This window comes from Magnolia sinica, chromosome 15 (assembly GCF_029962835.1).
Source record: "Magnolia sinica isolate HGM2019 chromosome 15, MsV1, whole genome shotgun sequence".
NCBI classification, from domain to species: domain Eukaryota; kingdom Viridiplantae; phylum Streptophyta; class Magnoliopsida; order Magnoliales; family Magnoliaceae; genus Magnolia; species Magnolia sinica.
The window spans coordinates 51,940,275-52,084,453 of record NC_080587.1 but is presented as its reverse complement, the minus strand read 5'-3'; the positions used below and the strand labels follow the sequence as shown (position 1 = coordinate 52,084,453).

General features: G+C 41.5%; 1 protein-coding gene and 2 long non-coding RNA genes across 3 annotated transcripts; 2 read left to right on the top strand and 1 right to left on the bottom strand.

Moving 5' to 3' along the window:
• Nucleotides 1-51,708: 51,708 nt before the first annotated feature.
• On the top strand, nucleotides 51,709-53,781 carry LOC131227256 (transcription factor TB1-like). Its single transcript, XM_058223000.1, has one exon. It carries the CDS (start codon nucleotides 52,227-52,229, stop codon nucleotides 53,496-53,498), a length of 1,272 nt encoding a protein of 423 aa, XP_058078983.1. The 5' UTR covers nucleotides 51,709-52,226; the 3' UTR covers nucleotides 53,499-53,781.
• Nucleotides 53,782-55,025: 1,244 nt separating this feature from the next.
• Nucleotides 55,026-141,712, bottom strand: LOC131227255 (uncharacterized). The gene is made up of 3 exons (XR_009162140.1): nucleotides 141,587-141,712; nucleotides 141,071-141,120; nucleotides 55,026-55,612 (listed from the first exon to the last, which is right to left on the bottom strand). It is a non-coding gene; the product is annotated as an uncharacterized LOC131227255 (long non-coding RNA).
• LOC131227254 (uncharacterized) lies at nucleotides 83,591-141,974 on the top strand. The gene is made up of 2 exons (XR_009162139.1): nucleotides 83,591-83,931; nucleotides 141,511-141,974. It is a non-coding gene; the product is annotated as an uncharacterized LOC131227254 (long non-coding RNA).
• The last annotated feature ends 2,205 nt before the right edge of the window (nucleotides 141,975-144,179 follow it).

Below are 144,179 nucleotides of genomic sequence, written 5' to 3'. Positions count from 1 at the left end.
GAGAATCGTTACTAAATAAAATCCTACCTAAAACCAATATAACCAGGGGATGGATCTTGATTAACAAAGCAAACAAACCTAGTTACTTTGTTAGCCTAAGAACCAATGATTTAATGTAATTAGAATCAAATTGTCATTTTGGTTAATTGCGGTTGGCCACACTATGAATATACCTAATTCAAACCGTAATCATCGCGCACAAGAAATATTACCATTCGGTTCATTTTAGAAATGCCCTAATTATCCGAACAAGGTATAGACCGCTCGTTAGTGGGCCACTTAACTCGAAACTATAGAAAGATGTTCGTCGTACGAGGCTTAACGTCTATCGCATGATATCAAGCCAAGATGGCGCATTGAATTATTCAACTTGGGCTAGTAAGTAAGCATGTGTTATGCAAGCACCCTTAGAAATTGTCAAAAAATTAAGTTAATCATCCCCGTCCAATCTTTACCAAAGTTATAGCTTTCAAACTGTTAGATCGTAACTAAATTTAGTGTACTAATTTAAGTTAATATCCTACACATCCGTATAGCCGCCACCCTGATCGATGATCAGTAACCATCGAACTGACTTTTAATAATAACCACTGATTGATGTATCTAAATGATGAGGCAATCGAAGCCTTACGTGTATCATCACTAGGGACAACTATCACGTGGCAAGGATTGGACCGTATATCTCCAAGTGGGCACTAATAATTAGAAACAACTCCAATGTTTCGGTGTATCATACTCAATCCCATTAGTCTGACTAGGAGTGTTGTTCTTTGTGGAGTCAATTTGTGAATCGGCCATCATATCCCTTGGCCGCTTTATGGTAGACTTGAATTCGCAAGGCAATCATTCTTCTGTTGGGAAGCAATCCTCGCTAAAATAATTGGACAAGTTATCGGCACTATCTTCTTCTTTAAGCTTGCCCGATGTTTTGGTACTTTTGAGAGTATCTTTGGTCCCTTGATCAATAGGCAGATCAATAGCTTCGACCACATTCACTGCAATCTATTCCTCTCACTGAGGAGGTTTTTAGAATGGATGTGGTAGCTTGGGTTCTGGTCGTAGTAGATCTTCGTTCTCCTTCTCTCTTCTCATTGCAGTCTTATTTCTCTGTCAACGACGTTTATGGGTTCTGCTCAGATTTTCCATACCCCTTGTCGTGTGGTTTGACCGTCCTAGTCGAAGGCAATCTCCAATGCGGTTGGCGATTAGATAATACCTGCTTCAGCCACTAACGATCTTGATTGTTGCCTTGATTGTAATTTTCCAGTCGGGGACGGTCTTTAGGTTGCCAAGGGATCTCTCGGGCACAGCGGTCACATAAATGATGGTTCTTCTGCCTGTGTGTAGCCTAGTGGGGATTTCGTTTTAGACCCTACAGGCCCGGGAGCTATCGGATACTCCCCTTCTATGGAGGGCTCCAAGAGACTCTTAAGATAAGATAAGTAGTCTCCTCCTCTCCTTTTTGCTGTTGAGGTCCTACACGAATTGTATTTCTTGTAGATTTGCTTCCCTCAGTTTCCTATAAATTGCTTCATTCAGAAATATATTTATAATCTTTATAAAAAAAAAAAAATCCTGTTGTTGGTAACCAAGCCACAATTGAGCTAGGTTCGAAGTTTGATAATCTGATTTATGTTCCCATCACCCTCCTGAGAGGACCCATCATCATATTAAGTAGATGGTATGAACCTTCGCCTAGAACCTCAAATTAGTATTTCTTTTTCTTTTTTCCAGAAAGGTGGGAGTAGATGATCAATCTCAAAGAATCTGACTGTACAGTAATTCAAGCAGCCAGACAAAAAGAATGGAGCTACATTTATAATATGAACACAACCAAACTCAATTATACAGTTGTGCAAAAAGGGATGAAAGAACCCAAAAAGAAAAATCCACTAAAAAATTAAGGCAAGCATTGCATTTGCAGACATGCCAACATCTATAGATTGACATCACCGGATTAAACCTTTCCCTACTTTTTTTTTATAAACATCTTCATCACGCGTTGTCTAAAGCAACCAAACTTTGAATTTCCTCCATCCTATTGTTGAACAAGTGATTAGTCTCATTACAACTACTTAAATCTAGCTAAGCCATCCACTAATAGAGGCAAGATCATCTAGCATCAAGTCGCCATAGGATGTAACCTTCCTATTGCTCCTCTAATAGTGGCAAATAGTCTTGTGGTTATATGGGTATATACTAAATGTGCAGATGTGTCGAATCTACTGGAAGCTATTATAAGGTGCCTTTCTCAAACAGGTTGGTTGATTTTGGTGCATCACGTCCTGGGCAGCATCCCAGTTCATTCCATGGTAGCCTCCCAAATTCCAAAAATGGTGCTCAGTAAATTAGAAAAGTGCTTCGCAGTTTTCTTTTGGGGATGGGTGGATGGAAAGTGAAAGATGCATTGGAAGAGCTGGAAAGATCTATCCAGCCCAAAAGCCGAAGGTGGGCTAGGTATCAGAAGGTTAAAAGATATAATAACGGCCCTCTAGCTGAAATTGGTGTGGGCTGCCAAATACAGTAAGGATATCAGTATGTGGAGTTCTTTCATGAGAGTAAAGTATTTCCAAGACCTCAACCCAGTCGTGCCTGGTCGTCCCTCGTCTACCCCCTCCCCTTTATGGAAAAGTATGAGGGACTTACTACCGTTACATGACTCCTCGGTGCAGACAAAGGTGGGCCAGGGCCGAGGTAGTCTTTAGTCCTCCAATTGGTCAGGTCTTAGCCCGCTGAAATACCTGGCTGAAACTCCTATCCCGTTGGAGCTTCTATCGCTGGAAATCAGAGACTTCCTGGGCAAGGAAGGTCCAATTCCACCTTCCTCCACCAATGTCATCTTGCCCCAATGGGTGCTGGACTTCATATTTCAGGGTGGTTTCTGCTTGATGGAAGATGTTGAAGATTGTTTCTGGCCTTTCAAGCCTTCAAGATCCTTATCGGTCAAATCAACATGGGAGTTGTGTAGAGAAATTAGTCATCGAAAGGGTTGGACAAAGTGGGTTTGCACGCGAAAATGCTTTCGAAAATCTCTATGTTTGTAATTTGGAGATTGCTAATGAAAGTAATTCCAGTGTAAGAAGCATTCAGAGCTAGAGACATCCACCTGGCTTCCATTTGTGTTTGCTATGAGGGAAGCCCGCACAATTGGCCCTCAGATGAGTCCATCCAGCACCTATTCCTTCTCGGCAGGCTAGCGGCCGTTGTCTATTATCTGGACTCATTTCGGGCTAGCCCCCTTTCAAGGTCAATCAGTACAAGATAGACTTGGGATTTGGTGGCACCATCCTCCAGCACCTGGTCTCGTTAGCTATATGCGAAGGCTAATCCCCTGCATCATCCTCTGGGAGATATGGATTTCTAGAAACACATCCAAATTCGAGGGGATAATCCCCCAAGATACAAGGATTATCGCTCGAGTGAGGTGGATATTAGCTTCGCTAAGAAAAAAAATATCTTCTATCAAGGTGCAGCACCCGATGTAACACCCCGTACTTTCCAGTACTCGGGTGTTACCATGGGAATCTAAATCAGTTTACACATGTGTGGAAACACACGTAGCTCCCCCTTAAAGATCAACATCCTGTGATCCCTAGTTCATCAATCTCAATCGGCTGGTGCAACATTTCATATATCAAGCCATCCATTCAATCGGTTTTCAAATTAGTCCAGAGACGTCTATCTTAGGATCTTAATCACTTCGATAGAAAAATCAAACAATCCAGTAATATTTAATAAGTAGACATATATATATATATATATATATATATTAATTGTTACATTGTAAGTTTTACACAAATTTTGATCAAAAGAATTATGGATGCATTTATTTGAAGCGATATGTATATGACCAACATATATAGAATATTATGAAAATAATATTATAATGAGTAATAATTTTACAATATATAATTGAATCTTAAATATTTATGAAGTATTAAATATCTTTTATAAATATGAACACAAAAATTTCTAGATGTTTTAATAAAGTTATATATTGTTTAACAAAGCGATTTTAAATATGACAATGTACAAATTTCAATTCATAAATATGTACAATATGATATTGTAAATTAGGAATTATATATTAATAAATATGTGATTAATAACATGTAAATAGTAGCATGTTAATATTAGAAATTATAATTATATATATGTATGAGTTTTTAATTATTTTAATTACAAGTAAATCCATATTAATGTTAGTATTGGTTAATAATGCATGATGAAGGTCTTAAGTGGACCCTTGAACTCTTTTAACCATCAAAGTTCAATTTCGGACTCATCAGACCAACACATCATCGGGAATCCATGATTAGGGCTTGAAATTTGAGAGTATGGCCCACCTGGAGATTGGGTCTGCCCCATCTTTGGTCTAAGGCCCTAAGTGCACCCCTAGAACCTAATGGACGGTGTGGATTTTATCCAAACATCATAGTGGAGCCCACACATGCGTTGCATGTGCACCAGGAGCATGTACGCGCAGTGCACTGAGCTGAGGAGCTCGTTCAGACTGCGCTGACCCGAGTTCTCCCACAAATGGAAAGAAATCCCATTCCCTCTGTTTTTGCCAGCAACGAACGAGGAGCGTTCGTTCGAAACATGGCCCACCGTCTTGTCCCAAACGGGAAATCCATACCGTTCATCTGGACCAAGAGGCGGAGCTGACCAGAATCCAACCATCTCGCATGTTGTGATGCTTGCGTGTGATCACAACCTCCGGTGCAAACAGGGCCTACAAGCAGGGCATCGGTTGCCATCTTCGAACCCACCATGAAAGCATCAAAGGAGCTCCGTTCTTTTGCTCCTGCAAGCATCCAGAGGCCGATCCAAGACATCCACCAGCCTCGCTTTGGAGAAAATCCCGCCTGATAGCAATCCGCCATGATCATCCGGCCTCCTTCCCTGTTCGAGTTGCACCGGGCCGCACTGAGTTGGGGGTTGCTGTTCGACCTCCCGCTGCACCAGCTCTAGTCGGGACGACTCACCCCAGCCATTGCTAGAAGCAGACGGTAGAAAGGAAGAAAATGAAAGAAAGAGGAAGGAAAGGGAGGAGGCAGGCAGCCATTGCTCATGGTGGGTGACGATGCCATACTCCCACTCGAGCTCAGGCCAAGTCGGACCGAGTCTGTGGTTTCGGACCTGCTCCTGGCCTTGCAGGAGCTCCAACAGACGAAGAAAGATAGAGAGAGAGAGAGAGAGAGAGAGAGAGAGAGAGAGAGAGAGAGAGAAAGAGAGAGTTGGGTCGGTGGCTGTCGCACCAACTCGAGCGCGACGCGGCTGCTCGTTAGGTCCAGGTTTTGCTGGATGTTCCTGCATTAAACAATATATATATATATATATATATATATATAGAAGGGGAAGAAAAGAGAGAGTGACTGAGAAAATGAGAAGGAAGAAAGGAAGGAAGAAAAGACAGCCCAGTCAATCGCTGAGTCATGATTGAGGGCTGGTGCGTCTGGGCAGTTTCGCTCGGGCCTTGTATGGCCTATGACTTGCATGACTTTGGGGAAGAAAGAAATGAGGACGAAAGGAGAAGGAAGTAGGGGAGTTGAGTTGGGTTGGTTGTTGCCGAGTCGCGCTCGAGTTGGTGGTGGCCTGATCCCACCTTTCTTCAAAAAAAAAAAAACACTCGACTCGAACTGTGTCAACTAGGTGAGATTTTCCATTTATTTTCAGATTCGTCATCATTCATTTTGTAATTAATTATATCATTATTATTTTCTATCTATTGTAACAACTAATGTCATCTTAATGACATTGACTAGAAATTATAATCAATATTACAATGTACTAATTAGCATTATGGATATTATTGTTAATTTTCATCATAATGAATTTTTTTTTTCCATGTTAGCTAATGTAAATTACAACCCTAATGAAAATAGTCATTGTAATTAATAATACACCAACTAGGGTTCAAACCCTAAGAAACCTAGTCTAGACCAAAACTCTAGGATAAAATCCTAAAGCTAAGTAATCTAAGCTCTAGGTCAATACCCTGAACATAGATAGCATGTTAGGTTTGAACTAATTGTAGAATTTCTTAACTCATGGTAGATCAAAGTGTATAGTATCATTGCTAGATTCACTTTGACTATTAGCATTTGAAAATAGTTATCATGGGATTAGTATAATACTTGTTAATATAATTAGTCCTTATTGTATTATCATTAGTAAATATTCTATTATTGTTACTTATATTACCCAATAGATTATTAGTCATTATAAAAATATTAGATAATGTCGGTACATTCAAATATGAACTTATGAACCATCATTATTAATATGGATGGATTAAAACTCCTATCATAAATAGTATTTGGCCCACAGTACAATAATAATAATAATAATAATAATAATAATAATCTTATATTCAAATCCTAGAACCTAAGCATCAAACTAAACTTTGAGATAAAACCCTAACCCTACATCAAAACCCTAAAGATAAATGACTAAAACCCTAGGCTATGATCTTAAACCTTAGGTAGTTTGTAAAACTTGGATCTAATTGTACAAGTTCCTGATTTATGGTAGGATTCAATTTTAAGGGAACGCACATCCCCTAGCGATGCTAGTAGGCGATACGAACTATGAGATGATGATTCTTCCCCCTGAGCTTTCCATTTTCCCATTAGCTTAAGTCATAGTTTTTATTTAAATTATAATTGATATCTTCATTTTATAATGACATGTGTTAGCTGGTGGAAATTGAATTGTTATGTTACATGCTTAATGTTCATCCTGTATATTTATTCATGCTTGTGAATTATTTGTGGATTGCTTATGGAACTTAAACTGATATATCAGTGGGAAACCTCTACTTATAAATGTATACCCATACTCGGGATGTAACTTGATTGATGATGATTGTAATGGACCTTCGATCTAGTAGTTATTGGATGGTGGTTTAGATGGATCATTGATGTGGGCCTACCATTCAGGGTTGTTGTGTCTAAGTAGTTTTCAAGGATGATCTTTTATCGCATGGTTTTAATACTCGCCCTATGTGACTTATTTTGATATTTGTCTTATATGGCTTATTTTGATATCGTCATATGTGGCTTTGTTTTGGATATTTTTTCTATATGGGTTCGATGTTTCATACTATGCAACCATGCGATGGTAGGCCCCATATACTGTAATATGATTGGCCACTAGTCGACAGGTTTCCATTAAACATCCTAAGGTAGTAGTCTCATGAGACGGAGATGGTGGTCATGGGACACTATGCCCGAGCTGTCAGCCTACGCTGGGCTCTGAGCTTCCCGTAGTGACCTTTGAGCTTATTAAACCTGCTGGTTGTAAATGAATTAATAATGGTTTGACTAATCATGCAAAAATGGCACAGACCAGCGTCTATTTCTATCGTACGTGATGTACATATTATTCCAACTGGATGATTTTTCTCAGGTTCGATGATTGCATGGGTGACGAGCCCACTGTCCGCACGGATGAGCATCCCCAGGGTGATGATTGTATACTTCACGCATCATGCATCTAATAAGACCTGCATCATGTATTGTTTTGTATGCTTTGATTTATAACTATGCTTACCTAATGCGGTAGTGTATAATCTTGAGGGGAATTCACACTGAGTTGGTCACTCATCCATCAAATAAATATAACCGTACAGGTAACACAGGTGGCTTAAGTGATTTTCAGGTTCGGGCTGATGAGGAGCCGGGTTCAAGTGCCAGGGTTGCATGACTGTATCTACCTTGATAAGTTGAGGGGTCTTGCGACTCAAATTTACTTATATTCTACTATTTCTCATGTATTAGATCATGTAATTCTTATATTTGTTAATTTTAGAGACATTGGTTTGTATAAGTCATTATGGGAAACCTCTTGTATATCCTAAATGAAACTTGAAATTTTCCTTTATGCTTACTTGTCCATTTTACGCTCATATGCTTACTCTGATAAAAGAAAAAAATATATATACTCGAATTTGACCATCCTTTAAGGTTAACACTTGATTTTTTGGGAAACGAGTCATATACTTAGGTCCTGAAAAGTCGAGGCGTTACACCTGGTTAATCAGACAATCCTCCGAGATCTGGGTATCAACACTTTCAAATATGGAGCTAGTGAAGTGGTTCAGACCGAAGAGTAGCTGGGTTAAGCCAAATGTCGACGGGTCAGCTAAAGGCAACCCAGGGTCATCGGGGGGAGGCGGTGTTTGTAGAGGAGAAAATGGAGAATTCTATTTCACATTCTCGTTGGGCTACGGAGACAGATCCAATACCAGAGAAGAACTGCGTGCAGTTTATAACAGTTTAGCCTATTACCGAGATTTGGGTTTCGCCAATGTATAGGTATAATTGGATTCCTTGATTGCGGTGGGTCTCTTGAATGGGTTGTAAAAACTGAGTTGATGCTAGACATGCTGAATGCGAAGAATTTATAGGTTAAAGGATAGTGCGCTGGTCAATTTTGTCCACATCCTGAGGGAAGGGACTAGTCCGGCGGATGGTTTGGCCCGCATGGGGTTCGAGCAGCAAATTTCCTTTCTTGCCCAAAATCTCTTCGATCTCCCTCCTCACATCAGGGGGCTTCTTTTCCTGGACAGAGTTGTTCTAGGTAACATTAGATAGGTCTCTTCGGGGCTATCATTTCGCCTAGGCCCGATAGATAGAATTAGTTAGTTTTTATGATAGGCTTCTCCAGGGGATTTCCCCCCAGAAAAGCTCCGAATGTGTGTTTTTTTTTGGCTCGATCTATAAAGGTTTATTATATGATATAATACACATGGTTTATATATATATATATATATATATAAAAACCTTTCCCAAGTTGACATGGAGATTGATTCCTCGGTTAATGTCAACGGTACTCCCTCTAAAGCCGAAGGTCCGTGGTTCACATGGATCTAGCAGTGGGAGACAGAGAATTCATGAACTGAATGCGACAATAATACATTTAGAGAGCAAAGAAAAAAAAAAGTTAATAGTTCATCACAATTGATATGCACTATCCACTTTTTGGGCCATTAATTAGATAACTATAATTACCAACTATGGCGATCCCTGAGGCATATGTAAACAAAAGTGAGACCCACGTGATAGAAGTACTTACTGATGATCTAATTGATAAATTTTCTCTTATTAGTTTTAGCTATCCATTTTCTTAGATGTCATTAAGATTGTTAGAAGCATGCGATGAAAGTGATAACTAACTACAACAGGCAATCGAAGGTGGGCTTAAACTGATGCTTAAGCATTTTACTTAATAAATAGTCATGGTCATCTATTATTATTATTATTATTATTATTATTACACACATTCACACCCACACACACCACGGCATGTAACAACCTTAAATTTTGGTGCACTAAAAACTAAAATAAATAGTTAAATATTTTATTTTTAATTAAGAAACAAAAACAAGTCAATAGTTAAGTTGGTAGAGACACTCTTGGTTAAAAGAGATGTCAAGGGATCAACCCTTGCTACTGACTCTTGATTTTGGGTGAGGCTAGATGATCGATTCTTGTAATAGTAATAATAATTTTGGGCTTGATTAGGTAAGCTTCAACCCTTAGATATTTTAAATTATTTGTTACATTGTTAATTTCTTCCCGATCTATTTTGGAATAAATTTAACAGATGGCATCTGACTGTGTTAAGATTGATCTGAACGGGTCATAAATTTCAGATCAATCTGATTAGTGGATGGGCCATTTTTATCAGAATTTATCATAAGAACCATTTACACCTTAGATCTAAAATGGTGATTAGATAGATCAGATCAGATCCCCATTATGTATGCTCATTTTAGAACAACTATAAATTGTTGTCCAGAGAATATGAGTAGATTTGACCGTTTGATGGGGCATAAGGATGAAAGGTTAGGATTATACTTATGATATTTTGAATCAATTTATTTTTATTTGAAAAATATAAATGGTCTGGATCTAAGCGATCTATTGACCCATTATCAATATGAAATTTTGTGATGTTGATGGATGGCTTAAATCTGTCGCATATGATCAATGGATCATCGGATGTATCCGATCTGATCCACACCGTCCATCTGATTATTGGGGTTGAATTACGTTGAAACCACAAATATTAGGTCAATCTAACCATCAGGTGGACCGTGTCGATTAGATGGTATCTGTTAAAAAGAGAAGTATTAAAAATGTCATGTGGGCTACTAAGGTTTTAAATCAAACTAATTATTTGGCCATATTTAAACCATTCCTTAACAGGTCATTAATCGTTTAGGATCTAACCAATGTATTTAAATTGTATTCTAGATTTTAAATAAGAAAAATCTCAATACTTTTATTCATCTCTAAAACACGGAGTAAAATTTCAGAGTTTGTCAGTTTGACACGTAGGATTATCGATCCAAATCGATAAAGAGATCCCAACCAAATTTGACAGAGCACGCACTCTGTCAGTTCGACTCGATCCAACAGACAAAGGGTAAAAATATACTACTTATACTCTGAATTTAAGAAATCTGATGAACTGAGGCATTTGATTTATGATTAAATATAAGTACTGGGTTATTTGAATTGCATATGCATGGAAATGATAGAGACCACTTTGATTAATCAAGTGGGCTACATGAAACGGTTGTGATTACAGATCCTATATCAAGGGTTGGATCTAAAGAGATCCAAATTTGAGAATATTAGGGACCCTAATCATATACTCGATCAATCAAAGGTGGGCCCTATCATATGAATTCATATAAATTAGGATAATGATTCTATGTACATGTTGTCTTTTAGGAAATTCTAAACTATCATATTTTGATTATTTAAAAAATAATTCATCATGTTTTGAGTGATCTCAACATGTTTCTTATCCATTGTTATTAAAATAGACATCTCATTATTTTGATGATTGTGATCTTTTGTATTGAACGTTTGTTGAATTTGTTGAGAATTGAAATGTCATATGTTGTTATGTGTATATAACAACATATGACTGTGTTGAATACTTGGGGGAACTCCCTTAACGACCTGTAAGTACTTACAGTACTGGGTGACCTATGGGACCATCCATGGATGCTCACATTATGTGAAAGCTTACCAAGATGGTGGAAACCTATTCCAGAAAAAGGCGAGATGCGGGTTGATGGGATCCAACTCAAGTAAGTGGATTGATCAACCCACTTGATGCATTCACGAATCCATACATCTCATGTCATTCATGCATTCTATTTTAATTATGATGTGTATGAACCATAATGGATTCACTCACTAGGCCTAGTTAGCTGACATTTTATTGATGAAAAAACCATACAGATTTAGTGGACAATGAAACAATTGCTTAAGTTTTAAGACAAGAAAGAGAACCAGTGGATAATTCATAAGGGCTATAGCCCTATCTTGATGAAGACGAGTTAAATATGTTAAACCATTAACATATCTAGTTGAACTCATGCTATTCCTTTAATTATGTCTTTGAATAAATTTTAAGTTAAGTAACTGAAAGTTATGAATAGTTAAAGCTCTTTTAGTGAATGGTTTAATAAAGCTTTAAATGGGTGGGTTGCGATAATATGCTTAACTTTTGCGAATGTTATCAATATGTGGATTGAATGCCCATAAATGATCGTGATGGTGGATCTATGTGTATGTGATTAAAATAAATAAATGTGAGATGTTTTGTTTAAGGTTTTGAGTTTGGAAACTTAGTGTACATTTTAATTGAGCCTCTGAAAAACGGTATGAAGGAATGGTTTTAGTACACATGGTTTACAAGTCATGTACTGTAACTTGGGTCTGAGGGTGCACACTTTATATCCGAATTTCGGGGCATGACACGACAGGTACTTGATGTAAGAGGTAGATCAAGCATGTGCCTATCACAAATGGACGAGAAGAAGTCTAGAAAAATATCAATAAGTTTTAGCCAACTTGATCGATCAAGGTCTATCGAGCATACTGGTTGAGTTCATCGATCGATTGGTCGACTGGGTTGATCAATCAGTCGAAATTCGACTTTAGATGAAATAAATGTTAGATAAATTTTACTGTGTTCAACTGATCGGGTCAATCGATCATAACAAATTCGATTTTATGGATTTTAGTCTCTGAACATTTTTCCCCCTTCTGATCGATCAATCGATGGAATGCAAAAATATGTGCGTTTTTTAGTTTTATTTCCTTATTTGTTAGGTCTTCTCTAATTAAGTTATAAGGTTTGTTTAATCGTATTTAAGCATACAAACTTATTTATTTTAGCTAGCTTTTAATAAATTTCTCAAAATTTCCATTATCTCTCTCGTGGATTCGAGAAACTACTCTTGTGGACTAAAGAGATCCTTATGGATTCAAGGTGCTTATCGCTCGAGGAAGATGATGATCATCATCACCATGTCCTTCTTTACATCAGTTTGGTATTAGAGCAAGGTTTATCCTCAAATTGATGGCTCCTAATGACGGATCGGGTAATAATCCAATGGATAGTGCTCCAAGGAATTATCATTTAACAATGACGGCTTTCAATGCAGCACAATCGAAAAATCAGCAAGTCATGCAAGGGTCGCAAGCTACTCTCAACTGCATGACAGAGGCCTTAGGGGCAACTCCCTATTCGTGGCGATAATTTGTGTCTCATAGGCATGAGAAAGTGGGCAGGTGAGACTCCAAAGGGGCATGACCACTGCTGCCACTCCGAGTAGGATTCCAAACCCTTATGGTCGGCCAAGGCCAGACCATTGTTATTAATGTGGCCAATCGGTTCACCTATCAAACACTTGTCCTTAGAGGCAAGTGGATAACCTCGCCATTAATAATGGAAGTGCTGAAAACATAGAGGAAGACATGGATGTTGATAAAGTAAAACACGCCATGGATGATGAAGCAGATAAAGTAGTTTGGGTTTTGCAAGATCACGGTGAGTCCGTAATAGTGAGACAATTATTGTATGCGTTAAAGAAGGAGGTACACCGGCAGTGACATAACATCTTTTGAACAAGGTGTACGATGAATCGAGAAACTACTATTGTAGATTCAAGAGAGCCTCATGGATTCAAAGTGCTTATCATTCAACGAAAATGGTGATCTTCCTCATCACGCCCTTCCCTACGTTAGTTTGGTATCAGAACAAGGTTTTTCCTCTGATCAATGGCTTCTGATGATGAATCGAACAACAATCCCATGGATGGTGCTCTAGGAAATTATCCTTTAACAGTGATGACTTTCAAAGCGGCGCAACAAGAGACTCGGCAAGTCATGCAAGGGCTATAGGGTGGTCTCGACCTCATGACCAAAGACTTAAGGCAAATCCGTGTTCATGGTGATAATCCACCTCCCATAGGCACTGGAATTTGCAATTGTGCTAATTGCAAGGCGATACCAGCAATGAATCGCAGGATCATACTTGAAGATGTGGGATCCGATGATAAGGATATTGATGACATGATCCTCTAACACCTTGGCCGAGGCGGTGATCAGGTAGACTATTGTTATTAATGTGGCCATTCAGGTCACCAAGATCACGATGAGTCCTTAATAGTGGTCGAGTAAGATCTTGAACCCTTATGGTCAGTCAAGGCCAGACCATTGTTATTAATGTGGTCAACCGGGTCACCAACACTTATCTTCATAAGAAGTGGGTAACCTCGCCATTAATAATGAAAGTACTGAAAATGCAAAGGAAGACCTGGATGTTGTTGAAGTAGAACATGCCATGTACAATGAAGCAAATTGGATTCTAGGAGATCACAATGAGTCCCTAATAGTGAGACGACTATTGTATTTGCCAAAGAATGAGGTACACCCATAGTGACATAATATCTTTTAAACAAGGTGTATGGTGAATAGAAAAGTCTGTGATATGGTCATAGACAGTGGGAGCAGTGAAAATATTGTGTCCAAGGTCATGGTGGAGAAGTTGCAACTGAAAATTGAAAGACATCCCTCCTTATACACAATCTGTTGGATTAAGAATATCAGGGAGATGGAGGTCACTGAACAATGCACTATATCTTTCATTGGTAAATAGTATAAGGAAAAAGTAGTTTGCGACATATTTAACATGGAGGCCTGTCACATATTACTCAATTGGCCGTGGAAATCAGATCTTGAAACCACTCATGGAGAATAAGACAATATATATATATATATATATTTGTTAAGGAAGGTCAGAAAACTATACCCAACCCTATGGACTCGATGAGTAATGTGAAACTTCTAAAGTGGAGGGGTGTTCTCTCTTAACCTTATGGGACTTTATGGAGGAATCACAGGAGATGGGACAAGTCTATGCATTGATTATAAAGAGGAAAGAGGTAGAGCCCATGGTTATTTTTGAGAAACTGAAACCATTGTTAGGCGAATTTAACCTAATTTGAGCCGATGAACTTCCCGATGGATTGCCTTCCATGCGAGATATTCAGCACCATATCAACTTTGTCTCGGGGACTAGCTTGCCTCATCGCCCTCATTATCAGGTGAGTCTGATATTTTACAAGTACAAGTTGAGAAATTGATTCGTAAGGGTTCGGTGCGAGAAAGTATAAGTCCGTACAATAAATAAAATAACCATAAAATATAGATTTCCTATACCATGGTTGGACGATATGTTAAATATGATAAAGGGGAGAAACCATTTTACAAATTAAATTTGAGGAGTGACAACCATCATATTCGTATTCAGTCAGGCGATAAGTGGAAGACAACATTTAAGACCAAAGAGGATTTGTATGAATGATTAGTCATGCCTTTCGGACTCTTAAATGCACCTAGTACATTTATGAGGGTAATGAAGTAGGTTATGAAACCATTCATTAGTCGATTCATGGTGGTTTCTTTTCCTGACATCCTGTTATACAGTCAGGACGTAACAGACCATGTAGAACATCTCAAACAGGTAGTTCGAGTGCTCATGAAGAACAAGTTGCACCTTAATCTGAAGAAGTGTAGAATTTTTATGAAGAGCGTGTTCTTTTTGGCCTTTGTCGTGACGTCCAAGGGCATTCGCGTGGATGATGAGAATGTGAAAGCCATTAGAGAATGGTCATTTCTAACGAACATTCATGAACTGTAAAGTTTTCACATGTTGACAACATTTTAATGTTAGCTTGTGAGGAATTTCAGTACCATCATGGGACCAATCACTGAATGCATGAAGAAATGACATTCCCAGTGGATTGTTGATAGGAGTTTTGCTATAATTAAGCAGAGGTTGTCCACTACTCCGTTCCCTGTACTCCCTAACTTTGATAAATTATTTAAAATTAAATGTGATACTTCGTATATTGCCATTGGGGGTGTGTTGTCTTAAGAAGGCATACTGAGGGCCTTTTATAGTGAGAAACTTAAAGATGATCTTAAGAAATGGTCGACAAATGAGCTAGAATTGTATACAGCAGTTCACGCCTTGCGGCATTAGACACATTACTTAATTTAGCGGGAGTTTGTACTCTATATGGACGATGAGGCCTTCAAGCTAACATTAACTGTGTGCATACTAGATGGATTTCTTTCTTGCAAGAAATTCACATTCGTGTTTATGCATAAGGTAGGGTAGGAGAACAATGTGGCTAATGTGCTTAGTCGACATCCAAGCTTGTTAGTCACTATGAGGACATGGCTAATGCCTCAAAGACCTATATGTCGAAGACGACCACTTCAAGGACGCGTGGGTAAGATACCAGGAGGGTTAGTCTAGTGACCTCCATATTCAGGATGATTTCATATTCAAAGGAAATCAGTTGTGTATTTCGCAGAGTGTCATCCAAGAGCTACATGGAGGTGGCCTCAGTGGTCACCTATGGCGAGACCAAACAATAGCTCTCGTGGAGCGATGCTATATGTGTCAGGAATCTAAGGGGTAGTCACAGAACACAGTCGTATACACTCCATTGTCTGTCCCTAATGGCCCTTGGGAGGACTTGTCTATGGACTTTGTGCTAGTTATCACATAGTCATAGTGTGAGATGGACTTAGTGATTGTCATGGTCGACAGATTCTCCAGGATGACCCATTTCATATCGTGAAAAAAGCCTGTCGATGCTACATATGTTACAAATTTATTCTTACAAGATGTTGTTCGACTATATGGAGTCCCAAAATCTACCACCTCATATCTGGACACTAAGTTCCTTAGTCATTTTTAGACGACTTTGTGGAGGAAATTAGATACCAAGCAATAGTTCAATGGTGCATATCATCCGTAGATTAACGGGCAAACCAAAGTAGTGAATTGTACACTCAGAAATCTTATATGATGCATCTCGGTGATAAGCCCAAACAATGGGATTTTGCCTTAGCTCGGGCGGAATTCACGGTTAGCAATATGCAAAACCATTCCACCGGCAAGTCCCCATTTGAAGTTGTATACGAATGAGTACCTAAATATAGTCTTGATTTGGTTTCATTGCCCAAGCTGTCAGGCATGAGCATTACTGCAGAACATATGGCAAATCAAATTATATGTGTACATGTTGATGTTCAGACCAAGTTGCAAGCTTTCAACAACAAATATAAAGAAAGGGCTAACACACATCGGTGCCTGAGAGTGTTTAATGTGGGCGACAACATTTTGATTCACCTACGCAATAAGAGATTTCTGACCAGAACTTACAACAAGCTGAAGAATAAGAAAATAGGACTAGTGCCCGTACTCTATAAGATTAATGACAATGCCTACGTCGTTGATCTTCTTAAGGACATGAAGCTTTCAAGCACGTTCAATGTGGCAGACCTATACAAGTATCATGAACCGGAGCCGGAGGATAACTCGAGGATAAGTTCTTCTCAAGTGGAGGGGATCTGATGTAAAACTTGGAGCAAGCATGTCCCTATCAAAAATGGATCGGAAGAAGTTCAAAAAAACATCGACAAGTTTAAGCCAATTCGATAGATCGAGATCGATCGGTCGACTGGGTCAATTGATCTATCAAATTTCAAATTTAGATGAAATAATTGATAGATGATTTTTACTTTGATCGATCAAACAAATTCAATGTTATGGGTTTTAGTCTTTGGATGGTTTTGCACTCTTCCGATGATCGATTGACCGATAGATGAAATGTCGAAATTTGTGCATTTTTTAGTTTTGTTTCCTTATTTGTTAGGTTTTCTCAAATTACTGTGGATTCAAGGTGCTTATGGTTCAAAGAAGATGGTGATTGTCCTCGTCACACTCTCCCCCTGCGTCAATACTCAGAACCTATGACCTCACTGTTAAAACTCTTACGAGTCTACCACTAAGCCATGAGTGGAGACCCAGACATGGCCATCTAATTTACAAGTTTTTTTTATCGAATGCATAGAGAGAGGCAATCAATGTGATTCTTGAGAGGCAACCAAGCAGGGCCTACATCTTGGCGGTTGGGATCAACGATCCACGAATCAACACTTCTATTATAATCAATGTGGGCTACTTATTTTGTTAGAATAATGCTACAGCGGTTCCCTGTCTACTGGCAAGTGGTAACAGGTGCCTTCCCCTCTCCATTCATCAGTTCTGCCAGTTCATATTAGGTTATGGGTTCAAAAGTTGGATTGATATATAAAACTCAAGTGAGCCATACGATAGGAATAATGGGAATGGACATGTCTACCATTGAAAATTCCTTGGGTCCACTACGATGTTTATATGAAATCCAACCAATTCATAAGAAGAGTTCATCCACGAGGAAGGAGAAAATAAATCAATAAATAAATAAATATCATATTCAAAACTTCAGTCGACCCAACAATGTTTCAATAGGGTGCTCCCAATCCCCACCGTTACCTATATATAGTTCAGCCAAGATGAGTTTTTAGTCAGCCTGATTTGAGGCTGATGTCCTTGAATTAGCAGGCGCAAATGATGAAAATAATAGATGTCACACACACATCATGATGAGTCTAAAGTTTTTCTCCCAGTCCCTGAGAACCACGGATTGGGTACAACCGGCCTAGCTAGAGATGGACGGTCCTATTAAGGCCTTGTGGGGCCTACCATGATATATATGTTTTATCCAAGTCGGCCATCAAATTTGAAAAATCATTTAAGGGCATCAGCCCAAAAAGGAGGCATATTGAAGGTTCAAGTGGACCACACGAGAGGAAGACGTGGTGATAATGATCCCCTACTGTTGAAACCTTCCTAGGGCCCACTGTAATGTTTAATTGACATCCAACCTGTTCATAACGTCACATAGACCTGGATTAAAGGAAACATAAATATTAGGTTGAACCAAAACTTCTGTAGCCTCTAAGAAGTTTTCAAAGGTTGGCATTGAATCTCTACCGTTTCCTGTGGTGTGGTGTACTCAAGCCTTCAGTGTACCTCCTTTTTGGGCTCATGTACTAAAATGATCTTTCAAACTGAATGGACGGCATGAATAAAACATATATATCACACCAGGCTCCACAGAGCCACTAAAAGGATCATCGTCTCTAGCTAGGTCTTGGTGGGTGTAGTACCTGGGTCCAATTAAACGGAGGGAGGAGGTGAAGCGTTTGGGAACAAAAGAAAATGACCCTAGAAATACTTCTTTTCTTTAAGCACTAAAGGGTGAAGTTAATCTGCAAGGGTACAAAACCTAACCTTTCATTTTTCAAGCCCCATAATTTGTGCAAAGTTCTCAGAATCTCAGTTGGTTCAATTATGCAAAGTACCAAATTTGGGGCTTTTGAGTTGGCCTAGACGCTGTGCAAGGCAATTGATAACTAGCTAATTATAGCAATGGGTGCAGTCCTCCGTGCCAATCCAAATGGAATCTCTCCAGTATAATGGGCGTGAAAAATTCCAAGTGAAGGACTAAATTTAAGTGCCCCTTTATCAGAGGAAGTGAAAGCCTCGTCCAATGGTATTGTACTTGACCATGACTTCATCTATCCCTTACATGGTCGTAAGCCTAACATATCCCATTCGCGCCTTTTCCTTTTGCCTTTTCCACGGAGCCACTATTTGCACCTACCCTATTTCATGAATATGCCCACTTTTCTACTCTCAGCAATACGTTGGTACATAGTACAGAGTTATGGAGTTGGGCTAGACAAAGCTGGGCATCGGTCGGATTGAATCGGATTGGGTATAACCCAATCCGATCCAAAATTCATATGACATGAGCCAAACCCGGTCCGATCCGGGACCGAGTCCGAGTAACCTGACTCAGACCGATCCGATGCATGGTTGGCCTGACCCGATCTAAGTCCGACTCGGTTAGGAAACTAAGTTGGATCGGATTTGATACGATTCAGATCATTTGAATTTAATTCAATTGTTTCATGTGGTGTAGTCCACTTCAGCCTTGAATATACCACACTTTTTTGCTCAAGGCCTAAAATGATAAGTCAAAATGGATGAACAGCTTAGATAAAACATATACAGCAATGTGGGCCCCACATAACTCTGAAAAAATTGTATTTGTGCTTTCCCAGATGTATTACAATGTTGACGTGCACTGCACGCAAGTGCAGTGCCGTCCTTTTCATGTCAGCTGTATATAAGCACGTCACTTGCTGCATAGAAGCACGTCACTTGCTGATAATGGGGTATGTGTTATATCCAAACCGTCCATCCATTTGGCAAGCTCGTCTTAAGGCTTAAGATAAAAAATAAGACAGATCTAACTATTGTGGGGACCACACGAATTGTTTAACGGTGAAAATCATTCTCTGTTACTATTTGTGGTGTGGTCCATATGATCTTTGGATATTATTTATTTTTTGGATAATGCTCTATAATGATATCTAAAAATATATGAACGGTGTAGATATAATAAATACATCACGGTGGGCCATGTAACTTTGATATCCTTTGAACCGTTCATACAACTCGGAGCTCGAGGATTGTCAGTGCTCGTCTTCTCACAACACGTACCTATATAGCAGCTGGAGACGGGAGTGGATGTCAGATAGACATCATGGGGCGTACGGAGAGGGAAACGGACTGGCTACTCTCCCTAACATAGTCGATGCTATGTGGGCCCTACCATGATGTATGTGTTTCATCCATGCCGTCCATATATTTTTACAGATCATTTTACAATATGAGTTTAAAAATGAGATATATCCAATTCTCAAGTGGACCACATTACAGGAAACAATGTTAAATGAGAGTTGACCATTAAAAACATTTTGAGGGCCATAGAAGTTTTAGATCAAGGTGATCTTTGTTTTTTCTCTTCATCTAGGATTGTATGACCTAATCAACGGATTGGATGTCAAATAAACAGTATAGTAGGCCTTAGGAGGATTTTAATGGCGGATATCCAACCGCTATTGTTTTCATGTGGTGTGGTCCACTTGAGATCTATATTCCTCTCATTTTTGGTACCAAGCCATAATATGAATTTTTAAAATGAATGAACGGAATGAACGAAACACATACATCCGGATCGGGTCGGTTCAGATCTAATCGGATCCAATCGAATCGAATTCCGGGTCGGATCGGTCCGGGTAGACATGGATCTGAACTCGACCCAAAAAGCTTTCGAATCTAGCTTATCCTACTCGATTCGCATCGATCCAGGCTGTCGGATCTGTTCGGATAGGGTCGGAATGGGTCAGATCCATCGAATCGGGTCAGGATTGCCCAGCTCTAACTAAACTCCCATGGGAGCTTAGGTTATTTCTAAAGGAAGCGGATTAGGTGTTAGCCTACCATGGGGGCCACCTTGATGATGTGCTATATATCCACGGTGTCCATCCTTTTAAGCCTATTTTAGGATGTGGTCAAAAAATTAAGCAGATCTAAATCTTAGGTAGAGCACACCACAGGAAACAGTGGTGATGGAATGCCCACCATGAAAAGCTACCTAGAGCCCATCAAGCACTTTATGTGTTTGATAAATTAAGTGTTAAGACTGTTCACTGGCTGATTTGTAGTAGTATATTTTGATGATATCCTAATATATAGCCAGGATGAGATAGAGCACATGGAACATTTCAGGCAGGTGCTACAAGTCTTACGAGTTGACAAGTTGTACCTCAACTTGAAGAAGTATAGTTTTTTAACAAATAGCCTATTGTTCCTAGGATTTGTTGTAACGTCCATGGCCATCCGTGTGGACAATGAAAAAGTGCAAGCCATTAGGGAATGACCGATCTCGACAAACATTCATGAAGTGCGGAGTTTCCATGAGTTGGCGATCTTCTATCGTTGATTTGTGCAGAAATTTAGCATGATAGTCATACCTATTACAGATTGCGTAAAAAATGGACCATTTTAGTGGACCGATGAGGCTGACAAGAGCTTTCATGAGATCAAGCATCTGTTGTCCACAACACCGATCTTGGTTCTTCCAAATTTCGACAAGTTGTTTGAGGTTGAGTGTGACGCTTCATATATCGAAATTGGAGGAGTAATATCACAGGAATGCAGGTCGGTAGCCTTTTACATGAGAAGCTCAACAAAGATCAAAAGAAGTGATCGATATATGAGCTTGAGTTATATGCAATTGTTCAGGCGCTACGAAATTGGTGGCATTATGTGATTTAAATAGAGTTTGTTCTGTACACTAACTACCAAGCATTAAAGTTTATTAATAGTCAAGCTAACGTGAATCGTATGCATGCTAGATGGGTTATGGTTTTGTAGGAATTCACGTTCGTTCTGAAGCACAAGTCAAGGCAGCAGAATAAGGTGGCTGATGCACTTAGTTTTCGTGCATCACGCTTGGATGAAGTGTCAATAAGGTCAACTCAATGACCTACATATACAGGACGGTTTCCTCTTGAAAGGGAATAGATTGTGCATCCCCCAAAGTTCTTTGAGGGAGCAGATTTTTCAGGAGTTACATGAAGGTGGCCTTGGTGGACACCTTGGGCAAGATAAGATGCGAGCTCTTATGGAGGAGCGGTATTACTAGCCGTAATTGATACGTGATGTGGGAAAAGTAGTGCAAAGTTGTTATGTTTGTGAGACCTCTAAGGGGCAATCTCAGAATACAGGCCTCTACACCCCATTACATGTGCCTTACGACCCTTAGAAGGACTTATATATGGACTTTGTGCTTAGTCTCCCACGAACACAATGCGGCTTAGATTCAATGTTCGTGATGGTAGATTATTTCTCCAAGATGACGCACTTTATCCCATGCAAGAAGACCCTCGATGTAACATATGTGGCGAAGCTATTCTTTAGAGAGATCGTGCGACTACACGGGGTTCCTAAGACCATTACTTTTAACTATGACACGAGGTTCATTAGCCACTTTTGGCGGACTTTGAAGACTCTATTTGATATACGACTTCAGTTCAGCAGCGCCTACCACTTATAAACTGATGGGCAAACTAAAGTTGTGAATCACACGTTGGGAAACCTCCTTCAATGTATTTTGGGTAAAAAATCGAAGCAGTGGGATTTGGTCTTGTCTCAAGTTGAGTTTGCATTCAACAACATGGTGAATCGCTCAACGAAGAAGTCCTTATTCCATATTATTTACGATTGAGTGCCTCGTCACTCACTTAACTTGGTCCCTCTACCCACGCTCCCAGGCATGAGCATTGCAGCAAAACATATGGTAGACAGGATCATGTGCATTCATGCGGAGGTGCGAACCAAGCTACATGCCTTAAATGAGAAGTACAAGGAGCAAGCAGACAAGCATCGGCAACAAAAGGTATTCGAGGTGGGTGACCACGTTATGGTCCATCTACGCAAAGAGAGATTTTCAACCAGAACGTACAACAAGTTGAAGAATAAGAAGATGGGACTGGTACCGATCCTCCGAAACTTCAATGACAATGCTAACGTTGTTGATCTTCCAGATCACATGGTAATCTCACGAACTTTCAACGTTGCGGACCTGACCAAGTATCAAGAACCAAAGCATGATGAGAACTCGTGGATGAGTTCTTTTGAAGTGGAGGAGACTGATGTGGAGCAGGTCGCAGACAGTTTCATGTCCAAGATGGAACAAAAAAAGGCCCGATCAGAAGCAGAAGCGATACATACCATCCAAACCTTAAAACAGACATATCTCACAAATTGGAATAAGTTATTAGACGTGCCATAATTTTGGGGTAGGACAAGCTACTATATCCACCCAACCCTGCTATGCCAGGTTACACATGCTAAATTTGTGAAATACCATCAGATCGACGGTCAAATTCCTGTTTTAATTTCAGTTTTACTACTTTAGCCACCCAACACTGCATGAGTATGTATGACGAGATGTCATGAAATGCATATCAAGTAGATGATCGTCCACTTGCTTGGGTTGGATATCTGGCAACCTGCATCTAGGCAAGGCCTGCATTTACTCCACGAGTAAGCTTCCACTGATGTGGGCATCTAGTAACAAATCTACTAGGAAAATCATTTAGTGAGATCCCTCATAAACCCAAGTACATTGTGTGCATGTAGTCATCTAGAGCGTGCCTTTGGGAATCAGCACAGGAACGCTATGGATGCATGTAATGCGTGCTCAATGTGCATCGATATATACAGTTAGTATATACATATCTCCATGCAAGAGGAAACAATAGAATTATGATTACAATGACCTACATGTTCACATGTCCAATTCACAACAATAATCATTAGAGCATGAATGAATACAATAAAAATCATTATAGCATGTTAGCACAATAACATAATATTTAAATCAACCATAGATTTCATAGAAACCATAAAAAAAAAATATAATCTATCTTAACCATATAGGTATGAGACACGGCAGGATTCACTCACCTATTCTTGGTATAGTCGAATCCACCAAATAGTTGTATGCTTTGAAATCTAGAATCTGAATATCTCTATTAAGATGATTTAACACATTACGAATTCAATTAAGCTACTCCATCAAGTGGGGTCCACATTTGATCAACCTAAGATGATCCACTAGACTTATTAATCCATTACTTAATTTGAAAATCAAAAAGGGATTGTCGACCAATGTAGTCAATCGATCCAGCCAGCTTAAGGGCCCTCGATCAATCTTCTGATCAATCGACTATATATCAATGGAAATTAAAATTTATCATTTCAAGTCCCTGGACATATTTTGTCACCTTCAATCGATCTAACCTACCCATCGATCGATCGAAATAGGTCAGATTTAATTTAATTTGCTCGCTGGACATATTTCACTATTCTCGATTGGCATCCTTGATCGATCGATATCGCTCGGCTAAATCTTTGATCGATCGAACCAGGACTTCGATCAATTAGACCATTTTATGATTTTTCGATTTTGTTCGCTAGACAAAAATCGACCCGTTCGATTGATTTGGACGATCAACCAAAGTCGAATAGGTTCTGTTACACCATACGATTTTTGAAAACTTTTGAGTTTTTCTTCTATCTCTTTGGCCTTTATAAATTCAATCAATTCAAGGATTAGGTCCAAACCATCTAATGAATTCTCCACTATCATGTTTGGGAAAACTAGTGGATTGCTCGGATCTGAATTATTCGGTATCTACAATCATTGTCTATAATCTTTCTGCAACATAGACTAATATTATTAATTCTTTCCATATTTAATTGTGGATGATCCAGCGGTCGAATCATTCTAGAATTTGAAGTCCTGATATGGTTTATCCTTAAGAACCCTTTGATTTAAATCAATCTATATTGATGTGGCTGGATTCTTCAAAGTTGATCTCTACGACACGAGATCTTGCGAAAACCATCTTCTTATCTTCGAAACATCTCCAAAGATCAAAGCAATGGACATGAGGTTGATCCACCTTGTTCATTGCTTAGATTTAAGGTTTTTAGATGAAAATTTTAGAAAAATTAAAAAGAAAAATGATAGAAACTTCACTGGTAGAAGATTCTCCCCCATCTCTCTCTCTTTCGACAACTCTTGGGTTTTAGGGTTTCTATAGAAATTTTCTGTGGTTTCCCCTTTAAATAGAGAAAGAGCCCTGGATCTAGAAAATTCTTCTGAGTTTTGTACTTTTTTACAAAAAGTTAATTAATGTGATGTTAGGAATTGATCTATTGACCTATCATTCCACCAAGAGTACCTCTAGCAATTGGGCTAAGTACCCAATTTTGTTATTAATTACCAAATTAAATTATAAATTCCAATTAGTCTGGTCTTATGCGATATGAAAAATTCAAGGTCATTACACTCATTACCCCGGGCTGCAACAAGTCCACCTGCCATTCAGGCCAGAACTCACAGTCAGGTCGAACTAATAAGATAGGTAGCCCTAACCAAAAGCTAAGCAAGGAGATCAACGATTGGCTTTAATGAACATCCACAATCTCTAGCAATTTTTGAAACCATAGACAAGGCTACAATTGAACATAGAAAACAAAATCACAAATACCTCAGGGTAAGAATATTAACCCATAAATTTACCATAAGCATCATTGGGCAAAACACAAAAGCATCACTACCAATTACCCATTAATCACATGACCAAAATTGAATATGTAACCACATCGTCATGATTGTGTCAAGTAATTTGGCAAAGGAATCTTCTCAAAAAACTTCAATTGCATCGAGAGGAGCCTATAAATATCTATGTCCACAATAACCCCTCAATTGCCTTAATATAGAATTTTGTATTTCATGACAAGAGTAAGCATATTGCCACTTTAAATTTATTTGGAAACACGTGCATAACAAAGAAATCAAGTTCATTTTTGTATTTAATGTGTGGGATGAAAATAGGCTTAGATTGCCAATAGTTGAAGTGAGGGACTTCTTTGGAGGTGCTTTTCATCACTGATCCAAGTCTTGAGGAAGAAGTGGTTGTAGTGTGTTCACGACCCCAAGTGTAGGGTCAAGACGTAGTAATAACTCAGTCAGAACGAGGTCAAATCCACAGGGAATGGGGAACACAATCTAGAATTAATCTAACTTAGTTTGTCTTGGTATTTATTCCAGCGATTTAGAAAAATGTTTTGAAATAATAGAGATAAAAAGACTAAGGATCTAGAAATCCACCTATAACAATCTCAATATTCTTGATTTAATGATAACTCAATTGGAATCGAAGTTGATGAATGCTCTGCCCATTAATAAGAATGTCCAGTGCAAAAGAATCTCCCTCGCCTCGAAATGTGAATGTTGCGGCTCGAGTCTCAACTCCTCTTCCCTTCCCCTCCCAGAGACATTGTCCCACTCTTGCACGGATCCCTTACGCAGGGAGTCTAGAGTCTGGAGTCTCATGCAGGGAGTATGGAGTCTCCCCCATCCAAGACTGTCTCCTTTGGTAGTAGTTGCTGCCCTGCCCTCATAGGCGCTCTGCCACAACCCTTCGTCTTGCTCCAGCCTTCATGTTATGGGAGTTTTGGAAGGCTAGAAATGGGTCCAAATTTGATGGCCAGAAAGTCTCAGTCCAAAGTGTATATTGGAGAGTTTTTTGGTGGCTAGGCAACCTCGCCGAGCTGTCCAGGCATCACCAGTCAGCCCCTTCCAATTCAGCCCCCCCTCGAGGTCAAGAAGTGGGCTAATCCTCCTACCGGTTGGTGCAAGCTCAACATCAACAGCTCTGCCATCGAGAATCTGAGGCCAGCCGGGGTGGAGGAATCTGCAGAGATCATAACAACCTCATGATGTTTGCCTTTTCCAATGGCTATGGCATTACCTCTAACAACAGGATGGAAATTCGGGCTCTTCACGATGTAGTGGAGTTGTGTGTCCATCACAATCTCTCAAATGTCCTCATCGAATCAGACTCTAAATGGGTAGTAGATTGCATTTTAGGGAAGTCCGTTGTTGCTTGGAAATGGAAATATTGGGCAGCAGGGATAAAGAACCTCCTTCTCAGGGGATCGTTTTCTCTCACCCTCATCCCTAGAGAGGCCAACAGTCTGGCTGACTACTTGGCTAAGCAGAGTAGTGCATCCGAAGACATCCAGATTTACACAATCCCCTCTGATCTCCCCTCTCTGGTTAGAGGTTCTTATTTTCTAGACAAATCTAGGCTAGGCTTAATTAGAAAACTAAAAAGGTCTAATATGTATAGGATATAATAGGCGGGATAGCCTTTTTTACCCTGGTCTTCGCCCGAACATCCTCTGTGTAAATTTTACCTCATCAATGAAATCTCCTTTGAAAAAAATAAATTGGAATCGAAGTCCTATCATATCCAATCGGATGATATAGCAGTTAAAACAGAATATGAACTTTCCATTAGTTTAGTTCTCAAATATCTCTCTAAATGTAATGATTACAGGGAATTCAATCAGCCATCATGCCCAGGAGACGATGGTGAACAACAAGATTTTACAAATCATACAATTCTAAAGCCAATGAGATAATATACCTTCATTGTAATTTCATTCACAATATACCATAGAAAACTGGCAATATACCTTTATTCAAACTAAGAACTAATAGAAGTTCAACATAAATTTAAATCAAAGCAAACTAAACATCAAAATAAACTATAGGTTTCATATCCTAGAAAAATTCCAAAGCTTGAGAAGACTAACATTCTAGAAGAAAAATAAAAATATCAATTAGAACCCGTGAAGAAATCAAAGTAGAAGAATGTTGTTGGTGCTCCACCTAGGCCTTATCTCCGTTTTCAAACCCTAGAAAATTATTTGGAATAGCCTAGGGACTCCTTTAAATAGTTTTGTAACTCAAACTTTTACACCGCCCTTGGAAAAATCACAAACCGCCTCAAATTTACATACTCTGCGTAATGCCTTTAATGTCATCAAACAACCTTCAATGCCATCGAACATGGAATCTTAGTTTGCATCGGATAAGGAAGTCACGCCCTTTCGCATTGTGTAAGAGATCGTTGTCATTGACTGACCTTCGATGCCATCGAACAGATCTTCAATGTCATCGAAGGTGTCTTCGATTAATCGAAATAGTGTCCAGAATGTTCCAGCGAGTTGCTCCAGAAATATTCAGAAATCTCGATGCCATCGAACGGTCTTCGATGTCATCGAACGGTCTTCGATATCATCGAACTGGTCTTTGATGAATCGAACAGGTCTTCGATGAATCGAGGAATGCACCAAAATAGTCCAGCAACTAAACTCCCGTTTCCATGAAATTTTTGATGTAATCGAATGTCTTCGATGTCATCTAACACTTACTTTGATGACATTGAAGGGTGTTTGATGTCATCGACAGATGAGTTCAACAGCTTCTTCTTTATGTACTTTACAAACTTGATTTCTGTCATTCTCCACTTGGTTTCTTTAGATCTTTGGCATGTGAATTCTTCATTGATGACTTCCAAATCTCCAATTCTTTATTCTCTTCTCTTGAACTCTAAATTCATCCTTTTAAGTGCTTATTCATTACAAGCTTCCAAATTACCTCGCATGACAAAAACATATATAGTTAAATCAAGTTAACACCTAAATGCCGAGATAACTAATGTAATTGAAGGTTTAAATATGCAATATTTGAGTCTCAACATGGTGACTACCAACTTCTCTTTCCCAAGTGACCAAGTGATTCACGGGAAAAAAAAAAGAGGAAAGGTTGGTGGCTAAAGGGTTGATGTCGTGGTAAAAACCTAAGAGAATCTAATAGTGTTGCAGACTGGCTGGCTCACTTAGTGAGTCAAAACCATTGAAATATAATCTTCACACATTTGGTTAACCTTCCATATCCTACCCAGGAAAACATTTTCCTTGACCATGTGGGTTTAGGAACATTAGGGAGGGAGCTTATTCAAGCTAGCTTTCGTCTCCTAGGGTGTTTCAGATTGGTGTGTGTGGGTCATCTAATAGGTGGGTCTGTGGCTTGTTTTTAGTGCCCTGGGTACATAGAGTTAAATTTGTATGAAAAATTGTATAAGTAGTTAGGATGGGAAAAATCTCATTAAATTAGAAGGGGAAGTACGTATAAAGGTCTCCATGCATACATACAGAAACCCTCTTCTAATTTAGAAGCTAGAATACTTTATATTGATGATGGCTGAGACAAAGTCAGGGATGATGATGTGGATACATTGATAACCTCTCCATCTCCATGAGCCGAAAATGAAGGGGCTACCCAGAATCAAATATGCCATTAAGAGACCTCTCTCGGAGGGACCTTCATACATGGCTGGTAGGGACAGAGGAAGACCGGTTAATCGTGAGATATTCTAGCAGACGAACTAGTAGTGGACAGTAGTGAAAAGAAAGAAGACATCTCCGAAGGTCGTATATGGTGACTCTCGCCTGAAAGAACGGAATGCGTATAGCCTATTTGTAGGAAACCTCCCCTTCGACCGCTTAGCTTAGGATGTTAAAAATATATTCAAAAAGTATGGCCGGGTGGTGGACATCTTCATCCCATCCATCCCCGGATCTTTCAAACTGTGGCGATACGCCTTTGTTAGGTTCCTGTACAAAGATGATGTTAGGGCAGCCAAAGGAGTTCTGGATGGCAAGAGAGTCGATGGAAGAACAATCGTGGTTAGTTATGCCAAGTTGATATCCTGCCCCATAATGGGGGATTTAGATTTCGAACCACGTCCCATCCCTCCTTCAAATCTGCTGCAATCCTGGCCCTATCAAAAACCCTCTTTCTTGCAGGTCCTCCAGGCTCACATTCCCACTAAAACTACCCACTATATCCCAATGGCAGAGTTATACTTGACCTTAGTGGATGAGGCGGTAGTGGAAGAGAAGACGCAAACCCTTAAAAAGGTGCTGGTGGGTTAACTGCAAGCAACCAGGTTTCTATCTTTCAACTAATCCAAGCTATCAGAGGCTCCCGATATGCAACCTCAACAGTAAATGTTGCTAGGTTATCAGAAGATAGCTTCCTAATAGTTTTGAAATAAAAAACAGAGCTTCGTGATTTCTCGTCAAACCACGCTCTCCACACTGCCATGGGCCTGGTAAAGGTGGTACCATAGCACCCAAACACAGCCAAGGGAAATGCTGGTAGTTGGATCATACTCTATGCAATACCACCCCATGCCTGGCTCGAATCGGTGATTATCGATTTGGGGCAGCATTTTGGTAGAGTTGTTCAAATTGACACCAACACTAGATATGGCCTATTTCAGATGTTCGCTAGACTTAAAGTCACCCTGAAGCTGGAGAGACATCTCTTCAAGGTAATACACCTCCATGCAGGCTGTGAATCCTACCTAGTCTATGCAGCAATAATGACTCCTAACATGAAGAAAAGCAGTGTCGGTCGATCCCAATCTCCTTCCAACAAAGGTCCACTACTGGGGGACTTCTACAAACAATGGATGGAACATAGATTCCACGAAAATCTAGGACAACTAGAGCAAGGCCCTAGTACTGTTCAACAAAAGCCCACACAGACAAATAAATCGGATGATAGAGCAGGAAGATACTCTGTAACAAACACATGTGGTGTTTGTACATATGTCTTAGCAACAAAACAACAACAAAGAAGATTAGACAGTGATTCGGTTTCGACTCTTACGCCACTCCCATCGCCAGGAATGTACCTCCCATAAGCCAATCATCTAGGACCTAACAAAGCATATTCTCAAGGCAGTGATACTCTCCACGATCAAGTTCCGCCTAAGACTCTTGATGATTCTCAGGAAGTTACAGCTCAAGCCCCTGCTCCTTCTGGGAAGATTTCAGCACAAGTCCTTGCTCCTACTGGGAAGATTACAACTCATGCCCCTGCTCCTTTTGGGAAGATTATAGCTCAAGCTGAAAAGGCCGAGCTATATGTCCTGGGGGGGGGGGGGGGGGGGGGTGAATAGGACTATGCCAAATTAAAATGATAACAGTGGAATTTAATCAATTAAAGGAAAGATAACACTCTAAATAATCACAATACGAAAATGTAAATCAACCTTAAAATTCTAGTATTAAGAGGTTGATACCAATGTTATTCTAAGGACAACCTTACACCATAAAAACCAAGGGTTTATGGCAGGACAACCTTACTAAAACAGTTTGTGTATCAAAAACTCAAACTGAAGATGAATAAAAATGAAATACCTTAAAAGGAAATATAAGCTATTACAACATTCACCACAATGCCTGAAATGTAAACGATTACAACATTCACATTCACAAATACATCCCACAAACTTGAATGATAAAAGATATAGAAAGTAAACCACAAATCAAAACACAAAGAATTATAGTGGTTCGCCTGTGTGTACACCAACTGCTAAACAACAGCCACACAACTACTTCACTCCTAATATCCTCACACAGTGGATATTAGCGTTCACTATTAAAATAGGTTTTTCCAGGTTCACCTAAAACCCTCACAATTGTGTCTTTCAAATGGGCTTACACAATTCAAAAATCCCACACTCTGAGTTTTCTGGATCTCCTCAGATAACCAAAACAATGAGATTTTTCTGGCTCAATCTCAAAAGAAACTAAAAACAGAAAATTTACACAAATGTAAAATACCTGGATATTATCCTTGAACATGACGTATGAACATTGAACCTTTTTCTTTAGATGATAGACGATCTTTGAAGTTCATGGAGCTTGATATCTTGACACATAATGAAGCTTGAACTTGTGATCTTTTGAAGCTTGATTTTGTAGTACTTGAATTGTACTTCATCTTGAGTCTTGAGTATGAACAGTTCACTTGTCTGTTGATGTCGCTTTAAGACATTGAGCTTTGAAGCTCAAAGAAGTGAATAATGTACTTGATCTTGCATTTCTTTGAAGTAGATCTTGTTCTTGTCTTGAAGCATTGTTCTTGTACATGTGATGCATTGCCTTGAATATATATATATATATCAATGTGCTACACAAGACAAATTGTGGTTTTGGCATTACAAAATTTGACAATCAAAGGAGCATGAGACCATAGCACTTACAATCTCCCCCTTTGTCAAATTTGTGATAAAACACACTACACAATAAACATAACCAATATACACAAAGAATCATGCACCGGTTATCAAAAGAAACCAGCTACAGCCTGGTTAAAGAATCATGCACCAATTATCATCAACTTGTATTAACACTACTCCCCCTTAACTCCTCCCCATTTTACAAATTTTTTTTTAAAAAAAAAAAAAAAAAAAAAAACTACATATCCACAATCCATATATAATCCATATATTCCACATGCCAAACATATATACGATAAATCACCACATTCTCCATATATTAGGCATGCCAAACTTCTCCCCCCTTTTGTCACAATATGACAAAGGAAGGAATCAATATATGGAAAAAGAAAAATAAACAAAAGAGGAATAAGGGAGCAAGCTAGTCAAGATGTAAGCAAATATTGTGCATATATAAGAAACCAACAAGAATCTAGTTCATCCAAAGTCAAAGCAAAGTATCATAAGAGTTATTACAGGCCATATGAGAAAACACTTAATGAGATCCAGAAAAGAGAGCAGGAATAGATGGATCAATTTGTTGTAAACCCTTGTTAATGCGCCTCATATATTTACGCATATAAGCAAATTGAGAATCTTGGGTTGCACGAATTTGAGCCACCTGTTCCTCAAGAGAATGCAACCTCTCAGCAAAATCAAAAGGCTGATAGTCAGGGTCAGCCTCAGAATCTAATTCGATCTCATCAAATATATCATCCATGTTCACATCATCAAGTAAACCGCTTTCTTCTTCATTCACTGCTTCAGCTCCACCACCACCCACATTCACTTGGCCATTAGTTAATCTCAAATTCATTTTGTTTATATTTTTGTTGTTGAAGATGAGGTGTTGAATGGGTGCCTCTCCAACAGGCATAAGCACTAACATATTAGTAGCCAATAAAGTCATAAGGTATGCAAAAGGAATATCGTTGTGGCCATGATGAAGATGAAATTGGATAATGAAATGACAAATTAATAAAGGAAGACAGACATTAACACCAGATATAATGGAATGCAAAATTCGAACCATGAAAGAAATGAGTTCGGTTTTATTACCAGACTGAGGATAGACATTTGAAATAAAAATCCTGTGAAGGACTCTGTATCTAGGTAACAAGTAACTTGAAGCAAGTGCATTCCCATTCTGATTTCATAGCGCATCTATATTGCATAATGCCCTAGTAAGCATACGTTTTTTTGATTCAGATGGTTTCTCAACTAGAGAACTAATAGGAATACCCTCATCATTGATAGGTAAGTCCATTAGGCCAGATATCAGATGATGATCAACTTCAAATGGGCCTTCTCTAGTAGCAATTTTAAAAGTTAAATTTTTTGTAGAGAAATCAGAAATGCTGCGAACATAGCTTGCGCAATAGACCGGTATGCCAGCCCACCCCAATGTAGAATGTTATCCCATCTTACATATTTGAGAAGTGGAAAGAGATCAAAAGGAGCAAGATGCGCAATATGTACAAGTCGCTCAACTATCACATTATGCAACCGCAAATCCCGCACATAGGAGGGATCATCTTCGGGTGACCGAAGGTGGCGTCGTGTGATAGGTGTTGATCTAGATGTTGACAGACCACGAGAACTTTTCTTCCTACCTCTAGCATCCATTTGTAACTAAGAATATAAAAAATCAAGAGATTACAATGGATATATAGTGGGGTTTTGCTAGATCAGATTTTACAAAAAAAACTCCCAAAAATCTCAATGAATCACAAAATAAATCACTCCAGAGTGAAAATGAAGTGATATAGACTTGAATCTATAAGAAAAATGCAAATAATGCACTAACCTTGAAGATCTAGGAAGGTGGGTACGACCAGTCAGGCGTAGGCTCATTGGAGAAGAAGAGCAAATGAGGAAAAAAGGGGTTTTTTCCAAAATTAAAAGCACCAGTGCGCTAAACAACTGGTTGTGGGACGTCCTCGACCGGTTGTGCCACGACTGGTCGAGTACGTCCTCGACTGGTCGTGCACAGACAAAAACAGGCATTTTTCTAATAAATTCAAATTTTAAACAAATAAATTAACAAATATATAAACTATAATACGGAAATGCATGAATAATCAATTTAAATTGAACATTTCAAGATCAAATTTCAATTTATTAAACCTGCTTTTGTCAAGCGGTTTAGTGAAAATGTCAGCAAGTCGAGTCTTGGTCGGAATGTATTCCAATGAAATTATCTTTTCTTCTACTAATTCATAAATGTAGTGATATCTAATGTCAATGTGCTTGGTTCGTGAATGCTGGATTAGATTTTTAGATATATTAATTGCATTGGAATTATCACAATATAAAACCATTGAATCTTATGTAATTCTGTAATCGCTTAACATTTTATTCATCCATAAAAGCTGAGTACATGCATTTCCAGCTACGATGTATTCAGCCTCAGTAGTTGAGAGCGATATGGAACTTTGTTTCTTACTAAACCAAGATACTAAACAGTTTCCAATATAGAAACAACCACCACTAGTTGATTTTCTATCATCAATATTACTAGCCCAATCAGCATCTGTAAAACCAGTCAATTGAACACTAGTATCATGTAGATACCAAAGCCCCAAATTAGCTGAACTTGCAACATATCGCATAATCCACTTAACAATAGTTAAATGAGACTCTTTAGAGTCAGCTAAATATCTAGCATAAATTCCAGCACTAAAAACAATATCAGGTCTACTTGCAATTAAATAAAGTAAACTGCCAATCATACTACGATATAATTTAGGATCCACATTTTTACCTGTAGAGTCTTTTAAGAGTCTTAATGTTGTACTCATAGGAGTATCAAAGTTTTTTCCATTCTCAAATCCAAACTTTTTAATTAAGTTTAGAGCATATTTGGTTTGAGAAATAAAAATACTATCAAGTTATTGTTTTACTTGCAACCCTAGGAAATAATTCAATTCCCCAACCATGCTCATTTCGAATCTAGATTCCATAAGATCTGCAAACTCATCAGTCATATTAGTATAGGTAGATCCATAAATAATATCATCAACATAAATCTGCATTATTAAGATATGATCGTTATGTTTCTTAACAAAAAGAGTCTTATCAACACTTCCCATTAGAAAATTATGACTTAGTAGAAACTTAGTCAATTTTTTGTATCATGCCCTATGAGCTTGTTTCAAACCATAAAGAGCCTTTTTTAGGCAATAGACATGATCAGTATTCTTAGGGTCGTCAAAACCCGTTGGTTGTTCAACATACACTTCTTCATACAGATCGCCATTTAAGAAAGCACTCTTTACATTCATTTGATATATTTTGATCATTCTAAAGCACGCAATGGATATAAATAGTCTAATTGATTCAAGACGAGCAATTGGGGCAAAGGTTTCATCATAATCAATGCCTTCAATTTGAGTGTACCCTTGTACAACCAGTTTAGCCTTGTTTCCAATTATATTACCAAGTTCATCAGACTTATTTTTGAAAATCCACTTAGTTCCGATAATATGTTTATGTTTAGGTCTACGAACAAGATACCAAACATCATTTCTAATAAATTGATTAAACTCATCTTACATCGCAACTATCCAGTTTTTGTCAGCAAGAGCTTCTTTTACATTTTTCGGTTCGATCTGAGATGTAAAGCACACGTAATTATATATATCTTCTAGTTGTCTACGAGTGCGCACACCAGTGAGAGGGTTTTCAAGAATCTGAGTGGTTGGATGATCTTTGACAGTCCTTAGTTCAGAGTTATTTTGACTTGTTGAAGTATCTGGTTTGTCAATTAGAAGAACTTCATCATTATCTAAACTTGAGGTAAGTGTATTTAAGTGATCGTCAATGACCACATTGATGGATTCTTGAATTACATCGGTCCTCTTATTCAGTACTCGATACGCTCGACTGTTCAAAGCATATCTTAAAAAGATCCCTTCATCACTTTTAGTGTCAAACTTACCCAGATTTTCACGGTCACGTAAAATATAGCACTTGCTGCCAAAAATTCGAAAATATTTGACAGTAAGCTTCTTATCAAACCACATTTCATAAGCCATTTTATTGTTTAACTTACTTATATAAACTTGGTTGATTATATAGCAGACAGCATTTACGGCTTCAGCCCATATATTTTTAGGGAGCTTCATAATATTCAACATTACATTTGCCATTTCTTGAAGCACTCTATTTTTTCTTTCAACAATTCCATTTTGTTGTGGTATTTTGGGTGCAAAGAATTCATATAGTATTCCCTGATCGCAACAGAATTTCTCAGAACTGCTATTCTCAAATTCTGATCCATGATCACTATGGATCTTACTGGCTTGAGAACCTTTTTCTGTTTAAATCCGTCTGAGAATCCTTTTTTACTTTATCAAGGGTTTCTGATTTATCTCTTAAAAAGGCTACCCAATTGAATCTGATAAAATCATCTACGATTACCAGTATGTATTTTTTACCACCTCGACTCTCCGTCCTGGTTGATCCTATAAGATTCATGTGGATGAGTTCGAGTGGTTTTGATGTGGCATTGGAGTCTACCTTTTTGTGAGTACTCCTAGTTTGCTTGCCAATCTGGCATTCGCCACATATTTTATCTACTTTTTATAATTTAGGTAGACCTCTTATCAGTTCTCTCAATTTATACAAATTGCGGTAATGTACATGTCCAAGGCATTTATGCCATAACACAGTTTTATCGGTATGGACCATGTAACACGATTGATTAGATGAGCTAGAATCACTTACGATGTAGCAGTTTTCAGAAGTTCTACGACCAGTTAATATTACCGCACCATTTTTATTTAAAATTTCACATCCTATGTTAGAAAATTTTATGCTATGATTTTATCGCATATTTGAGAAATGTTTAATAAGTTGTGTTTTAACCCTTCTACATATAAAACATTCTCAAATAAAGGGAGGTTAGAAAGTTGAACCGTACCTTGGCCAATAATCCTGCAGTTGCTATCATCACCAAATGTGACTGATCCATCGGTGTCTAGGTACCACTTTGAATGGCTTGATGCTTTGAAAGCAGTGTGGGCAACCAAGCAAGTAACCTAAGGAACCCATTTCATAACTGTTTTGGGTTTAGGAGTATAGTTGATCTTCTTGTATTTGTAGTTGTTGTAAGAATGACCTACTGAGTTAGATTTTAAGAGCTCCTTAAGTAAATCAACTATTTTCTCAGCTAAAGGGTTTCGGTTCTGATTTTTATAGTTGATATAGTTGCATTTGGGCTTTAAAGATTGAAAAGTTTTAGCATTTTTAGAAACATTTTAATTTGAACTATTCCCTTTTTGAGTTTAAAGATTCTCCTTTCACAAACTTAGGAGGAGTATACTTCTGTTTAGGAGGAACATTTTTATCGTAGCCCAAATCAGATTGGTCACCACATTTTCTTAATCCAGACAAAAGCTTTTCTAACTCTGGATTTGGGCATTTCTCCATGTATCCTTTAAACTCAAAAGTGAAGAGACTTCAAGTTTAAGTTTTTCATTTTCAGATTTAAGATTTTCAATAAGGGAGGTTTTAAAATCTAAATCACATTTCTATTTTTCAAAACAATCTAAAATATGGGATTTTTCTAAAATAAGAGAATCAAAATTTTCTTCAAGTTTCAAAAACATTTCTTTTTAAAGTTTTAGTTTAACAGCAATTTTACAACTTTCCTTATATAGGGCATTATAAGCGTCTTGAAGATCTTCTTCATTTTCATGATTACTATTCAGATTTTCTTCACTAGTTGAATCATCATGATCTGAAAAAGTGAACTTGGCTAGAGTCATAAGGGCTTTGACTTCATTACCCGACTCGGTTTCAGAATCTTGTGATTCAGAAGAGGCTTCAGAGCCAGAAGATTTATCCCAAGTAGCCAACATACCTTTCTTTTTAGGTTTGCCCTTATTATAACACTTGTTTGCTAAATGCCCATAGTCTCAGCAGTTGTAACATTGACTATCTTTTAAAGATTTTCAAGTTTTAGATTTGGATCTTTTCTTATCATTAGATTTTTAAAAATCAACCCTCTTTTTACTTTTGAAAATTTTGTAAAACTTTTTAGCTAAAAGGGCCATATCATCTTCAAAATTTTCAAAATCAGAATTACTATTATTTTCTTAAGAAACATTTTTAGAATATTTAAGGGTGACAGATTTACCTTTAGGAGCTTTAAAAGTTAATTCATAAGCCTGTAAAGAGCCAACTAATTCTTCTACTCTCATATTGTCTGTATCATGAAGTTCCTGGATCGTGGTCACCTTTGAGTTGAACCGTTCAAGTAGTGAGCGTAGTGTCTTTGTACACACTTTACTTTCTGGGATTTTATCGACAAGATCCCACGTAGAGTTCACAATGTCATTTAATCTTGTATAGAAGTCCATAAACATTTCATTTTCTTCCATATGTATTTCCTCAAATTTGGTTGTGAGGATTTAGACTTTAGATTTCTTGACAATTGATGTACCCTCGTGTGTCATTTCTAAAATATCCTCAGCTTGCTTTGCAGTATCACAGGATATAATTCTTTTGAATTCATCTGGTGATAGTGCGCAAGTAATTGCTTTTAGTGCTTTTGCATTGGCACTACTCTCATTTTTCTTAAGAGTGGTCCATGAGAAATAAGGTGTTACTCTCATAGGTTTTGATTCATCGATACCAGTCACTTCGGTGGTAGGAGGGGTCCATTTAGTCACTGTGGCTTGCCACACGCTCTCATCCATGGATTTTAAGAAAATTCTCATCCTGGATTTCCAATAGGCATAATTGGAGCCATTAAATGGTGGAGGCCTAGTGACTGAAAGGCTATCAAAATTTGACATCTTATAAAAAGGTTAGATTGATTAGCTCAGGAAATTAATCCAAAAATAAATAACAATTAAAACAAGCTATTAGGCTCTGATACCACTTGAAAAGGCCGAGCTATATGTCCTAGAGGGAGGGTGAATAGGACTATTCCAAATTAAAATGATAACAATGAAATTTAATCAATTAAAGGAAAGATAACACTTTAAACAATCACAATATGGAAATGTAAAGCAACTTCAAAATTCTAGTATTGAGAGGTTGATACCAATGTTGTTCTAAGGACAACCTTACACCATAAAAACTAAGGGTTTATGGCAGGACAACCTTACTAGAGCAGTTTGTGTATCAAAAACTCAAACTGAAGAGGAATAAAAAGGAAATAGCTTGAAAGGAAATATAACCTATTATAACATTCACTACAATGCTTGAAATGTAAACGATTATAACATTCACATCCACAAATACATCCCACAAACTTGAATGATAAATGATATAAAAAATAAACCATACATCCAAACACAAAGAATTATAGTGGTTCGCCTGTGTGTACACCAACTACTAAACAACAACCACACAGCTACTCCACTCCTAATATCCTCACACAGTGGATATTAGCGTTCACTATTTAAATAAGTTTTTCCAGGTTCACCTAAAACCCTCACAATTGTGTATTTTAAATGGGCTTACACAATTCAAAAACCCCACACTTTGAGTTTTCTTGATCTCCTCAGATAACCAAAACAATGAGATTTTTCTGGCTCAATCTTAAAAGAAACCAAAAACAGAAGATTTACACAAATGTACAATACCTGGATATTCTCCTTGAACATGACATATGAACATTGAACCTTTTTCTTCAGATGATAAATGATCTTTGGAGTTCATAAAACTTGATATCGTGACACATAATGAAGATTGAACTTGTGATCTTCTCTTGATTTTGTAGTACTTGAGTTGTACTTCATCTTAAGTCTTGAGTATGAACAGTTCACTTGTTTGTCGATGTCGCTTTAAGACATTGAGCTTTGATGCTTAAAGGAGTGAACAATGTATTGATCTTACATTTCTTTGAAGTAGATCTTGTTCTTGTCTTGAAACATTGTCCCTGTACATGTGATGCATTGCCTTGAACATATATATCAATGTGCTACATAAGACAAATTGTAGTTTTGGCACTACAAAATTTGACAATCAAAGGAGCATGTGACCATAGCACTTGCATAAGCCCCTCTCCCTTCTCCCATGCCCCAATCATGCTTTGAGACTAGCAGAAAGGGCTCCCAATCATACCACCAAACTCATTCATCAGGGTTACAGAGGAAGAGATTTATATCCCTATTAGAAGGTGCAGAACCAAGGAAAGAAGGGTCACTCATCCACCAACATTTCCTCTTAAACCAAGCAGATTTAGAGTGTGGGATTTCTAGCAGCATCAAGCTTCGAGAGGTGACAAGTCCAACTGAGTCAGTTCTGCTTCATGTGGACCTGTCCCCATACTTCATGGATAGGGATCTTTGACCCAACATAGCCAATGAAACAATCCCCCTAACAAACCATGCGATCCTTGATCAGGACCCTACTCAACAAGTTGTTTGCATCCAGGACTGTGGTAACAGAACCAAAACTACAACAAGAATGAAAGTTCCTAATCTAGTTTACCGGAGAAACAAAAGCAAAAGGCTTCATTGCAGGGCTGTGAACTTAGTTTGTCAAATGGATATCATCTTAGTCTAGAATGTCTGGGGAGTGGGTAATGCCCCTACTATGAGGTCAATCAAGAGGCTCCTCACTAAACACAGGTTAGCGATAGTCGCAATATTGGAGCCAATGATCCTAGACTCCAAACGAATCAAAACATGCCTCAAATTAGGCTTCATCTCTTCCTTCGCTAATGTGGACTCTATAGGAAAAAATTGAGTCTTCTACTCTTCTTCGACTGCGGTGGAAATTGCCAAAGATTTTTATCAGATGATATCTTTCAATGTTACTATGTAGGGTTGTGACAAGAATATGCTAATCTCCATTATCTACGCCAAATGTTCCTTCGTCTAAATAAGGGAACTATGGACTGATCTAGTAAACACAACCATCTCGAGGCCAGGGCAGTGGATTGTTTACTAAGATTTCAATGCCATCATGAACCAGTTAGAAAGAATAGGTGGGAATAATCTTGTAACTCCTAGTACAAATGACTTCGTTGAAGAAATTAACAGAGCAGGGCTTATAGATGCAGGATTCACTAGAAATAACTTCACTTGGTGCAACAACCAGGCATGGAGAAACCACAAATGGGCTAGGCTAGACAGGGCCCTTTGCTCTGCTGAATGGATCCAGTTGTTTCCTTGTTTCCAAGTCCATCATCTACCAAGAATCAACTCAGATCACTCCCCTCTGCTCCTATCCTTCCCCCATCCCACCCCATCAACCTCGCACCCCTTCTGATTTCAATGGATGTGGACATTGCATGGCGGATTCCGAGAAGTCGTGTGTTAGCCTCCTAGAAGTCAGAGCCTTCCAACAATCCAATGATCTCCCTCCTCAACAAAATGAAGAACACCAAAACATCACTGAAATCTTGGAATAAGGATGTATTTGGCAACAACTTCTCCATGATCAAGCAAACAAAAAGCGGTCCCGGTGGATAGTGCAGTCCAATCTGGGGGTGTCCTCCTAGCTTTCCAAATGTGTTTGTTGCGCCCTTTAGGAATCCCAGTCCTATGACATCGACACTCTGCTTCACCTGTTCGTCACTAGCAGCCTAGCGCAGAGAGTATGGTTGGCTGTTGGCGGTTGGTTTGCTATTAGTGTTATGGCAGCAACTTCGGTCGAGGCTAGGCTATCCCAGTGGTGGGCGGCTGTCTCATCCAAGTAGGATAAATCGACGTCCCAAATGCTTATTCCGTGCATTGTTATCAGGGAGATATGGAAAGCACACAATGCTGCAGTTTTTGATAGTTTATCGGTCACATGTGATCGAGTTATAGCTGAAATCAGGTGGTGGGTCGCACTGCTCAGCAGATCTTACAGCGTAGGATGTGCGCCTGGGGTAGGGTGGACGGAAAGGACAAGGATGGGACGTGCCTCGCTGATTACTACTACATCTAGAGGCCGAGCAATAGTGTTTAAATGGGAAAGGCCATCGTCGGGATGGGTTAAAATTAATGTAGATGGGTCAACCAGAGGAACTCTAGGCAGATTGGGAGAGGGCGGAATCTGTAGAGGGGAGAAGGGTGATTTCCTGTTTGCATTTTCAGCAGGTTAAGGTGTTGGCTCTAACACCGTTGCAGAACTTTGTGCAGTGCATGACGGTCTTTCACTCGGAATACAAAGGGGTTTTCGTCAAATCATTCTTGAATCGGATTCTAGACTGGTTGTAGATTTGCTCAACGGAGTGGCTAAGCCGAGTTGAAAATGGAAGGCGTGATGATATAGAATTCATCAGCTGCAGAGAATAGGCAGAATCAAATTCATGCATATCCTAAGGGAAGGGAACTCATCTGTGGATTTAATTAATGGCCCGGTTAGGGAGTGCTTCTCAATCTTGTGCTTGGGTCGATCAGCAATCGAAGCATCCACATCAGGTCAGAGGCTGTTGAGTCTAGATAAGGTTGGATTGGGATCGATTAAGGTGCTGTGATTCCCCTTGCTGTTTTTTTTTTTTTGGTAATTAATTGGTGCTTTCAATGTTGGGCCCTCTGTTTTATGTAAAAGGGTGCCCAGATGTATAGGTGGTGATTTTTTTTTTGAAATGATCAATGATATACACAACTTTTAACAAAAAAAAGAAGCAAACAAAAACCAAAATCATCCTCCTAGAAGATTGCAGCTCGGAAATCTGGGACAAACAAACCTTCGAAGATCTCTCCAAAGCTAAACATGAACAGTTGCGACTGGAAAACGTGGAAGAAGTATTTTGAAAATAAAAATCTCATAATAGGTGGTTGAAGGAAGGTGATAGAAACACCAATTTCTTCCATGCCATAGCAAACAAGAGATTAAGGAAGTCCTTTATCAGTAAGATAGATCTGCCTGATGGTAATAGTTCTTCGACTCAAGAGGAAATAAAAGAAGAGGCGATCCTCTACTTTTTCCAAGATTTTCAAAGTGGAAGATTGCTCTCCTCCCGACGACTCGCTCCAACATATTCCAGAGGTAGTATAGGCTAAAGACAACGTATCTCTCCTCTTAGAACCTACCTCTCCTCTCAAAGCCTACCTTTGAAGAGGTCAAACATATAATCACAGATATTCCAATCAATGGGGCCGCAGGTCCAAACATTTTTTCGTGTGCTTTCTTTGCAAGTTGCTGGGATATTGTGGGGGAAGATGTCCTCAATGCTACTACATACCTCTTCAAGGGAGGTAAGATTCCCCGAGCCTTCTCAGCTTCCTATATTTGCCTAATTTCCAAAATCTTTGCTCCTAAGAATTTTTCATATTTTCATCCTATAAGTTTATGTAACAGTGTACAAAGTGTTCTCTAAGATAATTGTAGCTAGACTCAACTCGTTGCTGCCGAAGCGGATATCTAAAGAGCAAGCAGCCTTCGTCCAAGGAAGGTCAATCACTAAAAGTATCGTTCTAGCGTAAGAACTGATTCGGTACATAAACACGAAGGTTCATGGTATAAACATCATTTAGAAGATTGATGTTAACAAGTATTCCGGTGCACACCATGGCGACAGTCCACATTCCTTCGAAGGTTTTGACCTCAATTGAGAAGCAGATGGCAAAATTCTTCTGGGGATGGATAGAAGGGAAAGAAAAATGTCACTGGAAATCCTGGAAAGTGTTGGCTTTGCCTAAGGCGGAGGGTGGTATCGGAATTAGGCGACTTGTGGACATCATGATGGCATTTCGGCTGAAAATGGCTTGGACGATCAGGTATGAGGATGAAAGGAATGTCTGGAAGGACTTCATGGCAGCCAAGTACCATCAGGATTTAGTTCCTCGTCTGTCGGACCGGCCAAGGCGCCCGTCCTGTCCTCTGTGGAAGCAGATTTTGGCCGTCATTCCTATGGTCGATAACCGAGTGTTTTGGCAAATTGGTGCTGGTAAGGGTAACTTCTGGGAGTTGAATTGGATTGGGTTAGGGCCGCTTTCGCAGATTGTTCAAGCTGAGGTTCCTGACGGGCTGCTGGACCTTGATGTGTCTAATGTGCTTGGTCCAGTCGACCCCCTTCCTCCTCCTTCTGCTTGGCTCCTCCTCCCTGAGCAGGTAATTGATCATATTTTTCAGGCGGGTTTTTGTATTGCAGGGGACTTGGACACCCCCAATCTGGCCCTACACCCCACATGGGGATTTCTCTGTTAGATCTGCCTCGGAGTTGTGTAGAACCCCGCATCCAAGTTGGAATTGGTCTCGATGGGTGTGGCATGCCAAACTTCCGCCCAAATTGTCACTTTTTACCTGGAAAGTTGTACAAAAAGCGGTCCCAGTTGACTGTGCAGTGCAATCTCACGGCGTTCAACTAGCTTCTAGATGTTTATGTTGCGCCCTTCAAGGGGCTCACGCCCCCCTAGTCTATGCACAGGAATCAGCCTTCCACTTGTTTGTGGCTAGTAAGTTAGCTCAGCGTGTGTGGTCTGAGATCCGTAGGGATTTTCAGATTGCGGTCATGGCAGCTTCGTCGATTGAAGCTAGGTTTCAGCAGTGGTGGGCAGTGGCCTCGTCGCAACCAAGGATAAATGTAATTCAAATGCTTATGCCCTGTATTATCGTTTGGGAGATTTGGAAAGCTCGAAATGCAGCTCTTTTTTATTCAAAGGCGGTGCCCTCGGCTTCAATTATAGGTAATATTAGGTGGTGGATGACTCGCATTTCTGGCTCAACGGTGGGTGAACATAGCACTACCATAAGAAGACAGTACCGGCAGCCCTGTTCTCAGACTCATTCAGTTATTGAATTTCATGGTCGTACCTTGGTTGTTAAGTGGGCGAGGCCTCCGCCGGAATGGATCAAAGTAAATGTTGATGGTTCAGCTCAAGGAAATCCGGGCAGATCGGGTGGGGGTGGTATTAGTCGAGGTGAAATGGGCAATTTCATTTTTGCTTTTTCTGTGGGTTATGGTGTTGGAACGAACACAGGTGCAGAATTACGTGTGGTTCATGATGGCTTATTCCATGCTCTCCTAAGGGGCAGGCACCAAATCATCATTGAGTTCGATTCTAGGCAAGTGATTGATATGCTAAATGGAGGGGCTAAGCCTGGATGGAAATGGAAAGCTTGGATCCTAAGGATCAACCAACTGAGATTGAGGGGTCGAGTTAACTTTGTGCATGTTCTGAGGGAAGGAAACGCACCTGCAGATTTTATGGCCCGGCGTGGAAGCAGCTCTCAATCCTTTTCCTGCTTCGACTCTCTTGCGGATCTTCCCCAACAGGTCAGAGGTTCTATCTTTCTTGATAAGGTTGGCCTTGGTTCGATCAAGACGTTGTAAAGGTTTTGCTTCCTTTGTGCAGTTTTCGTTTCTTCCAAAAAGCAGGCCTGGGTAACCTGCGAGTTTGTTTTCTTGGGCTTGATTGGGTAGGGGTCGTCAGCTTCGCTCGAGCCTTTTCCCCTGGTTTTCCTAGGCTCGCTTCCAGTGATGCTTTGTTCATAGTTCTGAGGTTGTTCTTGTAAACGGTAGGCGAGGCCCAAATCTTTTTGTTGGGGCCTGCCCGAATGGATGTACATCTTTTCGTTTTTATAAAATTTGGTGGCTCAGTCCCACCTTTTCTTTTTTTTAAAAAAAAAAAAATCATTTAGAAGATTGATATGGAAAAAGCATACGACAAGGTAGATTGGAACTTCCTCAAAGTGGCTCTTCTTAAATTCGACTTTAGCCATCAATAGGTCAACTTTGCTAAGAAATGCTAGTCGGTAGTATGGTTCTCGGTGCTTTTCAACGGCGAGGCTTGCGACTTCTTCAAATCAGAAAGGGGATTGCATTAAAGGGATCCGATCTCTCTAAGTCTCTTTAACCTGTTGATGGAGGCCATTAGCAGAGGTGTCAAAAATATGGTAGAGCGGGGCCTTTGCACGCCTTACACAACCACAAGATGCAACCAGATCATATCCCATCTCCTCTACACCGATGATACCATCTTCTTCACCAACGGCAGCAGAAGCTCCTAATCTGAATTGTTGAACTTCCTCAGTAAATTCTATGAGACGTCAGGCCTGAAAATAAACAAAGCAAAAAAGCAATCTTTTGGTATCTTCCAAGTTGGTTGAAGGTCATATTAGGATCTTATAAAGGCTAACAGGGATAGCTAGAGCCGCTTCCACCTTTTCGTATCTTGGGGCCCCCCTGATAAGCGGCAGAACTAAGAGAGCCCACTTCCAACCCATGCTAGATAAAATTCTGCATAGAATCTCAAGAGGGAAAGGCCCCTTCCTTAACCAAGTTGCGAGATCGATTCTCATTAAACATATCCTATGCAGCATCATGATTCACTCATTAGCAGGTACGAAGGTACCGAAAGGAATGTTTCATGATATCGAGAAAGTTATAGATGACTTTTTCTGGGGAAGGTCCAATAGTAAGAAGAATCTTACTGGGTTAACTGGAAAAGAATTGCAGCCCCAATAGAAGAAGGTGGCCTAGGAATCAAGTGCTTGAGGGATGTTATGAAAGCCTTCAGAATGAAAATGGCCTGGATGACCTAATATTATCATGAGAACAGTCTCTAGGCAACATTCATAATATCGAAATACAGGCTAGATGAGCAAAACATAGTAATAACCCTTGTCCTACCATCCACGTCTCGCTGCTGGAACGAAATCTCAGACATCTCTATCCTTGTGAGAGCTAACATGTGTCTAATGGTGGGAGATGGTTCCAACAACCTCTGGACAAGTAATTGGATAGGGCTCGGCCCACTTAAGGGCTGGATCTCAAGCCAAATCCCCGAAATCTGGAGTCAAATGAAGGTTAATGATGTGTTAGGTCCCAACGACATCCCGCCAAATGCTACAACAACTCCTCTCTTCCCTTCCATCATCCTCTGACACATCACTGAAAAGGGATTAACAACCCCGAGTAGCAAGGACCACTTCATTTGGATAGGGGAATTATCAGGAAAATTCTCTATCAAGTCGGCTTGAAAGAAAGTTTGCACGGGTGGCAATAGAAGGCAGTGAGCCAGGTGGGTTTGGTACAATAAAGTACCTCCCTAGATCTCTATTTTCTTGTGGAAACTCCTAAATGAAGTTCTGCTGATAGATTTAGGCGGAAAAAAGAAAGGAGCAACTCTAACATCCTGTCGTAACTGCTTCAATGAAACTAATAGCAGCCACGAGGAATCCTTGGACCACCTGTTCGCTAACAGACATTTGGCAACCACCCTTTGGCAACATTTCTCCTACACCCTATGAATTTCATTCTTAGCTAGCCAAACAGCAACAGGTCGAGCATCACAATGGTGGATCCTAGCCAACAATCACTCCAGCATCGGGATCCTCAGAGAACTAGGCCCAGCTCTAAATATGGAACGTAAGAAATGGGAAGAGATTGGAAGATATTCAGGTGAGAGCGGACCGCTCTATTGCCAGTATCCAAAGATGGTTCTCGATTATCTTCTCCTCATTCCCACTTCCGCCAAGTAGAGATCACAACAACTAATAAGCCATCCGTGATGTAGGCCTCCTCTCCAACCAAGGTTCCATATTGCCCCCTTCTATCATCAAATGGTCTAGGCTAACGGTGGGATAGGTGAAACTGAATGTTGACGGCTCCTCTCGGGGAAACCCATGCTTCTCAGGTAGTGGGGGAGTCTGTTGAAACGACAAAGGTTGGCTTCTCTTTGCTTTCTCCAGAGGCTATGGTCTAACAACCAACTTCAAGGCTGAAGTTAGAGCATTGGTGGATGGGATGAATCACTGCTTGGAAAAAGGTTTTCATAAGACCCAAGTGGAAAGTGACTCGAAAGTAGCAGTGGGCTTACTCTCAAATGAAAGACCAACTCCATGGAGTGTCTGCTACTAGAAGAAGAAGATTAAAGCAATGTAGAAATTAGCAACTTTCTCTATTCAGCACAATCTGAGGGAAGCCAAGGTCTTTTGATTTTTTACTTTTGTCAGCGGTTATGGGATCACTTCTAACAACAAGGCTAAGTTGTGGGCTGTTTATGATGGCATGGCTTTTTGCGTCTCTCTTGGGTTAAACAGAGTCCTCGTTGAATCTGATACTAAATGGGTGGTGGAGTACATCATTGGAAATTCCTCTAGCGCTTGGAAATGGAAATACTAGCTATCCAGAATTAGGAGGTTAAGTTATAAGACAACATTTTAGATCTCTTAAATCTCTAGAGAGGCCAATGGTCCGGCTGATGGTTTAGCTAAGCAGGATAGTTTGTCCCAAGCCAATCATTTCTTTAGGGAGGTATCCAATCTCCCTAGGCTAGTCAAGGGTTGTTTTCTTCTGTATAAAATGGGATTGGATTCTATTAGAAAGATTAAGGGTATCCCATCTGCATAGGATATGATAGGCACGTCAGGTATTTGTTTTTAGTTGCTGCCCGAAAAATCTACATCTGTACATTTTTCTCATAAATGAAAATCAGGTTCCAAAAAATAAAAATAAAAAACATTTTGAAGGAAGCTAACAGAGTAGCAGATGGCCTAACGCATCCCGAAAGCCAACTAAACATGGAATTTAACCATGAATTTGCACTCCCACTCAAGTCCAGAGGGGATCTTCTCCTGGACCGGGCGGGTCTACAAATGATAAGGGAAAATTAGAACCGTTTTGCAGGGTTTCATCTTAATGATAGGTTGGCCCTCCTTTTTGTCGGTAGGGTAGCCCCAATCGTATACTATCTGTACAACTTCGCCAAATTTTACTGAATATATCCGCTTTAAAATATATATATATATATATATATATATATATATATATATAAAAGGTACTATGCGCTCGACCTCACGATAAGCTCCCATGAGGTCGAGTTGTGTGGGCCCCACCGTGATGCGTGTCAACCATCAACACCGTGCATTTGATGGGTCCCCTTTAAATTATGGGATATCCCAAAAATCAACCGTATACGGAACTCAGGTGGGCCATACCATCTAAAATCATGTGAAGACACCATTAAAACATATAAAAGCACTTGGTGGGGCCCACCTGAAATTTGCATGCACCTAAAACTTGGTCTGAACCCTCATCCAAGTGGGACACACATAATGGATGGGCTGGATTTGCAAACCACATCTCGGTGAGCCCAAAAAATGATTATGAATATTTTAATGGTGCACGGCCCCTCTCCATTGCTGTATGTGGTGTGGCCCACACAAGTCACGGATTGACTTGATTTTTGAGACCTAGGCTCACGATGGAATGGTGAATCTGACTGATGGAGTACATGTTCGAAACGCATCACGGTGGGGCCCACACAACTCAACCTCATGGGATGGACCGGTGACGTCGACCGCATAGTACCTTTTCCCATATATATATATATATATATATATATATATATATATATATATATATATATATATACACACACACACACACACACACACACACTTAAAGAGTTATACACTATTTTTTTAAAAGTCCCTCTTTGTTTTGTCCCACTCTTTATTTATTTTATATATTTTTATTTTTTTTAAAGTTGAATAAATGTATGCCACATGCATAATTGTTGAGTTCCTGTGCATCAAGCATCAAACTCTGTTAGTGCATCAAATAATTAGGCTTTCGCCTTTGGTTGGTAATAAATCTGAAGAAGAAGAAGAAGAAGAAGAAAAAAAAAAACACTCCCCTTTCACGCAACAAAAACCGTTAAAACGGTGTTTATGACGTCCGCAATGATTATAGGTTGAGGAACGCATGAAGATGCCTATACTGTCCTGATAAACCTAGTCTATACAACTGATCCAGACTGATGAATGGAAGATCCTAACCATCCGATTTAAGCCCATTTTCATGACTTATTAACCATCTATGTCTAAGCTACCGATCAAACGGTTACAGAACCACCTATGTCAGGTGTTCTTATATTAGTTCACCTCCCCATCCATGAAGAAGCCTCACATCGCCTGAGACCATCCTAAATGTGGGCCCCACTTGTACGGATTGAGCGCATGAGGACAGGTGCAGATCCTGAGGTTGTATTATTGAAATGCAAACGCAACAAGGAAGAAGGTAAAAGGAGAAGCTTGGAATGTGGATAAGGGCAAGAGAGCAGCATGATAAATAGAAAGATAGACTGTTTAGAAAGTAAGGGAAAGCGACATCACCGAATGAGAGAGAGTGAGAGAGAGAGAGAGAGAGACAAGGAGAAGATGGTGGTTGGATAGGATTTTTGTTGGAGAAGGGCAGGCTCGTGAATGGGGCATAGAGATAGTACGAGCACATACATGCATAAGCAATACACCCCATCACCCCTTTCTTGACAATAAGAAGAAGATGAGGCAGCTATTCCCCACCTCAATAAAAGTAGGCAACAAAGCCCTACAAGAATGCGCCCTACCACAGACTCCAACACCACAGCCAAAGACATTCCGTATCTTTATCCACAGATGACTACTCCTATGGTGTGCGTTTGTTGCCGTGTATTAACCTGTTGAGTCCCATTCTCCAGATGGTAACATGGGTCCTGTCTGCATGCATCTAATCTGAGAGATCCATTTTGGATGGAACATATCTAAAATTCCTACTCAATGGGCCATCTTGAACATTTGGATCGTTGCTGGAAATCTACACAGATCCAACGATCTTAATTATCTGATTTTGCCTGTTGAATTTGGATACCTGGCAAGGATGGCATGATTTTTGAGCCATGCTACATGCAGAATGGGGAAAATGATTTGGACGATCATGATTAATAAGAGTATGCCATTAAACATAAATAAATAAATAAAATTAATTAAAATTAAAAATTTAAAAAAAAAAAAAATTTAAAGGAAAAAAAGAAAAAAGAAGGAAAAAAAAAAAAAGGTAGAATGGAGTCGCATCGATAAATAGAAAGATAAAGACTGCTTAGAAAGTTAAGGGAAAGCGACATCACCAAATGAGAGAGAGAGAGAGAGAGAGAGAGAGAGAGAGAGAGGCATGAGGGGAGGAGGCTGGTTGGCTAGGATTTTTGTTGGAGAACATATATGCGTTGAACGGACATGCTTCCAATTAATAATTTTTTGTGAAAGCACAATATAAGAAATCCAACCGTATTCTCAAGGGCTAAGATGATGATTCACTGTCATTTAAAGGTTCAAGGTTCCTTCAATAAAATGCATATTCTCTTGAAAAGAAAAAGAAAAAGAAAGAAAAAACTGATGTGGGATGCATGCTTTGCAATATAGACCATTCAGACCGTGCACCCTACTAAGTGAATGGACCGAAAATGACAAGCCATTCATAAAAATAAACTAACAGTGAATTGTCGGATCGGATGGCGGTGATCGCTTAATGAATGTGAATTTTGAACCATGTTTAATCAAAGAGGAGAACTTAACCAACAATTTGGATGGAGTAGATGAATGAGCAGCATTTCTGAAATGTGGTGGTGAATTAGGAAAGGGAGTGGGGTAGTTCTAGCGTCCAAAGAGAAGGAAGCTGGACGGAAAAGGAGAGATGAAAAGGAAAGGGAGTCGCATGGTCAAAGAAGCTATTGCACAGGGTGTAGGCCAAATAATTGTCCTTTAGGGTTCCTAAAGGAAGACACGCGTAAACAGAGAAGAGAAACAGGCGTACGGTCGAGGGAATAAGGGCGGGCGCATGGTTGTCTTGAAGGAAGCCCTGACCCTACAACAACCCCACCCAAATACATGGAATCCATCCAGGCCTCCTCTCTCTCTCTCCCCTTTGTTGAATAACGGGCTGAAAAGTTAAGACGTTGCTGTCTATTCTATCACCTGCTCGCCCACGTGAAGTGGCTCTCTACACCATCTCACATCCACTCACTTCCTATAACAGCGACTCACACACACCACTGTTACTGCGTGTGCCACACCCCATCATGCACTCGCACAATTGAGCGTACACTCGCATTGCTGTATACACCCGCAACCCCTTTCTATCGATCATCTCTTTCTAATGCCACTCATACGCTACTGAGCTCTCTCTCACTCTCGCGCACACACGGTGTGCCGTATACACAACATTGCGGGAGGACAGATTCTTATATACATGGACACTCTCCGGCTATCGACACACCTTATATCTCGAAACCGCCACAGATTCCTCTCTCGTACTTAACACGGAGGTGAACAAACGCACACACCCACACATAAATATCAACAAATCACCAGAAAACAACCTGCTTTCTCTCTCTCCAGTACAGCATCTAATTCCAACTGCAAACCTTTTGCATTCTCATTCACCGTCCAGCACAACGGCTCTCTCTCTCTCTCTCTCTCTCTCTCTCTCTCACAGTAGCTTCCTTCACTCTCTCGCAACAGCTACCTTTTTCCTAAAAAGTAAGAGGAAAAAAGTGAACTCTCTCCCTCTCCCTAACCCCAACAGCTTACTTGTCCTAAAAAGCAAGTGACAAGAAAAGGATAAGAACTCCTTGTCGCTAATATATACCAGCTACCAATCTCCATACCTTGCACCTCTCTCTCTCTCTCTCTCCTCCTCTCTTCATCATGTCCTTTGCACCGAAAGAGATGGAACGAGTGGAGCTCTTTCGAGGCAAGGTACTACCCCTTTTATGGCCATAGTTCTTGCCACGACCTGCCCATTCAACAATCTCTCCCAACGTAAACTTGGTTACATACATAGAATAGCTTGAGATAGAGATAGATAGAGAGAGAGAGAGAGAGAGAGAGAGAGAGAGAGAGAGAGCTACGCGTTGCAGCGACACTCCATAGATGTTCCCATCCAACACCCCCACCAGCCTTATGCACGCATACACCGAGCACCAGTTCCTGTATGATGATGTCAGACTCTCTCCTACCATTGACCATGGCGACTCCTTTCTCCCTTACGACCACCACCTTCTCACTCCCCATCGCCATCTCTTCCCACCCTCTCCTGATAATACACCCCTTCTCATACCTCAGCCTCCTACCACAACTTCCACTAATCTCACACCCAAAGATATGCCAATTTTCAGCCCTACCCACAACTTCTTTCCTACTAACAAGACCTCTTCCTTGGCCGGCATGGCCCGAAAGCGCATCTCAAAGAAAGATCGCCACAGCAAGATCTTGACCCTCCAAGGCCCTAGGGACCGCCGGATGCGGCTGTCCCTTGAGATTGCTCGCAAGTTCTTCAATCTCCAAGACATGCTCGGCTTCGATAAGGCCAGCAAGACTGTCGGGTGGTTGCTGACCAAGTCGAAGGCTGCAATCAAGGAGCTTGCCCATGGCATATCTCAAACCAATGGTTGCAGCAGCGGCGGAGGTGGTGAGACCAAGAGCACCTCCTCTATGTCGGAGTGTGAAGTTATATCTGGAGTTGATGAGACCATTGAAAATGTGGCCCTTGTGGAGAACGGCGATAAGTTCACTACCAAGGTGAAGAGGATTCGGCAGCTGCGGAAGGCTGCATTCCATCCCCTTGCTAAGGAATCAAGGGCGATGGCCAGAGCCAAGGCAAGGGAGAGAACAAAGGAAAAGATGAGTCGTCGAAGCCTTGGGAGATCAAAGCAAGGTACCGGAATGGACCCCACATACCTGAACCAATCGAAATCATTGGGTCTTGTCAAAAGCATGGAGGAACCCCATTCTCACAGCCCTGATAATAAGTCTTCTTTGCGATCGGTGGCAGAATTCAAAGAACCCGCTTCCCAATCTTTGGATCATCAGGCGACAATCAATGAAATGCTTGGTGAGTCCATTCCAGTCGCCAGTGAGGTGGGCCATTCAATCTTCGATTACCACCATCACATTATGCAAGGGGTAAATTCTGATGAACATCTAGTCTCCTTTCAGAACAACGACATCAACTACTTTTCAGAGAATTGGTACATGGATGGTGCAAGAATGCATTCAAGCTACTGTGTGGCACCCAACATCCATTCATCAACAGGTGATGCACATGATCGAATTACTACTACTGTCTTCAAATTGGCATCTGATGGCCCGTTGCAGTCCCAATTCACCGATTTGCAATTCTGCACCAAGTCCTGGGAGACCTAAAACAATCAGAGTTTGTGCTAGCACCTGTTCACTATTTTCCATCTTTCACTATATTAGATGTATGATCATATGAACAGTATCTTCTATATGCTCTTTCTGGGTGCAATTTATGTAAATTTCTTCAGTTTCTTTGTGTTTGTTCGAAATAATGTCTGTTGATCCCTCCATGGAGAGAGAGAGAGACCATGGAAAAAGTGGCATTTTCTCTTCATATATTCCAGAAGTTTAGCAGTTAGTGTGATGTATAACATGATATTCTACAAAAGCTTTTTTTTTTTTTTTTGGCAGTTCATTCTGGTAGATTCATGCTGATTATTTAGTATGTAGATCTTATGTAGGTTCACACAAATACTTCGTCTGTAGTTTTACATAGAAAAGGCCTTTGGATAATATAGCTTTGACCTTCCCAAATCTTTGTAACTTGAACTTAAAAAAAATAAAAATAAAAAAAGAAATCTCAGAGACTTGTCTTTATAGGAGAAGAAAGAAGTCTTGTTTACTACGGCTTGGACCTTATCCATGTATTCCTAGCAAGTTTCTTTTACATAGGATGTTTGATTTTATATTTTTTGGCTACTAATTTCGTACTTTAAAAAAAAAAAAAAAATTAAAAAAAAAAAAAGAAAAAAAAAAAAAGAAAAAAAAAAGAAAGAAACAAGAAAGTTTGATTCACAATTTTTGTTTTTGATCTTTACAATCATCAAGAATTTCATTCCCTATTTTTTCCTCAAAAAACTTGCCCCAACTTTTAGCTGGGGAATAAAAAAAACCTAGACAATTTAATAGAATTTTATGCTTTTTCCAAGTTTCCCCATAAAACCTGGTACATCAACCACCAAAATTAAATGATACCCCAGAAAAAAAAAAAAAAAAAAAAAACCAGGCCAACTCTAAAATTCCCTAGGAAACATAAAAACCAGGGAACAGATTCCTCAACAACCAAACAGGAATGTATATGATAGTTCACGGCTAGCTAGGTGTGAAGATTTACTCTACTTCCTGGGTGTTAGTTAAATATGACTGAAAATCAGACCTCTTGAAGGCGAAGTATCAGGAATATGATCTAAGGGGTATTAAAGTTTCTATTGTTGTGGGATTGATTAATATCCATGTGTCTTTGGATGTTTGTTTGTGTAATGCCTGAAAATTGGATATCTTGAAGAAATATCAAGAATATGATCTAAGGGGGATTAAAGTTTCCATTTCTGTGGTAATGATTCTTATCCATGTTTCTGTGGACGTATGTTTGTGTATGGTTTTGTGGATAATTTGTGTTTTATCATCTAATCTAGAAAGGAGGGGGGAAAAAGACTGGTACATCAAAGAGAGATGGTCCAATCAAGGGCTGGATTAGCCTCTTTCAAAATTAATGGACCTCCTAATAAATTCAATTGCATTGCTGCAATATGATGAGAGGCTATTCTCCCAGAAAAAACCTGTAAAAGACTTCAGAGCTACATGCTAGATTTATAGATTGTACTTTTCTAGTTGTACCCTAAGGACCATAGAAGCTTGATACAAGAAATGCCTCAGACTTGGAGAACGCTACCTCATGAGATGAAAGCCAAGGATATAGGACAAACCCAAAGCGTATTTTCTTGTATGTTCATCATAGAATATAAGGAAGAGCACACCACCTGTAATTCATTGATGATAAGGAAAAATGTGCATCAATCGGGGGAGAGGGAGCCTGATCCCTTGAACTGACCTCGCAAAATCCCTGCATAGGTATACCACCAAGATGCTGTACAAAAAAAAAAAAAAAAATACTCACCCAAATCACCATGTCTAAAACCATGAGGATAAGGTTATCTGCTCAAATGTAGCCAATGCCCAACTCATCCATGACTGTGCACCCAACCATAGAAGCTTGATACAAGAAATACCTCAAACTTGGAGACTGCTATGGGCCATGTTCTCTATTACCTTTCACCTGAGAATGGATGTCATTCATGGCCAAGAAAATTGTATTACCTTCCCCTCCACTTTCCCATCCTTGCCAAACTACCAGCTATTGTTCGCGTGGAATATATGCAACAGTTTGAAATGCAACCATGACAACACTTCTCGATCTACACCAAAAAGGGGTACCACATACTCCATGGGGAAGCTTCCTCTCAACAAGAAATCGACAAGGACTTTCAGATCATTCTCAAAAAGAACATTATTTTCGTTGGTAGATGAAAATTTTATTTCTTATAATAGAATTACAAAATGGATTCTCTCTACATCACTGGATTGGGGTATATATTGGAAATTTGCAAAGCTGTGTGTAACTATTATTTTCTTCTATTGTTTCAAAGCTCCTATACCTCCAAGGTTTGTTTTTTATTTTCATGGTCTTATATTTTCGAGTGCATGGATTGCCTGGTGATTTCATATTTTATAGTATGAAATGCAATATGGGTTTTGGTCTAATAAATATATTGGAGCAATGGGAATTTTTCAATAATTGTTCTTCCAATGAATAATCAATGCAAATTTTTGGTTAATTTGGGCCATCTGATGAATGTAGTGTAGGATTTGAAAAAGAAAATATACACAGGAAGTTTTGAAGGCAAGAAACTATGTAATTGGAAAACTGCACAATAAGAAAATTTTAAATCCTCGCATACATAATGGAGAGAACTTTCATTCCAAATATTCACTCAATTTTCCCCTCTTCAAACTCTCGCTTTTAGACACTTTCCTAATAAATTTAGATAATATAACTAAGTGGTGCCTGTCTTAAAGCTGTAAATTTCCCAAAACTCAACAAAGTTACAGATGTCGTGCTCAGGGGAGAGAGAGAGAGAGAGAGAGAGAGAGAGAGAGAGAGAGAGAGATAACCGAGTGGGTTGCAAATAACCTAATAGGGTTCCACACATAATACTTCGAAGACACACAACACAAGTTTTAACTCCACTCTTAAAGCAAACATAGTTTGCTAAGCTTTTTTTTTAAAGAAAGAGAGAGAGAGAGAGAGAGAGAGAGAGAGAGAGAGAGAGAGAAATAAAAAAAAAAAAATCCATGGCCAGGAGCTAGGGCTTTCTTATTATACATTAGTAGACATTTCTTCCTTAAAATTTGTAGTTCTTGCGAATACCAGCTGTGATCCTCTCTTTGACACTGTCAATAAAAGAGGTTTCAACTTTATATTCTGTTTATCAATGGATGTCTTATCATCAAGACTTAACATATATCCTTCTGTAACTATCAAATGGGGCCTCATCGTTTTGTAACTGAATAGTGCAATGAAAAAGCATCTCGTTGGGGGTCATAAAACTAAAAACTTGTCAAAATCAGTGATGTTGAACTTAGCATGCTCAAGCAAAGAATGAATTTTTTCCAACCAAATTTCTCAAGGAAGAGGGAAAAGAAGAGGTATTGGATAATCTCATTATGAATGGTCATTTTCCTCTGATGGACTTCCAAGCAGAAGATAAGTCCGCCAAAAAGTCTGGAGATTCAATAATCCATCTTCTCTATGGAAGTCACAAACGAATTCAATTCTCTGAGCAAAAAGGCAATAGCATTAGAAGATGGTTTCAAACTATCCCCATACACATAATTATCCAAACAATGCTTTAATTGAAGATGGTGAAAAGCATTAAACTGTCATTTGGATGCAAGAAGCATGAATGAGTATAGAAAGAAAGCTTTTTTCTGAAGAGAATCTCTAGAGATTTTGTTATTATTTGTTTTGGTGATGGGAAAGATCAAGGGAATGATAATTTATGTTTGAATTGAGGAGGAAAGACAGGGGCATGGAAAGAAGTATTCACCTGAGGAAAGAAAAAAGAGTTGAATCATGGTGCCCATGAGAACAATGTACACGTGAGCAATATTTCAGACATTCATCTAGCGGGCCGTTGCATTCATCAACCGGACCTTTGCGTTGTTGCATAGGCCAAAGAAAAAGGCTAGCCAGCGATTAGGTGGTATGCTTTTGTGAACCCATGGGTTCAGCATAGTGGGTAGTGTTGAAGGGTGATGCATGGTGAGGTTCATCCACAGGTTTTTAAATTTTAACCATTGGTGAAGAAAGTCCTGAGATGGAAAGTACAAGCCAACTGTTAGGGCCGTGTGGATGTGAGACTCACTCATGAAAAGAGTTTACACAAGCAAACATAACCGCTGTTAAAGAGTTTCAGTTTATCATGCTTGGAGGGAGAAATCTTTACATTAATTGATGAGATTGCTTTTGAGACGTGAGAAAGAAATGCTAGGTTATGTATGGGTACTCACGCAAGAGAGCTTGAAGGGGTAAATGGCATCGCCCATGCCATGTTGGTGCACATGTGAAAGATTTGACATCAATTGGCTGGCCCATGCAGCTTTTGCTCCAAGAATAGGCTAACCAAATCATTAAGTGAAGGCATATATGTAAACACATCCCAGCTATCAATGCAGCTACCAAATGAATTTTAGGCCGGGGTGACCTCAACTTCTGGCTCCATGACTGGTCTGGGATCGGCCCTCTCGCGGATTTGGAGTTTGCAGCCCCCTCCTACACCCCAGTTGGTCAAAGATTTTATCAACCCATTGGGTTGGCGGGATTCTGTTTCTGTTTGTCGGCTCCTCCCATAAGTGGTCCTTGAACATATCGATGATGAGGGCACGTGCACCTCTTCAATTGACGAAAGAAAATTTTGGGCCCTCTCTTCCTTGGTTGAATTCTCAGTCAAATCGGCGTGGCAGATGATCCACTCAGCAAATATTAAAAAAGCATGGGCTGTTTGGGTTTGGCACTCTAAGCTCCCTCCCAAACTCTCACTCCTCTCTCTTGGAAGATCTTTCTCAAGGCAGTTCCGGTTGACTCCAATATTCAGTCGAGAGGTATTCCTATGGCCTCTAAATGTGTCTGTTGTGGGCCCACATCTCAGTCCCATATCAAAACTATTGACCACGTCTTCTCCTCTGGTGGGTTAGCTTCGGAAGTGTGGGACCATTTTCAATCGATGTTCAATATCCAGCCATTTTCTGTCAGCTCAGCTACAGCCAGAGCAACCAGATGGTGGTGTACCACTGCCAACCTAGTTCGGTTCAATCTCCTAAGGGGCCTCGTCCCTATTTTAATTTTCTGGGAATTATGGAAAGTGAGAAATGCAGCCCACTTCGACAACTCCTCTCCCATTGGCGCTAAGGTGATTGTTGCGATCCACCGCTGGATCTTCTTGATAGGTCCTTCGCTTCCTCTCCCTAGAACGCTGAATTGCATATCAGCTTCTGCTCTGGCTGATCTGGGAGTCGATGGGACTCTTTTGTACCAAAGGAGAGTTCAAGTTGTGAAGTGGGCGAGACCGAAGAGAGGGTGGATCAAGATAAACGTAGACGGGTTGTCGCTTGGTAACCTAGGTCCCGGGGTAGGGGGACCTCCTTTTTGCTTTCTATTAAGGCTATGGTCTTGGTTCCAACTCGAGAGCAGAGATTAAGGCCATCTGGGAGGGCCTCTCCTTGTGTGCCACGTTGGGCTTTCCAAAAGTTGAGGTGGTAACCTTTCTCTCAAACATCTCAAAGGCTTCGTGGTCGATGGCTTACTGGCGGTCCAGAATCCAGAACCTCAGGGGTGTTTTGGATGTTTCCATTTCCCACACCCTTAGGGTGGTGATCGCGGTTGCTGATAGCCTCGTGAAGCTCGGTAGTGGCTCCCAATTGAGTTTATTTCTCAACTCTCAGGCAAATCTTCCTCGCATCCCCAAAGGCCTTTTTTTTTTACAAAGTGGGATTGGGTAACGTGAGAGTGAGATCATCTTCTTTTTTTATGATAGGTGGGTCCTTGTCTCTTTTTGTTCGTAGGCCTGCCCGAATCTCAATTGTAATTATCTTTGATCAATGAAAAGTGTTATCCTTTAAAAAATAAAAATCATTAAGTGGCTCACAAAAGTGAGCCCACTAATTCAATCATTCAAAAGATGACGTACTGTTGTGCATCAAAAGGAGGAAGAGGGACAAAAGGACTATAGACCATTTTGTGCATGTAAACTCTTTTTATCCTTTCCTAACATCCAAATGCAAGATAACCTTGAATCTTGCATTTGGAGGAGGGGGAGTTTGTAGAGGCGACAAGGGGGAACTCCTTTTCGCATTCTCAGAGGGCTATGGGGAGGGCTCCAATACCAGGGCGGAGCTTTGTGCCGTTCATGATGGTCTATTCCTTTGTTTGAAGTTGGGCTTCTTCGTAATTGTAGTGGAATCTGACTCCAAGCTAGTGGTGGCATTTATGAAAGGTTCATCCTTGCTAAGTTGGAAATGGCAGTATTGGATGTCAAGGATTGAGAGGCTAAAAAATAGAGGGTATGTGAGTTTTAAGCATATTCTTAAGGAAGGGAATGCACCAACTGATGGGATGGCCCGGATTGGTAATGAGTTTCAGGCCTCCTCCCTAATCCGTCAAATATCTGAGATCCCCTCTCAAGTCAGAGGGCTTCTTTTTCTGGATAGAGTGGGTCTGGGGGCCATTAGGCTTTCTTCCTAGGAAACAACCCTTAGAAACCTTGAATCTTTGTAGTCTTCTCATGATTGAGACTTCACTTGCGCATAAAAGATCCCTTAGAAATGGTCATTACCATTAAAAAAAGAAAAAAAAAGAAAGAAGGCTGGAGTACAACTAAAACTTTAATGCTTAAATAAACATATACAACTTTTAGGTGGGCGCCACAAAAGGGACCAGGCTTTGCCTATTAGATATCCCAACCACACGGTCTACACCAACACTACAAAAACATGCAACGACCTCCTTTACCTTCTTTTATCTTTTCTTTTAAAAGGATTTGGGCAAGTGCTACACAAAAAGAATTGACCATGCCTATCATGTGTAAACTTTATTTGCGGAATTGAAAATGATTGATCTATTTTATTTTATTTTAAATTTATTTTTGGCATGAAAAACCTCCTTTCATTGATACGGCAAATATATAGAACTAGCTTATTCGGGCGGCTACCAGAACAAATCCTATATAGAGGTGTTACTCCTAAGCTCTCTAATAGAGCCCAACCCTACTTTATCCAAAAGAAGACGACCCTTGACCAGCATGGGGAGACTGGTCACCTCCCGAAAGAACTAGTTAGCTTGCAACATACTACCCTGCTTAGCCAAACCATCTGCCAGGCCATTAGCTTTTCTTGGGATTTGGGAGATCCAAAAAGTACCCCTATTACATAGCCTCTTAATTCTAAACAACCAATATTTCCATTTCCAAGCACTAGAGGACTTCCTAATAATGCACTCCACCACCCACTTAGAATCAGATTCAATGAGCACTCTATTTAACTCGAGAGTGACGCAAAATACCATCTATTCGTATACGGCCCACAGCTCAGCCCTACTATTAGAAGCATTCCCATAACTGTTGACAAAAGTGAAATCAAATGGCCATAGCTATCCCAACATATGCCCCCACCACTGGCTGGACCTAGGTTCAAAAGCACAGACCCATCAATATTTAGCTTAAACCAGCCTTCTTTGGGCGTTATCCATCTAACAATATCAAATTCCGAAGCGGGGCGAAGCATACGAGCTTGAAGAAAGGACGAAGGATTTGAAGGGACGGCCGACAAATGAAGGGGACTATTCTGATTGCGAAGGAACAAAGACATCATCCACCATTTAGCTCTACTAAAAACTCATGGAACTGTGATAACTCGCTCATTAAATCTTGCCTCATTCCTGTCCCTCCAAATTTCCCAAAAAATGAAAGTAAGAGCTAAACGGATGAGAATAGAAGTATTGCTACGACAAATAGGACTCAGCCACCACCAGTTAAGTTGGTCGTGAACCGTGAGATGGCGGAACAGGGAAATCCCAAAATATCAGCGAACTGGTTCCAGACTCTCTCAGCTAGGCTCCCATCCATGAAGAAGTGAGACTGTAATTCTGGTTGTGGGATGACACCCTAAAATCCCAAATGTTGTGCAGCAACGCAGTGAACTGAGATCCAATCTTCGGTTTCACCCATAAATGATAAACAGAAAGAAATATAAACTAGGAAAGAATCAGAGCATTCCAAACAAACCACAAGATAAAATATACGTGGAAAAACCCCAACATAGGTAGTATAGAAAAGCCCTAGGGACACCTATTTATAATTTAGGTAAAAAACCACGGATGCAAACTTCCACTATGAAGAAAAATAAAGATTACAAGCCAATTTACTAACCTCTCCCTTGGAAGTACATAGAAAACCCTTTGCCCACACCTTAGAATTATTTCTCATACCCTAGAAAAGCCCTAGGGACACCTATTTATAATTTAGATAACTTTCCTTTCACACCTCTACGAAAATCGACTCAAAATCCGCAGTCCGCATCAACTCTGGAAACAAATCTGCGTAACCTCGACTGGTTGAGCAGGCTGCTCGAACGGTCGGGCGGACCCTCGACCGGTCGAGAATGGGCCACGACCGGTCAAGCACTTCGAAACCCAAAACCTGATGCTCGCTGGACTTTGAGTCGAGCCAGTCCTCGACTGGTCGAGTGGGCCGCTCGACCGGTCGAGCAGGGCACTCGACTGGTCGAGCGGCCCACAGATGTGGCTCCACATCTCAACAATCTCTCACTTAGAGATCTAATCTCTAGTTTCACCCACAAACGATAAACAGAAAGAAATATAAACTAGGAAAAGAATCAAAGTATTCCAAACAAACCACAAGACAAGATATACGTGGAAAAATCCCAACACAGGTAATATAGAAAAGCCCTAGGGACACCTATTTATAATTTAGGTAAAAAACCACGGATGCAAACTTTCACTATGAAGAAAAATAAATATTACAAGCCAATATACTAACCTCTCCCTTGGAAGTATATAGAAAACCCTTTGCCCACACCTTAGAATTATTTCCCATACCCTAGAAAAGCCCTAGGGACACCTATTTATAATTTAGATAGCTTTCCTTTCACACCTCTACGAAAACCGACTCAAAAATCCACAGTCTGCATCAACTCCGGAAATAAATCTGCGTAACCTCGACTGGTTGAGTAGGCTGCTCGAACGGTCGGGCGGACCCTCGACCGGTCGAGAATGGGCCACGATCGGTCGAGCACCTCGGAACCCAAAACCTGATGCTCGCAGGACTTTGAGTCGAGGCAGTCCTCGACTGGTCGAGTGGGCCACTCGACCGGTCGAGATTGATCAAGCGGCCCACAGATGTGGCTCCACATCTCAACAATCTCCCACTTGGAGATCCAATCTCCGGTTTCACCCACAAACGATAAACAGAAAGAAATATAAACTAGGAAAAGAATCAAAGCATTCCAAACAAACCACAAGACAAGATATACGTAGAAAAACCCCAACATAGGTAATATATAAAAGCCCTAAGGACACCTATTTATAATTTAGGTAAAAAACCACGGATGCAAACTTCCACTATGAAGAAAAATAAATATTACAAGCCAATATACTAACCTCTCCCTTGGAAGTATATAGAAAACCCTTTGCCCACACCTTAGAATTATTTCCCATACCCTAGAAAAGCCCTAGGGACACCTATTTATAATTTAGATAACTTACCTTTCACACCTCTACGAAAACCGACTCAAAAATCCGCAGTCCGCATCAACTCCGTAAACGAATCTGCGTAACCTCGATTGGTTGAGCAAGCTGCTCGAACGGTCAAGCGGACCCTCGACCGGTCGAGAATGGGCTACGACCGGTCGAGCACCTCGGAACCCAAAACCTGATGCTCGCTGGACTTTGAGTCGAGCCAATCCTCGACTGGTCGAGTGGGCCACTTGACCGGTGAGCGGCCCACAGATGTGGCTCCACATCTCAACAATCTCCCACTTGGAGACACATCAACGTAAACCTTCGTCTTCTACATCCGAAGTGCACCACCTCATCTTCAAGCCTGAAGACCAATCAAAGCTGAGCATAGCTTCAGCTTCTCTCATGTGACCGCCCTGCTCAGCATATCCAGAGGATTCTCACTTGTATGAATCTTCCCCAGAGTAATCGATCCATCTGCCAGTAACGAACGTATGAAGTGATATCTGATGTCAATATGCTTGGTCCTTGAATCAAAGATTAAATTCTTAGCCAAGTGTATTGCACTCTGACTGTCACTGTACAGCTTACAATCTGCTTGCTTTTTACCCAACTCTTCCATGAAACCTTGCATTCACACCATCTCCTTACATGCTTCTGTAGCCGCAACATATTCTGCTTTCGTCGTACTAATAGATACTATCTTCTGTAATTGAGAGACCCAACTGACTGCAGCACTACCCAGAGAAAAAACATAACCTGTAGTGCTTCTTCTGCTGTCGATATTTCTTGCCAAATCTGAATCCATGTAGCCTTGTAGCTTGATTTCTGATCCTCCATAACACAGCCCTACATCCTTAGTACCTACCAGGTATCTGAGGACCACTTTATAGCTTCTTAATGTTCCTTCCCGAGGTTGTTCATGAACCTGCTAACAACTCCCACTGCTTGAGTAATGTTTGGCCTTGTGCTCACTATAGCATACATGAGACTCCCAATAACTGACACATATGGGACTTTAGCCATGTAGTCTCGTTCCTCCTGCGTCTTTGCACATTGCTCCTTAGATAGCTTGAAGTGGTTGGTTAATGGAGTGTTAACCGGCTTAGCACCTCCCATATTGAATCGATCAAGTACCTTGGCTATGTACTCTGCCTGTGACAAAACTAATTTCTTATTTTTCCTTTCACGCTTTATCTTCATGCCTATAATTTATTTTGCCGCTCCTAAATCCTTCATGGCAAATTCTCTAGACAGTTGTCTTTTGAGATCTGAGATGTCCTTCATACTTAAACCAGTCACAAGTATATCATCAACGTATAGAAGAAGGATGATGTACGACGTATCAAACTTCTTTAAATAACAACAGTGGTCTGCATGACATCTCCTAAAACCGTTTCCCGACATGAAACTGTCGAACTTCTTATACCACTGCCTCGGAGCCTACTTCAGGCCATATAAACTCTTCTTCAGTCTGCACACTTTGTTCTCCTTTCCTGGTGCCACGTATCCTGTTGGCTGATACATATATATCTCTTCTTCAAGGTCCCATGAAGAAAGGCTATCTTAACATCTAACTGCTCTAAATGTAACTCCTCTATAGCCACTATACTCAAGATCATGCGAATTGAAGACATTTTCACCATAGGTGAAAATATTTCAGTGAAATCGATACCTACCTTTTGTTGAAACCCTTTCACAACCAATCTGGCCTTGTACCATTTCGAACCATCGTACTCCTCCTTCAGTCTGTAAATCCACTTGTTACGAAGAGCTTTCTTACCCTTGGGTAGAGTGACTAGCTCCCATGTACGATTAGACTCAAGAGAGTCCATCTCATCATCCATGGCATGCTATCACTTTAACCATGTATCCGACTGTAATGCCTCTTCAAAACACTCTGGTTCACCATTATCTGTCAGCAGTAGATAATGTAAGGAGGGTGAGTATCCGACCGTGAGTCTCCTCTCCCGAGTAGACCTCCTCACAACTGGTGTATGCGGCTCTGCCTCATAATGCTCCTATGAATAATCATCCTGTGGCGCTGTAATGCTCGTGTCCGGTAACTCTTCCAACTCTACGAATTCTTTCTCCTCGACCTTATTTTCCTGTACACTGTCCTTATGTATCACTTTTTCATTGAAGACTATGTCCTTGCTTCTGATGATTTTTCTGTTTTTTGCATCCTAAAACCTGTAGCCAAAATCATGCTGCCCGTAGCCTATAAATGTGCACCTCCTAGACTTCGCATCTAGCTTGTTCTGTGCTCTACATCAATGTGAATATATGAAGTGCAACCGAACACTCTGAGATGTGCAAGGTTCACTTCTTTTTCAATCCACATTTCTTCTGGTAGCTCACCATCCAATGGTGCTGAGGGACTTCTATTTATGAGATATGCAGTAGTATTCACAGCATTTGCCCAAAAGGTCTTGGGCAACCCTACATGTAACCTCATGCTCCTGGCGCGCTCAAGGATGGTCCTGTTAATGTGCTCAACCACACCATTCTATTGCAGTGTCTCCAGAATCATTTTCTGATATTTAATTCCATTTGCTGCACAATACTCCTCAAATCTCTTATCACATTATTCTCCCCTATTATCAGATCTGAGACATTTTACTTTTTTACCTATCTCAATTTCTACCATTATTTTCCACTTCTTAAATATATCAAACACATCATATTTGTGCTTTAAGAAATAAATCCACAATTTTCTACTAGCATTATTAATAAAGGAAAAAAAATAATGTGAACCACTAAGAGATGATATCTGTGTCGATCCCCACACATCATTGTGTACAAGCTCCAATAGATGTATCTTTGGAGCACGTCTTGTCTTCTTGAAACTTACCCTCTTCTGCTTGCCATACACGCAGTCCTCGCAAAATTCTAAGTAAAGAGACTTCAACCCTAGTAGCTTCCTTTTTGACAATAACACTTTCATCCCCTTCTCACTCATATGTTCAAACCTCTGATGTCATGACTACCCATTTACTCCAGTTGATGCGACTGTGAGTGAACTATACGATCCTGAAGTCACGCACAAAGTACCTTCCTTCTTGCCTCAAGATATCACCAAGGCACCTTTTGTGATCTTCCAGGAATCACTGGTGAATGTCGTCACATAACCGGTATCAGCCAACTACCACACTAAAATCAAGTTCCGTTTCAAACTCAGTACATGTCTGACATCCTTCAATTTTAAAGTCGTTTCATCTTTCTAATTTACATGAACGTCTCCCTTTCCAACGATACTGCACGGCTCATCATCACCTAGGTATACTCTTCCGAAGTCACCTGATACATAGTTACTCAGAACTTCCTTACATGAAGTGGCATGAAACGAAGCACCCGAGTCTATAACCCAAGACTCATTCATCGCATCAAGATACAAGATCAACGCATCTGTCTCACTCTCCTCAAATAGATTCACCGAATCTTTCCCGCCTTGAGAGTTTCCTTCTTGTTTCTTAAGTGCCCTGCAATCATATTTCATGTACCCCTTCTTCCCGCAATGCCAACACCTGTCTTTGTCTTTCGGTCCCTTGGACTTCTTCCTCGACTTAGAATGTCCGTATTTATTGCCTCCTTTGTTCAGCGATCTTTATTTTCCTTCAACGTTTAGAGCATTCTCTAAATCCCCTGAAACTCCTGATGCATTTCTTCTAGATTCTTCGCAGAAAATTAGACCAGCCACATCATCAAATTTCAGCTTTGTCGACCCTGAAGAATTGCTCACAGCAATCATCAAACCATCCCAACTGTCTGGAAAACTGGATAAGATCAATAACGCCTTGACCTCATCCTCGAAAACAATGCCAACAGATTCCAACTGGCTCGTGACTGTATTGAACTTGTTTAGATGTTCAGCCACACTCCCACCATCTGACATCTTCATGTTGAATAGTTGTTTCATAAGAACCTTATTGGATGCTGAGGGTTTTTCATTAATTCTTTTGTAGTTTTCATCTTGGATATATTGAAGGCGACGCTCTTAAACAAAGAGAGTCGGATCGTTCCTAAAGCCTTCCGATCTAATAAAAATCATTCATCATCTGTCATCTTTTTTTGTTTCTTCTTTTTTCCTCCTAAAGGAATATAGAGGTCCTTCTGATACAAATAATCCTCCATCTGCATCTTCCAGAAGGCAAAGTTTGAACCATCAAACTTCTCAATTCTAGTCTTCCCTTCTTCCGTCATCGCTCCCAATAGAACTAAACCAATAGCTCTGATACCAGTTATTGTGCAGCACACCAACAACACAGTGAACCGAGATCTAATCTCCGATTTCACCCACAAATGATAAACAGAAAAAAATTTAAACTAGAAAAAGAATCAAAGCATTTCAAACAAACCACAAGACAAGATATACGTGGAAAAACCCCAACAAAGGTAAAAAACCACGGATGTAAAGTTCCACTATGAAGAAAAACGAAGATTACAAGGCAATATACTAACCACTCCCTTGGAAGTACAGAGAAAACCCTTTGCCCACACCTTAGAATTATTTTTCATACCCTAGAAAAGCCCTAGAGACATCTGTTTATAGTTTAGGCAACTTCCATTTCGCACATCTGCGAAAATCGACTCAAAAATTCGTAGTCCGCATCAAATCCGGAAACAAATCTGCGTAACCTCGACTGGTTGAGCGGACCCTCGACCAGTCGAGCATGGGTCACGACCGGTCGAGCAACTGGACTTTGAGTCGAGCCCGTCCTCTACTGGTCAAGTGGGCTACTCGACCGGTCGAGCAGCCCCCAGATGTGCCTCCACATCTTAACACCAAAATGACTGATCCATGCATCATACATGGAAATCTAATGACTGAATTGATGGCATGCATGATTGAAAATCTATTGTTGAATATGATAATTAAGATCTTTAGCACCTTACACCCTTATAGAAACAACTTTCCTAGAGAGAAAGCTTTAGATATATATAGGTTTAGGGGTTGAGCCATGTTTTTATAGTTATATAAAAGAGGAGTTTATAACCCATAGGAACTTTTCCTCGTCAAAGGCTCTACACAATTTTAGGATTCCAAATCCATTTAAAACATTGTTCTTATATCATAGTCCAAGTGCACCACCCCAACATGAATTTAAGACTAATGACAACTCTAGTGGGAGCAACCGGTATGCCCAATCACAATATCAATCCGTAGGTACATTCAGACCGTTCATTAATTAGGTCCACCTTATCTCTTACATTCTCCCACTTGAGCCACATTAATCAATTTCTAAGATTTATTTCAAAAATATATATTTTTTAAAACATACTTTTTATTTTAAAGAACATATTTAAATGGTTAGCTAAAGTATTTGTTGGATAATACACGCAACGCTTCTACGATTTGGTTCATCAATACTATTAACATTAGATCGTGGTAATCATTGCACATTTAATATTTATGAAGTGAGACGAAGCACGGTCATAAATACCACTAGACTAAATGACATAGATCAAGGGCATGGCTTTTGGGGGCCTTGCCAAGGAGGTTTGGTCCTATTTTGCTGCTCACTTTAACATCTTCATTCAGCCTATCCAATCCATGACTACTAGAGCTCTCCATTGGTTGAGAATGGCTGGTTCTTCAAACACGTTCCTCTCTCTTCGCGGTCTCCTTCCTTGCCTCATTATTTGGGAAATATGGCTTGCTAGGAATAGCTCGAGGTTTGATAATAGACAAGTTTGTGGGGTCCACACTATCAGCTAGGTCACCTGTTGGTTGCAAATTATCGGTCCTACTCTCCCGAACCCCCATAAAGTCAACTCCTGTCGCCAAAACATGTTGCAACAAGTTGGTATCGACTGCATTCCCAGATTTTCCAGCAAATCGGAGGTTGTTAAATGGTTCAGCCCAGATGCAGGTTGGGTTAAAATCAATGTAGATGGTTCGACAGGGGTAACTCGGGCCATTCAGGTGGAGATGGGATATGCAGAGACAGTAATGGGGATTTCATTATCGCATTTACCTCGTATTATGGAATAGGAACTAATTTTATGGTTGAAACCACCTCCCTTGTCGAAGGGCTGGACATAGCTATCTCGAAGGACTTCTCATTCATTGACGTGACTCTAGGTGCCTGGTGGACCTTCTGAACAGCGATGGAACCCCTGGCTACGCATATTGCTATTTGTAGGCCAAATTATCCCGCCTCAAGAAGCGGGCCTTCCTCAGGATCTCCTTCTCACCGAGGGAGGCAAATGGTGTGGCGGATGGCCTTGCCAAGCTTGTCAGTGGTACCCCGAGCTGGACCAAGTTCCAATTTGCAGCTGATCTTCCGCCACTCGCTAAGGGCTCTTACTTCCTAGATAAGGTGGGATTACGAGCAATTCGATTGGGTCGATGTAATTAGTTGTTGTTTTCTTCCCCTTCTTTGTAAGTATTTGTGTTCATTTGATAGGATAGGTGAGGCCTTCGCTCCTTTTTGTGAGGCCCACCCGAATCTCTTGTAATTTCCTCAGATGGATATATAAGATCACAAGTTTAAGAGGATTGCATACATTGTGTGATCATATGCGCCTATCTGCAATAGGTCCTTGAACTTTCAAATGTCTCCTACGAGATAAGACTTCAGTTCCACTTAATCAAAACAAAATTATGCATACTTAAGAAGAAGAAGAAGAAGAAGAAGAAGAAGAAATAAACTTTAATAAAATAATCATCAAAACTTTATAAATGGGATCTATGTACATGTTTGTACATAATAGATCATATAAACTCCACTAACTGAATATATCTACGAGATTGATAACTTTTTTAAATGTCACATGCTCATTTTTTTAAAAATAAAAAAATATAATATTATTAATAGAAATGATGTTATACACTAGGGAATAACATATTTGGGTGAGCCCACAATACCAAAAAAGACTAAGGCCTACCTATCATATAACCCTCACCCAACGCTAAGAAATTCATAAAATCTTCTCCCCTTTTTAAGGTTTCCCAGACCTGCATGGTTAAGGAAGAGGGGGGCCAGATAGAGTGTGGAAGGCTAGAAAAATCATGGACTTCCCTACTAAACTAAGAATCACTCACCAATCAGGCTAAGCCATCCGTAACTTTATTGGCTACTCTCCCAAAGCAAATACATGATCCAGAGACTCCACTTCGTGCCTACGCCAAAAAAAAAAAAAAAAAAAAAAACATTTCAACGCCAGCTGAGTTCCCCTTGTCTGCATGCGGTTATCCATTAGGACTGCACCTTGCAAAAGCTTTCATATAAAGGGAGTCCTTTAGTGAGTGGATTCTCCTAAAATAATGTAATAGATAGCCCTTTAGTGAGTGGATCCACAGTCATATGCTTAGTGTCGATGACCTCTATAAACACTAGATGATTCTGAACTCTTTTCATTATGATAGGATATTTGATGTCAATATTCCTTGACCTTGATGAATGCTTGGTGTTACTTAAGAAGAAACCGCAGTTGAGTTGTTATAAAAGATTCTAAAAGGTTTCAAGATGTGCTTGAATACCTACAAAGCAGAGAAGAAGCGTTGTAATCATATCACCTAATTTTAAGCTTCACTATAGGCAACGAACTCATCTTTCATAGTGGATGATGTTGTTGTCGATTATTTCACGCTTTTCTAAGGCAGCCTCACTAACCATAATAAAGATATCGCCCTAAGTAGACTTCTTAATATCAATGTAGCTAGCAAAATCTGCGTTGGAATATCCAACCAACTCCAAATGATTAGACTTTCTATATGGGAGTGTGAAGTCATTTCTATGCATTAGGTAGTGTTACACCTTCTTTACAGCTATTCAATGCCACATCCCTAGATTAGAGAGATACCTACCTAACATTCCAACTGCAAAAGTGATATCTGGTTGGAGACAGATAAGAGCATACATGATGCTCCTTATTACGGACGCGTACAGAAAATCATTCGTATGATTTCTTTCCATATCATTTTTGTGACATTATAACTAGGCAAATTTATCACCCTTTACAATGGATGATTGTCATAAAGCACATTTTTACATGTTGTACCTTTTGAGTACCCTATCAAAATAGACACTATGTGACAAGCTAAGTAATTCACATAATCTGTTACAACGTATCTCAATGTCGATGACAAATGAGGCATCACTAAGATCCTTCATCTCAACCCTTTGAGACAAAACTATCTTATTATAGTGTAACATCCTAATGTTACTATTCATGGCTTAATAGTAGACTTATAGGAGTTTCAACATAGAAGGTAAGCATAGTTCATACTCTGAGGGAAGCTAATGTTGTAGCGGACGAATTGACTTATTTGTGTATTGAGACTTAGGGAAATAGGCTTTTCCTTTTCGTGTCAAATCTACCACATTCTATCCGGGTGAATCTCCTTCTTGATCGAATGGGGCTAAGTGACCTTAAAGAGAGTAATGTCCCCTTGTAGTCTAGTTGAGTTCCAGTTTTCGGGGTATATAATAGGTGGGCCCATGTGTTTTCTCTGCCTTAAGTCTGCTCAAATGTATGTTCCCAATGTATAGCTCCCTTTGTTTAATAAAATTCCTTCTTGAAAAAAAAAACCACAAAAGTCAAGGGTTTGAGTATCCACTCTGGTGTGTGTGTGTAAAAAAATCTAAACATAAATACAATTGCGAGCAGTGTTCTCTAGAAATCCATACGAGGAAATCGCTTCATGAAACTTAAGGTACCATTGTCGTACGCCTATTTTGACCCATAAATGGATTTCTTTTATTTAGAAACTATACGTTCTGAGTCACCGGTTATAAAAACTTTCAGTTGCAACTGTTGAGTGTCAAATATTGCATATTTCTCCCACTTTATATCTTAGTTTTATGAACATGAGAATGCTTAATGAGTATATTTTATACATGTTTGTATTGCAAGGTGAATTTGAGAGCTTGAATTGAAAAGAATGCTAAAAGCATGGATTTGATGCTCAAGAATCACTAAGGCAAGGGATGGATCTTAGGAGACCAAGATTGAAAATTTTAAGACCCCGAGATTCAAGGAAACCAAGTGAAGAAAGAAGGAAGTCGAAAGTGCAAAGTGCAGAAATTCACAGAATCTGAACTTCACTATGTCATCGACCGCTATTCAATGACATCGAATACGGGTCGATGATATCGAAGAATTACATGAAAATTCAATTTGTCCAGCGACCAAACTCGATTTTATGTTAGAGGGAAGAAGTTAGAAAGAAGTTACCGGATTAAAGAATTCTATGTTAGGATCCTACACAACAGAAAAACAATGTTAGTTTAAAAAAAATTATAGGAAAAATCCTAAAAACAAAATTCTAAAATTAGAAAGTTTCCAAACCTAGAGAACAAACCTTAATCTAGAAATAGAAAGAGAGAAATTAGAAAGAGGTTACTGAATTAGAAAGTTCTATGTTAGACTCCTATAAAAAAGGAAATGAATTAGTTTCTAAAACAAATCAGGAAAATTCCTAAAAATAGAAAATAGAAAGTTTCTAAAAAGAGAGAGTGAGTTTTTAAAAACAGAAAACCCTAATCCTAAAAATAGAAACTAGAAAAACCCTAATCTTAAACTAATTCCAAAACTAGCTAAACTCAAAAACACACAACCGTCAATCCCCGGCAACGGTCCCAAAAACTTACTCACAACCCCAAGTATAGGGTCGCAATGTAGTAATAATCTCGGTGAGACCGAGGTTGAATCCACATGAATTGAACTTGTGTGTCTTCTGAAAGTAACTAGAACTAGAACTAGATAAAGAATTAAAACTAAATATGAATAATTGAAAGAGTAATTGTGATTAAAGTGATTAAAAACTAATGAATTCAAAGGTGGTAACTAGGGTTTCCGAGGATCCACTTGTAGCAATTGGGAAGCTACCTTGCATGATTCAAGGACACAACTGGAATCAAAGTCCTATCTTATCTAGTTGGTAAGAAAAGATTTGTCAGATCTCTGAACTTCTCATAGATCTAATCATCAATAGATGGTCCCAGTCCTTTTTGTAAGGGCCCACCCAAATAGTTGTACATGTTCTTGATGAATGAATTGGGGAGGCAAGCGCCCTCTTTTTTGAAAAAATATAAAAAAAAAAAAAATCATCAATAGATGAGAATGGTGAAGATTTGGAAGTTATTCCGTCACCTAACCATACCTAGGAGACAAGGTAAACAACATGATTTATCAATCCTACAACCAATCACAAGAGAATTGTGAAAGTTAAGAAGGATTCCATCACCCTACCATGCTCAAGGGACAATGGTGAACAATGGGACTTACTAATTTCACAATCTCAATTCAAGAAAAAAAGATATCTCAAGCTATCTCAAATCTATTGTAATTTGTCACAACAAACTATTAAAAACTAAAAATATTCTTTCATAATCAAACTAGAATCTAAGAGAGTTCAACAAAACATGAATCAAAGCAAAGAAAACATCTCAATCACACAACAAGCTTCACCTCTTAGCCCTAGCTAAGAGGTTTAGCTAACCATAGACATGATTAAACTAAGAACTCTTAAACAAAACAAAAGGATCAACTAAGGAAGAAAAAGAAAAACTCCCGGACGGTGGCTCCACCCTTTTGCTCCACTCCTCAAAACCTAGAAGATGCCTAGGAGTGCCTTATGGACCCCTATTTATAGTTTTAGGCCTTAGACTTTCACACCGAGTGAAAATTTTTGGAAACCGTCTTAAATTTACGCAGTCTGCGCAAAAATTGCGTAACCCTCGACTGGTCATGGGACGTCCTCGATTGGTCGTGGGCCATCCTCGACGGGTCATGAGACACCCTCGACTAGTTGAGCAGGACGAACATTTAGTTGTTTTACTCGCTGGAGTTCGAATCGAGGCACCTCGACCGGTCCAGCTTCAACTAGTCGAGCGGTGTCCAGGATTAGTTGTGCATAGCCTGGACTGGTCGAGCAGAGGCCAGGACTAGTCGAGGATTACACAATTTCACTTCAAAACTCTGATTTTCTTCATTCTTAACTTGGTTTTCTTGAATATTTAGTATATGCATTATTCATTCTTGGTTTCATCATATTTAATCTTCGCTTTGGTGATTCTTGAGCGTTAAATTCATGCTTTTAACATCCTTTTCAATCCAAGCTCTTAAATTCACCTTGCAACACAAACATGATTAAAATAGAATATTAAGCATTATCATGTACATAAAACTAAGTAATAAATAGGGTCTAATATGTAATATTTGACCCTCAACAACTATTGTCCAATAAACTTGGACAATATTTATGATGAGGATGACCCGCTTCTACCTTGGTTGGAAACAAAGGAAAAGCAAATTAAAGATGATGGTGAAGAATTGGAAATTAATGACCCACGAATATGCACAATGCAACAAGAGAGTCGTGCACCTGTATTTGACCTAAAAAGAGGGGCAACTTTTATGCCAAGTACGACTCAAGATCAATAAAAGAGTACGAGTAGTGGTAGTATGACCATGTCGGATGATGGTGATGATGACGCCCCTGCCCCTGGTGCTGACACTTCTGGTGTTACTCAGCACATCATACAACCATCAACAGATCGCGATGCTGATGAACATTGATAAGGTAGTATACGAGATCAGACTTATGAGTGTACTGAGTCACGATACAACCAGTGGGAGGAGGGTAAGTCTAGTGGTGCATTGGGTCTGGGAGGTCCAAAACATCAGTAGGCTCATGGTCCTGGTTATTATGATGAATATTCTTTTGGTAATTGGATTATGATTATAGTTATACTGAGCCTGCTCCATCACATTCATGTTGGAGTAGTCCTCCCGATCCATATCCATATGATTATAGTCATAGATATCCAGATCCAAATCCATGTTACTCATCACAGACACACTCTCAATCTCAAGATTCTCAATAGCCTAAGTACGGGTACTTATATGGCTATTCGACGGGCACTGGTGGATATCGTTACTTGGGGTTGGAGTCGTTGCTTAGTAAGGATCAGTCATCCTCTAGTTTCATTGATCTAGTATTTCCTTCTGGTACTGAATATTATGGATATTCAGCAGCTCCACCTATTGGACAGCTTCAGCCTGATGATGACGATGACGATGATGTGGAGGTCAAGCAACCACGAAAAATAGATTTTCATTTTAGTGGTGACTTGTGAATTTTATTACGGTAATTATAAGTATATATTTGTATTAAGGTAAGTATTTGTAACAGACAACAGTATTATCGCAAGTAGCCAAGCACACACTTGACCCTGCCATCTTTGTATTTAAAATAGCTCCCCTGACAACCAATCAAGTAATCTTTAATTAAGATGCAGGGGCGTATATCAAACACTACTAATTTTATTTTATTTTCAATATTCTTAACTTAAGGATGACAGGTCACAGGACAGGAATTACAGTCACAGCCACATGTATGTTAAATTGTTAATACCTTAGTATATAATAAATTATAAAAAAAAATAATAACAAACACCTACACATATAAGATATTTTCATATTACATTCATTTTAATATATCTATCATTGATAATAAATAGTTAGAAAATTAAATATATGATTTTTTCATTCAAATCCAGGTTGTCTGGTTCATAAATTCATCAGACAGTCCGATACAACTTCTCACCAAAGAGTGGACTGTTACACCACCATAAACATGTTCCAATTTATAAATGAATGCAAATTTGGAATGCTTAGAATATTCTGGATTTAATCAATATTTTTTCATATTTTTTTGGCAAAAAAAATGCACCGTTACGAGCCGTTACGCCCCCGAATCCGTGTAGGTAATGGTTGGCACCATTATGCCCATCGATACCAATACGGAATACCTTGCTTAGGAGCATAAGTTCATATATCAAGTTTTTCCAATGTGCTTAGTGAATTTCAACTTACTTTCCATAAAAGTATTATCATTTTATAATGTTAGTCATGCTCATCACCTCAAGATTCAATGAATAATCAAGTGCTAATTCTGAATTTATCCCATTTTTTTTCTTTTTCCATTTTTGATTTTATATCGACGATCACTTTTATTTATTCATTCTTTTCAGTCTTTTTATCTTCATTCTTTTCAAACTTTTTATTCTTTTCATTATACATGACCTTTTTATCGATCTCTCTATTTTTTAACTAGTTCTTTTCATCTTTTTAAGGTGGATAAAATTCTCCGGACGTAATTCTCAACATCTATCAATGGTTCACATACTAACAATCAGAAATTTTAGAAGAATTCACAAGAAATAAATTGAATGTGTCTTGTGATTTAGATTAACATAATATTCAAACTTCCTTTAGTCAATTAGATGAGAGAACTTTAGTGATAATCTACTCAGTTGATTAAACTCCAACAATTCAAAATTCAATTTTTATCTTATCATCTTACTTAAAGCATTCTTAAGTGCAAAAACTATTGCTTTCCAAATAAATTTTTAATTTGAAAAATTAAAAATTTTCATTTATTATTATTATTATTATTATTATTATTTTGCTCAAAGACTAAGACAATACTGATTAATTTACCTAATCCACACCCCCAACCTAAAATCTATATTGTCCTCAATATAAAAGATATAAGCATACAATGCACAGGAGACAACGAAAAAAAAGGAGAAGTGATGGAAAGATAATACATGAAGAAGAAGAATTGAGGCTTTTCCAAAGTTTTCAACATCTAACTACACTTCCATAAATCCTATAAAAGCAATAAACCTAACTACACTTCCATCAGACTAGGAGGTCAATCCTGATATAAAGGATCAATCAAAGGTATGAACATATCCTCTGAATCAAACTTCTCAACAAATGGCTTTATACGATGTCCGTTTACTTTGAAAACATTGTCATTTGTCGGATTCTTTATCTCGACAAGCCCATGAGAATAAACAGTAGTAACAATGAAAGGACCGGTCCAACGAGATCACAACTTACCCGGAAAAAGATGTAACCGAGAATTGTACATAAGGACTTTTTGACTAGTTATGAATGATTTCAAAAGGATGTTCCTGTCATGGCCTTCATCCTGTCCTTGTAAGTTCTCGAGTTCTAGTATGCATTATTCTGAATTTTCTCAAGTTCATTCAATTGAAGTTTGCGCAACGAGCCAGCGTTGTTCAAGTTAAAATTCAGATTTTTGATAGCCCAATAGGCTCTATGTTCCAACTCCACAGGCAAGTGACAAGCTTTCCCATAGACGAGTTTAAAGGGAGACATTTCAATGGGAGTATTAAAAGTTGTAAGGTAAGCCTATAAAGCATCAGCTAAATGGATTGACCAATCCTTATGGTCAGGGTTAACCATTTTTTCTAAAATTTTGTTTAATTTTTTGTTGAAAATCTCAGCTTGCCAACTTGTTTGCGAGTGGTTTGGAGTGCTTACCTTATAAGAGATGCTATATTTCTTCATTAAGTTCTTGAATGACCTATTGCAAAAGCGTAAGCCTCCATCACTAATAATGGCCTGAGGCATTCCAAACCAGGAAATGATGTTTTCTTTTAAGAATCTAATGACCGTTCGATGATCATTGTTCAAGCACGGGATCGCTTCAACCCACTTAATGATATAGTCTACTACTAACAAAAGATAAATATTTTCAAAGGATTGAGGGAATGGTCCCATGAAATCGATGACCCAGCAATCAAATGCTTCAATGATAAGAATAGGCCGGTTTAGTAGCATCATATTTCGATGGGATGATCCTCCTAATTTCTGACAACGCTCACAACCTTTGCAAAACTCATGAGTGTCTTTGAACATAGTGGGCCAGTAAAAGCCGCATTGCAGAATTTTGGTCATGGCCTTTTTAACAGAAAAGTGACCACGACAGGCTTGAGAGTGATAAAAGGAGATAACACTCTGATACTCAATTATGCAGAATCGATCCCCTACTATTTGCACTAGGATGGACGTGTGAGTTCTCCTCATTCATAATCTTTGTAGATGGAAGTGAATCTCCCGCCATCCTCGATTGAGGTTGATCACTGGGATGAACAGAATGTTACACGCGTGATTCTGAGGGATGTTGAGAATGCCGCTGAACAATAAAGTATTGCATTGAAGCCCTTGTCACCGTCGCACCTAGCTAAATGTAGTATGTTTGAGATTGAAGAGGGGGTTCTATCACTCTCGCACTTGGCTGGATATAGTCTACTTCAGGGGAGTAGTGGGATCTGCAACATCCGTTCTTCACATCATCTGAGAGAACTCAATATCCTATTTTGGCTAGCGAACAAAGAAAGACTGCAATGAGTGAGGAGATACTATGATAGTTGATTCAGAACAGAAGTAGGATGTTGATGAAGATCACTATAACTACATTCGGAAGCCATTTGGATCCTCGCCTTACTGAATTTTTGAATCTATAATGATATAAGATTGGGTTGTGATACAACCTAGCAATTTTGTCAAACCGATGCCCAGAGTAGAGGCATAATAATCAAGGGGCTGTGCTACATTCATGAAAGGTAAATATCTCCCAGGTTATCAGGCTAATAGCTCCCCGCCTTCCCCTCTCGATGGAAATGCTGACGCTTGGGCCTCCCCAGTTTGGAAGAAAATCAGCAAACACTTCCAGTTGATAGAGGCAAATTCCAACTGGTTGGTTAGCGCTAGCAATTCTGCATTCTGGGACATTGATTGGAGTGGTCTAGGCCCCCTGCGCCATTGGTCAGCCCACACCCCTCCTTAGCGGTCGCAGCAGATTTCAGTCTATATTGGTTTGCTTGGTTGGCGCGACCCTGTCGCGATGAGTCTCCTTCTCCCTCGGGTTGTTGTGGACCATGTCTTTGAGGAGGGCATATGCACTTTCGAAGCCGACGATATGAAGATATGGTCTAGATCGATGTCTGGCGAATTCACCTCCCAGTCGGCTTGGCAGCTATCCTGTCCACAGGGGGTTATTGCTCCCTGGGCCCGCTGGGTATGGCATCCCAAAATCCCTCATAAAATCAGCCTCCTTACTTGGAAAATCATTCATAAGGCAATCTCGGTCGACGGCAGAGTCCAAGCGAAGGGCGTTCACATGAGCTCTAAATGTGAATGTTGCAATCCCTGGCCGCAATCTGAGTCCTTAGACCACCTTTTCACTGGTGGCACCCTGGCTTTCAGAATATGGAACCATTTCCAAACCATCTTCCACATCCCAATCTTTCCTGCTGACACGGTGCTAGGCAAGGCCTTAAGGTGGTGGCTCTTCACTAATCAGTCTAATGGGAATCTTATGCTCAAGGGACTGCTGTCGATGTTCATTTTCTAGGAGATCTGGCGTGCCGGAAATGAGGCCAGATTCGAAGGCGTTGTCACCTCTCAATCCAAGGCTATCTCCCGTATTCTCCTTTGGATATACCGCCTCAAGCCCTCCCTTCCCTCTCCTAAAACGCTTAACAGGTCCTTAATGGCGGCTCTCTCTGGTTTTCATATAACAGCTAACCTCCAACGCTCCAAATCTGTCCATGTTGTCAAATGGAAAAAGCCACAACCTGATTGGGTCAAGCTGAATGTGGATGGCTCGGCCAGGGGTAATCCAAGCTCGTCAGGTGGTGGGGGCATGGCTAGGGACAACACCGGTTCTTTTCTTTTTGCTTTCGCCCTCAGTTTCGGTTATGGGTCCAATTCAAGGGCAGAGATCCAAGCCATTTGGGAGGGTATTTCCCTCTATCTGTCTAGAGGGTTCCGCAAGGTGGATGTTGAGAGCGACTCCAAGATAGTGGTGGACAACCTCAATGGGATCTCCTCCCCTCCCTGGAACCTATACTACTGGTGGGCCAGGATCCAACACCTGAAATCTCAAATGTGTTTGTCTTTTTCCCATTGCCCTAGAGAAGCTAATGGGGTCGCCGATAGCCTAGCCCGCGTAGGTAGAGAAAGTCAGGCCCGCTCTTTTTTCTCAAATGTTCCAAACCTCCCTCGCATTACGAGAGGCCTACTCTTTCTGGATCGAGTGGGGCTGGGTTTCTTGCGTGATAGGCCGGTGCAGGGGTAGTTTCCCTCCTGCTATTTTTTTTTGGTGGTTTTCTTTCCTTTCTCATGATAGGAGGGCCCCTCCTTTTTTGTTGTTGTCGGCCCCTCCCGAAGTACATTTGTAAACCTTATGGAAAAAAAAAAAAAGTAGAGGAAGTATATGCCAAAAAAAAAATAAAAATAAAATCATACTTGGACGAAGGAAAAATACAAAGATAAGGTTGTTTCAAAGATAAAATTGTTCCACCTTGTCGTGTGTATGTTACCTGGTCATCAGGTTTGCTCCACCATGATAATGAGACATCACGGAATTGATGTTAAAATAAAATAAAATAAAATAAAAATCAAGGAGCTATGCGGTAGGGGAATTTTCAGCATCTCCCTTACCCCCAGAGAAGCAAACGGGCCAGTAGATGGGTTGGCGAAAGAAGGGAGCTCTTCTTAATCTGACAGGCTGTTTCGGGATGTCCTCCTCCCTCGGTTGATCAAGGGCCGTTTCCTTTTAGACAAAATCGGCTTAGGCTCTATTAGGAAACTCAAAAAATCATCGTTTGTATAGGATATGATAGGCAGGTAGCCAAGTTGCTGTTACTCTGCCCGAAATACCATAGGTTGTAATCCTCTTCTCCTTATATGAAGCTGGTGGACCCCTTTTGGCCACACCATTTTTTGAAAAAAAAAAAAAGGCAAACGACATTCCCAACCACAATGCGGTGGTGTGAAGACTTTGTGGGATTGATGTGATGTATGTGTTTCTTCCGTGCAATTACTACTTGCTCTAAAAGCTCTAGCTATTAGAGGATTGTGTAGCAATGAATATCAATAGACTTTAACACTCTAAGGGGGTGTTTGGCCAGGTGGATTGAATGGTATTAGGATGGATGGGATCGTAAAATCCCTCTTAATCCCATCCCTTGCCTGTTTGGACGAAAATGGATTTCGTTGAGTCCGAATCCATCGATGGATTTGAGGAGGATATGGAAGGATTGCGAAATCCCTCCTAATCCCATCTCTTACCTTTGCTCTCTCTCTCTCTCTCTCTCTCTCTCTCTCTCTCTCTCTCTCTCTCTCTCTCTATGTGTGTGTGTTGTGCCTTGTCAGATTCGAGGGTTTTGAATATCCTTGGCTTTTGTAACTAGATCTTGTAGATTCACGGGTTCTGCAAGTGGATTTTCAAAATTTAGTCAAATTGTTCGGAATCCAGCTCGAAAGTGTCGATAATTCAGACCCAGGTGGAAGAAATGAATAGATTCTTCCATTGATGTCTTTGCTAAAATCTGCAACTAGGTTTTGAAGATTTACAGATTTTGCAATTGGGTCCTTGAAATCTCCTAGTGCTGTTTGAAATCGACTTTGGAGAAAATCGAACAAAATTTTGAACTAATTTCCTGGTTAAAATTGAAAAGATTTTGAACCGATTTCTTGGTTTTTCAATTTACATTGATTCTAAAGCTGGGTCTTGTAGATTTGAGGTTTCGGCAAGTGGGTTTTGAAATATCTACAAACTGTTTGAAATCTATCTTGAAATGCATGAATTCAGAACCCCGCGTAAGAAAATGAAAAGGTTTTCTAATTGATTGCAATCATAAATCGCTTGTTTTCTGCGGAATGGAAGAGAAAAGCGGAGTGAGGAAGGGATTGATTGGTAGAGAAGAAGAAAAGCTGTATTGCCGAAGATTCTCGTTCTAGCCTGCCCCCATGAATCGCTCTCCTGGTTTTGATTCTCGTTTGAGATTTTTCTATTGCGGTTCTTAAAAGATTGATTGCAGAGATGTGTTCTTATCCTGGTGAATGGTAGGGCAATTTTCTATGGGATTGCATGCAATTCCACGCCCGGCCAAATGGGATATGAGTTTGGCATCCTTGGATATGCCAACCATCCCAAACAGGCATGAATTTTGGCAATGGGATACACCAATACCATGGGATTGCCAGCAATCCACTAACGCTGCCATCATTAGCTTAAATCTGATCCCATCCACCCTAATACCATTCAATCCGCCCAGCCAAACGGGCCCTAACACTTTCACCCAGGTGTGAAAGAATGGAATCCCGCACGAGAACATTTTACGCAAAGGCAAGGGTGTACGCTAATATTAGAAACAAGCTGCCATGGGGAAATATACTATTTTTAGGATTTGAGCACTGAATCTTTCACTCAGGTACCATGTTAACTAATGACTTTCTCTGAAAGCTCTGGCTATCAGAGGATACGTTGAGGATGACGTACTAATGTATATCAAGGGACTTTAGCACACTAACACAGCTTAAGTGGACCACACCACACGAAACAGTGGGAATAATCATACCCACCCTCAGAGACCTCTTAGAGCCTACCATGATGTTCATTCGTCATCCAACCTCTTCGTAGGCACACACAGACTGGGATGGAGGCTAGGGAAACAGAAATATCGGCTTGACCCGAAACTTTCCTATGATGTGGTTCAGCTGATCTTTGGATCTGTTTCATTTTTTGAATTCATACACTAAAATGAGCCGCCAAGATGAAGTGCGGATAAAACATGTACATCACGGTTGGCCCCACATTGTCTCTACACTACGGAGCTGCTTGGTGTTGGTGTTGGCAACACCACACAATCCACTCTGTCCATCAGCGTGGTATGGGGCCCACTATGATATCAAGTGGAATACAGTCCATCCTACACCATCATCAGCTCAAGTCCGACAAGGTCAAAAAACGAATCAGATCCAAACCACATCACAAAAAACAGTGACGACTAAACGATGACAATTGAAATCTCATTGGAGTCCACCGAAGTTTTGGATCATACTGATATTTGTGTTTTCTTTTCCTCCTGCTGGAAATCAGCTTATGAATGGGTTGGATGGCATATAAACATCATGGTGAACCCAAGAACGTTTCATTGCCGGGCATTTTTATCCCCACCGTTTCCTTTGATTGGCCCATCTGATTCCTTATTTTCCTTATTTCTTGGCTTCTCAAACCAAAACGAGCCGGCAGATCTGATGGGCGGGGTGGATTTGGAACTGACATTGTAGTGGACCCGACAGGTCTTTGTGTTGCAGGAAACTTGCGTCCATCTCTTTTCAACGGCTGGAGCGGATTAGGTGCCGTTCCGGCCTCACCCAGCACTGCGGCCCCGGATCCTAGAGCCCACCTTGATATATGTATTGTATATCCAGGCCGTTCATCCGTTTTTCCAGATTAGTTTAGGCCATCAGCCCAAAAATAAATTAAATAGAACTCTCAAATGGACCACACCACAAGAAACAGTGGTGAATGAACGCCCTCCATTAAAAACTTCCTAAGGACCATCATAATGCCCATATCAAACTTTATTGCCATCCAATTTGTTGATAAAGATATACAGACCTGGATGAAGCAAACGTAAAAAATAAATAAAAATAATCATGATCCAAATCTTTTTTGGCCCACATAAATTTGTTAATGGTCAATTGCCATTGTTTCCTATGGTGTGGTCCACCCGAGATTTTGATCTGTTTCATTTTTGAGTCATGGACTAAAATAAGCAGGAAAAACGGATGGACGGCGTGGATATACTGTACATATATCAAGTTAAGTCCCACGGTCAGGGCCGCACGGTGTTGGGTGGGCCGGGCCCACACCTAATCCACCCTTACAACGGTCGGCCTACGCACGTACGGGTCTGATGATGGCCATTGTCTGCAGCCTTTTGGCGCTTAAAAATCTGAAGATAAGCTTGAGACGAGGCAACCGTACTATTTTGTCGGCTTCCTATTTCCCTCCTTTTTCAAAGGCAGAAATCTCACCTCAATCAATGTCGGAAGAGGCTGAGAAATTAACCCATTTTCTTGAAGAAATGCCCACCGCTTCTGCATCCCCACGTATTCATCTACAAGGCTCCACCGTTGATGAGCTACGTGTACAGACTCACTCGTCAGCTATATCACCGTCCAGTGAAGCAGTTTCTTGCACCTTCGTATGGACGGTGAGGAACGGTGAAACGTCTTTTCATGTTCTCCATTTACTATGCGACCTCTTAGATGGACGCTCTGGATCATTACGTGGTAGGTCCGAAGGGCGAGCAGCTTGGGCGTTCCGATTCTTATGAGGTAAGCATATGTTTACTCTTCGTTTGCCATTCTGGTACGCCCTAGTTGATGAATGGTCCAGCTCTGGCACACGGGTGTGTGATCTTCTTTATGCAATGTACACGTGTGTGGTGCATTGATTTTTTTTTATTTTTTTATTTTTTTTGTCGTAGGCAGGCTCGTAGTGTGCCCTACTGAACGAATGGCCTAGATTAACTGCACGTGGGCCATGCTGAAACCTGTTGCTTGAAATCCTATCCATATGATCAAGTGATAGTTCGGACAGAATGTTAATCAGTCGGCCTACTTTCTAATGCACCACAACATTTGCTTACATGTACTCATCAGATGGGCTCCCGAGGAAGTTTCCTGGGTCTAATGACGTCCACCGTTGGAACCTTCTTAGCCCACCAAATTGTTTATTTACCATCCAACCTGATCATGAGCCTACGTAGACTTGGATGGAGGGAAAACATAAACATTAGAAGGTTGACCTAGACGAAGGGAAAACATAAATATCAGATTGATCCAGGACTTCCATGACCCCCAAGAAATTTTCAATAGTAGGCTATTAATCTCCATTTCCTGTGGTGTGGTCTACTTAAGCTTTGTATATGCTTCAATTTTTGGATCGTTTTCTAAAATGAAGTGGCAAATCGGATGAATGGCATTGATAAAATAAAAACACACATCATGGTGGGCCCACAAAGTCATGACACCACACGATCGGCATCCTGATGAGTGGCTTTACTAATACACGCAAACTGTCAACCTAAGATAGACGGACTGGGACTTTCCACTTCTGCGTTAACACCACTCCTTTATCGATTATTTATCAATTGTTGTATCCTTGATTATTGTAATAATTAATTGCATGGAAATCATTGTTTAAAATATCCCTAATCCAATTCAGGGATTGGACGATTAACTTCGATTGATGGAATCTAAGCCGGATTGCCTCAAAACGGGCTTCCCATTGGTTTGCTTTTTATCTAGATCTTGGGACAAGTGACTAAAAACATATAGCCCAAGTCTCAGTGAGTATTGGGCAATCCCACTCGCGGAAGTGTTGGTGAGGATTGGACAATCCCACTCGCTTTTATCTCTTCCTCCCTCGCTCTCCTTCCACACATCCCTAACCATGGATTTGACTTGATTCTCTCTCTTTCTCATGATTCAATGAAATTGAAGCCAGAAAGAGGTGATAGGTGTCCCAGGACTGTTAATCATGAATTGTCAATTTCATTCTTTTAGTAACTTTTGCAATGTTGTTTTCTAAATGATATTGACGCACTGAAGGATGTGTTGAGGTTGAGCATTGTCTTCCTCAAGTGGATAACTACTCTGAATTCACCGAGCTTCTCTAGAGTTAGAGAGATACCTTGAATCCATGAGGAAAAGAAGAAAATAGAAAATAGTGTCTAAAAATTCTAAATAAATTGATTGATGATTAAAAACAAGTTTACAACTACTGAAATAGTAACATGAACCCTAGGAAGAAGTTTCGGAATCAAACTACAACTAAAACTCCCAAAAATCATGACTTACTATTTATAGATGGTCATGATTTCTATTAGACCTCATGGCTTTCGGCCAAAAATAGTAAGTGTCCTATTTGTCTCAACCATGTTATTCTCCTAATTTTTCTAAGAACTTTTCATGTTGGACACAACTCCTAAAGCCCAACGGATGAAGAGTTACAATCAAACTAAAACTTACTATAAATAGTAAAAACGAAAATAAATTGGGATTTCGACCGTCGATTTGATGACATCTCGCAAATTTGGCGTGGGCAACATGGCATAGCAGGGTTGGGTAGCTAAAGTAGCTTCTCCTACCCTAAAATCATATATGGCACATTGGTTGACTCATTTCAGCTTGCAAGATATGCCCGTTTTAAGTTTCTGATGGTCTGAATCATTTCTACCTCCAATTGGGCCTTCTCTGGTCCATCTTGGCCATGAAATTGTCCGTGATCCGCTCTACATCAGTCCCCTCTACTTGAAAAGAACTTGTCCTCGAGTTCTCATTCTACTTTGGTTCGTAATATTCGGTTAGGTCCTTAACATTGAAAGTATGCGAGATCTCCATGTCATTCGGAAGATTAACAACATAAGCATTATCATTGATCTTTCGGAGGATCGGTATCAATCCACTCTTCTTTTGCTTCAACTTGTCGTATGTCTTGGTTGGAAATCTCTCCTTGTGTAGATGAACCATAACTTAGTCACCCACCTCAAACGCCTTTTGTCACCGATGCTTGTCGGTTCGCTCCTTATACTTGTCGTTCGAGACATGTAACTTGATTTGCACCTTTGCATGAATGTCCATGATCTTTTCTGCCATATGTTCTGCTATAATGCTCATACATTGGAGCTTAGGCAGAGGGACCAAGTCAAGTATGTGGCTCAGGCCACAGGCTACATCAAGGATTCAATGTTGGTTTATCGACTGGTAGCATCAATGGCAAGACATTGCTAGTCAAGTGGATGAGGCCTTCCCCTGGGTGGTATAGGTCAATGTGGATGGCTCAGCTAGGGGAAATCCTGGTAATTCTGGTGGTGGGGTGTATGCAGGGGAGATAAGGGCGAATTTCTATTTGCTTTTTCTTTAAGCTATGGAGTGGGATCAAACTCATATGCGAAGTTGCGCGCCATCCACGACAGTCTAGCCCTCTGCCTCCAAAAAGGCTTCTTCACGGCCATTATTGAATTGGACTCGCGGTTAATTGTGGATGTGCTGAATGGGGAATCTCAGCCAAGCTGGAAATGGGACTCTTAGGTGTATAGGATCGACTGGTTGAAGCGTAAAGGTCAGTTTCTTTTTGTACATACCTTCAAGGAAGGGAACTCCCCCACCGATTATATGGCCCGTTTGGGTAGTAGTTCCCAAGCTTTAGCCTGGTTTGTTCGATTTTTGGAGCTTTCGTTACAGGTCAGAGGACTGTTATTCCTTGATAAGGTTGGGCTGGGCTCGATCGGGATAGCTTAAGGGCCCTCTTTTTGGCGGTTTTCTTTGTTTTGTGCAATTTTTTGGTTTTTTGTTTCCATTGCTTATCGCCATGATAAATTGTCCCTGTGTTTTTTATGTCGTAGGATGGCCCGAATGTAAGAGAAGGTTTTGTTTTTGTTTTTTTAAAAATTATTATTATTATTATTATTATTATTATTATTATTATTATTATTATTATTTAAAATTTAAAGTCAAGTGTGTGGCGAGGTACTCGACCGTAAATAATCTAGAACGAGGACTTCCCTGTCGAGTGGTTCACCATATTGGCAAATGCAAACTCCGCTCGAGATAAGGCCAAATCACACTGCTTCAATTTTTCTCCTAAAATACATCGAAGGAGGTTCCAAAACGTGCGATTCATAACTTCAGTTTGCCCATCGGTCTTTAGGTGGTAGGCACTGCTGAACTAAAGTCGTGTGCTAAACCGATTCAACAAACTCCGTCAAAAGTGACTAATAAACTTTGTATCGCGGTCAGAAGTAATAGTTTTGGAAACTTTACGTAGTCGTACGACTTTTTTGAAGAATAAATTTGTCATGTGTGTTGCATCGAGTCTTCTTGCATAGAATGAAGTATGTCATATTTAAAAAATAATCTACCACCACGAACACCAAATCCATGCCAACCTGTGTTCGTGGGAGACCCAGCACGAAGTCCATAGATAGGTCCTCCCAAGGGCTGTAAGGTACAGGTAACGGGGTATAGTGACCAGTATTATGAGGTTGCCCCTTGGAGACCTGATAAACATGACAATGCTGCACCACTCTACCCACGTCATGTACCATCTACGGACAATAGTATCGTTCTTTAACAAGAGCTCGCATCTTGTCATGTCCAAGATGTCCACTAAGGCCACTTCCATACAACTCTTGGATAATTTGCTCCTTCAGCGAGTTTTTGGGGATGCACAGTTGACATCTAATTCATGCGTCCTTGAAGTCATCGTCGTCAGTATATATGTCTTTGAGGTGCTTGAACCTGATAACCTCATTACTCATGATAACTAAGTTGCAGAGCGGCTAAGTGCATCAGCTACCTTGTTCTTCTTCCTAGACTTATTTTTAAGCACAAATGTGAATTCCTGCAAAAATTAAATCCACCTAACATGCACACATTTCACGTTAGCTTAGCTATTAATGAATTTGAGAGCTTGATGGTCTGTGTAAAGAATGAACTCCCTTTGAATTAAGTAATGTCGCCAATGATGCAGTGCTTAGACCACTGCGTACAATTCAAGCTCATAGGTTTACACTTTTTTCGTGCATCACTATGTTTTGCACTGTAGAAGGCTACCGACCTGACTTCTTGAGATAAAACTCCCCCAATCCCAACATATGAAGAATCACATTCGACTTCAAATAATTTTTTGAAGCTGGGAAATGATAGAACCGAGGTTGTGGACAATCTGTGCTTAATTTCAGTAAAGCTCCTGTCAACCTCATCAGTCCACTGAAATTGTACATTCTTCATGCAATTTGAAATTAGTGACACAATGGTGCTAAAATTCTTCATGAACCGACGATAAGATGTCATCAATCCGTGCAAACTCCACACTTCATGGATGTTTGTTTGGATCAGCCATTCTCTAATGGCTCTCATATTTTCGCCGTCCACCCAGATGTCCATGGATATCACAACAAAGCCCAAAAATATCAGGCTATCGGTCAAAAAGCTGTATTTTTTAAATTCAGATACAACTTGTTTTCAATGAGCACCTGGAGGACCTGCTTAAGGTGTTGCATGTGGCTTGCTCTATCCTGACTGTATATCAAAATGTCATCGAAGTAGACCACAATGAATCGCCTTATGAATGGCTTCAAAACTTGGATCATCAGCCTCATGAATGTTTTTGGAGCGTTCTTTCGTTCAAAAGACTGAAGGGCATGACCATCCATTCATACAACCCTTTATTGGTCTTAAAAGTCATCTTCCACTTATCATTCGGCCCTATTCAAATCTGATGGTAGCCTTAACTCCAATTTAGAAAATAATTTCGCACCCTCAAACATGTCCAACATATCATCCAGCCATGGTATGAAAATTTTGTATTTTATGGTAATCTTGTTGATCGCCAGACCATCGACACACGTGTTAACTCTCATCTTTCTTAGGAGTTAATAGAGCCAGAAGAGCGCGTGGGCTCATGTTTTCTCGAATAAGACTCTTAAAAATCAATTCCTCCACTTTCCCTTGCAAAATATCACACTCATTCGGACTCATCTGATAGTGAGGACGATTGGGTAAGCTGGACCCGGTGACAAGGTTGATATGGTGTCGAATATTTCGTATAGGAGGCAATCCATCAGGAAGGTCATCGGGCCAATTTTGTTTTAAATTCATACAATAAGGGTTTTAGTTTCTCAAGTATGACGGTGGGCTTGAGCTCCTCCCCCTTTATAATTAATGCATAGGCCCGTTCTGTTTCTTTGGATTCCTACACAAAGTCTCATATTGTTAAGAGAAAATGGCCATCCACTTTAAAAGTTTTGGGTGACTTCTCTGGATTCATAGGGGATAGTATGATTTTTTGGCCGTCTTTGACGAAAATATACACATTATCTCACCCTTTATGAGCGGTGTCACGATTGGATTACCTTGTCAATCGAGTAGAATGTTGGCCTTCATGTCAACTACATTGCATACTACTTTACCTTTATAGTGCTTATCAATTGAAAAAGATATAGTTCACTGTTTTACCTTCGTCTCATTAACGTTCTTAATCCAACCGATCATGTATGGAGATGGGTGGCGCTCCGTTTTTAATTATAAATTTTCTACCATGTCCATGGAGATGTTATTCTTGTTACTCCCACTGTCGATGATCACATCCCAAACTTTTCGATTCACAATACACCTAGTTCGGAAGATGTTATGTCATTGTGGGTGTACTTCTTTCCTTAGTTCATATAATAGTCGTCTCACGATCACTATTGATGATCACATCACAAACTTTTCGATTCACAATACACCTAGTTCAGAAGATATTATGTCATTGTGGGTGTACTTCGTGCATACAATAGCCATCTCACGACGAGCGACTTGCCATTATCCTTTGGAACCCAATTTGTCTCATCCGCTTCATCCTCTGCGGCATGCTCCAATCCATCAACATATGGGTCTTCATTGGCATTTTGAGTACTACCATCATTGATAGCGAACTTCACCACTTGTCACTAGGGACAAGTGTTTAATAGGTGGCCCGGTTAGCCACAATAATGGCAATGGTCAAGTTAGACAGATAAAGAATTTAGGACTGGTCCCTACCCAAGAGGCTGGGCTGGTGCTGTCTACAATATGGTCCCCATTCTAATCTTATGGGAGCTATGTAGAGGGAGAAACCTTGCTAAGTTCGAAGGCAGCCACCCCACCATCCACACTCAGACCTCTTGGATTAGAGGTTGGATTCACGCCATCTCGGATCGATGGGGCCCACACACTACTACTGCGGGTTCTGATAGTTGGAATCGAACAACGTTAGGGGGAGCTACTCGTCAGCCAGCTCCCCCCATTAGAAAAGCGCAGATTATTAAGTGGGTTAAACCACCCTTGGGGTGGATTAAGGTGAACGTAGATGGGTTTGTAAGGGGAAATCCAGGATTGGCCGGGGCTAGAGGGATCTGTCAAGAGGAGAATGGGGAGGTCCTTTTCGGTTTTGCTGCCGGCTTTGAGATTGCCTCTAATCTTAGAGCGAAAATCCGGGTTGCCCACGATGGACTGCTCCGTTGTTTCAGTAAGGGCTTCCAAAATATCATTGTTGAATCAGATTCACTGTTGGTGATCAATCTAATTACTAGGGGTAACTCTCCAACCTAGAAGTGGAAATACTGGTTGTCAAGGATTAAAGAGCTGCAACAAAAAGGGGAAGTGAAATTTCAACACACGTTTCAGGAGGGCAATGGGCCGGCTGATTGGCTGGCCAGGATGGGTAGCGAGACCCAGATGTCAACCACCTTCCACTCCCTTTCAGAACTGCCTAGAGAGGTTAGGGGCCGTGTTTCCTAGATAGGGTAGGTCTTGGGGCCCTCAGGCGCTAGCCCCACGCCGTTTTGCGATCCTTTTTATGATAGGTTTGGTCAGGTCTTTTATTCCTGCCATTCTCGAATGTATATAGATCATGGAATGAATATCCAATTTTCCAAAAATAAAAATAAAAATGGCAATGGTCAGGTCTTGGCCGACCATATGGGTTCGGGATCCTGCTTGGACCAGCAGCAGTCATTACACCCCTTTGGGGCCTAACTTGCAACTTCTCTGATCTCGGTTTGGTGGTGTAGGGGGTTGAGTGCATGCTCCTACAGGTTTCCCTATGGGCTATGAAGCTCCCTGGGACGGATCCGTCGCAGTGGCCTTGGTGATAGGATAGGTCCGTATGTTGGGATGTTCAAGATGCACTTCCGCTCGGGTAGCCAACTTGATTGCATCATTCATCGTCCAAATGGGTTGCATCTAGACTTGATCCTAGATCGCCATACATAATACTGTTGAATTGGGCAACTTTTAAATTAAAACAAAAAAAAATCAAAGCATCATTTCATTCACATTGCAAAATTGCATGGGAGAAATTCGGTCCCCAACAAGCAAAATTTTTTGACAGGGCCTATCGTAAGACTAACTAACTCAGACATGTACAATGTTGAGGAGGGGAAGCATAACACACTCACAGAGGGCCTGCCCCACTGCCGAGTGAAGATGAGGAGGTCCTTGCTGGAACTAGACGAACCGCTCCAAGGCCCACTTTTCTAGGAGCAGGCTACCTCGGAAAAGGCGGGGAAGGAGAGAATAACGCATGATAAAGGACAATTCCGGAGAGCTGCTACCTAGATGGGCCATCCCGTCGGCAGGGTCATTACCCTCTCTGAAGATGTGGGAGAAAACTAGTTGAGAGTTGGATCGAAATCTCTTGATACGGGCTACCCAGTACGCCCATTTCCAGCTAGGAACTACCACTCCATTTAAGAAATCCACTACTAGTCTGGAGTCCGATTCGACGATGACTTTCTGATGGCCGAGAGAAATATAGTAGGAGAGCCCATCATGAATGGTGCGTAGCTCAGCAAAAACATTTGAGGCAGGCCCATACCTGGCAGTAAAACCAAAGATAAAATCTCCTGCATCATTTCTACATATGCCCCTGCCGCCCGAGGGACCCGGGTTCCCTCTCGCTGAACCATTAACATTTAGCTTGAACCACCCAGACGGTGGTTTGGACCATCTGACAACGGTAGGAGGAGAAGAGAACCAACGAAAGGTTGACAGTCCCAAGTCAGCCGCAGATAGCCTACTAACAGGAGGACGCAGGACATCAGGGTGAAGGGAGATTAGAGATTTCAACCATCTTTTCACTTTCTCCCTTATGGTCGCCGCTTCAATTCTGAACCCCTCAAATCTGGCGGAATTCCGGGCCTTCTAGATCTCCCATAAGATAACACATGGAGTGATTTTCTGGAGCTGAGAAGTCCTCCCTAAAGAACTTGCAGCGTTCCACCAGAGAGCGAGCATACCTTCTATCGAGAGGGTGGAGTTACTGACAATTGCAAAAATGTTCCCAAAGAAAGCCCATGTAGCAGTTGCAGCCGGGCAATCGATGAAGACTTGCCGGCGCGACTCGATCGATCGACAGTAGGAGGGGTGGTTCGTACTGCAATCACAACATGATGCTAGCGACACACCACGTTTCTGGATGTCCTCATCAAGCGAGATGGCTTTGTGAAGAAGTCGCCAGACAAACTTTGAATTGGGCAACTTATTGCAATTCAGTTTCAACCAAATCATTATGTGCCGCGAAGCAGTAGAATTCTTATGTAGTCTCTCACCGACTGACTACTCTGTCGACAATTTTGGTATTTTTGGAATAGTATTTAATCGTAGTCGCTAGGGAGGAATCGTGTGTGAAGTAGTTACTTCATCCGTTGTTATGTGCAAATAGGTGTTATCATTTGCCTTATTCGTATGAGTTGCAATTTCTCCCACCAAGATAAAGCTCTGCCTTTGAATTTGTAGGGCAGGAGCTTGACCTTCTTCATTTTAGAAATTTCTATGTAGTCGAATAATCTTCCTAACTTTAGAAAGCCAATTAAGGAAATCCCCGATGTGAAGTTGGTCATTGAAGCTAGGAAGATCGACTCTCATCCTAAATTCTTGATCTCTCTAATATGCTTGATCGCCGCCTTGTTCGGGATATTAGCGGATCATGTTGTCGACCTCCTTGTTGCTGGATCCCCCTCCTAAGGAATTATCCTGTGGTTCACTGCTGGCACCGTCTTACGATCAGTGCGATTACGAGTTCCAACACCTGCTATGGGTGGATCACCACCATTAACACGGAGTTGCCCTAAGGGTTCTATTATGCGATTGATGGCAGCATGTAGCCTTTGCATGACTTACTGATTCTCTCGTTGCGCCGCTTCAAAAGCCTTCGGGTTAAAGGATGACTTCATGGAGCACCATCCATAGGATTATTGCCCGACCCGTTGTTAGAAGCCATAGATCTGAGGAAAAGCCTCGCTCTGACACCAAGTTGATATAAGGAAGGACGTGTTGAGGTTGAGCACCATCTTCCTCAGGGGGATAAATACACCGAATCCACGAAGCTTCTCTAGACTCATAGAGATACCTTGAATCCACGAGGAAAAGAAGAAAATAGAAAATAATTTCTAGAAATTCTAAATAAATTGATTGATGATTAAAAACGAGTTTACAACCGACAACCCCTTGAATAGTAATATGAATCCTAAGAAAAAGTTTTGGAATCAAACTACAACAAAAACTCTGAGAAATTGTGATTTACTATAAATAGTAAACTTACTAGTTATAAATAGTCATGATTTCTACTAGACCTCATGGCTTTCGGCCAAAAGTATCCTATTTGTCTCAACCATCTTATCCTCCTAATTTTTCTAAGTACTTTTCATGTTGGACACAACTCTTAAAGCCCAAGGGATAAAGAGTTACAATCAAACTAAAACTTACTATAACTAGTAAAAATGAAAATAAAATGGGATTTTGACTATCGATCTGATGGCATCTCGCAAATTTGGCGTGGGCAACCCAACATAGTGGGTTTGGATGACTAAAGTAGCTTCTCCTACCCCAAAATCATAAATGGCACGTCGGATAACACATTCCGATTGGCAAGATATGCCCTTGTTAAGTTTCTGACGATCCGGATCACTTCCGCATCCGATCGGGCCTTCTCTGGTCCATCTTGGCCATGAAATTGTCCGCGACCTACTCTACATTAAATGTCTAGAGGTTGGGCTTCAAGAACTCATTTTCTAGCAGAAATAATCTATAATCATCATTGTTTTGCCCTTGATGATAAGCAGATAACTATTAAATTAACTATTTCGAGCGTTGCACAATGCAATGGTCTTCGGTGTATCATTTGGGTGCAATCAAGTGGAGATAGAATCAGATTCCCAATTTGTGGTGGATGCCTTTGGGAGTAAGTCGAATCCAACGTGAAAGTAGAGGTATTGGCTGACAAGGATTGAGGGCCTTAAAAGGAGGGGAATTTTTACAATATCCCTCATCCCAAGAGAAGGGAATGGGCCGGCAGATGAGCTGGCAAGAGATGGTGCGGCTAGTCAAGGCAAAGCCTTATTCAGAAAGGCAAATGACTTACCCATCTGTATTAGGGGTTTGTATCTGTTAGATAAGATGGGTCTGAAAGCGATTAGAGAGTCTTGAGGTGGCCACTTGTCGCTGGTTGGGAGTTGGGCTTGTAGATGGATATGACAGCGATTAAATCAACTATCAAGTAACTCATCGCCATTACCATAACATCTTTGTAACTGATAACTGTTTACAATTTAGAGACCTTTATGGTCATTATACCAACATTTCCTACCCAGCGACGTAGGCTGTATGTGCATTCTTGTCATAAATATCTTCAGTGGGATTTTATTCCGGTCATTGTTTTACCCTCCGTAGCTAAAAAAGTTCTGAATAATATATGCAGTTGAGTTTTTTTTTTTAGATTGGAGGTGACGTGTCATCAGTTTTTGTTCTTTTTAAGTATTTATTCTTTTTGAACATTTCCTGTCACCAGAGACTCCAAACATAGATGTATCTGAGTTCCCCAAAATTCCAGTAGATATGATTTTTCTGTCACAAGAAGTTTCAGATTCGCATAGAATAGCTTCTCTTGCTAGACTAAGTGCATCTAAATATTATAATTTAAGCGTACGCAGGTCACGCTAAGAATATATGCTTTCGAAACCATCTTCTGCGAGTACATCCTTTGTTATGGAATTGTCTCACGTTACCGTACCTAAGCTATTAGCTTTAGCTTTAGGAAACCCTATCAGCTATTTTATTCAAACGGAATATGAGGTACCATACTACAAGTGTATGTTCTGCTTCTAAAGTGTACTGGAGCACAACCATGTTTCTCACTTGACAAGAAACAACATCACAACACATCATGAACTATATGGCCAAAGCTAATAGCTACATCTTTTGTATCTAATAAAAAGGTGGAAGCACAATGCAGCCAATAGCTATATCTAACACTTATTGCAGAAAAACATTAGGAGAATCCTAGCAATCATCCCATCACCAGTAGAAACGCATCATTATAATTAATAATGTCAATGTGAAGCTGTCATTATTAAGTCTCCTGCTACAAATTCCACCTGGGAATGTTTTGCTTCGATAATGGCCTCCTTCAATGGAAGTCCATGTGATAAGAGTCTAGTGGTGTGCGCTCCTCTCATTTGTATTTTCAGTCATCTTTTTGGGGTTTGTTGGCACTGGATCTATTTGTATATTAAGTTCATTATTCTCTTGCAGAGGTTTCGAGATGGTAGTTTAATTTGAGTAGAGGCTCATATCTTTTTATTGGTGCCCGCTCCACTCATTGCATAATTTAATTCTTTTTTCTACAAAGTTATATGTGATGTGCTCCAACCTTTCTCTATAAATTAAAAATAAAAAGAAAAGCAGTCATTGTGAACAGCATAATGATTTATAGTAAGGTTTTTTTTTTTTTTTTTTAACACACACTCATGCCGTAGTAGGATTTCACCACCTATGGGTACTCTAACCCTTGACCAGGTATTGAAACTCCTAAGAGTCTACCATTGGAGCAAGAGTAAGGACCTGATTTATAGTAAGGTTATATCACATCATCACACATTTAAAAAGCTAGTGACTTCGAAGAGAAGGCCTGACTTTAAAAAAAAAAAAATTAAAAAAAAAAAACCCTTTCTCTATATCATCGTTTAAAATTTAAAAATAAAAATAAAAATAAAATCATCACACATTTACAATTTATCATCAAATATGCACTCAATTTAAAATAATGGATGATATAATTATTTTTTTTAAAAAGAAATGTGTATTCATATATAATGGGCCTATTATCCATTCCTAAATAAATTGGCTTCCAAATGCTTGTGAGGATCACATGTATGGATCACACTTATACATAGCTATTGCCTCGTGTATCCATCATATTTTATGATTGTCGATCTACCATATGACCTACTTAGCAATTGGTATGAGCACACCACCATTAATATATTGATATGGAAGAGAAGATTATTATATGGATGAAAAAAACCCAGTGGAGGCTAACAAAACAGGACTTCCAAGAGAAGGCCTGACCGTACCCACAAACAAAAAACTGTACATCATGATACCCTAGCATAAGAAATTCCAGATCTATCCAAAATCCTAATACCTTTGACCCTTTAAAAATAAAAATAAAAATAAAAATAAAATACAAAAACCCCAGGAATGGCCTTCATGCATATAATAAGAGGCCAAAATGATAGAATCAAAATCATAACCCAAGTCTAGATCATCCCAACGTTTTAGAAGCAGAAACAGAAAAAAAAACATACTAGCTAATGCATCTACAAGATCAGCCTAATACCTTTGACATAACGAGGAAGATCAGCGAAAGAAAATGAAAACCTCATTTGAGAATGTCTCACTTTCTTTTCTTAGCTAGTGCATCTACAAGAACTTTGTTGACTATTTAAGATGGGGAAAGAAATGGAAACATGCACCTCTGGGTTGGGTTTCTTTAAAAGAAAAAGAAGAAGAAAAAAAAAACACTGGACTCCAATGCAATCTCTATACCCATGGTTTAAACTAACGTTGAACTGATAGGATATGTCTTTAATTTCTCTCCACCATCTCCAAATGTTCCAAGGGACCGATGAAGATGTCAAGGCATTAATCATCAACTTGGATCACTTTTCACTTGGATATTGGAAATAGTCCCGACTTTAACATATCCTCGAAGCCCATCTAGAGTAGCTTCCTTTCAGCCGCATTAGATGCCCTTCCTTATCCCTGCATACTCACCCTCCACTTCTGTTGTTGGGATTTACTCCAGCTGAGCTATCAGTATTTAACTTAATGAATCCATTAGAGGGAACGTCCATTTGATGAAACAAATGTCCTTGCTGGCCGCATGGTTGCTGTGCGTTGTATGTTTTGATGCTTCGAGGGCTGATTTCTTGTGGTTTGCTGCATGCTATGGGGCTAATACTCGCTCGGAATGCGTCTGTTGGGTGCCTAATGGTGCTGCTGATTGGGTGGCTGATGGAGGTGAAGCTAGATTGTAATTTTTAATTCCACACGTTAGGAGGCCACACCATCCACACGCAGGCACATGTGCGGGTACACGTTTGTGAGATTTGTGCCTTCCTTCGGGCTGCCATACGGGATTGTTCCTTGGTTTGGTTTGAGATGCTCCTGAAGCTGCTTCAAGCCCTGTTTGTAGATCTCGTCCAATGGCTGAATCGAAGGTGTGCGATCGTCTGTGATGCAGGGAGGGATGTGATGAGGTCAATCACCATCTTCCTCAGGTAATATCTACTCCGAATCCACCTAGCTCTCTAGATTCCATATAGAGCTTACTCGAATCCACGAGCGATAAAAGTATAAATAATTTCTAATGGATTCAAAATAAATTTATTAATGATAAAAAAAAAAAAAATGAAATTACGATTCTTTAAATTAGGAACTCAAACCTAGAAGGGAGTTTTAGAGTACTCAATCTCCAACTCAAACACCCTAGAAACGTGACTTACTATGACTGCCTCCATTCCTACTAAATTTCATGGTTTTCGACGAAAAATAGTAAGTGTCAAAATTGGCCTAATCATGTTGTTCTTCTAATTTTTCTAAGCCATTTTCATGTAGGGCACAACTTCTACAACTCAAAAGGATCAAAAGCTATACTCGAACTAAAACTTACCATTTATAGTAAAAACAAAAATAAACGGGACTTTTGACTGTCCATCTGGTGAAATCTGGCAATTCCGGCATGGGCAACCCAGCATAGCAGGTTGGTTGGCTAAAGTAGCTTCTCCTACCCCAAAATCATATATGTTATGTTGAAAAACTTATTCCGGTTTGCGAGATACAACTGTTTTGAAGGTTCTAATGGTTCGAATTGTTTCCGCCTTCGATCAGGCCTTCTTTGGTCCATCTTTGCTATGAAAGTGACTGCGACCCACTCCACATCAGTCTGGTTGTTGGTCAGGTTCTCTAAGTTCCTTCCCCTTGGTTGTTCGTAATTGGTTTTCATGGGATTATCCACAGCTTGTTGTTTAGATGGATGAACAGCAATTTTTGTCCAGGACTATCTGGACATCTTTGGATGAAGGTTTGTGTTGCTTCCAGCTTGTGGTTGTTGTTTCTTTGGGTAATGTAGCAGTTGGGCCCGTGATTTAATGGTTGCAGTTTGCGGGTGGTTTTCCCTCTTTTTATTCAAGCTTGTTGTTTGTTATTCTTAGGGGTTGAGTTTGGTTGTTTTCAGTTGCTGTTGTTATCGGGCCGGGTCTTAGGTACGTGTCTCAGTGGGGGTTGTGGTTACGGAAATGAATCAAACTGACTATAGTCTAATCACCCCAAGGCCCACTCTATCTAGGAAGATGCTACCTCTGGCTTGTCGCGATAGAAGGCTGACCTTACGGACCACCAAAGGAACTTGGGAGACGCTGTCCAAGCAGGCCATGCCATCTGGGGGAACATTTCCTTCCCTGTAAATGTGGACAAAATTCAGCTGGCCCTGGGATCTATATTTCTGAATTCTAGCTAACCAGAAATCCCATTTCCAACCCGGGCTAATAGAACCATTCAGGAAACCGACCACCAGTTTGGAGTCAGATTCCACCACAACTCTAGATAGGCCCAAATTGAAACAGATAGCGAGACCATCGTGAACTGCCCGAAGTTCTGCATATGTGTTGGAACCTACTCCATAACCGACCGCGAACCCAAAAACGAAACCACCTTGTTTGATATGCGAGATGCTTTGATTAATTTATAATTACTCTTACATAAACGCTTGCAATGTATCCTCAAGGGCATTTGTCGATGGGGGCACATAAGTAGAGGGACCTTGGGAATAGTTGTTAGCATTCATGGTTGGTTCATCTATCAGACTGAAATTTTGATGGTTCCTCCAATTAAGATCATACGTATTATATGTAGAAACACTTAATGGTTGTTAATACGTATAATTTTTCACTTAATAATCGCGCATTGTCCTAACCAGTGGGACATCATATACCTTGTTTTCCTCATAAACAGTTCGATTCTCAATTGTAGTTTCGATATACGTGTTTCCTAATATGGTGATTTGACAACTTTTCAACTAGTATCCCGTCTCTTATAATTTAATTAGAGTAATCTCATGTCCACTCGGGCATGAATATGACAAAACCCTAATTTCCACTTATACTCTTAGAAGGAAAGAAAATAAAACAAAAATCTAAATAGCGATTAAAAAGAAAGTTTGAAGGATAATACCTACGATGAAGAACTAGATTAGAAAAATCTACAAAAAAAAAATTTCAAAAAAAAAAAAAAAAAAACAAACTTGGTAAATTCAGAATATCTGAAATAGAATAAACCCTAAAAAAAATCTGAAATTAGAAAACCTAAAACAAAATCCTAGGTTAGAATATTCAGGAAAACTAAAATTATAACCTAAAAATAGGAATTAAACCTAGAAGAACTACAACTAAACCTATTATGTTCACGCCATTCCTCGACAACAATACCAAGAACTTGATCGAATCCAAGAATTGATAACCCTAAGTGCAAGGCTACGATGTAGTTATAACTCAGTGAGACCGATGTCAAGCCACGGGGAATGTGAAACACAACTAGAACTAGTCTAAAACTTAACAATTTGTCTAGGTTTTTATCCAACGAATAAGTTAAGGGTAAAAATAATAAAAATAAAGCATTAAGGATCTAGTGATTCACTTATAGGAACCAAAATGTCTAATTTATGGATTCATCATTTATACCTAAACTAGAATTGGATTCCACTCCATTCTAATCGGAAGATCAAATAATTAAACCAATCTCAACATCCAACAAGGTATGATTTCACCTGAACAATTCTCTCATGAAGTATTCGGACATCAATCGCGGGGAATGCAATAATCTATTGTGCCCAAAGTCTACAATAGATCAAGGAATTTTACAGTTTAATTCTTTCTCTAATCAAGCATTGTTATTGCATATCCAGGCATCCAATGTAACTGGAGTTGACAATGGATAAAAGAGGAAACAACATAATAGCTTTAAAGTAAATTCAAACCTAATTCAATTAATATATCATCACTCAAATCCGAAAATATAAATCAATCAATATAACATCATAATAAACTAGAAGTTTCACCTCTTACCCTTAGGTAAGAGACCAGCTAGGCATAACTCAAAAATAAAAGAAAAATAAAAAATCTACAAAAAATCATAACGAAATCGAAGCGGAAGGACAATATCAGCGCTCCACCCGAGCCCTCTCTCTCTCTCTCTCTCTCTCTCTCTCTCTCTCTCTCTCTCTCTCTCCAAACCCTAAAAGATACCTAGGAACATCCAAAAGACCCCTTTTTATAAATTCGGATCTCCAAATTACACACCTAGATTCGGATCATCACTGAATGTGTTTAGCAAGCTTTTTTGAAAATTCCTAGAGTTTCTTGATTTATGCTCGAGGGATTGAGCTCCCATCGAAATCCACTTGATGTCATGGAACTACACTCGATGGGATTCGAAAGACTTTGTATTTCTTCGTTGATTTCCTACTCCACTTTTAATCTTCAATCTTCTTCCTTTAATGCTTGGTTTCTTCAATCCTTTGGCACTTCAATTATTTTTTCATGACCTTGGAATCTTCACTTCTTCATCGTGTTCTCCTTTTGAGCTTTATTTTATCTTTTTTAGCACATTTTCCTCATTGGTTCAGAAATCACCTCTCATATAGAAAACATATGTTAATATATCGTTTAAACATTTAAATTTATTGAAAACTAACGTAATTGAGAGGATAAATATGCAATATTTAGGCTTAGTCACCCTGCCGACTTCTATAAGTATCAATCAACATCGCATCTCATTATCACCAATGCTCCAACTCTGACCCCAATCTTTGTCATCTTGAAATCGTTAAAGCCATCCATTCATTCTTGTACTCTTGGAGAGAGAGGAAGTGATCATGGTTGGCGATTCACCCATCTTCCTTCATCATGTGGATGCCCGACCAAGACCTAATCTATCTCTCCCATTGGGTGATCTACATCCTTACCTCCATGATACCTGACGCTACCTTTCTTCCATCTTTGACCAAGATGGGAACAAGCACAAGAAATTACCAAAAAATTCAAAATCAATGACTCAAGTTACTATTGATTAATATTTTATGAGCCATCACTTAACCCCTTGCACTATTTTGATTTGGACCATCCATCGCAATATAGTTGTGCATGATCGTTGTTTAGGTCTATTTTGTGTGGGTCAGTCTTTTCCCAGATTGTTGTGGCCCTGTCCTCTATTAGGCCTGGAATGTTTCTTTTGACCCTTCTTCATTGTGGACTAGATCCAATGTGGTATTGGTTGTTGTTGGATTAGACATCACTAGTGGGCCTGTTTTGACATGACCTCAACCAATCATATTGACAAACACTTTTGATGATGCCGCTTCATTGAATCATGCAAATTGACATGATGTGTTTTATTTTCTTGTTTTTTGTGTCAGGCATGTTAGACCAAACTTGTGTGTTTTGGGCGTGTTGGACCAGGCCTTGTTACCCATTATCGTTATGACGAGACCTTTTTTTTTGCTGTCGGAACATCTAAAGCTATCAAAAGAGCAATGTTTGAACTCCTAACCACCAAAAGTGTGTATCCATTGAAAGAGAAAATGGGTGAAATCCCAGCCACTGGTAGTGTTGTTAGATCATTCGTCAGTTATTTAAAGTGTTGTTGGTTCACATCCTAACAGTTGTCAAAAGTGCCTGCTTGCTTGAAGTTGTTCGTCATTTTGTCGCCTCATTCTCACCTCATCATTTGTAGTCTCGTCACCCCATGCTCACCCAAGTTACCATTGCAAATTTCATTTCTTTTTTAATAAATATTCATATATCATAAGTTTCAAACTCAAGTGACTCCTTCCAAAGCACCTTGAGTTTGAAGAGGGATTTTATAGTATATTAAATTGGAATAAGGTATCTAATTTATTTCCTTATTTATTTAGATGTGTATCTATGAGGATCTCTCCAAATCCCTTAGTGATATCCCATCTCCTCTATATATTCAGTGGTTATTAGAGAAATAATATAAGTTATAGTTTTTCACAATGTAGTCTTTCTAGGGATTTTTTAGTAGTTGACCTGTCATTAACAAGAGAACAAGCATTGGACACTTCAGATACACAAATGAAGCCTAACAGGAAAAAAAAGATCAACTACAAGCCTCCAAATGAAAATACTACTCCCTACGCCCTCTCTCCTTTATCGATCCCATCCCCACCTGATCCAGGAAGAGGGCTTCACGCAAGGACATAGGAAGCTCTGCAACCGAGAGGAAGGTCCTTAACACCTGCTCCACACTACCTAACCTTACCAATGAATCTGCAATAGTGTTGACTTCCCACGAGGCGGAGGAAATTATGACCTTCGAATTTCTTTTGAGGGAATATACGAGGCCAAAAATACCACATAGACCAATTAGATGGGTGATCCTGGTTAATGAAATATACAATAGACTTCGATCCTCATTCAACTAGGATTTTAGAGAAACCTCAGGCTACCTTAAGGGAAAGACCCTCGAGAAGCACGTGCACCTCTGCTTTTGCATTGGTCCCGAACTCGTAACCACTACTGAAAGTGAAGATGAAATTCCTATTACACCCTCCACCAAACCCGCCGCCTCCAGAATTTTGGGGGTTCCCCCTTTAAGATCCATCATTCTCTTCCATGCAAGGCATATTCCCGGTTCTATTTTTTTGGGAGATCTGGAAAGAGTGGAACTATGTCAGATTCGAGGATGGCAAGGTCAATGCTAGGAGGATCATCAGTAGGATTCAGATTTAGCTCCCCAGCTCCTACTTATCCCCTCTTAAGGACAATCTCCTCTCTAGAAGGCAATCTTTCAAAGACCTTAGAATTGTTGCTAAGCAACCAAGTGGTGCCTTCTTCTCTCTTTGTTGTTGGTGATTGAGGGACTCGGAGCATGGGTTTTGATTCGCGTAGCAGCAGATGCACCGAGAGGCTAGAGAGATGCCTTTGGACTAGATTCTTTGGTTGACCAGGACCGCCTTAAGCAATAACTTCCAGGTAAAAATAGATAACTTTGGAGGAAACTTGCCATGCCAAACCCATTTGGCCCAGCTTTTGCAGTCTGCTGCTAATCCAGAAGACTTCCACGCCTAATTAACCATGTACTTCCCCGAATTCTTTAGCATCCAGATGCAACGTTCTTCTAGTGTCGACAGGCAAAAGCCCTCCTCGAGGATATGAAGAAGCACTGGTTGAGAGAGCACAAGGAGAATGGGGGAATCACAATTAAGGTCATTGCTGTCCAGGATGTCCCAGACCTTCAGTTGTTGGAGGGCTTCTAGAACTAGCTTGGAGCACCACTGACTAAGAGGACTCAGGCCTGTCCAATTAGCTGATCAAACATTGCAATCTCATTTCCTAATCAACCAATGGGACTTGGATTGAAGCCAGGGAAAGAGATTAGAGATTTGTTTTCATATCGGAGACCTAGAGAGATGTGATTGATTAGCGATGCCTTTTGCAAAATCCGTCGAATATTTTCTTTTCATGAAATTGGTCTAGAGGCTTTTGTTCTAGGAGAACTAGACATCCCATGCAAGTTTCATTCTAACATTCCTCATCCCCTCCTTTAGCCTCTTGATGCTAAGACTGCCCTCCTCTTTTGACACTGCTAAGCACTTCCAGTTGACCCAATGCACCTTCATTCTTCCCTCCACCCAGCCCTAAAAGAAGTTAATAAACTCTCTCTCTCCAGGGCAGCCAAGACACAAGACGGAACTACTAACGCAGCTAAGCAGCGAATAGGCATACTTTCCAGGACATGCTTGATCAAAAGTGATTTACCTTCTTGGTTGAGGAATATGGAATTCTATCCTACTATCCTTTGGTTAATTCAGTCAATCATAGGCTGGAATAGGTTGAACCGAGACCTACTAGCAAAAATCGGGACTCCAAGTTAGAATAGTTGAGCACAAGCTCTGGCGACACCAAAAGAGTTCTTGATTGCTCTCCCACGAGCTGTAGACAACTTCTCATTGGCGCACCACCCACTCTTACTTTTATTTATTCTATGGCCCGATAAGGCTTGGTACGTAGAGAGGAAATCATTCATTGTTCTCAATGACTTGGTGCTCCCATTAATGAACAACAGGGTGTTGTCAACGAACAAAAGGTGGGAGACAATGGGGCAGTTTTTCTTAACTTTATATGGTTCAAAAAAGCGTCTTTCTTGTGGCCTTTTAAAACTCCTCATCCCCTCCTTTAGCCTCTTGATGCTAAGACTGCCCTCCTCTTTTGACACTACTAAGCACTTCCAGTTGACCCAATGCACCTTCATTCTTCCCTCCACCCAGCCCTAAAAGAAGTTAATAAACTCTCTCTCTCCAGGGCAGCCAAGACACTAGACGGAACTACTGACGCAACTAAGCAGCGAATAGGCATACTTTCCAGGACATGCTTGATCAAAAGTGATTTGCCTTCTTAGTTGAGGAATATGGAATTCTATCCTACTATCCTTTGGTTAATTCAGTCAATCATAGGCTGGAATAGGTTGACCCGAGACCTACTAGCAAAAATCGGGACTCCAAGTTAGAATAGTTGAGCACAAGCTCTGGCGACACCAAAAGAGTTCTTGATTGCTCTCCCACGAGCTGTAGACAACTTCTCATTGGCGCACCACCCACTCTTACTTTTATTTATTCTATGGCCCGATAAGGCTTGGTACGTAGAGAGGAAATCATTCATTGTTCTCAATGACTTGGTGCTCCCATTAATGAACAACAGGGTGTTGTCAACGAACAAAAGGTAGGAGACAATGGGGCAGTTTTTCTTAACTTTATATGGTTCAAAAAAGCGTCTTTCTTGTGGCCTTTTAAAGCCCTAAGTTCTTCCGCTACGATAATAAAAAGCGCTAGTGAGATGGGGTCACCTGGGCGTAAGCCCCTAGTCGATTTGAAGAAGCCACAAACTTCAGCATTGATGAGGACTGAAAACCAGGAATTATCCTAGAACTTTTTAGCAATATTTTTCCACCCTTGGCTGAAACCAAAATTCAGCAACACTGCTTTGAGGAAGGTCCAATCCACCCGATCATAGGCCTTCTCCATGTCAAGCTTGAGAGCTACATCGTTGCCGCAGACTTTTCTCCCTATATATCTGAAGAGCTCTTGGGGTAGAATAATATTTTCAGCGATCTAGCAGGCTTGGATGAAGGTGCCTTGCTCTTCCAAGATGATCTTGGGGAGCAGCAAGCTCAGCTTGTTAGCAATGACTTTAGACATGATTTTATATATACAATTACAGAGACTGATAGGACAAAAGTCTGAGAACTTATCTAGAGATGGAACCTTGGGGATGAGGCATATGAAGGTCGCCGAGAAGACTTGAGGGATCATGCCTCCTTTGAAAATGCTTCTAACTACATCGTGGATATCAGTTCCCACCACATCTCAGCAGGAGTTATAAAATGCGTCTAAAAGACCATCTGGGCTCAAAGCACCATTTATGGCGAGGGCTTGGATAGCTATGCAGTCTTCTTCGAGAGAAGGTTCCACGAGCAGAGCGTCGTTGTCCATCTAAGAGACGATGGCAGGGATCGAGTCCAGGAAATCACCAACCGGTTTACAAATTTCAGCCTGGAACAGGTCTGAGAAGAATTTGACTGTGTTTTGCTTGATAATGACAGGATCATAGGACTTCTCCCCATTATCCAAACAGATTTCATGGATATACGCCTTCTAAAAGTGCTCATTGGCCACGTTGTGGAGGAAAGTCGTGTTGTGATCACCTTCCTCTAACCACTTATTTTGGGATTTTTGCTTCTACAAGACCTCTTCCATTAGCTTCAACTTGGAAGGGTGATCCTTGGCTTCACTCGCAATATGCAGATTGTGAGCTTGGGGGTCAGCTTAAAGGGTCACTTCAGCCTAGTTCACAACTTTCTAAGCCTTCTTGACTTTCAGGAAAATATCTTCAAAAATCTCCTTATTCCACTCCTTGATAGCCTACTTGATGTATTTAAGCTTGCACAATAGCCAGTGCATCGGGTGATCTAAATGATGTACCTCAAAGTTGTCACAGACACCTTTGACCATTTAATGGAAGGAGTCATGCAGGAGCCAGATTCTTTAGAAACGAAAAGGATTCGGGCGACTAGGCTGGGTCGGGGGCGTCGAGAGCAGCAAGGGGGCATGATCCAACTCTTCACGTGGTAAATGAGAAACTTTGAACATGTGAAAGGAGCTTAACTACTCGTTGTTATAGATGACTCTATCAAGCCTGGTCCAAACACGCGAAAGACCGACTTGTTTATTGCTCCAAGTGAAATTGCTTTGGATAAACTCGCATCCAGTAGAGCAACCTGATTTATCGCATCCGCTAAATATACAGAACCAAAGGAGGAGCAATGATTACAGCCTATCCTTTCCGATTGTGATACAACTTCATTAAAGTCTTTGTACAGAGTCCAAACTCCTTGTAACAATGCTACCAAAATTGTAATTTCCAACTATAGGCTTCTTTTGAGAACAACTGAACACTTGACAACACTACAGATAGCAGAAATTTACACATGTTTCCTGGCTCTTGGATTTCAGAGAGATCATTTGGCTAGAGGGAGAATGAGACCGAACCTGCAACAAGCTTCTGTAAAAAAAATCCAAATCTTTCCACCCTCATCCACATTAGACACAAATGAGTGATAGCTCAATCTGAGACACATTCTAATTTGTCGTGGATTGACAACCGTACATAGGCGAATGAAAAATAAAACCTAAATCATGTACCAGAGAATGAGGCCAGGTTGGCAGGTGAAACACAGGACCAATGGCTCTATCTAGCAGAAGATGTACTTGTCACATTGGATGGATGACTTGTTTATATAGCTAATTTATAAGCAATTTAGTTTTCATTCATTTCAGTTACTTATATTTAGATTAAATTTAGAATTGTTTATAGCTATTATTTTGTTGAACGACATTTGATATTCTAATTGAATAAAGTCCCAAATGGGTGGTTGTAGTTTAGTTTTGACTTTCAATAAATGATTGTGAATGTGATGAAATGGGTATTGGAACAGACATCTGATTGTTTGTATATGCGTGAATGCTAACAAGGTGAAAACCTAGAATGCATTAAATTATGCTTCCTAACATTTGTATGATAAGTGGAATTGCATTTACTTGGTGTACACATCAAGAACTATAACTTGGGTCGGAATGTGCACACTCTGTATCTAAATTGTGGGGTGTAACATGTAGACTCTATACAGCCTTGTAGGGCCTTGGGTGTTGTTTTTTTTTTTGAATTTTGAATTTTTGCTGTCGCCAGAAGGCGTCCCGCCGAGCTGTTCGCACCGACCAAGCACGGGGAGAAGAGGCAGATCTGTTGTGCTTCTAACAATCATGGACGAATCCCCTTAATCTGCCTGGATGTGATTGGAGCCAAATGGACGGAGATTGGCTACCGGTTCGGCGTCCAAGACGACAATCGGGGGGCCACAGCATTTTCGTAGGCAACCTTGCCTTCACCGCTCCGAGGATGATCTTAAAACGCGTTTTGGCCAATATAGGGACATTTCAGATATCTACATCCCTAGATTCAAAACATCTGGAAGGAGCAGAGGATATGCGTTCATCAGAGTCCAATGCCCGGACGATGCCAATACGGCAAAGCAATTGCTCCATGATCGATTCCTAGCCAAGCGTCGTATGGTTGTGAAGGATGTCGAACAACGATCTCCACCCTCTCGTCCTTCTGTCAAATCCATGGACCCCCTACATCAAGAAACCTCTCACCTCAAGGACCACGTACTTGCCCACCCACAGCCTCAACGCCCAACTTCTGAGAAACAACGTCCGCAGGCACGGACGGCACCACAACATCAACCGTCCTCCCATCCAACGTCTTTCAAAGATGCTCCGCGTTTGCCTAGCCCTCCCACGCCCAACCTCTCAGTTATAGTCCCTAAATGGATCTCCGATCAAGGAAGGGCTACCTTAACCCACACCATTGTCGGCGACGCCTTAGGCACCAATGACATCTCACCAACCATTCAGGAACATCTGTGTTCCCCTGCCTCCCCTCTCCACCTAGTAGACACCTTTCACATCTCCGCTTCATCTTTCCTTATGAACTTCGAAACTAGGGAAGATGCTACCTCCTTCTCAAGGAACAGGACACTGCATCAGAAGTTGGGTCTCCACAACGTCAGACCTTGGAGCTCCACAATGCGCATGCCAGGAGCAGGCATCTGGATACGTATTGAAGGCATTCCCATCCACGCCCGGAAGGAGCACACAGTCAGTAGCATAGCCAAACGCATGGGGTCTATCTTAGACTTAGATTGCAAACAGATGACAGGTCATAACTGCTGGTTCGCCCGTGCCAATATCATCCCGCACCCTGACGACCCTCTATTCAGAACCATTAACCTGCTTGTTGATGGAAAACCCTTCTCTGTCTATGCCTACTTTAAAGTTGCTCACTCATCCACCGAGAATCAAACTCATGGAGCTGCATCCATTACCAACGCTAAGGAAACGACGAAACAATGGGTAGTCCGATCATTTGCAAATCAACGCAGCTTCGAAATAGCAACAAGGGAACGAAACTCCGATGTTACAGAAGCCAATCACATCAGATGCATCCTACCTACTCGACAGAATGTCTCAGTGGAAGAACCGATGAGCAACCCCCACCCGCAATCAGTGAATTGTGAACCGCCCCCCCTCCCCATGCTATTACCTGTCATGCCACCTCCTCAAAATCCACATCAAATACATCAGCAGGCAACTCAAGTGACTCCCCAGATAGACGCCAACATTAGTCAAGGCCACTGCACGTTAATCTCCTCTCAGCATTCTCAAGATACTGGCCACCACCACCTCCCTCATCCTCTGAATCCCAGGGACAGTCGAAAAACTTGCAATCAGCATCCGCTCGTTAGATCGGAAGCCCTTGGACCAGTGCTCTGCAGTGACCAACAACAACTCTCCCCCTCCGACAGGAGGAGACCCCAACTGAGTAATGAGCAAGCTCTTCCCCGAAATTCCATCTAGCCCAACCAACACACAGGATGTCCTTCCACTCCCTTACAATGGAAACTGCCGACGCCTGACATGATGGTGGCCTGGAAAGATTGGTTATCCGGCATTAAGGACCTGTTCCTAAAAGTCTCTGCTGCTCAGGAAACAACCAGATCACACTCTATCAGACTACACGATTCCTCCCTCGTGACTATGATCCCTAAGTCAGGTACCATCTGCAATTCACAAACTTTCTACTCATCAGGCTCTCCAACACCAAGTCAAGTGGGCACAATCAGGGATTCTGAGCAGAACATGGACCAACACTGCCACCAACAACCTCCTAATACCCTGAAATCTGCTGACAATCAGCTCCCTTCTCTGGGACTTCCTGGGAATAATCCAGCTCACGAGGCAATCAATTTATGGGTAGACCTACAGGGGAGATCATCGATGCTTGAAACTGATACTTTCATCTCTAGCGATAGTCTCCAGCAGGAAGATCCAGACTCCTCTAACTCCAAGCCGAAGTGAAAGACAATTTTGAAAACAAAACGTTTCAAACGCACAAGTTAGAGGCTGAGGAGTTTGAATACTCGGGCTCGGCGCAATCGTTGGGTTACTGATGATTAGTCTCCTCTCGTGGAATGTGAGAGGGGTAGCCAACATGCCAACCATTCGCTTCCTGAAACGTCTGATTCGTAAACACAACATCGAGCTACTTCTCCTTGAAGAGCCTATGATCAGGGACTCCAAACTAGCAGTGGTTGTTGCCAGACTGGGATTTATTAATCAGATCAATGAAGAAGCAGTGGAAAACAAGATCTGGATCCTCGCCAAAAGCTATCTTCAGATTCAAACCATCTGTGTGTCCAAGCAATGTATCACCATATCTATCTCAGGGAATTCCCTGCCATTCCCTTTCTTCATTTCAACTGTTTATGCGAGCTGCTATAAAGACCAAAGGAAGCTCCTCTGGGACGAGTTGAGAAGCTCTTCTAATGCCATTAGGGGACCTTGGCTGGTTTGTGGGGATTTCAACACCACCCTCTCCCCAAATGAAAGACTGGGAGGCATTTTGCAAACGACGGTAGCAATGACTGACTTCAGGGATGCAATTAACGATGCAGGGCTAATCGATGCTGGTTTTTCGGGCTCCCCGTTCACTTGGTGTAACAACCGATCTGGCACAAGCTGCAGATGGGCAAGGCTAGACCGAATCATGTTCAATTCTGAATGGATGCGTACCTTCCTCGGATGCAAAGTCGACCATCTTCTAGAACCGTGTCGGACCACTCTCCAATTCTATTATCCTTCCAGTCCGACGCAGCTAATTTTCCTCGGCCGTTTAAATTCCAACGCATGTGGGCAGAGCATGCTGGTTTCCTGGAAATGGTCAAGGCCTGCTAGAACAGAGAAATCCACGCCTCCCCTATGCATAAACTCCATATTAAGATGAAAATCCTTACATCAGCCTTGAGATCGTGGAACAAAAACGTTTTCAGTGACGTTACTCGGAATGTCCAAATGGCAGAAACAGATGTAATTAGGGCTGAACTTCAACTTCATCTTCTAGATCTGAAGCGGATACAATCTCCCTCAACCAGGCTCAAGCTAAACTCAAAAAGGCATATCTCTACGAGGAAATTTTTTGGAAGCAAAAGTCTCGGAACAACTGGCTAGCGGAAGGTGACAGAAACCCTAGATTTTTCTATGACTCAGTGATTAATAATCGTAGGAGATTGGAAATTAAAAAACTGAAAAGGACTACGGGCGAATTCTGGAGAAAATTGAGGATACCGCCACTGAAGCTGAACAGTACTTCAGCTCTTTATTCACCTCTGAAGTATCCTCATTCCATGACGAAATCATGGAATGCATCCCGTTCCTGGTTACAGAACAAATGAACAGGGGTCTATTGCTTCCTCTAACGTTGGAGGAAGTCAAAGTGGCTGCTCTCTCTATACCTGTCGACAGTGCCCCAGGTCCGGATGGCTTTGGAGGCTTGTTCTATTCCTCATGCTGGGATGTTATTGGCAACGACCTCTTTCAAGTGGCCAAAGACTTCATCAATGGCAGTCCGATTCCTCGAGCCTTCCAATGCACATCGATCTACTTCATTCCTAAGAAGAAGACCTCGAAATTCATCACCGATTTTCGGCCCATAAGCCTATGCAACTGCATAATGAAGATCTTTTCAAAGATTCTGGCTAATAGGTTGGCTCCCATCCTCCCAGGCTTGATCTCTCCCGAACAAGCAGCCTTTGTCAAAGGGAGATCAATTGTAGAGAATATTGCTATAGCCAGAGAGATGGTCCACGAGATTGACAGGCCTGTTTATGGAGGCAACTTAATCCTAAAAATTGATATGGAAAAGGCCTATGATCGCCTTGAATGGGGCTTCATCTACCAAGTCCTTCAGAAATTTGGCTTCGACGAGCGATGGATCAATTGCATTCAGAGGTGCTGGACGAACATATGGTTCTCGATCATTATTAATGGTCGAAGCTTTGGTTTCTTCAAATCAGGCCGTGGTCTCAGGTAGGGAGACCCGCTCTCCCCTTCCATATTCATTTTGGCAGCTGAAGTCTTTAGTAGGGGCCTCTCAAGCCTATTCTCCTCTGGGAGATGCTAGCCCTACAAGCTCCCTAGGACCTGCCCCATGATCACCCACCTATTTTTTGCTAATGACGCTATTCTTTTTCTTAATGGCAGGATGTCTAACGTCCAATCTCTCATCTCATTTATTAGGAGTTACGAATCAATCTCTGGTCAGAAGGTAAATAAATCCAAGACTTTGTTTATCTTGCCAAAGAAATCAACCAAGAGCAAGTCCCAGAAGCTGAGCAACTTAACAGGATTCAGGCATACCCCTCTTCCAACAATTTTCTTGGGCGTCCCTCTCACAAAAGGCAGGGTCTGTGGTACATTGTTTCACCAACTGACCCAAAAGATCACCTCCAATATTGAGGGATGGAAAGCAAAGCTTCTCAACCCGGCGGCAAAGCTCATTCTTATCAAACATGTTCTGTCAAGCATCGCCATCCACATGCTCTCAGCTATTCCCATCCCTAAAGCAGTCTTAAAAGCGATTGAAAGAGCAATTGCTAACTTCTTTTGGGGCAGTTCAGGACATGGGAACAGAAGGCACTGAGTCAAATGGACCACGGTTTACACTCCCCTATCCGAGGGCGGTCTTGGTATCAGACGATTAGACGACGTCATGTGTGCTTTCCACATCAAGATGGGTTGGCATCTGCTTCAGGGCACGTCCCTTTAGGCCGGCTTATTCTCTGCGAAATATCTTTAGAAGTTGCTGCGCAACCGAGGTATGGATGGAAACGCCGGCTCTTCAGTCTGGAAGCCAATCTTCAGAAATCTCCAATTTCCTCTGCTGCAGTCCAGATGGATGGTTGGAGAAGGTATCATCAATTTCTGGACTTCGAACTGGACGGGGAGAGGTTTGCTCCTTGGCTCAACAACTACTTCAATTCCCCCATCTTTGCTGAAGCTATCTATTAGAGATTACAGCCTTTCTCAAAACGCCAACCTGAGGTCAGCTTTTGAGAACATTCTTTCCCCTGATGCTTTGTGTAGTGTTCATTAGCCCACATCACCATTACTAATAGGAAGGACAAACTGATCTAGGACCTGTCCGCCTCTGGATCATTCTCTCTCAAATCGACTTGGAACACCATCCGACCTCAGCACCCCACCCTCCCTTTGATCAGATGGATTTGGAATGCTGTGCTCCCTCCAAAAATGGCCATTTTCAGCTGGAAGATTCTTCATGGTGCAGTCCCAGCTGATGCGTCTCCAAAAAATTGGGATTGCTATGGCTTCGAAATGTGAATGCTGCGGGTTGGCCGTTTCTATCCCCACGAACACCACCTCTCCTCAATTGCATACTGACGGTCACTAACCTCATTCTCACGATCGCCAAGGCCTTTGGTCTGTGGAAGATTTGGACCACCTATTCAGCCGCGGTAGAGTTGCAGCAGATGTGTGGGTCCATTTTGAAAGGCTCTTCGATGTCCCTTCCATGCCAAACCTATCTATCCTTCAGTGTTTCCTCTGTTGGTCCAACAGAGCCAGTTGCAGGTACAGAGTTTCCTTCCTCATGGGTCTCGCTACCAGCCTCATTTCCTAGGAAATCTGGATAAACCGAAACTCAGTACGCTTCGATGATCGTCATATGTCCACTCCTCTGATAATCTCTAACGTCTCTAAATGGTTAAGAGAAATCAGTCCCATTGTTTCAGCTCCAGACATACACTCTTTGGCTGATTTGATTGTCCTCAGCTCTCTGTGAATCCCATCCGCTACTTCCAAGTTCCCAGGTAATCCTACCATAGTCAACTGGTCGAAACCTCCCCCTGGTTGGTTGAAGCTTAACGTAGATGGTTCTTCTAGGGGCAACCCGGGGGAGAGTGGTGGTGGTGGTATCTGTAAAGATCACCACGGGAAGATTGTCTTTGCTTTTCACAAATCTCACGGCCAATCTACTAACATGGCAGCGGAGGCTCAGGCCATGATTGATGGCCCAACTTTATGCTTCAAACTGGGACTGCCTAACATTTTGGTTGAGACTGACTCCCTAATTCTGGTGAATGCGATTGATGATCCTCATGCTAACTGCTCCTAGAATATCTGGTATATCATTGGCATAATCCAGCAACTGCGCGGGAGACTCAACACCAAATTTCATCACATTCTAAGGGAAGGGAATTCGGCGGCTGATGCCTTGGCGAGACAAGCTAGCAATGGTGTCCCAAACAGAATTTATGACTCTTGGTCGGCCCTGCCCAGGCTGGTGAGGGGCGCTGTCATCCTAGACAATGCTGGAATTGGGTGTCTCAGACTCCCTTGATCGGGATCCTGAGCGCACCTTTTTTTTTCTTCTGCTTTAATTCTACTCATGAGGAGTGAGGCCCGGAACCTTTTTGTCGGGGCCCACTTGACATATTGTACAGTCTTCAGCTGATTCAATGAATTGCGGCTCTGTCCCTCTTTCTTAAAAAATAAAAAAATAAAAAAAGAGTTAATTCCCCATCTTAGAACTATGTGCTCCAGTTCTACAAACTAAAAGCCTAGATGTGCTGTATAATCTTTCCACAACATTGCATGTGACCTCATTGTTATGGGTTTAGTTTTAATGTTGGAGATTGATCCCTTAAACTAGAACTAGGCATCTCTCTCTCTCTCTCTCTCTCTCTCTCTCTCTCTCTCTCTCTCTCTCTCTCTCTGATAATGTTTCATTTTTAAAGGGTGAAATTTCAACGGTTAAGTGAAATGGTGAATGAAATCAATTAGAAAGTTCGAAGAGAAAACATGATTCTTAAACTAGTGTTTTATTTTATGTATTTCAAAATAAAATAAAATTATTATTTTAAATGCTTTAAATAAATTTCCTCCAAAAGTTATGTCATAAGCAATGAGTATTGTCTTGTAGTAATGTGGGTTTAGACATATATTGACACAATGAAGGACGTAATGAGGTCGATCACCATCTTCTTCAAGGGGATAATTACTCCGAGTACATGGAGCTTCTCTGGACTCCTCACGGAGATTCCTCAAATCCACGAGGGAAAATATATATAAAAAAAATACAAATAAATTCAAATAAATTTGAAAATAGATTGATTGATGATAAAAATGAATTTACAATCCTTTTGAATAATGATATCAAACCTAGGAAGAAGTCTCATAATCAAACTCCAACTCAAACTCTCTAAAATTCGTAACTTACTATAAATAGTAAACTTACTATTTATAGACGGTCATGATTTCTACCAGACTTCATGGTTTTTGGCCAAAAAATAGTAAGTGTCCAATTTGGCCTAACCACGTTATTCTACTAAATTTTATAAGCCTTTTTCATGTTGGGCACAACTCCTAAAGCTCAAAGGATCAAGAGTTACGATCGAAATAAAACTTACTGTAAATAGTAAAAATGAAATTAAAATGAAGTTTTGACCATCAATCTAATGGAATCTCACAAATTCAGCATGGGGAACCAGGTGTAGAAGTGTTGGTTGGCTAAAGTAGCTTCTCCTACCCCAAGTTCATATATGGTATGTCAAAAAACTCGTTCCGGTTTGCAAAATACAACTGTTTGAGGTTCCGACGGTCCTGATCACTTTTGCCTCCGATTGGGCCTTCTCTAGTCCATATTGGACATGAAAGTGTCCATGACCCTCTCTACATCACATACTAGAATAAAAAAAGAAAAATCTTGAGTTTATATGTAGAGGAATTTGAATAGCGCTTAAGCACCTTTTAACGGGCATGTGAATTTGGTTGTGTGGGGAGCTATGCCATTAGCCTCATATTATGCTATGAACCACATGTGCATGCTTGTCGGGCCATGGATGTGGGGTGGCGTGACGTGGTGTGGTGTACTACACACGCAAGTATACTTGCCAAAGTATATATTTTTTTTTTATTGCTTTTTTAAATTTTGATTTTTGCAATTGTTGGCCAGAAAGGTCAAATTTTGAAAATTCAAATAAAGCAGTCATCTCTCTTTCAAAAACCTAATAGCCATTGAAGTCTATAAAAAAGGCTTCTTTAGTTCGATTTTATTCATTCATTTAAGTTCGTTTGCTCTCTGCTTTTCCGATGTGTTCTACAATTATGAATACTATTTTCGAACTTCATATTTGGTTTTGTCTTTGGGTTAAACGAGCAATGGTGGTTTAGGTCTTCGTACATTTAGTGCACCGGTGTGACAAGTCAACAATCAAGGGTACCGCGGAGGTTGATTCTCCAATGTTCTTATTGTACTACAAACAACCTTTAAAGGAGGGCAACTCAACTTCAAGCCCAGTGATGCTTCCAATAAATTTCTTAATCCTTTTATTCAAATTTCTCTTCTCTATTTAATTTTCTTTTATTTTGTCTCTTGCATCCGAATTTTTTAAAATTACGGATTTACAAATCCCAAATTCCAACAATTAGATATGGAGAAAGCATATGATCGATTAGAATTTGAGTTTACAGTACAAATGCTTGAAAGATTTGCGGTTCTTGACCCAATGATTGACATAGTGGAAAGATATTGAAAGAGTTGTTGGTTCTCTATTTCCATCATTGGCAGGATATTTGGATTCTTTAAGTCATCAAGAGGCATTTGGCAAGGAGATCCACTATCACCTGCCATATTTATATTGTCAATTGAGGTACTAATTAGAGGCATCTTGAATCTTATTGAAACAGGGGTATGTTAGCCGTGTTAGTTGATAAGCTCATGCCCAATAATTTCACATCTTCTCTTCATGGACGATACAATACTATTCATGAACTCGAGAAAACATTCAATAGAAAATGAAGAAAAATCCTATAAAAATATATTGGGGCTTCTGAGTAAAAAAATAATGAATCTAAGAGCAGCTTCATGACATTTGAAAGGAACACCCCAACTAATAGCGCAAGTCTTGGGTTTTGTTCTGGATAAAATCGAGTTGACTTGATGTATGAGACACGTCGTAAAAGACCATCGGGACAGACTCTCTGAAGTACTAAAGGGCTAGAGAAGACGAGTTGAGCAAGGAGACTTGATGATTGATCCAAAACAGTTAACCCAGCTTGGAGATAAGGCTCATAAACAGACCTCGACCGCAAACGACAATCTCGACCTCGTATGATGACCTCGAACTCGAATGCCAACCTCAAGCTCAAAATAGAAACATCCGAAGATAATCTCACGCCAAATATGAGTGGGACTGTCCAATGAGATCATAACTGAAGATCATGTCAATCGAGGCATAATCGGAGAAATACTCAAGAACATATTCTAACTCTAATACGGGCCCCTCCAATGTATCTTATAGATCTACTCAGATATGTAAGTCGCCTAACAACACCTATAAATACATCACCCTGCCCAAAGGGAAGGTACATGCAATTATCCCGACTCTAACCACACCTACTTTAAGTCCATCTACCTGACTTGGGCATCGGAGGGTCCATGGCCATAACCGACACCCCTAGTGTCCTCTTGTTCTCCATTAAAGTGCAGGTACCCAACGGGTCATAGGAGGTGGAACAGGATCAACCAGATTTGAGTGATAACAGGGTTTTAAAAATAAAAATAAAAATTTAAGAAATTGCCTTCTTGTATATTGAATCTGAGGAAAATTAGCCAAAATAGCCCAAAAAAAAGAAAGAAAGCGGGTGGGCCCAAAAGAGTACAATCTTTCAGGCCGGTCCAAAGAAGCAAAAAGAATACATCATGGATAAGAAAGGAGGAAAAAAAAAAAGAAAGAAAGATCTGTTGGAAACGGGGCCGAAACAACCCTCTAAGACATGGGAAGGCTGGCTGAGAAGGAAATTTGAAGAAAAATGCAAGAAACCTCCCCACACTCAACCAAAGAACTAGGACCTAACCAAAATGAGGAATTAGGCTAATCAACCAATACCATTTTTTGGTTTGTTGTGTCGATTTGGCCTAAGGAGGCTTTATCTAGGAGATAGGATCCTCTGAAGCAAGGAAGAGCCTGTTTGGGGAGCCGTTGCTGGCAGTATTGGCGAGACCATCCGCCATCGAGTTGCCCTCTTGAAATGTGTGAGAGAAGTGGATGCGCATGGGCTGAATAAGTTGTTGAATTGTTCCCAGATAGTACCAGATTTTTCAGTAGCAGGAAGGGTTGGAATTGAGAAGTGCAACGTAGATAACGTGAGAGTCTGTCTCTGTTATAATGTTTGACAGCTCCATGTCCCTACATAGTTGCAGACTGTCTGCCATTGCTTAGGCTTCTTCTATTGTATTGGAGATTAAACCATAGTGGTTGTGGAATGTAAAAATCAGGTTGCTCCTGTGATCTCTGCAGACGCCATCACCTCCTCTTATCCCAAGGTTGCCCCTAGCTGAACTGTCGACATTGAGTTTTATCCAACCCAGCAAAGGTCTCTTCCATGTAATGATAAGAGATCTGTCGACGCTAGCAGGGGGTGTGCATCCATGCCCAATGCCTGCAAGATGATTTTCCCTTGAGATGAGGTGATTTCGGATGAAGGCAACTGGGAGCCTAATTCCTGGAGCCATCTGTTGACTTTGAAGATTGTAGGGCTTGGTGAGAAGGGGAGATTCTCAAATTTGGCTGCATTCCTGCCAAGCCAAAGCTCCCAAATATTGATGGAGGGGGCCATACCTCAGAGATATTGCTATGACGAGGATCGTCTAGCTGCCACAAACCATTGTTGGAGTCAAGATTGAATGGGTTGGTCACGGATGAATGGAACTTGAAAAAGATGAGCAAAGTGGTACCAAACTTGTATGGTGACCAAACCTTTGCACAAGAGATGATCTAGATCCTTCACACTAAATGTTAGGGGAGGCTGAGATCTGTTTGAAAGGGGGTTGGCCATTGGAGGGGAGATAATGGGATGGGGGCTGACGAATAGCATGTAGATGGGGGGCTCTGTCCCTCCTGTTTTGGGGTTGGGTGATGAAGGGGTTGAAACAGGGCTGAGGGTGTTCAGCCAGTCTTGTTGGGTATGGGGCTGATGGATATGGTGGATATGGGCAGATGGATATGGTGGATATGGGCTAATGGGGATGGATGGACTGAGGGTCTTACTGATGGAGGGTGGGTGGACTGATGGGGATGGGTAGGCGGATGGGGATGAGTGGGCTAAAAGGCTTGCTGAAGAGGGCCGGGGCTCAGATTTGGTATTGTTTAAGAGGGAATGGGAGGGGATCGATTTGGCTGGTCCTGCTGAGAACAGCGTTGATGTTGATGGTGAAGATAGGCTGATGGGGATGGGTGGGTTAAGTGGCTTGCTGATGTAGGGTGTGTGGACTGATGGGCAAGGGGAGGGTGGTGAGGATGGGTATTTTGAGCAGCTTGTTGAAGAGGGCTGGGGGCACTGATTTGGGACTAGGATATGCTTGTCCCTATTAGGCCGAATATGAGCAGAGGTGAAGGGGACCGATTGAGATTGTAGAATGCCTAAGGCAATTGTTGCTTGGTCTGTATCCTAGTTTTCACAACAAGCTGATCCCGACTTTCTGGATGGCTGAATCAACTGGAATATCATTGTGCAACACTTTCTAGAGGAAGATGGCCAACTTTGGGGGGGGGGGGGGGGGAGGGGTGTAGTAGCTTGTTCCAGGCCCAGGATGTCCAGGGATGCTTGTGCCTGGATGATCTGATAGTGTTCTAGGCTGACTTCCTAGTGAACTTGCCAGAAGGATTGAGATTCCAGATAAGCTTGTCTTTCCTACAAGAGGGGAAGACCCTGTTGTCTAATATGGATTGGATTGTAGCTGGGGAGCATATTTTTGACAAGTGTGAGGTTCCAGGAGCTAGAGGGCCCCCATGGGTCTTGAAGCAAAGCTTCCTTGAAAGGGGCTGAGGCAGGGTGGATGCAGCACTAATGAGAAGACCATTTCCTATTCAATCGTGAGTCTAAAATTTAACTTTTCCTTCACCAACCATCCATGTAGATTTGTGAATGCAAAAGAGGAGGTTAGATCTGATGTCTTTACAAATGCTGGGTTTTGCGGATCTGTCGTGGTTGATGCTGAGAATGAAATTGGGTAAATACTTGGCCAAGAAAAGTTTAGCCCAAAGTGATTTCCCAATGAAGAGCTTCCAGGCCATTTTTGCAACAAAAGGCCTGCATAATATCAACCATGCGTTTAATTCTTAGCCCTCCCTTGGCCAGAGGGGTGCAAATATCGTTCCATTTGGTCCAATGATGTCTCTTTCCTATCTCCGAGTTTCCCAAAAAAAAAAAAAAAAAGCCGCAAGCATCTTCTTAATATGATGACATACTTTTTTTTGGGATGTTGATGGCTGACAGGAGATGTATGGGAATGCAGTCGAGGACGTTTTTGATGAGAACAAGTTTGAAGGCCTGGTTGAGAAAGCTTTCCATCCCACAATTTTGAGCTCAATCTTGTGGATGAAGGGGAGAAGATGCTGATATCCAACTCTCCCTTTGACTAACGAGGCTCCAAGATATGTTTGAGGGAAGGAGGATTGTTGGAAGCCTGAGATGACAGATATCTATCTTGCCCTGCCTGGTGTGGCTCTCTTGGGGAGAAGGAAGCAACTCTTAGACGGATTAACTTTCTGACCGGATCCCATCTCATAGGACTGGATGAAGGAGAGTAAGGAGCGGATCGATGAGCTCCTGCCATTAAAAAAACAATAGTATCATCAGCACATAAAAGGTGAGAGATGATTGGGTTATTCCTGGGTAGCTTATACGGAAGGCATGTTCCTGACAGGAAGAGGCGGTTGAGTCCTCTGCTAAGGACCTTCGCAGCAATGATGAAGATGGCCAGGGAAAGCGAATCTCCTTGGCGAAGACCCGTAGATGATTAGAAGAAACCAAACAGTCTTCCGTTGATGATGATGTAGAATCAGCAGCCTTCCCAACATTGTTGGGCTAAGCTGATCCAGTCCGGGCTGAAGCCAAATCTGAGCAGGACTTCCTTAATGAAGCACCATTCCACTCTATCATAGGCTTTCTTCATGTCTAGCTTGATAATGATGTTCCCGCCATGGGATTTGTGGTTTATGTCAAAGCCCATTTTCGAGGCTATGGAGATGCTCTTAGCTATGGATCTGTCCTTAACGAAAGTACTTTGCTCTTTTGAAATAATGGATGGAAGGACTTTTGATAGCCTTAAAGCTATAATTTTGGAAAAGATCTTTTGTATGCAGTTGCATAGGCTTATGGGCCTATAGTCTGCAAAAGTGGTTGCATTAGTCTTTTTAGGGATGAGGAAAATCAATGTACATCGGAAATTTTGTATTCATTTGTGAGGAAAATTGCAAAAATTCGGGAAAACTTGGGGCAAAAAATCCCGAGATCTCCTATCGTTAGGGACCTATACATTTGTGAGTTCTCTAATGGAACCAAGCCCTACCTTATCTAGAAATAGCAACCCTCTAATGGAACCAGGCCCTGGGAACCTGTCCTCCCTTAAAGAATTTGCAGGCTGCTCTATGGATATCCTCCTTGATGATGTCCCGGTAGGTAGTTACGACACGAGCCAAAAAATGAAATAAATACAAAACTCAGGGCCACACAACAGGAAAAAGTGGGTAGGAAAATGCTTACTGTTGAAACCTTCCTAGTTCAGTCATGTTTATATGTCATCCATACTGTTAATAAAGTCACTCTTACTACTAAGGTGATCTGAGGAAGCGAGGGCGTGAGAGAAGCTAGGGCATGAGGGGTGAAAGGGCCCCATGAGGGGGAGATCCCTTCTCTGTAGGAATAAGGAGAGAGCATGTTGAAGTCCCTCTCTCAGTCCTCTAAAGCGAGCTTCTTCATCACAGAAGGGGATCGAAGAGAAGGGTTTCCTCCCAAAGAACCTGGATTGTCTGCCCACCTAAGTCCGATTTTAGCCTGTTCGTCGGGAACATCTCATTCGACACTACCAACAAAGATCTTTGAGGCATTTTTAACAGGTACGGACAAATCCTTGATGTGTACATACCCACCCGCCCAAGCACAAGGAAACCTTGGGGATATGCGTTTGTGCGGTTCGCTTATGAGCAAGATGCCATAAATGCGATTGACATTCTTAACGAGAGACAGGTGGATGGCAGAATCATCAATGTTAGTTGGGAAAAACAGAGGAAAAAGGCTACGGCCAATGCAAATCAGGGCTCCCAATGGTCTGGGGAATTTCCGGCTAATGATCACAATCAATAATCCTTCGATACAGGAATGCAGAGTCTCTCGTGCGCGGCAGTAGTAGCCGCTGATAACCCCAGGAGGGACAGCAAGGGCGGACTTCCCGACCATTCCTCTTCAGTGGCGGATCCAAGGACGGTGAGGCAGAAACTTCGGGAACTTCAGCTGGGATTAGTATGTAAGGTGGCCCTATCATCCACATCAATTCTGAAATTAATCGATGCAATCAGGGCTACGAGTTTTGTGGCTACCACAATAGAGATTTCTAAGTTGTCTCCACAAAGTTTCCTATTGATATTCAAGACCAAATCGGAGTACTCCGAGTTCCAGAATGACGCTACCCTCCAAGCCCAAATGGGCATAGAATCGATCTCCCCGTGGGCTAAGAATAGGGTTACAGGAGAGGAAGGAATCTGATTAGATTATTTGGGATTCCAGCACATGACTGGTTGGAAGCAGTGATTATAGATTTGGGAAATTATTTTGGAAGGGTCCTCCAAGTGGATGCTAATGCTAGGCTCGGGATTTTCCAGGTCTTCGCTCGCATCAAGGTGATGTTGCGTCCAGGGGTAAACCTCAGTCGGGTTCTGAGTCTAAAGGTGCTAGAAGATGAATTTTCGGTATATGCGATGATGGAACCGATGGAATCCATAAGGGGCCAGCCAACGCATTCGCTGATGAACCAGGTTCCGAGTAGTACAAAATAGTGGGTGGAAAGATCATTTAACGGCCCTCTAGAGCAGCAGTCATGCCTGAATCTTAGGGATGAGAAGTCAGGCCAAGTTGTAGGCCCAATGCTAGACAGACAGTTAATCCCCTCTCAGTCTCAGAGGGAAACACCAGTGGTCTCCCAAGGGCGCCTCCCCCTTGTTCGACAAAATGCCTCTGTCGAAGGAATAGCCCATAGGAATGAGATTACTATCCATACTAACCCTATATCACAGGTAGGAAATATAGTTTCAAATTGCCCTCTGAGACCAGTCAGCGACCTAGAGTTACAAAATGCCTCAGACTAGTCAGCGAGTCAATTGGTTAGGTACTCCCCTATTAGAGTGGTTGGATCGCTGGACATGATTTAAGAGATTCCCCCGACAGAGAGGACGTTTAGCATAGCTCCTCAGGTTCTAATGCTACTGCAAGTTGATGGTGATCTGCTACGGAATATTGGTCGAAAGACTGTTGTTTATTTCTACTCAAGATCAGCTGGAAGCTCTCCTATAGCCACAAGTGAGCAGGGTCGCATTAGGGGCGTTTCTGCGACAGATCGCTTACACCTTCACACAAAGGATGCTACCCCAACAGGCTAAATTTCGGATATTCTAGCGAACGTTTCTGCAGTGGAAGCGCTAGCAGTAGATGACATTTTCTACGGGGTTACTAGAGAATAATTCAAGGAAGTATCCAGAGAAGAGGTTAGTGAAGAGTGTGATCACACTGGCCCATTTTAGACTCCCAACCCAATCTCTCGTAAAATAGAATTTGTAATAGATTTGTCCCCTTTCTTTTCTCTAGCAGCTAGGCTGGAGAGGCAGGAAATAGTCCTCACTCAAGAAGTCCCAGTCGATTCTAGGCCAAGGTCCTCGACAATTTCTTGTACCTCAGCAGTTCCTCAGCAGATGCTAGGTGCAGTAATGAGTCCTCAGACCAGCAGAAGACCAAACATGGATCTACTGAAGACAACCCAGGCTAGAACAGTCCCGAAATAGAGATGCAGCCACCCCAGATTTCTCCTATGGGAGCCAAGAAATCTATTCTGATGAAACGGTCTAAGGTGTTATACACAAGAGAGGATTGGGAATCTAAGCTCCAAAGGTTGAAGAGAAGGGCGGTAAATTCAGGTTGCATTACTGATGGATAGAGTCCTTGTTTAGAATGTGTGCAGCATTGGACATTGCCGCTCCGTGTTGTTCTCCAAGTGGCTCATCTAAAAATTCGACCCCTTGATTGTGGCAATTCTCGAACCTATGCTCTCTGACGATAAGAGAGTGGGGGTTGGTTTATCGCTGGGATTCCACCAGTCCTTCTCCAACTTAGACATTGGGGGGAAGATCTGGGTCCATTTCAGAACCCAGATTTCTCCCTCTTGTTAATATTTCTAACTAATCGTTGTCTATTGCGTTTACTTTGCAGAATTTGTCCCCGCCTATCACGATTTCCTTCATATATGCGAGCTACAACAGGTTTCAAAGAAGATCTCTATGGAGTGATCTGGCAGCTATCTCTTCAGCCCTTCACAGCCCCTGGATTATTTGTGGAGACTTTAATGCAACAATTGCAGCTAATGAAAGAAGAAGCGGAAGGGTGGTAGACAGATCCAGCTCGGTGGAATTTTCGACAATTATAGATAGTGCTGGTTTGCAGGATGCAGGCTTCTCAGGCAATCAATTCACTTGGAGCAATAATCAAGGCGGAGAGGCCCACGTGTGGGCTAGGCTAGACAGGGTTCTCATGAATGCAACCTAGTCTTCTATGTTTCCGAGATTCCACATCATCCATCTCCCCCGGATTAATTCGGACCATGCTCCTCTTTTATTGGTTTCTCCCCAACTATCAGCCACATCAGTGAAGTCGTTTAGATTCCAGAATATGTGGATTAGGCACGAATCCTTTAATCAGGTGGTTAAGATTGCATGGGATTCAGCTAGCTCCAATCACCCTATTTACAACGTGATGACCAAGTTGAAAATCGTCAAACAGGACCTGAAGGTATGGAATAGAGATGTCTTTAGAAATATTTTCTCGTAGCTGTCTCTAACTGAGCAAGAAATAGAGAACTGCGAGCGTCTTATGCAAGACGCTACGAATGCTGCGGGCCTAGATAGTGACCTACAGGAAAGCTATATCGAAGCCTCTAGGAATCTCGCCCGTTTATAGTTGTTGGAGGAAATATTTTGGAAGCAAAAAAACCAAGGGTAAGCTGGCTGGATGCAGGTGACAAAAACACCAAGTTTTCCACACAACAGTGAAAGAAAAACAGAGGAGATCGGTTATCCACAATATTGTGCTGGAGTCTGGCCAATCGCTGGATGACAATGCTGTCATTAAGCGTGCAGCGGTGGAGCACTTCGAAGGCTTGTTCAATGCGGCACCTTGTGAAGTGAGTAACGGCCTGCTCGAGGTTATCTCGTCTAAGATTTCTCCTGACCAGAATGTTATGTTGATGGCTCCGCTGACCAGTTTAGAAGTTCAGCAGGCCATTTTGTCAATCCCAGCTGATGGCGCAGCTGGTCCCGATGGGTTCTCTGGTTCATTCTTCGCTGCCTGTTGGGGCATTGTGGGCAAAGACCTGCTTGATGCAACAACCTTCCTGTTTCAAGGTGGCCCTCTTCCTAGAGCGGTTTCTGCGTCCCTGATATGTTTAATCCCGAAATTGGCCTCGCCTAAGAAATTCTCAGACTTTAGGCTAATCGGCCTCTACGACTGCCTGTACTAGATTTTCTTTAAAGTTATTACAGCCAGGTTGAGTCAGGTCCTACCGCTTCTCATTTCGGCTGAACAAGGGGCTTTCGTCAAAGGAAGGTCTATTGCGAAAAACATTATGCTATCTCAGGAGCTTTTTAGAGATATGAACAGAAAGGTGCGGGGAGGTAATATTGTGCTAAAGTTGGATATGGAAAAAGCCTATGATAGGCTAGATTGGTCTTTCCTTAAGCAGGTTTTACAGAGATTCGGTTTCTGTCCCTCGTGAATTGCGCTACTTGAGAAATGCTGGGCAAACTCCTGGTTCCAATACTTGTCAATGGGGAGATTTCAGGCATCTTCAAGTCCTCTAGAGGTCTTTAGCAGGGGGACCTGATATCGCCAAGTCTTTTTATTATAGTGACGGAAGTTCTAAGTAGAGGGCTTAAATCACTATGCGTCCAGGGCCATTGCCAGCCGTGCAAGCTTAGAATAGGTTGTCCTATCATTTCCCATTTACTTTACGCGGATGACACCCTTTTATTTCTTAATGGGGGTCTCCCGTCCTTAAGGGCATTGAAGGCATTCCTAGTTGATTACCAAAATGGCTCGGGGTAAAAAGTGAATCTTCGAAAAAGCGCTTATCTCCACTCACATAAGCTTCCCGAGTCTAGGGTGAGAGCAATCGAGTCTATCCTTGGGATTACGAGGGTGTCAGGGGTGTGTTCACGTATCTGGGTGTCCCCTTGGCCATGGGCAGACTGAAAGTTGCGGTGTTCTAGCCGCTACTAGACAAAGTGGAAGGGCATATTAGGGGTTGGCAGACCAGATGTTTATCGCAAGCAGGGAGGGTAGTCTTGGTTCATCATGTTTTGTGCAGCATTCCGATTCACTCCTTAGCAGCCGCCCACATCCCGGTGCAAGTGCTAAAGGACCTAGAAAAGAAATTTGCGGCGTTCTTCTGGGGATGGAATGAAGGGAAGAGCAAACGTCATTGGAGAAATTGGAAGACTATTGCTCCCCCAAATGAGGAGGGGGGGCTTGGCATAAGGAAGCTTAAGGATTCAATGTTGGCTTTTCGGTTGAAGATGGCTTGGGACATCAAATTTGCACCGGTTAAAAGCCTTTGGAGCTCCTATATGTCAGCTAAATATGACCAAGACATATCTACACCCTACCTGAATGGTCCAGTAAGTTTTGTCTCGCCTTTGTGGAAGAGAATTCACGCCTTAAACCCTGCAGCTGAGTCTTTTGTGCAGTGGTATTTGGGTGACGGAAAATGCAGCTTCTGGCTATCCAACTGATCAGGACTCGGTCCACTCCATCTATTAGCCTCTGCCCCAGTGCCGCCTAGTCTTCTTCAGCTGAAAATGGAGCAGGTGTTGGCCAAGAATGGCCCTCTCCCTCCATCAGCGACTTTTAATTTCCTGCCTCAACGGGTTATAAACTTCAATTTTCAGCATGGTTTCTGTTTGTCAGAGGAGTTGGACACCCCGATCTGGCCTTTCTCTGCATCAGATGAGTTCTCTATTTCCTTGGCCTGGGTGAAATGTAGAGCGCCCATGCCCTGCAGAAGCTGGGTGAGAGGGGTGTGGCATGGTAAACTTCTACCTAGGATCTCACTATTTACCTAGAGGGTGATTATGAGAGCAACTGCGGTGGATGAGGCAGTCCAATCTCACGGTATCAATATGACTTCCAAATGTGTGTGCTATTTCAACAATTCTCAGCAAGGCCACTCGTCCAAGTCCATCCCTCATCTGTTTCTGAACAGTCAGATTGAGCTGACCGTCTGGTCCTATTTCGGTCGTATGTTTGGCATTCACATTTTGGAGACTATGTCTGTCGAGGCCAGATTAGCTCAGTGGTGGGGCGAAACTGCTTCTGGCTCGACAAGATCAACAGAACATAAGGTGGCCCCGTGCATTATATTCTGGATCATTTGGAAATGCAGGAACGCAGCAGTATTTGAGGGCAAAACCCCATCGGTTGCTAATGTTATTGCTAGAGGTAGATGGTGGTTTTCCATCATTAACGGTGACAGGTTGGAGGACGATTCAGTTGCCATTCATAGTATTCCGGCTCAGCCCTCTTTGTCAGTGGCCAACGCTGGCGATAGGCAAAGAAGGCAATCTATTTGCCCCCAGCGTGTAGATGGAGCCCCATTCTTGGTCAACATCCCCACCCCAAGGTGGTGAGATGGTTCAGACCTCAGCCAGGATGGGTGAAAATTAATGTGGACGGATCATCGATTGCCAACCAGGTAATTCCGGTGGGGGAGGCATCTGTAGAGATGACAAGGGCGAGTTTCGGTTTGTGTTCTCCTCAAGTTATGGCATGGGGTCTAATGTTAACGCGGAGCTGAGAGCTATCCTTGATGGCATGGAGCTGTGTCAGGGTAGAGGCTTTCAAAATGTGGTTGTGGAATCGGATTCCCAATTGGTGGTTAACTTCATGCTTGGTACCGCTAACCCCAGCTAGAAATGGGGGTACTGGATCCATAGGATCAATCGCATTAGGCATAGAGGGAATTTTAAGTTCCTGCATATTTATAGAGAAGGCAACTCGGTGGCCGATGCGATGGCCCGAGTGGGGGGTTTGGAGTAAGGTTTCTCGTTGGTTATGCGCCCGGCTAACCTCTCGGCCAAGGTTAGAGGCCTCTTGTTTCTTGACAAAGTGGGTCTCGGTTCCATTAGGGAAGGTTCAAGGGTTGAGATGGGTCGAGGCTAAGCAGTTTTGGGGCTCGTTGAGTGCCCTGTTGTGCCTCTTCTTTCTCTGCCCTTTTGAGAGCTATGCATAGTTTTCTGCTTTTTACGATAGGCTTCTACCAAGTTCTTTTTCTCCTGGGGGAACCCCAAATGTAATTGGTTGTTTTTTGATATATGAAAAGCTCTTTTGGTTATTTAAAAGAAATTTAAAAATTAAAAATAATTTTTTAAAAAAAAGGTTTTAAAAAAAAAATGTTGTGTAAAAACCTCCAGAAAACCCGTCAGGTCCTGGTGCACTATCAGGTGGAATGGCAAAAACGGTTGCTGTCATGACGTAGGGGTGAACGTGATGAGGATAACTACTCCGAATCCGCGAAGCTTCTCTAGACTCCTCACAGAGACTTCTCGAATCCACAAGGAAAGAAAGCAGAAAATAGAAATAAATTCTAAGAAATTCAAAATTGATTAATTGATGAATAAAAATGAGTTCACAACCCTTTAAATAGGGGTACCAAGCAATGGGAAAGAAATCAGAATCAAACTACAACTCAAACTCCTAGAATCCGCAACTTACTATAAATAGTAAACTTACTATTTATAGACGGTCATGATGTCTACTAGTGCACAAGGTTTTCAGCTAAAAATAGTGTCCTATTTGGCTTCACCAAACCGTTCTCCTAATTATTCTAAGCTCTTTTCACGCTGGGCGCAACTCCTAAAGCCCGACAGATGAAGAGTTATAATCAAACTAAAACTTACTATTTATAGTAAAAATGAAATTAAAACAGGGAAACGACCATTGATCCAGGGATTTTTCACAATTTTGGGCTGCACAACCTGGCGTAGCGGGGTTGGTTGGCTTCAGTAGCTCGTTCTACCCCAAAATCATATATTTTACGTCAGATAACTCATTTCGGATTGCAAGATACGCCCGATTTACGGTTCGATGGTCTGGATCACTTCTGTCGTCGACCAGGCCTTTTCTGATCCATCTTGGCCATGTAACTGTCCGCGACCCGCTCTACATCATTTCACCTCTTCCAGATTTGGTGGGGTCAGAAGGTGAGAGTTCATGTGATTTGAGATGAGAGTAGGAATGCAATCAAGAAGGCCTGGGTGGGTAGTGGAGGGCCTCAAGGCGAAAAGGTTAGAGTAATACCTGATAGCTTCTTCACCTATCTTTGAATCTGTGAGAAGAGATGAACCTAAGGGAGGTGGATGGACTTGATGGCTGCTCTTCTTCTTCTATCTATCACTGAGGGGTGGAAAAATCCTGTATTCCGGTCACCTTCCTTTAGCCTTGAAGTTCTTGACTTTTGCTTCCAATAAATCTGCTCTTGCAGAAGGGCTTTCTTGAGAGCTGCTTGAGTCTTGTTTAGCTTCGTTCTGTTTGCATCTGATCTGAAGAGGATGAGTGAAAATTCGGCCTTGCTGACCTTGTCTTCAGCGATCTTGATTGCTTAAAAGATGTTGCCAAAACCTGTGTTATTCCAGTTCCTCAAGGTAACCTTAAGCCTTTTCAATTTCAGAAACAAACTGAGCATTGGAGTGGCCTACTCTTCTTGTTCCCACGACTCGCACACCACTCTTAGGAAGCCTTCGTGAAGTGTCCACATGTTCTGGAACTTGAATGGAATGGGCCCTGAAGATGCCACTTGTTCGAGTGAGAGGAGGAGAGGGGAGTGGTTCGAGAATAGCCGAGGGAGGTGTTCAACTTTACTTCTTGGAAAAGCCTGGAGCCAATCCAGATTAAACAACATCCTGTCCAGTCTAGCCTAGCGTCTGCTCTAACCGGTTCTGTTATTACACCAGGTGAATTTCGATCCCACAAAACCCGCATCTAATAGTCCAACATCCCTGATCGTTGTCCTGAAGTCTTCCATGCTTCTGATGTCGTATGAGAGGGTCCCAATCCTTTCTTCCGAACTGATTGTGGTATTAAAGTCGCCGCAAAGAAGCCATGGGCCAATCGCTAATCTGGAAATGGAAGAGATCTCTACCCATAGAGCTTCTCTGTCCTGTTTGTTACACATTGCATAGACTACGGTAATGAGATTGGTTTCAAATAGGAAAAAATCGCAAGGATATATTTGGGTCTCCCAATTAAAAAGGGAAGGCTTAAGAGTGGTTCAAGTGCAACACCTAGTTGGAATCTAAAGAAATTCGAAGGGAAGCACAAGCTTTTTAGAGACGATAGAAACCTTAGATGGTTAGGGGCCGCCCGAGAGATCGGGGCCCCTCGCCCAGAAGATCGGAAAGGGGGAAAGGAGGTCGTTATCTGGCCAACAGTCTCTTCGTCGACAACCTTCCATTCTCTGTCTCTTCCGAAGATCTGATCAAGATATTTCAACACTATGGGCGGATTATAGAGGTTTTCCTTCCCTGTTTTCCAATGACGAACAAATCCAGGAGCTATGGGTTTGTTAAATTCATGTGCAAGGACGATGTGAGGGCTGCCAAGGGAGTTCTCAACGGACAAAGGATTGATGGAAGGCCAGTCTCGGTTAAGGACGCCCGACCGAAACCTCTGCAGCGAACTACAGCTACCAACAGCCCTAACAGATATGAGAACAGGGGATGCAGCACCAACTCGGAGATCTTCTCCGCCTGCTAGGGGTCCTCTCTCTTGGAGGGGTTGGGAACCCCACCCACCACCCCCCCCCCCCCCCCCCCCCCCAAAGGTCAGCCCCAAGCAGGCCATTATAAGAGGGCTGACCCCACGACGGTTGCGAGAAACTCCAAGGGCTCGATCTGGGTTTGGTGGGGCACACAGGTGGTAAGATGATCTCCATTCTACAACTGATAAAAGGATTCCGCACATCCAGATTCAGGGCTTCGGCCATAGATGTTACCTGTTTATCAACGAATAGTTTCCTGATATTGTTCAAATCCAAGGCGGAACTATCCAAATTTGTTTTTGATTCTCCCTTTTGGCAGAAACTGGGACTGGTTGAAATCAACCCCTGGTCGCCTAAGGGGATGGTAGAAGAGGACGTTTGCTGGATCCGACTATATGGGATCCTAGTGCATGCGTGGCTGGAATCAATCATCTCTGACCTGGGAAGCATATACGATGAAGTCCTCCAAATTAATTCCATCTCTAAGTTTGGATTGTTCCATATGTTCGCTAGGATCAAGGTCCGGATCGTGGCATGGTCGCTTCTCAGCCTCCCCCAAATGCTTGATGTAAATGGAAAAATTTTCAGGATATGGGCCCAATTGGAAGGTAAGATAGGGGCTGACCTCCCCAAGACATTCAGGGCCAGTGATAGGAGCTCTGATGGGCAAGCGGATTCTTCCAGAGATTGGGTCAGCAACAGTTTACGCGACACTAATTTCTCTTCTGGGGATAGCCGTGTAGGTGTTTGTGAATTTGCCCCATCCAACACCCTGGCAGATGTTCGTGGAAATGTCAACTCCAGTCTGCATTAGGGCCTTTCCAATCTCCCTCTTGGAGATTTCGGGACGGTTTTTCCAACCCTTGGAGCGGGTATTTTGGAGACTCATGATTGCTCTCCCAGTCTCGCACTTCAAATGGGATCAGATGTTGGTGTTCGGGCCATCAGGGAGCATCATCCGTTAGAATGCAATTAGGAGCCAGACTACGGCCAGAAGCATCTGCAAAACAAGCCAACTCTAGTCACTCGGGTTAGGTCCACCGAGACGGAAGAAAACAACTAGGATTGTCAGGGCCCCAATCAGGTGCGCACTATATCAGTTCTCAATATTGCTGGACCCAACCCCTGCAAAGATGGCGAGAGCAGTCACTAGCATCTCGACCTAGGCATGGGCGTTTCCCCTCCCAGACCCCAGCTTGCTAATGGCAGTAACAGTACCATAGCTGCCACGAGCTCCCACGGGGTCCTCGGACAAACTGTGGCTCCGCAAGGATCTGTGATGCAGGGGAGTCCATTGCCCACACTGCCCGGCTCCACCACGATGTTGAAGGGAGTCCAGTGCCTCCAAAAGGGCTCTCAGATGGTTGTAATCTATCTACCGCCAGTTGGACCTCACTGTGGATCTCTCTCCGTATCAAATGGCCCAAAGTGAGGGGCAGCCAAGGTTTATAGAGAGAACTAGATGTTGTGGGGAGATCGCATCTCCCACAGGGTGTCAGGATGACCAAGGGACTGATGGTGCAGTCCCTGGAATGTTTTCCCATCCTCGGGGGAGGCGGGGCCTCCCCTTCGACGTCACAGGGACGTCCTTTCCTCAGGCCCCCATTATCGCAGGGGATTCTACCCAAACTACTGTTACAGGTCAGCAGGTTTATGATCAACCACGGAGTGGGGTGGACCGGCAGGGAGCAGAAGCTGAAGATTGGGATTGAAGGTTCGAGAGGCTAAAAAGGCAGGCCATATCCAACGGAAATGTGTCCAATGGATAGTCTTCTTATATAGAACGCTCAAGGTTTGGCCAACGCGGCCATGATTCATTCGGCTCTCAGGCTTGTCAGGGGCCACAATCCCTCCATTGTGGCTATCCTTGAGCCTATGGCTAGGGATAGTAGGAGAGTGGGAATAGGCCTCAAGCTCGATTTTCACTCTTCCTTCTCCAATGACGAAGTTGGGGGAATGATCTGGATCCTTTATAAGGGGCCCCTGTCTGTTTCGGTTGTAAAAAATTCTAACCAATCCATCTCTTTAGATGTTTACTTGTAGGATCATCGGGTTATGTGCAAGGTGACAACCGTATACACCAAATGCTCTAGGTTTGCAAGGAGAACCCTCTGGAGTACTTTAGAGTCCCTTACTTCTTCCTCCAATGGCCCTTGGGCTGTCGGAGGTGATTTCAATGCAGTGGTGGACTCTTCGGAGAGGATGGGGTACAGGGATTTCGATTTGTTAAGTGCTACTGAGTTTAAAGATGCTATTGACAAAGCCGGCCTGCTGGACGCAGGGTTTGGGGGAAACCGCTTCACATGGTGTAACAACCATGATGGCAGGACGAGAATGTGGGCCAGGCTCGACCGGGTTCTATGCAATGCGGAGTGGATCCATTCCTTCCCGGGATTTTAAGCTAAAGACCTCCTGAGGATTCAATCTGATCATGCCCCTCTCCTCGTCTCCTTCCCTAGCCCCACCCCCTTAATGCCTAGGCCATTCCGTTTCCAGAGGATGTGTCAGCTAGATAAGTCCTTCCTGCTGGTTATAGCTAGAGCTTGGGAGGGTGACCTGTCTAACCAGCCCATGGTCAACCTGTTATGAAAATGAAGAAGGTCAAGGAGTAGCTGAAGAAGTGGAATAAGGTCTTTGGGAATGTCTTCACCAATCTCAGGAGGGTTGAACAGTGTTTGGTCCAAGTCGAGTCTCGGGCCCAATCCTCCTCTGCCGATATCAGTTCGGAGGAGCTTGCCAAAGCCAAGATGGATGTCACGAGGTGGGAGCTCGCCGAAGAGGTCTTTTGGAAACAAAAAGCTCGGAACAACTGGCTTCAAGAAGTGGATAGGAACACCAAGTTTTTCCATCTCTCTGCTTCGAAGAAGTTCAGGAGAGCTCATATTCTGGAGATCAAACTCAATTCGGGTGAATCCACCTCGGATCCTCAGGTTATCAAAACCGAAGCCACTGCCTTTCTCCAAGAGCTATTGTCCACTAAGGTCCCCTCGATGTCAGCCCCTGCTGCTGATCTCTCAACGCAGTTAGCCCCTACTGCTGACAAGCTGCTGGACGTCATCCCTTCTCTCATCTCCGATGAGGATAATGGCTATCTCCTGAGGCCTCCCAGCTTCGAGGAAGTACACAAATCAGTCCTTGCTCTATCCAAAGAAGGTACGCCCGGGCCGGATGGAATATCAAGGGCTTTCTTTGCTGGGAGCTAGGACATTGTTAGTAAAGATGTGCATATTGCCGTAGTCGATTTCTTTCATGGAGGCAGCCTTCCCAGGGCCTTCATGTCCACGTTGGTCTACCTGATCCCAAAATCCCCAGGCGCCAAATCCTTCGCTGAATATAGGCCTATCAGCTTATGTAATGTCGTTTACAAGATTTTTGCTAAAGTCCTTGTGGATAGATTGGGCACCCTGCTCCCAAAGCTAATTTCCGCTGAGCAAGGGGCCTTTGTCAGGGGCCGATCCATTGCGGAAAATATAGCATTGGGTCAAGAACTTTTTAGAGACATCGACTGGAAAGTTCGAGGCGGAAACTTGGTTGTGAAGCTCAATATGGAGAAGGCTTATGACAGGGTAGAGTGGCGTTTTCTAAAAGGGGTTCTGCTGAAGTTTGGTTTTAGCTTTACATGGGTGAAGTTGGTGGAAGCTTGTTGGAACAACAGCTGGTTCTCCATTCTGGTTAATGGGGAGAGTTGTGGCTTCTTCAAATCTAGCAGTGGGCTGAGATAGGGTGACCCCCTCTCCCAGCCTTTTCATTCTTATGGCTGAAATATTTAGCAGGGGGATTTCCAGGCTGGTTTCTAGTGTGCTGTGTCAACCGTTCAAGCTGAAGCAAGGGTGTCTTCAGGTCTCCCATCTGCTCTATGCCAATGACACGGTGTTGTTCCTTAATGGGTCTCAGAATTCCATTGATGCGGTGAAATCTTTCATTGGCATCTATCAGGCCGCTTCGGGCCAAAAATTTAACCATCAAAAGAGTGCCTTCTACTGTTCTCCCAAGCTATCAGTGGCTAGAATTAAGTGCAGTTAGTTCTCTCCTGGTTGACAAATGGCTGCCAGGCTTCATGGGTGGAGCTCCAGGATCCTCTCGCAGGCTGGTAGGTTGGCGTTAATTGCCTATGTCCTAAGCAGGATCCCTGTCCACACGTTAGCGGCTGTAGTTGTGCCCAAGAAGGTCCTAGGAATTTTGGAGGGCATGTTTGCTAACTTCTTTTGGGGTTGGTGGGAAAGTGTGCGAAAACTTCATTGGAAGAAATGGAATGACAATTGCTTCCCAAAGGAAGAGGGTGGGCTGGGTATAAGGAAGATGAAGGATCTCATGAAGGCCCTTCACATGAAACTGGCGTGGAGTGTCAGGTATAGGGAGGAAGGCAGTCTATGGGCGAGCTTTGTGCGGTCTAAATACGAGTGGAACAGCTCTTCCTTCTCCCCAACGGTTTTACCTGCAGGTGCTTCGCCGATTTGGAAGGTGTTGGCGGGGCTTTTCCCCATTTTGGACAGCAACGTCCAATGGGATGTGGGGCGTGGCGACTACAACATGTGGGCTTCCGACTGGTCCAGTCTGGGTCCTCTTCATACGCTTCCCTCCCTGGATATCCCGGCAGATATGCTTGAGCTGAAGGTTTCCGATTTTATTAGGGAGGATGTGCTGAAAGTGGGGGCCCCTTTCGACCTTCCTGGATGGATCCAAGAGCACATTCTCAGCCGGGGTATTTGCACCTCCGACTCTGATGATTCTCAGGTGTGGCCATGCGGTCCTGCCGGCATTTTCTCCGTCAAGTCGACTTGGGAAGTGGCTAGAGAGAGCAACCAAAAAATTCCTTGGGCTAGAAAGATGTGGCATCCCAACATTCCCCCCAAGATCTCTGTGTTTATTTGGAGGATGCTGCAAGATGCTTTGCCAATCGACTTAGGCATCCAGAAGAAGGGGATTTCCATCGCCTCGAAGTGTGAGTGTTACGGGAGCGGCCCGGCCGTGAAATCGGCGTCTCACCTTTCTCTGGCTGGTCAGATGGCGGCGGATTGCTGGAGCAATCTGGCCATTTTTTTCGTGGTGTCTCTAGCCCCTCACTCCTTAGCTCGGGGTCGCCTCATTTGGTGGTGGTAGCGGGATGTTCCTCTTAGACATACGCCCTCCGTTCTCTGCTTGGCCCCTGCTTTCCTTCTGTGGGAAGTCTGGAAAGCTAGGAACGGGGCTAGGTTCGATGGCCGTGGTATTTCGGGGCAATGGATTTTCACCAGGATCAAGTGGTGGATGGAGTCATGTTTTCCGCCATTTCCTTCGCCCATTCATCCGGTGGAGGGCCATCCCCAGCCTACTACCCTTGTCCTCGTTGTCAGGGCCCCCCCAATTGGCCGACTCTTATAAAACATGCTACCCGCTATCCCATGCACATGATAATAGTGCTAGGATCTTTTGGCCTGAACATGCAAAATCAAATGCAAAGAATTTTTGCTGACTTCTTCTATAGGGAGAAATCAATGCCAAAAAGAAGACACACGGGGTCAAATGGGCTAAAATCTATGTTCCTGAAGAAGAGGGAGGATTGGGAATAGGAAGACTTAGGGATGGGAATAAGAAGAGTAAGGAACACAATGGATAGCATCAGAATGAAAATGTGTTATGCGGTGATACAGGGAAAGTCAATTTGGAGTTGATTTATGAATCAAGGTTACTATCAGAAATACAACCAAAGGCTATCAAGATATAGGATGTTGGGTTCAAACTATGCTTGACATTATTTATCTCCTGCCTGATAACAAATCTTTCCCTCCCATGTATATAGATTGTGTTTTATGGGTTTTGGTTCTGCGGGGCAGTGATGCGGGTTGCCGGCTGGATGTGGACTGCCAGAATGGGTTTGATGGGTTTTGGGTTTGAGGGACAGATGGAGTTTCGATGCCAGTGGTGGCTGCAGCAAGGGAACGCGGCAATGGGCTGCGGCAGTAGAGAGATGGTTTGGTCGGAGCGGTGGAGGGCCATCCCCAGCCTACTACCCTTGTCCTCGTTGTCAGGGCCCCCCCAATTGGCCGACTCTTATAAAACATGCTACCCGCTATCCCATGCACATGATAATAGTGCTAGGATCTTTTGGCCTGAACATGCAAAATCAAATGCAAAGAATTTTTGCTGACTTCTTCTATAGGGAGAAATCAATGCCAAAAAGAAGACACACGGGGTCAAATGGGCTAAAATCTATGTTCCTGAAGAAGAGGGAGGATTGGGAATAGGAAGACTTAGGGATGGGAATAAGAAGAGTAAGGAACACAATGGATAGCATCAGAATGAAAATGTGTTATGCGGTGATACAGGGAAAGTCAATTTGGAGTTGATTTATGAATCAAGGTTACTATCAGAAATACAACCAAAGGCTATCAAGATATAGGATGTTGGGTTCAAACTATGCTTGACATTATTTATCTCCTGCCTGATAACAAATCTTTCCCTCCCATGTATATAGATTGTGTTTTATGGGTTTTGGTTCTGCGGGGCAGTGATGCGGGTTGCCGGCTGGATGTGGACTGCCAGAATGGGTTTGATGGGTTTTGGGTTTGAGGGACAGATGGAGTTTCGATGCCAGTGGTGGCTGCAGCAAGGGAACGCGGCAATGGGCTGCGGCAGTAGAGAGATGGTTTGGTCGGAGGTGCTGCAACAAGGCAGTTAGGTTATAATGGTATGGGTGACAATGTCCAATTGTGTGCGGTGCAAGATCAGGTCATTGCAATGGCAGTGACGAGAATTGCAACGTTAGAAAAACCAGCGGCGAAGATGAGAACCGCGACGGAGCTCAATGAACGATGGCCCAGAGAACCCACTCTGATACCATGATAACACAATAGACATGTAGAATTTTGTATAATTCTCCGAAAGATTTTTCTAGCTATCTTTACATTAGTTTCAATATAGCTTTTATAGAGATCTACATCCAGTATATAGAAAAGAATTATTAAAAAACCATTCTATATATGAAAAAGAATCACTAATTACACAATTTATTTATTATATAGGGAAAGGAAAGATTTGTTATCACTGCCTTAGCCATACCGAGATCCATATGGTAGATAGGACGCAGAGCTGTGAACTTTTGGAGCCAAAACTAGAATGGACAAGGCTAGGTCTCAGAATCCGAGGATGTTCAAGTTCCAAAAGACCTTAGAAATGCTTTTGTGGAAGAATTTTACAACCAAAGTGAGTGGAATTTTGAGAGGATAGGGAAACATGTTCCCTCAAATGTGCTCAAGCAATTGCATGAGAGTCTGCTACCTCTCTGATCAAGCCAGCGCATGCAGACCCACATTATCCATAAAGATGCATGGACCAGACCTCCTCCAGCTAGAGACTTTCATAATCACTCCACTGGGGTTTATATGATTGCCTTCGAACTTTCATGCATTCCTTGCTTGTCATAATTTCTAGACTTCGAAGTTTGGAACAAAACCTTTGAGCATCTTGAACCTTGTTGATTCCCTTGCGCGCCTGCATGAATGCCGAGTGTCTTTAACCCTGTTTAAGTGCACCCTATTGGAGTCTACTCCCAATTCTTGCCTATCCATCTGCCACTAAATTCCCCTCTCTCGGGATGTGATTAAACTTTACATTAATTTGTGCCTTTAGCCTTCCGATTTCTCCTAAACACGACCAAACTGCCCAGGGGGTGGGGCCTAAGATGGCATCAACAATAATTTGGGAGTCAAACTCTAAAATCAGTAGCTCAAGCTCCGCTTTGGTCACCCCATCTTCTATTTTTTACACAGTGGAAGACATTTCGAAAACCAGCTTATTTCACTCCCTCAGAGCTAGTTTTAGCCTTTTCGGCATGATGAAAACAATCATCATTGGAGTGGCTTCCATGCTATCTTCCGACGAGCTTCTCACCACCTCAAGATACCCCCGATGTGTATTCGACATTCTTCGGAACTTAGAGGGCTTCAAAATTTTATCATTCTCTTCCTTGATTAACATAAGAATTGAGGAATGGTCCGAAAAGAACTCTTGTAAGACAACCTTGAACTTTGAGAAATCATGCAGCCAGTCAACAGTGATGAGGACCCTGTCCAGCCTAGCCCACATTCTAGTCTGAACTTGCCTATATTTGCACCAACTAAACTTTGAACCCTCAAACCCTGCACCAACAAGGCCTATAAAGTATTGCTAAGCAAAAGTCCTCCTGGCCAACTCTTTCCTCCGTGCTGGCATACACCACAGTAACTATCACTTTTTTATTTTATTTTATTTTATTTTTTAATAGTCCGTGCTCAGGGGCTCAGTGGTAAACCCCCTAAGTTTCAACACTGAGGTCATGGGTTGAGTACTCATGGGGTGTGTGTAGGTGTGAGGGCGTGTGTGTAAAAATTAAATAAACCATCACTACTTTTAAGACTTCCCATTAGCTGTGCTTTGAAGATCAAGCTTGCCTAATGGCCACAATGATGTTAACCGGAATGAAGAATGTATGCCTCATCATATTTTATTCTCAATCACATTGTCTACCATCACCCAATCAAAACCAAACTTCCTAGTAATTCAAGGAAGCTTGGACTTCCGAACATGGGTTATTGGACCAAGCAGATCTTTTTTCTTTTTTCTTTTTCCTTTTTTTAATATAACTTTTATTCACATGGGATCAACGCTATACAGGAGACATTTTTCGGGCGGGGAAGGCACAGGAAGCTCCCCACGCCTATCATATACCCCTGCTACACAGAAACCCAACACTAGCAAGCAAAAGGCGGAACTCCCGAAAGTTAGGATTTCCTGATATTCCCTGACCCCACCTTATCGAGGAAGATATCTCCCCGGATTTGGGGTGGCAGATCTATGATTCCTGATTAACTTCCGCAAGTGCCTAACTTTCTAGGCAGTTACCATTCCCTCTCGCATTCAATGAGAATACAGGACTCCTTAGCCCGTCTCCTCTGCTTGTCTGTCTTAATCCCAATCTCCTGGTGAGACTCTACTCCTTGCTTTGTTTCTACCTCTTTTTGCTTCACGTGCCGTATCCTCCTCGCCCTCCAATTCACTAACTAAATGGAAGTAATCTGCTTCTTCTGAAGCCGAATCTACCTGGAGGTTGACCCATAGGGACAGGTTCTCCACGCCACGAATAGCTCATTCTCAGCATCATCATGAGAATTGGAGGTGACACTTAACTCCTTTACAACCTCTCCAAATTCATCTTCCAGCCTAATACCTCTTTACAAATGAACTGGTCAACAGTTGAGAATTAATAACAAAATGCACAATCCTAACCATCTATTCATTGATAAGAGCTGAGATGGTCCACTGATCTGATGGTCCCAATTGGTTGATCTCCACGTGCACTAATCAACTACGAATTTTCTTTTTAGCATGGCAAGTTCCAAATTACAGTTTAAGCTAAAAACTCTTCCTCGGTGCATCTCTTGTTGCTATCTCTCTTTTCTTTAATCATATTGTACCTTCTAAAAAAAGGGTCAGTTTCATAACACTAGTAAATATGTACTTAAAGGAGAGTGGCTTATGAAATATCTTTATTTTATTTCTTATTTTGCAATAAAATGTCCAAGGGAGTTCCCAATGGCAGCATTACAATGTCACCCACAGTTTTAAGTATAGTCTCAGAGCGGTAAGTATCAGTGTCACCCATGAATAATGCAGATGTATCAGTCCGATATAGACCAGAAACACCCTTGATATAGTGCGATATGTAGTCATGAACGCACGTACCATTCTTACTTACCAAAATTAGTTAGCTGTTTGGTATTTATTGTACAATAATAAGGATTTCTCGAGGTAATCACATCATTCATGATCCTACCATTTTGCTAAAGCTGTTGGTTCTAAGCATGATAAAATGTATCATAATCATAGAGAATTAAAGGGAATAAACAGTTTGAATGTAGCTTTGATAGGCCCACTCGTGTGTGCAATAAAGCTAATGTACACGCCGCACATGTGTCACAATGGCACTATAGGTCTGAGATCCAATCCACCCATTAAAGCGGCACCACCATATAGATGCCCTAAACCTGTAATCAGGTTGATCCATTGGTCAGGTGGGTCACAGTTAGAACTTAGCTGTCTAATACATCCACCTGTTTCCAAATTTGGGCCCTCATGTTGAGTGGACAAGATTTAGTTTTTGGGTTGATATCTTGATTAATAGATAAGCATAGCAATAGAGCTTTTCTTTTTTTTTTTTTTCCTAATAAAAGAAAGGTATGAAATCGTACCAGGAATGAGGTTCTAGTGTGATACTCTTGTCAACCATGCTGGTATAAGCCTGCAACATTGCAATTCACAAAGAGAGCTGAGATGACCTGCAGGCTGCTGTATGCTTAGTATGCAACCTTCTCTGTCTTACCAAGGTCTCATGTACAGGACATCTGGGCCGTGCAAAACTTGTGCCCCCACCATGAAGATAACCTACGTAGAAAACTCAGGCCAATCTAGTTTAGGTCGCAAACGTGTACATTGCCTCCTACCGACCATCCCTTTATTTGAATTGTGGGGCCTGCCTGATGAGTTTATAAGCCTAATTTTATTGCGCCAGGTGAAATCGTGGTGGGGCCCACTATTTGCATGGCTCCGATGTCTTACAAACGGAACATTAGTTCTCTTCCTACCAAACCATAACCCTCTATCAACTATACTTATCTGACCCCAAAATCAGGATTGTGGAATCATCAAGTGGGCCTCATGAGTTTGAGAAAAATGCGCGATTAGAAGAAAAGACCAGTGGAATGTACCCAACGTGCAAATGACACCCATCTGATAAGTGTGGACCAGCCTGATTTTTGGGCTACTGCATCGCCCAGCTAAAGTATGGCCCGGATATCTCACGCGTGCGACAAGTTGACACGTATCTCACATTGCACCTTGAATCAATTCATAGCGGAATGGAGGTGGAAGAACTTTCTCTGGCATATGTTGAAGGAGAGATGGGAAGCTCGCTCCCATCTTATTTTAAACATTGCAGTAGTCCTAAGAAGGAAGCGCTATTTGGGGGTAAATATCAGCCGCGGATCTTTGTTGTGTTGGATGTGTAAATATGTGGTTAAAATCTTGAAGATAGATTGCCACACATCCAACGGTAGGCTTTTAGAAAAGTTAGTAGGGTGGAGATTGGGTGGACCATATCTTTGTGTCTCATGTCTAGAGAAATTTATTTCCTGGGTACTGATGAATCATGACTTTAATAGCGTCCTGATACCCCAGTTTGTACATGTAGGGCCCTTAGTTTAAGGATCCCAACCGTTTATCTGAAGGAACCCATAATGGATGGGAGGTAAATTAAAAACAAACTCTCATAGTTGGTCATTCGAACCATTTTATCAGTGGTATTGAACGAATGGCTAAGGGAACAACATAGGAACTCTCCAAACTGAATTTCATAGGTGAGGACGAATGAAATCTGCCGGATCCGGAAAATTTTTTAGGCGACCCTCTATCCGCTGGAAAATCATATAAACGGTCTGGATCACGAGATTGTGGGCCCCATTTGTGCATAATGGACGAGTAAGGACATTATTCAGGTCCTGATACATCGATATCAAATAATTCCTACGTGATTTTTGGGTTGAAATTGGTCAAAGGAGTCAGTAGGATACGCTGTCATGTGAAGATCTAGCCTTTGTCTTTGGTAGTGACCTCACGAAAGCGGATTGCCTGTAGTGGGTGCCACAGGAATTTCCTGTGGCCCGACGTGGTCCAATCTCTGTTGGACCCACCATGACATATATGTTTTATCCAAGCCGTTCATCCGTTTTTCCAGCTCATTTGAGGGAATGAGCCCAAAAATGATACAAACCTAGAGATCTAGTGGACCACACCACAGGAAACTGGGTGATTGAACACTCACCGTTGAAATCAAAATAGGGCCCACCATGATATTTTATTTTCAATCCAACCTGTTCATAACGTCACAGAGACTTGGATGAAGGGAAAACACAAATATAAGCTTGATCCAAAACTTTTATCAGTTTTTAATGTTAGGTGTTCAATCCCCACTTTTTTCTGTGGTGTGTCCCACTTGAGCTTTAGATCCACATTATTTTCGGGCTCCTGTCCTAAAATGAACAAGAGAAACGGATGGACGGCGTGGATAGAACACATACATCATGATGGGACTCACAAAGCTTGATCCATTTCGTGCCACAGGATATACCTGTGGTGGGTGCCACAGGCAATCCGCTTCCTGACCTTACTGGGGTGCTAGTGTGCTACAGCCCTTGCCACTTTACACATGACATACATGAATGTCGATACGGACGGTTCAAATCGCCCGATCATCCCCAATAGTGACATTGATCAGATGATGCATAGTTTCCGATTGGCTGAACGTTTAGAAAGGAAATGGTCAATTCTCAAAATTCAACGAGAAAATGGATGGTTAAGAAAGTCTGTGTTATGTTAGTTTTCAGGCTAATGGGCCCACAAAAACGGACGGTCCAAAACTTTCACAAATCTACGTCCAGTTGGCCTTCGATCATGTGGGGATGTAAACACTTGAAAGCATGTGATAATTGGGCGCTGGACTACCGTCAAAATTGATCGACCGTGCGGTCCGAAGGTACGTATGTCCGTGAGAAATCCATCCCGTCCATCAGCTTCTCCAGCGCATGTTAGGAGCATGTTCTCCTTGGAAGTGGGTGGATTCGGTGTTATCCGGGCACATTAGTAGGTATTATCCTTACAATGGGACCCACCTTGATAGCTCTTTGTATATCCAAGCCGTCCACATGCTATTCCATCCCATTTTAAGGAAGTGATCCCAAAAATTAAGCAGATCAAATCTCAGTTGGACCACATCACAGGAAACATAGTGGTGATTGAACGCCTATCATTTAAAACATCATAAGTCCCGCCGTAAGGTTTATATGCCATCCAACCCGTTGATAAGGTCAACAAAACCTGGATGGAGGGGAAATACAATGATCGGCTTGATCCAAAACTTTTTAAGACTGACAAAAAGTTTTTAATGGTCATTCACCACTGTTTCATGAGGTGTGGTCCACCTCTACTTAAAACTTTGGTATCACGTCCTAAACTATGCTGGAAAAACGTATGGACGGGGTGGATATACAACATATTCAACAATGTTGGGTGGCGTTACCCCGGTAACACCTACTCGGCTCCCATTTTCCTTACGGTTGTCCATCTGAGATTTCTAATGGTATGGCTCACCTGAAATTTCGATTTTCTTGAGGTCTGGTATGGCCTCCTAAAATTAAATGGAAAAACAGATGGACCGCATGGATAAACAACAAAAACATTAAGGTGGGCCCCACACGTGTTACCCGATAAACAACTAGTCCGCTCTCCTCCGGCCGGACTTCCTAG

Bases quoted from the DNA above. Each gene is read 5' to 3' on its own strand.
- LOC131227256 (XM_058223000.1), top strand. From the start codon at position 52,227: ATGTTCCCATCCAACACCCCCACCAGCCTTATGCACGCATACACCGAG.